Below are 112,062 nucleotides of genomic sequence, written 5' to 3' on the forward strand. Positions count from 1 at the left end.
ACAAAGTGGCACTATTTTCAATCGAGGTTTACTTGACCTTTAAAGCATGGAACATTCTTTGTTTTCTAGGCCAAGGACTTTTGGTCAACATACGACGAAGTTGCATGGGACAAATACCTTTCGTTAAAATTTTTAATATATTTACAGAATAGGCTAGAGGTCATGAATTTTCTGTTGTTTGTTGATAATGGAATTTGGGCCTCCAGATTAGGAAAAGAGCAGTCAGACGAAAAGGGGGCACTTGTTCCAATACACGGGACTCCTGATCCCGAATGTGTCAGCTCTTGTCTCTCACTACGCGATTGCTCTGTTGTGGGTCTGCAAAAAATACTCTCTTAGTGACGACATGGCTGAAATTTTTAGTTAAAAATAATTTTGTAAGCATAGAAAATTCAGTAATAATATTTACTTGAATTACAGAGATCAAGTAAAATGTTAGAAATGCAAAATACATTTAATCTTTTATTTTGTTTTTTCTTTTTTTTTGTATCTTAATTTGAGTTACATTTGAATTCATCTTAAGTCAAAATATCTTAATTAAAGCATTGGAATTCGTTTTATTCGAAATTATGATTTATAACTTATCTTAAATCTGAAATTATAAATAATTTGATTCAATTAAAATTTACAGACTTAGCTTTTGCCTTTACAAGGGAGAAACAATAATTCCAAAAACGTTACAAAGCGTAATGTGTCATATATTTCCTATAAAACGTTTCATATTTTATAGGAAATATGAACCTTATACAGTGTAATTTAATCTAAATTATAATAAAAAATAATATAAATTAAATCGACGTTCTAACAATGATTCTTTTAAATGTCAAGAGGTTCAGATTAGACGAATAAATGGTTTTTAATGTATTCCATCATCAAACCGCGAAGAAAACATTTGATATTGATATTATTTGTTTCTTATCCACAATATCATTGATAATTTCATGTTAATCAATCATCATCATCAACTAGCTTTGTAGTTTGTTGCAGTCTTCTCCACCTTCTCCAACTTACTTTATTTTGTTAATTAAGAATTGATCAAAATAATAATATAATTAGTAATCTTAAATATTTTAGTATCATTATTAAATAATTAAATATAATTAAATATTTAGGTGAAAGATAATATTAAAAAGAATATCGTATGATTCGTTTAAGACTTATCCATCAAAGATTGAAACAAAAGACTTTTGGGACCAACTACAAACCTCTGTAAGTTATGAAAAGATAAAATTTATAATTACGAAAAATTGATAATCAATTATATATTAATTATAATTCTTATATATAAATTTTTAAGGAAAAATGTTGCGGAATGATAGGTTATACAGACTGGAATCTTCTGAGGAAAAAAGAATTACTCGAATCTTGTTGTTTTGGAAAAGGTGATAAATGGGATTCATCACCTTTAGGAAATGTAATAATCAAATTATATAATGCTGGGCTGCAATTTTTAATCGTATTTCAATTTACAAAATCTTAGTTAATAGAGACCTCCGGCCTCTAAACTTTTCATTTCCGATCTCGATTTTCATGTATCTGATTCTATTCTTGAGATAAAGGACGAATAGACAAACGAACGAAAATGGGAATCTGCAGATCTGTCATTTGAAAATTGCAGCCCAATTAAAATTTATCTTTAAAGTTTCAATAATTTTAAAATTATTTAAAATAATATTGTAATGTCCACAGAAAAATATTAATATATCGGTTTATGGTTGCTATGATAAAATAATGATTGATGTTAACAGTGGAATCAGATCATTTGAAATTGTAAAAAATATAATTTCTGCTTTTGGAGTAATTATAATTAAGTATTTTTATGAGTAGGGATGTTATTCAAAGACTTTTTATTAAATTTAATATTTTATTTTTTAGATAGAAATTCTCATATTAGAATTTCTTTATATTTGTGTTAATAAAGATGAAGAGGAACGTTCAGCAGGCGATGACTTTTAATGACTTTAAATAGACGATGAAGACACAAGAAATAACGAAGTTCTACAAAGACTGATAACGTTGAAGAATTTAAGAATTGTATTTATATAACTAAATATTTTTAACAAAATGATAAATATTTCTCACAGTTATTTCTATCATATATTGTAATGTTATTTTATTACATAAAACGGTTGTTTGGTAATGAGTTTTACTAGCGCGAAAGTCATTTTAGCCATGCTGTATCATGTACAGGGTTTTAAAAAAAATAAACAAACACGTAATTAAATAAATACTTCGTAATAGACGTACAGCATTACGTAGGAAATTACGTCTAAGTTTGGCCTATGACTTAACATCCCTGGTAAACTTGCTTTAATACCAAAATGCTAAGACCGATATTATTCAATTCAACATGTTGTCAATATGTGTTTAGTGCTTAGAGCACAATTATAAGCTTGATATAGAAATCTTATTTATATAAAATATTAGTCAAAATTTTTAAAAGAAAAGATAAAAAAAGTTAAACAGTAAATACAATAAACTTTCATTCAATGTTCTCTTTCTGATATCAGTTTATATCACCTCAACTGGGCTACATTTCATGGCCTAATTGTAAATCAATTTAATACTGCGAATTCTGCCAGTCATCAGTTTAAATTTCAAGAAAATTTTTATTGAAATTTTCATATTATATATCAAATTTTCAAAAGCAATAAAATGTAATAACAACATTTAAATTTTAAAATTATTACATTGAATCAAACATGCACTAGAATAATTTTTTTCAAGTAAAATAATTACTGATTTTTTATATAAGATTTTAAATATTCCTCTTACAAATAATTTTAATATAATTTGTGTCTTTGAATATCTTTAAGAGGAATGAGTTAATAAGGGAAGATGAAATCAGGGGAGGAGGCGAGGTGTCCAGGTTTCGTGGTATGTGCTCGTAAATATCGCGTTTATAGAAAAATTATTAGAATTGGTTTGGTTTATTTGGTTACGGCAACACAACACGTGAGCGATTTGCCAAGGATGATGCATCCGCGGAAAACTTTTATGTAAAGCTGGCCCCTATTTAGGTGTTACTAACGCGAAGAAATCCCAGAAACTCTACGTGGCCAGTCCGTTGGCCATACGCAAGCTTACGACCGACTACAGGTGTTCGGTGATTCTATACACTCAGTTACTGGAGGGAACTTCTTGGGCTGCAATTTGAAAAAAAAATTGTAGATCTATAAATTCACACTGTCCTCCGTCCGTCTCTGTTCTTCCTTAAAGAAGTTAGACATGAAAATCGTAAGAGAAAAGGACCAGATTACCTATATATGAACTTCCGATTAGTACCGCACGTCACGTTATTTCAATACAAAAATTTTCCCCGAACGGAGTTAGATACATCACCGGCACGACTCTAGTGCTAACAGGGAAAGTATGATGTACAGGAGCAAAACATTACTACTTTCCACGCAGGCAAGTGCTATGACCTGTCGCAGTAATGGCGTAATGGGGTGTCTATTTTGCGCTATATCATTGTCCCAGTAATTCAGTCAATATAATATATATTTTTTAAAATTATATGTAGTTAATTATTTTGTTACATTTCTTCCAATGGATGGCACTACATGTAAAGCCAGCAATCAAATATAGACAGAAATTAATCGATATATAGAAATCCAATCGAAAATTTGGGATGAAACGTACGACATTATCTAAGGGAGAAGAATTTAAACGTAACTGCCAAGTTTCGTAGCAATTGGTTGAACGGTCTAGGAATGTATAGCGAACAAACAAACATCCTCATATATATATATATTAGTGTATATAAGAAACAATAAATATCAATAAAATAATATTTTAAATAATTTAAATATCACTGTCAACGATTTTATATTAATACATAAATATCAATCAATCAATCAAACAAACATTTATTCGTTATAATAATAAATAATATAACTTAAATTAATAATGCGGTGTTAACATGTTTAATGAATAACACAAAAATTTATAAATTTTATATAACATTACAGGACTTACATTATCATCATATAAACAAAACATATTAAAGTCAATTGTCAAAAAAGTATCCTTTAAATGTTCAGTAAGTTCACAAGATACAAATAGATGATTCTTAACGTTTTCAAAAAATCTATTACATAGTGGACAATTGGAGTAAGCAGATATATTCATTCTACGCCCATTTAATACAATAGTATAATCGTAGTTGTATTATTAAAGATTTAATCTTGTAATTTAAGTTCGATAATAAATAATGTCGAGGGTGTCCATGAGGATGATAGAGAAGTTTCAAAAAAGCTACACTTTTGCTCGATATAAAGAATATCTTGGGCCCAATATTTATCTTTTAATGACTGGAAAAGTTCAAAATCAGGAAAATTCTTAAATCAGAAAATTGAGTATAGTAAGCAATCGAATAACCTAAATCAGACAATAAACGTTCGATTGAAGAAGGCCAAGTTACAACTAAAGAATTATTACTTATTAGTTTCAATTTATTATAGACCAATTTTCTAAGATCAAATTCTGGTAGCGCTAAAATTTTAAACCAATATCTAAAATGGCCGATACTAAACGTATAGCGATTGGCAGTCGACCCAATTCGAATCTAAAACGGGTTCAGGCACAGAACGATTAATATGAAATATCGATCTGATATTTCATATTAATCGTTGCGTTTTCTCTAATTTATCGACAAAAGATGGTTCCCAAATAGGAAACATAAATCCCAAACTTGAGCGTATCAAGGAATCAAACAATCGGAAGTATGACTTAATAGAAGACTGCTTCATTCTAACCATGAGCTTTATTAAATTAGCGAGTTGAAGTTTATATTTCAAAAACAATTTATCTAGGTGAAAAGAAAACGAACCCTGTGGAGTAAACTAAATACACAAATATTTGTAAGACGAGACCACCTTGGGTGTACTATAGATTGCACCCTATGGAATTTTGGGACTTTGAGTATATATTTGAACTGAGGGGACCAAGACGAGTTCAACTGTACCCTACTTTTAGACCAGAGACAAAAAATAAGAAAGTCATCACACTTTTTAAGTTATCATGCTTTTTTAATGCTTTTTGAATGACGGCATCGTAGTTGCTAGTGCCGCCATCCTGCGGTAAAGTCTGCAAATTATGACGTCGGACTACGGTCATCTCCCAGAGGGATAGGTTAGGTTTGTTGGACAAACCGCGATAGCGGCGCGTAGTACTAGCCGACCGCGAGCGATAGCGAGCGTGTCGGCGACTGAGGGGCCTTTGGCCCCGAGGTCGAGGAGATCGAGGGTGTGCGAAAAGGACTTAACTTCAACTGCAGACGATCAGTGTGCTCGTGGATCAATATCTGCCTCTGTTAAAGGTATATATGGCCGACTTGCCGGACTGCCTGTTAAACACGCGATAGCCTTAGTGGAGAGAGCGATGCGACTCCCGACCATCGCGCGATCGCCGGGAAAAAGTATGATAACTTTTTTATTTTTCGCCTCCGGTCCAAAAGTAGCGTATCGTTGAACTCATCTCGGTCCCCTGAGTTCAAATATATACTCAAAGTCCCGAAATTCCATTGGGTGCAATCTATAGTATCCCCACGACCTCTAACTCAGAGTTAGGTAAACAAAATTTATTAACCTTTTCCAACCTGCCCCATTTCGAAAAACCATTACTTTAGATTTAGCCTCATTGCTAAGTAGTTTGTTAGACTTACAATAATCCTGTAAAAGGTTAAGTTTCCTCTGAAGGCCAACAGGTGAATACGAAAATATTACAATATCATCGGCAAACAAAAGACAGTTCAGTTCTTCCTCCGGTGATATAGATATACCCATAGTATTATTATGACTATGAAAAAACCCCGGGAAATCTGTTAACAAATAAGTTAAATAAAATAGGACTAAGTGGTTCACCTTGTGGAAGACCTTTATTAGCAATTACCGCTTCTGAAACAACGATTAAAAGGTCTCTATACATAACAAGTTTCTGTAGGCGATTCCTTACTAAGAGGAAGAGATTCAAACCTGAAAGCAATAGAAACTGGGAGATGGTCGGAATTAAATTTATTCAAAACCTTAAAGTCCTCTATATTATCGACTAATTCAGAGTTTATAGCTATCAAATCAATAACTGATGCACCCAAAGAGGAAATAAACGTGAAATTAGCAGGAAAATCATTAACAAAAACGACCATTTAAAAGAATCAAACCAAAAGATTTAACTAAGTTCAAAAAATTCCTTCCTCTGTAGTTAAACATCATATCTTTAGACTTTCTAATGTTATAAAAATTTAAATTAGAACCTGTGTATAATGTATCTATTTCAGAAGCAATTCTAGCATTAGAATCACCGAGAATCAAGATGTCATCGTCGTTTTTAAAATCAAGAATCAACCTATCAAGATAATCAATGAATCATGTTTATTGGTAGAAATATAAATCAAGACGATTAAAAGTCTAGAACGATCATTAAACGAAAGTTTATCGAATGTAAGTTTAGCGATAATTATCGGAGAGATGACAAATTTCCAACTTACACATTTCCGAGAAACTACTAAGAACAAACCATCAGATGGTCTTCCAGGTTCCTCAGGTTTGCGAGCTAAAGATTCAGTAAAATAAAACTGAGGATCTAACGTTGAAAGAAGCGTTTTCATCGAAGATGTCATCCATGATTCAGTTATACCAATAATATATGAAAAGACAAAATCAACAAAACTCGTATCAGCAAAATTAGTATATAGTAAACCTTGACTATTCCAAGATAAAACCTTTAGCGTAAAAAGATCTTCTGAGCAAGGGATAACAGGTAATTTTTTTAATTTTCATCCCTTTGACGATTCACCAACTTTCCTGAAAATAAAAAAGGTACAATCTTCATCGGTTGTTATTCAGTAGGTCAAACGTAAAATTATCTCCATCAATTGTTAAACAGTTAGCTCTCGCGAACACAGATTTACCTGTCGCCTTAGCCTCTCGATAAAAAGAAATAAGATTTCTTTTTCTAATTTTCGATCTCCAATGTAAATTGTCAAAAAACTTTACCCTAGAACACTTTTCCCTCATTCGGAATTTATGTACTGTACATATCGGTAAAGGTATCGGCTGTACAGTACATATCGGTACAGTTTTTTATCAAGTTCAACCACCACCAAATTATTTTTTGAAACTATTTTAAGATCTTTCACCAAAATAGAATCGCCATTGGGTCTTTTAACAGATGACATAATGTCGGAAACCAAGGATAGAACTTCAGACGAATTTCCCTCCAATCCAGCGATAACAATTTTATTTCTCTGACGTTCATTAGACGATAAATCTAAGAGATATTAAAAATAGGAAGTCTGATTAGTATAAGACACATTTAAATTAGGTAGTTCTTCCACCTTCTTCTCCACATTTGATGATGTTCAAAGTCTTTATGTAAATTTGCCAGCCATTCGAATTTAGTAGCTAAATCTTCGAGTTTAGTCAAAATGGTGTCAAATTTCTCTTCCAAAAAAGAAAATAAATTTTGAAGTACATTAGCAGACGAAGCCAATAGAGGAAAAAAAAAATTCGAGTCGTTGGGATTTTAGAGCTGGTTCGCTAGGAGATCTTTGTCGTTTTCCGAAAGACGATATGGACGACTTTGAAGGAGGGAAGGAAGGAAGAGTGCGAGACATCGGGGATTAGATTCGATGCCACCAATTAGTAATAAAGCACGCAGTAATAAATATATGTCAAAAATTTTAGTAAAACTGAAGTAAAGATACACACAAAATTTGATACAAAGCGTTAGAGTTCATTACGACAAATTGACTCAAAAAACTCACCAACACTGACGAACACAGATTATGTATCTATGGTGAGCGGTCCCCATAGATATATAATCTTAATAAATAATTATGACGTAATTTCGAATTCAAAAAATCTTCAGTTTTAAATGCTTCGCTTTGTTCTACAAACGTCAGGAAAGTTGAAAAAATGTTCTTTAGTTAATATTTCACTAAATGGTAGTTAATTCATGGGTCTATTTATTTTATTTTATTTTTATTGACGTTGTCTTTTCTATTTAAAAGTCAGAATTAAATTATTTTCTAAATGTCAGTTTCTTAATATATTATTTTTAGTTGCAGTTTTATCGCTCGGATCAAAACATTGAGTAAAAACGTTAATAATTAATAAGTTAAGAAATTCCGAAAGAATTAAAAAGACAATTCATCAACATGGGAAAAGGAGAACAAGAAGCAGTTTTGATTTCTGATTCTCTCCTTTATTTTTTTAATGGTCTACATTTTGTAAGTTAATTCAAATAATCTACTTAAAATAATTTTAAAGAACGAAATTGTAATGTTTTTAAAACTTATCATTTTACAGACCACAATAGAAATCGAATAGTTTAAAAAATTTTGAATTTGAAATTTTAATTATATTTTTCGAACAATATTTATTAATTAACAATTTCAGTGTACGTTTTTATAATAAGAACGTGCTGATGTGCTGGAATCTAAACAACAGAAATACAGCGGCAGTAAGCAATAAAATAGAACAGAACAAAAACTTCGAAAATTCAAATATTACGATTTCATTTTTCTGAAATTTTCTTGCAAAAATGTCGGAAATTTCAAATAAATTAAAAACTTTAATACCAAACGATCTACCGGATGTTTTAATTGGGTTATATTAAGGCTAATTAATAAGAAATTTGGCTAGAGATAGGCTTAACCGCCTATCTCTAGCCAAAGCTATCTCTAGCTGTCTCTAGAGGTTAAGCCGCCATCGAATGCTAAATTTAATAAGTAGAAATAAATTAATTTTTACTTTCAATTTAGAATATTATGAAACCACGAGCGGGACTCGAACCCGCAACTCCTTATGCTGAAGATGCGTTGTCAGTTACGCTTTCAGAGCTATTAAGTAATATGGAATGGACTGAGGTCTGAGAAGTGTAAGAGGGATGGCATTTTGTAATGAAAAAATACAGTGAAAGTTTTGCACATGCTAAAGGATACAACATAACTTGTACATATTTCAGTTAGTGTGTGGCTGTCATACACCTGGAGAAACGTTAAACAGTGTATACCTCGTAATAAACATGAAATTATTTTCCTTCACGTAAATAGACTAATAAACATCGGTCCTATTCTTGTTCTGAGAAAGATTTACTCCCTAATAATTTATACTTTTGCATAATTTAAGTAAGGAATTGTTCTAATTTCCATTTGAAAATTTGTAATATATTTAAATTGCATATAACGTCCTCCTAAGTAGTGCCACCCTCATAAAGCACCAATGAATATTCGTGGATTTCCATATTGCTCTTCTCTATAAATATTAGAGAACCATTCAGTACTGTGAATTACCGAATGAATGATTATATTGTAGACGACATTGTTATTACCAAATCACGACACATTGAAACTCCGTAACTCAAAATTGTATGTGAATCTACAGTAATTACTACATAAAAAATCTTATCGCTTGAGATACTTCGCTTTAACGATATACAGTATTTAGTACCAATTGCAGAGGCGAATAAACTACGCTAAATCGAAGTTTGATTATATTTGTATTTTGTAAAAATAATTCATTGTGTTTTAATAATAATGTGAATTGTTGCTAAACGGAAATTATTTTTATGCAAAATTTAATGATAAAAGAAAATTTATAAAGTTTTAAAGTATAGAAATGCTAAATATTTTTTAAACAGGCTTGCAATATATCGTGTGATCGTAATTAAAGTATTTTTACTTTCCCGGCTGTTATACATGGCAGAGAGAAAGTATGGCGACCGGTCAAAAAAATAATTTCTGTATGTAAACATTACTTAAAAATTAGAAAAGTAAACGTGTATAGAAGCAATATTAATAAGATTCACGAACAACTGAAATACAATAAAAGTACATTAATTTATTAATTATTTTCTCATAGAAACAAAGGAGACAATATCATTATTTTCATGAAAATAATTATATTTAACACAGATCGGAGGTTCTGGTTTATTGGTTATTGGATACATGACGATGGTTTTCCTGTCGAAAAACTATATTTTTGACGAAGACATAAAAACAGACCTTATAGCAATATTTATTATGATAATCGGTGGTGCAATTGTTGTGTTTACTGCTTTTTCTTTCTTTGCTGTATATACAAATAATTTATTAATTATGCGAATGGTAAATATATATTTTACTGTACAGTAAACCTATTTTATTTATTTATTTTTTAATCTTAATTATATTTAAAAGTGCTGCGTTGTTCTTGGGTGGATATTGATCGTGCAACTAGAAGCAGGAATTATTTTATATATAAAAAAGAATGAGGCAAGTATTGTAAATTACAGTATTTTGTATTATATGATATATATATGAAGATTTATAGTTATTGTTTATATCTACACTATAAAAACAATAAATAAACGTACATTACAGAATAGTAATCAATCATAATTTTATGTGATTTTATTCTTTTATACTATTCTCTATACAATAATTCTAGAAAAATATTTTCAAATGCATTAATATAGATACAAAAATAATCTCTGAAGGAGGTCTTAAGCTTCTTCAGTATACACATTAATAATGAACAAATTGCATAGTATAAATTCAGTAATGTCAGATGACAAAATTATATTTTAAAGTAATATATATCCCATATTTTGATTAATAAATATGTTCATAAAATATTTTTCAATATTTAGGCAAAGAATCTAATTAAAGCGAATATGTTTTATTCTTTCAAAACTTACTCGTCAAACAATACTAATCGAATATTATGGGACAAGTTACATAAAAACGTGAGTTGTTTTATGAAAACTTTTGCTGTATTACAATATAAATTTAATTAATAAATAAATTTTCAGAAAGAATGTTGCGCAGTTACTGGTTACTTCGATTGGATTTCTCATTCTGGAAATATAGAATTACCTAAAAGTTGTTGTAAATTTCAAAGCTTGGATAAATGTATTGCGTCAATGTCACAGCAAGTAAATTTATTTCCTAACTTCTATCAGTAAGCCCGCTTTTTACGACCTAATCAATTTTTGGTAACTCGTCGTAAAGTGAACATTTAGCTGGATGCCATAAAATTGTGATTATGTTCTTGGAAATATACGCTAAAATCTCTCTGTAACGATATTTAGGGAAACGAGAAATGTAGAGAGATTTATTCTTATAGTGAGAATTTTTAAAGTATTCCCTTCCTCGGGAAAAAAGGACCTAAAATTAAACTAATTCTAAAATATAATGCCTTAAGACCAATGCTCTTTGTACTTATTTTAATAAGTGTAACTTGCAATACTAAGACATTCCTAAGAGAACTTCATTATGTTAAATAAGTTTAACTTAACAAAGTTCCCCAGAAAATTACATAAGGACGTCTTTTGCAAATTACACAGTTTTGCTCAAAAGCCCACATTTCAGCTAAATAAAATAAAAAATAATAATTAATTTGAAGTGCTAAACAAAAAACGAGGTGCTAAAATACCAAAAACACGCCAAATCTGGCAACCGTGCTCTCATCTGTACTAATTGCAGGTAATGTTCGTGAAGAATCTGCGTATTACGAGAGTAGTACATTTTAATTCCAAAAAACGATCGCTAAATTAAACTTAATTAGCATTTAATTTACAGCATTATTACCGTCGTGGAGAAAGAAAAACACGGTATTCTAGGAATAAATAAATAAATAAATAAATAAATAAATAAATAAATGTATCGCTAAACAGAGATTATCACATTAGAGAATATCCTTCAAGCGGGAGAAGTTTTACATTAAGATAATATGAATTGCTTAGGAAACTATATTTCTTATTGTTATGACAAGATTTGTCGTTAAATCGATAATCACTGCAGTTTGAATTCAAGCTTATTGTAGTGGTGGCCACGAAAATAGAATTTAACACAGTCGTAATAGAAAAGTTATAACTACAGTAAATGAAACTTAAAAGTGGAGGTATAAAGAGGTCTTAAATTTGGGTTTACTAAATCTAGAATTACAGTATATGATTATGATATTTTCTTAAAAACTTGTTTCTTATTTTTCCTAGGAAACAATATTTGAAACAGGATGTTATGATAAAATTATGATGGATGTAAACTATAGAATCAAGTTATTTGAAATAAATAATTCTACTGTTGTTGTAATAGGAGTAACTATCAGTATTTTTTCTCCAACTACTTTTTGAAATATTTATAAAATTACTTACTTAAAATAACATTTTTATACAGCTAGAAAGCATATTATTTGGACTTCTTTATGTTCGAATTAAAAATAATATGCCACCAGAAGAAAGAAGCGAATCGTTCGAAACCGAGGAGGAAGAAAGTTCGGAATCTGAAGGATAAAAAGGATAAAATAATCATTAAATTCGAATGAAAATATATTTAATGAGAATAAAAATGAAATTAATTGATTTTATAGGAATGTAATTAAATATTTTTTTAGTTTTAGCTTACCATTTATTTTAAAGATTATATTAATATTTAAATAAATATGAATTTTGAATAATCCATGCGATCATTTTTATGAGCATATTAAATTGCATGTTGAAGTGGCTATGTTTGGAATAGTCAAGAGGTGTTATAGATAAAAACCAAAAAGAATTATTTATTATTGACATAATTTCAATAATCTATTGATTATAGGTGTAACTAGAAGAGACATAAAGAGACATAGCCCTATAGAGCTATATCTCTTTATGCCTCTTCCGGTTACGTCTCTAATCACATTAATGTTAATTAACTGCGCTATATCCCCAGTTAAGTAACAGTAATGACGTCGAGAGGGTATTGAAGTTTATCAAGTTTGACATTTTTTCGGCATTTAATTCTTGACACATTAATAAGTGTCGTCAAACTGTTATAGAGGAAAGCAGAGCTGCTTGAAAAAAGTGAACTAATTGTGCTCGCTAAAATTTATTTTTGCTGGCTATTAGAGCTTTTCTACTTTAAAATATCAGTTCGAGTACTTTGCTTGGAAACTGCTTTACTTTTACATCGTGCACACTGCAATATTTCTTATTTCGAGAAAGTTCAGTCTGCAATTCAAGTTGTAACGTTAGGCATTATTAACTTACTACAACAAATAGATAAAGGTACTGTCTACTCTCGTGCAGTTATAAAGAGAAATAGCCATTTTAGTAGCAAATTCGATTATTTTTTTAATTAATAGCTTATAAAAAATAATCCAGGAGAAAATATATTTTTTTAAACAATTGTAGACTAAATACAATAAAAAATTTGATGTCTTCAGGATCACAGTAATACAATTAACATAAGCAGAGTTGACCTTTCTTTTGAAGCTCTTCTCTGCTTACAAATATGTAAATTGATTAAAAGTCCCTCTGGCATCAGATTCTTTTTAAAAATTTTTCAATAAATATTTTTTACAAGATCGCTCACGTGTCGCGTTGCTGAAACGAATAAACCAAATCTTTTCTCCCTGTGAGTACTAAGACGGCCTTTCATAGCAAGGCTTTCATAGGTTCAGACAGGCCCACAATGCAGCCCGGCATATCCGGACAGATAACTCTAAGAAAAATTCCGAGTTTCTCGATCCGTCCGAATTTGATCTCTGATCCCTTCGGAGCGGTTTACTGTCACTGTAACCGCTCGACCCGTCCCATAATTACACTATACTAATACTGTTTAGTTATAAAGTAATAATAATAAGTACTTCGATTTACAGAATACTAACACACATGATAGATCTAAAATAGTGAATAATGTTATATACGATGTAAAGAGTCAATGTAACGAAATTTCGGGCCGTACGCAAAACTCGTGATCCCGTCTCTTGCCATTGAAAAATAATATTTATTCATTATATTCATATAAAAGCATAAAATTTATTATACCATTACACGGCAACTATATTCACTTTGTTCGTTCGTTAACCATTAAATTTAAACACAGTATAAAGAAACTAAGTTTACAAATCGATTTACGAGCTCCTTCAAATCCACTCTAGACGATTGTAATGTCTCGTTTGCCTAGGCCTGATTCCACCTATGTTTTTATGAAAAAATTCGAAAACACCTAGGATAAATAGGATTGAATAATAGTATAGTAAAATCACTAACTGGCTTGAAATATCGCCAAATCTGGCGTTAAATCGACAGGCCTGGCAACATTGGAAACTAAACTTTATCCTCAACAAAGTTAAAACTGCAGCTAAAAAATTATTTTAATAAGTAGCATATGTATATTCAAAATGTTCGTGTTATAACGATTTTTATTCTAACTATTTAGCACTTACTCTTTCCTATCAATTTACAGTCAAATTTAATTTACGACAAAAATTTATACTTTGCCATTAATTAAATTAAAAATGGATAAAATGTAGAAAATACAGTATATTAAGTGTTTTTTCATATACAATACGAATGAATTACCCTTATAATAGTTACTCCATAATTCAGGAGAGAGCGAATAAATACCTGAAAATGCCTCAAGCACCAAACAAGAAAGAGTGCTATGAGTACTCTTCAGGTGTCTATTTGTTGCATATCATATTGCTTGTCAAGGCCGTGATACGATACAGTGCAGCGTGTTGAATTCTCTCTCTGTATCATCATTGCGTAAAAAACAGAAAGTTTCAGCCTTCTAAGTCCGATGACATGAAACCAATGATCATTACAGGCTCCTGAATGTAAAGACAATTAGGAGCCTTTAATGATCGTTGGTTTAATACAGCCATCACCCAAATGCAAAGATTTTAGAGGGTTGCTCCATAAAACCAATGGTGAAGCTAATAAAAGATTTTTTAAATTTTTAAATACATTAAATTTGTTTATTCATTTTTAACATTTTCCGCCTTGTGGGTACTAAGAGTGGGGTGTTCAGCCAGGCCTGTAATATGGGCAGCGGATGATGAAAGATGGGGCTCGACATTTCCGAAACAAACCACACGTGAAAAATTTCCAGGGATTGCTCTCCTGAATTCGATTCCGGATACCCCAGAGCGGTGGGCTGACAACTCGATCACCTGGCTGTCCAATTAGTTATTTTCCATGTCTACTTGTTACCTGATTACTTTCCGTGTTTTTTATTTTTGAAATAAATAAATAATACAGAAATAAATATTTTACTTTCGAATATTATATTTATCATAATTTATTAATTAATTTTATTAAACCTTTTCTGAAATTACTCTTGATTCGATTAAATATTCTGCAATGTTAAATAATTAATTAATTAATTTCATTTTGTTAATATTTAATTCTTTATGTATTAAATAATGATAATTTATGACAATATTGTCTTTTCCGTAATATAAAAATGTATTATTGAGGCGAAAATTATTGTTAATAAAAATGTAATTCAGAAATGAATTATTTATAAGTAATCTCTAAGTTAATATTTAAAAAAAAACAATATTTGTTGCTTAAAAAATTTATAATCTATTTAAAAAATGCCTAGAGAAGCTAAATGTTCAGTTGCTCGATGTGCACTGTATTCTAGCAATGCTCTGATCATGGTAACATTAATTGCCGTTTCTGTCTTAATTATTCATTGATTACAGTAATTTAATTATATAGTAATACATTATAATCACTTAGCATACTATTATGTACTAAATGTAAACAGAATTACCCAACAGTTAACAGAAATAAACTTTAATTTTTAAAATATACGGTAACAATAATTAACTGATTTTTGGATTAGTAGCGGATTCAGTAGCGGATCTATAATACTATGATATTAATGAAGCTAAAGATTTAGGGTTTCTAAACCTGGAGGGGCAGCTTTTTTTGGATGTTATCCTATTATTGCTGGTTGAGAGAGAGATCCCATAGCAGTTCACGCTTCAGGGTATCAAAAAGTAGATCCGCCACTGCCCTATGTAATGGCAATTATTAAAAAAACTAATAATTTTTTTAATAAAAATAGCTCGGAAGTAATGCGCTTGTAGTTGTAGGAATTTTCTTACGAGTGTTTATGATTAACAAAGACACATTTACTAATAAATATATTCGTCTCTTTCCAATAACTATTATTATGTTTGCAATAATAATTTCTGTTCTGGCTCTTGTTTCTTCTTGTTCTGCATCGAAACGAAATGCATGTTGCTTAACAACGGTAAAAATTTGTATTTTTAATCAATAATCTTAATTTTATGTACTGTACACTGTATTAAAACTATTAATATTTTTAGTGTTGTATAATAATTGCTTGGATATTAATTACGCAAATTATACTAGGAATAGCTATATCTGAGAAAAAAGAAATGGTAAGATAACATTTTTATATATCTTGAATAGTAAAATTAATATATTATTTATGAACATTTTAAACTTATCAAAATCTTTCCTTTTTTAATAATTATTCATTAATCAATTTATTATTTAATATTTTAGATATATAAACTCATTAAATATAACATGGCAGATTCATTAAAGTATTTCGTACAGAAAAAAACCGTCAAAATAGAGTGGGATATATTAACTATAAGCGTAAGTTACATTTATTTTGAGAGAAATTCCAACGATTAAATCTAACTAAATTAAAAATTTTAGAAAAATTGTTGCGGTGTGGAAAGTTATAAAGATTGGGAATTTCTTTTTGGAGATCATCAGTTACCAGGAGCTTGCTGCTTTGAACCTGGTTTCTATTGTGATATTTCAAGACCAGGAGATGTATACAAACCCATTTCCAAATTTACTTTATAATTTGATGAAATGTTTTTAAGCTATGAAAATTTAATGATCATTTATTTATAGAAAGAAATATTTCAAACTGGATGCTATGAGAAAATAATGTATGAATTCAAATACGGAATATATTTATTCGAGATAATAAATTTGATAGTTTGTATATTCGAGGTAATAACATTGTAATTCTTTATTATTTTTTGAGATATTTAAGAATTTTATACCTTAGAATAATTTATCAAACTCTGAAGTGGTTTGCATATGCATCACGTAGACTATATGGCCGGCCATTACAGCAGGGCTTACCCCGAAATAGGATCGATCAGCATGGATGAGTGTGAAATAGCGTTCTATGGTAAACTATGAGGATCTGCATTCCATAATCTCTCATGACATTAGACTAATATCCTATTTTTCTAAATTCTGAAGAAAATTTAAGTTTTGAATTTTTTCAATGAAATAAAAGTTTCAAAATTAAATTATATATATAGGCCTATTAATATACAGAGCCTCCTACAGAGTAATGATCCGAGACAAAATGCATATTGAAGGCTTTACAGCGAATTAAATCACTATATTATATATTATGTTTAATATAAAATATATATGAAAATACAGGAAATAAACGAAAAAAACATTGTAAAGGGGTCTTACTTCCTGAGGGCCCAGGATAATTTTCTTCTTTTGCCTCTGGGCCTCCTTGTTAACATATTAGCAATATTTTCTAAAATAAAAATCATATAATTTATGTCTAAATTCTAAGAATTGAATTTTTACAGCTAGAAATTACAAAATTTTTTTTATCAGATGTAGTTTAATAATACTGTATTTACAACGGTGATTAATAGAAGATTAAATCAATCTTCAACGTTTTTAATTAGTTATAGTTATATTTTTTTAATCATTCAAACTTTCTTCTATTTTATTGAATTACTCGATAACTTCTTATGCTGGCAATAATAAAGAACAATAAGAAAAGACAGAGGACAGTTCGAACTGTAATCAATGAAAACCAATTTAGATACGACATTAACGAATATACCAATTTAATGAGAGAACTTGACAAGGTCCATTGAAATAGATATTATTTTCTTTTTATGAAAACTACTTATTATCTAAAAATGATGGCGTGATCAAGAATACTCACAATAAGACTTAATATGCCTACCTTTATCGATTTATATATCAATTAGGGGAGAAGTCGGGCAATGACAATGAGTAAGAAACATCTTTCATGTCAAGTTTTGGGTAAATACAAAAATAAGGTGTATGTATTGTGTGCAGTACTCGTTTCTACTCCTAATTTTTATAGTGTATAGCATGTAATAAAAATACATTGGAAGGGAGGACAAATTTTCCGGTGCAAAAATATTGGGGGAACACGTCTCTTCTGTTCCGTGTGGATCGACACCCGTGCATGTTACAGTTAATAAGACGACAGTTTTTCATATAAATAAGTTATTTTGTAGATAATAACATCTATATATATATAGTTAGTACAGTATTAAAAAAATATTTTCACTACAGAAGGCTAAATTTTTCAATATTTTCTTAAGTTAATTTGAAACAATGTTTATTTTTTGCCTTATAAATTTTGCAAAATTCTTATTATTTTCAAAACATAATTAAATTTTATTTATTTAATTTTACTTACACGCTATTGTTCAAATATACGGCTAGTTTTCATAGAACTATTGTTAATATTCGTACAGGTAAATGCATTATACTGATAATTCATAAGTGAAAGCATTCATTCACTACTACAAAAATAAAATAACAAAATTTTTATGTATACAATATGAGTAAAAAAGTAGTTCCTGTATAAAATCATTTAACTGTGGCAAAATAACGCAACTTATTATTAATTCGATTATTTATAAATTGTAATTTTTCTCATCAGCTGGAAAACGTTGTTTATGGAATTTATTATGTTCGTGCTTACGTAATTAATACGGCCATGATGGAAGATAGTTTATCGACTTCATCATCGACTTCTTCAATTTAATGCAATCACCGAAAAAATTTATGTAATCAAATATGTCAATGTGATATTTTCATGAATAAACGGCCACAATTAATAATTTTTTGTTTTTGTTTTTATCTATTAAATCAGTTAAATAAATGATATATCTAGTCTACAAACGTAACTAACTTCCAATATTGTTAAATTTTTTATTTCAGCATACGAATCGAGTAATAAAGAAAAGGTTGGTTTAGTAGGATACGATAACGCAATACACGGGCCATCTGCCAATGGGGGTATCCCCCGCGAAAACTTTCTAAAGAAATGACACCTGTTTAGGTCTGGTATTCGTGAAACCGTGCCAGTAATTGTTTACTAATTTGAACACAAATCATTCATTGTTATTCATTCAGACACTTGGCAAATCTCATCATTAAATTTTATTTAGTTGATAAGTGTTCATCGTATTTGTACACGTATCGGGCAATTCATGCTCCTCCTCTGCCAACTAAAAATAGAAGTTTATAAGTTACAACAATACAAACATATACAGTATATAAAGGTTATGTTTTTTTAAGCATACCTTTAGATTACAGATCACTGAAAGTTAAAACCGTAAAATCTTTCTTTATGAGGTATTTGTATGTTATCTTTATCAATTTTACAATTATTTAAAGTGCAATGATCGTGAAAGGCAGAGTTTATTCTATTGTATTTCAGATCCGCTATATGTTCTTTTAATCTGATTTTTAACTTTCTTTTAGTTTCTCCTATGTAGTATTTATTATCGCTGCAAGTACAAGGAATTTTATATACCACATTCTTAATTTCAGTTGGTGTTTGTTGTTGTTTTTTCTCACAGTTGAGGTGTTTTAGTCTGGTATACATTTTTTGGTATGACGGTGCCAACTTAAAGTTTATGTTCCTCATTTCGTTATCAATTTGTTCGTATAACCCTTTGGTATATGGGAACCCAGTATACTGGCTTCTCGTATATCAAAGGATTAACTTTCTTTTAGTTTCTCCTAAAACTAAGGAGGTTTTTGGGGTTTAAACCTTACACAGATCTGTAATTTAAAGAAATCTGTTTATTTGAAATAACTAGGTATGTAAATTACGGTATTATTATAAAAATTCAATTCAAACGTGAAGAATAATGTATAAAAATTTTTAGATGGCCAAAGTTTTTAGATAACAAGAAGTTGAATGTGTAAAGAGATTTTACGGTTTTAACTTTCAGTGATCTGTAATCTAAAGGTATGTTTAAAAAAAATAACCTTTATATATATGTTTGTATTGTTGTAACTTATAAACTTCTATTTTTAGTTGGCTGAGGAGGGGCATGAATTGCACGAAACGTGTACAAATACGATGAACACGTATCAACTAAATAAAATTTAATGATGAGATTCGCCAAGTGTCTGAATGAATAACAATGAATGATTTGTGTTCAAATTAGTAAACCTGTTTAGGTGTTAGATATGTGAAAAAATGCGGAAAACTACGTAGTCAGCCCGTTGGCGAGGCGCGAACCCATGACCAGTGTACTACTCGATCATTGATGGCTTAAGGAAAGAAAGATCAAATAACACTGTGCGAAACATTTTTAGTAGACCTGAAACTTCTTATTGACTGGAACGAAGTTGTACACATTGCAATAGCTATTAGCTATATGTCTAGTTACACAGACAAAATTACGATTAAGATTAAAGATACGTTCGTTACCTAGAAAAGCTGCTTTACTACAGTGTATAAGCAAACTAATGACAGTGTTTCAAATGAAACGGACATTTGAGACACTCTCATTTTGAAACGGACTATGTCATTGGTTTGCTTATCCAGTTACATAAAGCCGCTTTACCAAACAGCTCTAAAATTTTAAGTTATACGTATCGGAAATAAAGTTTTCCTTCGAATTACCACATGAAAATTGCATAATCACACTGTTATATATAAATATAAAAATGGTCTGACTGCAAACATCAAAAAAATAAGATATATATATATTACATTTAACGACATTAATCTATCATACATTATCTTAAAGTCTAACTGTTATTGATTAGACAAATAGTACAACTGAAAACAATTTGAATCGGCTCAAAAACTAGCATATATATTTAGCACTGATGCATACTTGATAACGAATTGGAGTGCTGAAATCCGGAAAGAATAGAACACTCGACAGGACTTCGTATATTAAGAGAGAAGAATTATTGCACAAATACTTGATACTCTACGTTTCAATTAAATTTCCTGATTTGGATAGAAAATAGTTAGATTAACAGTCTAATATCTATTTTTCTTTAATTTACCGCCTTTAATTCAGGCAAGGGTCTTGAATTAACTCTTAAGATAGTTACAGAATACTTATTCAAAAGTTAATTGTATATAATGTGCAATGTATATAAATAAAATACTTTAAACTGAATTTTAAGTACTGTTACAAGAAAAAACTGCTCGTAATCGGCTCAAAAACTGTGCGAGAGACGCAATTTTCTCAGTTTTTTTTTTAGCCGAGAAACATAGTCCAAAGTCCTACCTAGATGTTCACAAAGTACAAAGACTTGGCTCTGCTTAAAAAAAAAGTACTAGGGCGCCGTCCTGATACTGTACGTCCTGGCACGACTATAGCTCTGTACATTTATGTAACATATGTTGAATCACTTTAAGAAATCAAACAAAATAGCAGAACAAGACATTGAATTATATTTACTGAACATATACTTGTACATGAATTCGAATTATTTGAAATAATATGCTATTTCAATAAATGATCAATGCAGATTGGTTGGTTCTTACGTATATCGATTCAATGTAAAAACAGATACAAAAAGATAATTAATTTCATTGAAGAGTTGTTTTTCACGTACAGATGCCGTTTTAACAATAAAACAAATGTATTAATAACGAGCTCTTACTTATTGTGACGTCGTTACAATGCCGGGCTGCAATTTTTCGTCACAGTGCTCTAAATTTTAGTAGTGTTATTCTCCTATACATCATATTTTTCCTATTAACTACAGAGTCATGACTGTCATCTATCTAACTCTGTTCATAAGAAAATTTTTAAATTGCAATAACGTGACTTCCGGTCCAAATCGGAAATCCGTATATAATTAATCGGGGCCTCCTGCCTCTAAGCTTTCTATATCTGATCTCGACTTTTATCTATCTAACTGTTCTCGAGATTAAGAAAGGACAGACAGCATACTGGACACCAGTGAAAATTTATAGGTCTGCAACTTTTGAAAATTTCAGTCCAATGATAGGAATTTCAAAAGAAATATTCATTTATAAATGTAATCATTTCAGTGTTGATTATAATTTATTTATTTATTTTTAAACAGGAAAATTATATTCCGAGTTTTCTCGTATGTAACTAAAAGTAAGCTGTCTTAGCATCTTATTATTTAATTTCCCATATTTTTATACGTAACGTATAAAGATAACCATATTTCATTAATTATTCATCTATTTGAACTTATTATTAACTGGACTTTTTTTTACCTCCAATTACCATTAAAAACAATTAATGGTCTGTAGCTTTACTCCATTTCCACCATTCAAATTTATGATAGTAAAATTACAAACAATCGAACTTTATTACTAATTTTTCTAAAATCCACATTTAAAATTTTTCTGGAATTTCTTCTAATTTATTCGTATTAAATGTTTATTAATTTTTTTCAATGTAAAACGTAGCATTTTGAAGTTAATATCATAAAATGAAGAAGTCATAACGAATCAATTTGGCTCCTTCGTAAGATTAACAAACTTGGTATTAAGTTGCTTCTCATAACATTATCACTAAAATACCTTAAGCTTAATATTTTATTTAAAGATAAATGCCGTTTCTCTCCCTTCTTTCATATTTTTATAATCTTAGTAAAATCTAACTAAACACAAAAACAATTGTAAATTGAGCCTACAATGGAAGATTATTCCTTTTCATTTCAATTATTAAACGTTTATTATTAAATAATATAAATCTAAATAATTGTTTTATTTTAATTTAGTGTAAGTAAAGAAATAATTTTGAAATATGTGCAATGGAAGGTGGTTTGGAGAAGAATTTTCAGTTGCTCGTTGTGTTACATTTATTATTGATACTCTACTCATGGTTAGTATCATGATCAGCCAGATGGTCCTTAAGATAACCTATAACTACGACCAGAATACTTAGTCTCAAGTTATCTCTATATCAGGCATCCTGATGTAGATTGGAACTGATTCAGACTTTAATTTATCAGAAATCACTACGGCTCGAAACGTCGTTCTTTATCCCTCACTATTGCGAGTTGACTCCATGTTTAATGACAATAATTGTATCTGGACAAATAGCCTTAAAATGTGTTAATATTTTGGGTTATTTAGTTAATAAATTACTTTATAAATGATTAAATTAGTGATGTAATCTTGCGAGCATATTCTAAACTTATAGACTTTATTATATAAACAAATCTTTAAAATATTTTAATGCATCTGTAGTTTGGAGGTGTTGTGATATTCATGAGTGGTAAACTAGTACGAGAAGAAATAGCGAGCAAAACAAGTTTCGTAAATAACGTCTTACGTCTTCTTCCCTTATGTGTCATGGCTATCGGTGGTGCAATTTCCATCCTGTCTTTTCTATCAAACTGTGCAGCTTGTTTCAGAAATGTGTGCTGCATAATAACGGTGAGAACTTCTGTTATTAAATGTAAATTATGATTTGAAAAAAAATTCTCGTTTTTTTAGATTAGTATAATTCTTTCTTGGCTGTTAATTGTACAGATTTCGATAGGAATCGCTTTAGTTAGAAATAAGGAAAAGGTGAGAATAATTTTCAGTTAATAGATTAACAGATGACTTATTTAAACATGGAATTTTTTCAGATTTATTATATAATTGCTGAGAAAATGCACGAATCGATGAAAAATTATTCGAAAGATAACATAACCAAACATGAATGGGATGAATTTCAATCAACCGTCAGTCGATTTCTTTAGACAGTGTTTCCCAAACTTTTTGGACTACCATTGTATATTTGTTTGCTTCAGAATGAATTTTAGTCCCTCTTGTCATCCACCACCCTTACTTCCCTTGCCTTCCAGCACACTCTTGGATCTTCTACCGCTCTCAGGGGGCTACCGTCCCTTTGAGAGCGGTAGAAGATCCAAGGAGCCCACTTTGGGAATCACTGCTTTACACAAAAATTGGCATACATAATACATACAAATACATAAAAATATCATTTGTTTTTTAGAAAGCGTGTTGTGGAGTCGAAACTTTCACCGATTGGTTATTGGCTTTAAGGACCATGATTTTACCAGAATCGTGTTGTTATGGTTTTGGTACAGATCCGTGTAGTCCTTCATTGAGAGGATATGTAACTGATTAATATTCATATTTAAATTTTAAAATTACAAATTAATAAATTTTTAGTAAAACATTCAAAATAATAATTATTATTTTTAGAAAAGAGTATTTCAACAAGGATGCTACAATAGATTGTTGTTTTATGTGAATATAGCAATATACATGTACGTCGTAACGAATTCTATAGTAGGTCTATTTGAGGTAATGATATTGCTTCTTCTTAAAATAATGTATTTGTGAAATTATTAAATTGCCCGGTTAATAAACTAATAGAGATCATATAAAATTATATACATATATATTTGAATATTCGATGTAATTTTTTTACAAAAATGTCAGTCATGTATACAGAATTTATCAATTTACTGCAACAAAATACAGGTATATTATGCAAATGTATGAAAGATATACAGGTTAAAATATAAAATATAAAGTATATATTATATGAAGAGCATATATTGATTAGTTTCATCAATAATTTACAAATATTGCGCTGATATCACACAATAAATATTACTAATATCTAAAATATCAACGCTCAGACACTGTAATGCCACAAATAAAATAAAATATGAAGAAATTTCAAGTTTCTACTTAACTTTTTTATACTATTGATTAAAGTAACAGTCTCTGAAATTCCGTCGTAAAACGAACCACGTATTTCCTAAGCTGTATAAATTGAGATTATATTTCCAGAAAAACTTTAATTACATAGTAAAACACAAAGAGGGCTAACATAAAATAGGGCATTTCAATCAGTCAGAAAATTGATACTAGTAAAAAGAAGATTGTAAAATTATAGGCCGTAAAGCGGGGGTTCTAATGCCCTTAAAAATTTATTATTTTTATTTAACTTTGTAGAATAATAAAACAAATTTAAAACGTTGCTGTTTTTTTCATTCTTACAGAAATAAATAATTTGCAATGTATTTCAAATATATCAAAAAATGAACTTTTTAATATTTATTAAATATTTTCAAAATTTGACTTACGAAAAATTGAAATTTATCACAGTTTTATCTCGTTATAAATAAATTAAAGCTATTATAAATTTAATTATTTACTGAAATGCATTTATTATATATTTATGTAAACTTTTACATTTTAAGTTTAAGTAAGTAAGTAAAGTTTATTTGTAATAGGGTATACCTGTTACAATTTACATTTTAAATTTAGTTTTCCTTTAAAAAATATGAGAAATTCTAGTTACAAATTGCTTAACTTGCGTAGCAGAAGCACAATGTAGCTTAGTGCAATGTTTTTGTCTACACACTTTAATCCACAGTTTTCTAAACAATCAGAATTTGTCATGTTAAAATATATAGTATTTGTGAAATATTTAGCTTTAACATGTTTTCAATTCTAATCCAACATGGAAATTTATACATAAGCGAATAGCGTAAGACTAAAGATTAATAGAAACTGCGTATAATTTCATTGTGTAAAGATTGTTTTAAAATTAAATAATATTCGTTAGCAATATATAAAATTATTTACAGTTTAAAATTTAATGAAATTCTATAAATATATATTTAAATATTTAATAGTTAAATAATTAACTTTTAATATTTATTTATTTTATTATTTTTATACAGCTAGAAGTTGTTATATACGGAATATTTTACGTTCGAGGCCACGATAAAAGAATAATATACGAAGAGTCCACGTCATCGTCAACTACTTCCACTATTTAATTAAATTTTATTGGAAAAACCTAAATACTAATTAATAAAATATCTTATTACAAGTTTAATAATTTAAAGAACAATTTAAAAATAAGCTTTTCATATCTGCTCTCGAATTTCATCCATCTAATTCTTCCCGCGATCAACTAAGGACAGACGGCCGAACGGACTGAAGGACGACAGTGGGAATATATAGGACTACAGTTTGAAAATTGCTACCCAATTATTAGATATGTGAAAACTGAAGTGTAAAATATATTCAGAAAATTCTAAAAATAAATAAACCAGCAACGAGTTGCTCAACTTTACCGGCAACATTCAAAATTTTGGTAGCGCCAGCTGTTATCCTATTTTATTTTAAAAATTTTTTTATCCTTTTAACTATTATAAAACGGCAAAAAGCTTAATTTCAGGGTTGGAATGAGTTTTATAAAAAATTTGTAAACGCTAATAACGAGTAAAATCGTCGTTAAGTCCGACCATTTTGGAGATACACACGACCCCTATTATCTCCCTACCCCCTCAACTTTTAACCACCAAAATTTAATAACATCCCTCCTCCTAATAAACAAACTATCCTGCAAAATTTCAGAAATTTTCGATAAAAAGCACAAGAGTTATTAAGCTTCAAACAGGGTAAACAAAATCGAGTCCAAATCACCAAAATGTAACATATTTTTACGAAATTAGGAGAAATATAGAAGCATAAGGGGTCAATAGAGCACTCTATTTATCTCCGCAATATATTAAAAAATCGATAAAAACTGAACCATGTTTTAAATAATAAAATGTGATTTAAAAAATAACTTTCTTAATACACGAGAAATGCAATGAAATGAATAATTTGCGACAGATGTTTGAGATCGTACAAAAGGCCTGCAAATATGTTTCAATTACTATGTTCAATTATTTGTAACTTTTGGGACGATAAGTCGACATTTATCGTCCCATTCGAGACTCGTTTTTATTTCGTATTAATCAATTTAATGATAGATTTTATTAATTATTGTGAAAACATTAACATATATTATATCAAATAGTGCGAAGTGAATAAAATATTTATAATGTGCATATAAGCATTTTATTTCGAAAAATAGATTATTTAATATTTAATTTATAAAGCCATTGACGTATAATTTCATTGTTAATGATTATATTATTGCATAATAAATTACATGCTAACATATTGAATTTTGATAATTTTACGGTTAGAAGCATTTAATTTAGTTATTTATTATTTAAAGTTATTTACTAGTTGATTATTTAAGGTATAATATAATGGAAGACAGCGATGATAGTGACAACGACTCTTCAAATCCTCGAACTATACTTTATATTTCAGATATTCTTCTTCTTGTAAGTCAATATTTTTAAAATTTTATTTCAGTTTTTTCTTCGCTTAGTTCACTTTTCTACATTCAAATGTCAATTTTGATTAATATTTTTATCAAAACCGGAGCCAATCAAAACGTTACACGAAATCGGAACTATTGATTCTATTAGGGATTCATGCCATGTGCCCTCTTGCGACAGCACCCTCGTTTAGATGCCATGGGCTGCCACTGATGTGGAATTCAAGCTCATGTTGGTGAATGTCGTAAGCTATTTAAAATCCTTATCAAATCGTATCCTTGATGAATATCATGGGAAAACTCTGCCATAAACTTAAGCTGGAATTTTGGATATATACGAATAAATTTCCTTCAACTCAATTTACAGGCATTGAAAATATTGATAGATTTTTATTAATATAGATTGGCAGTAATGCCCTATTGGCTATTGGAATTGTCGCACAATCGTACATACCTAACATGGAATTCTTAATCAATTATACCGTAAAACTAGTACCAAAGGCTGTCATAATTATGAGTATTGTAATATCTTCAGTTTCAGTTATATATTTCGGTGCCATAGCCAAACGTAGTTCACGCTGTATGAAAATTGTAAGTAGAATATTTTCTTCCAGATATATTTTTATATAAATACAATATATACAATAAATATTTTATGTTTCAAGTGTTGTTTATTTCTGATAATGATTTTCATCGGCCAACTTGCAATAGGAGTTACGATATTCTTGAAAAGGAAAGAAGTGAGAATTACATTTTAAATTTTAATTCATAAAATATATTTGTAATATAAATTTATTATTATTTTTTAATTAGGCAGAACTGTACATTAAAAGTCATTTAGAAGCCAAGATGAAAGCTTATATATCAGATGGGAACATTAAAAAAAGTATAGATGAATTTCAAGCAAATGTAAGTTCCATTGAAAAAATACATAAGTTAATGTATAATAATGTTAAAATCACAATATTATATAAAATATTTAAAATTTTACATCATATTTTTAGAATCAATGTTGCGGAATTAATAATTACACTGATTGGACTCCTGTTCATAAATATGAAGACCTACCACCGTCTTGTTGTTATGGTATAGGTAGAAAAAACTGTGAAACAACAGAAGATGTAAATTGACTTTTGTAAATATTAAATAAATATTTAGAGTATTTATTTTATAATTTCTTTTCCAAATTATTTTTACTTTGCGGGGATTAAGGCTTTTTTCCAGCTCATAATAGGGGTGGACGGGTGATGAGAAAATGATCTCGATATATCCGTGTCAAACTACGAACATTAAAGAGATTCTTACCTTTCACCACCCCAATATTCCCCATTATAAATATAATTAATAGAAACTAACGAAGAATTTGATAGAAACATGTCTCTATCAAACCTTATATTTATATTTATTGGCACCATCCATTAATTCTGTGTACAGTTTGAGAGAGGGAAGTCAAGATATTGTGTACTTGGGCATTTTTTAATGGTATTAGTGACATGAATTTGTTTGTATAAGTCTACTTAATAGTCATGTGAATAAACTATCAAATTTTGTAAATATTTTCTGTTATTTCTTCAATGTCAGGAGGTCCATGAACTATTTTACATGTAATTAAAGGGAGTTTGCCAAAAGTACATCATTGTACTTTTGGACAGCTTACACGACAGGAAGGGCTTAAAAATTGCACACATAATCAATGGACGGTCCCTTTGTAAAATTTATTTATAACTTTGTACAAATTTTTAATTACTGTTTTCAGGCAGTGTTTAAAATTGGATGCCTTGCAAAATTAAAAAATGATTTAAATACCGGAATAATTCTGACAGGAATAATAATTTTTCTAGTTTGCTTTCTTGAGGTAAATATACAAAATTTATACTTTTTTTATAGTAAATTATGCATTTATAAATAAATTTCTTCTTTTAATGAAGATTTTATGTTCTCTATATGGATTTTACTATCAAAAAAATATGGAAGATTCATCTCCGGAAAGTTCCGAAAGTTCGTGAATTATAATAATGAAAAATAAACGCTAAACATAAGATTTAATATAATATATAAAATAAAGTAGTAATGAATACTCAAATATTGTTTCTTATTGTTATTGGTATACGGCAACGCGACTCGTGAAGAAAACCAAGAAAATTCCACGTACCAGCCCATTAGCGAGTGGGACCATCAGGAGCCGAGTGGTTTTATCCAGTCGGCTCCTGGTGGACCCGAGTGTTGTTCCTTATTCAACAGATTATTAACAGAGGGAACAGAAAAATATCAATCTTTGAGGATTAGATTTATATGAAATGATCTCTATGTAACACGTCGACAATTTAAACAGATAAATATAATAAATTCGTGTTTTACGACAAGATTAGTTTTTGAAAAATCGTTGTAACGAGAGCTGTCGTATCTAATTTACCATAAATACAGTGACGTAAATTAAGATTAAATTAAAAATCTGTTTAATTATATTACAAAGAGATATTTAATTAAAATATATTTTGTGGCTAAGAGTTATCATAATTAAAGAGTAGGAGTTCAGATATTTCTGTAGGAAGAACTGTTGGGTACTCTCAACCAAATTTGGTGTACATACTGTTCTGAGTATGCGGTTTCGAATTTTAAAAAAAGTTTCAGTCTCTATGATGAAATTTTGGCTGTTTAACTGCCCTTAACTGCGAAAGTTTCAATCTTCTCAAAACGCACAATCATTTTTTTAAGATTTCCAATAGGGAGAGGACCTCTTCGTAAACCTTTTAAGCGGCAAAATTTCTAAAGTACTAATCTAGCAGTTAAAAACAGGTAATATCTACATCAAGGAAACAGTAGTGCTAAATTTCGCCCTAGCGGCCAAATTTCAAACAGAAAGTTCCCCCCGAAATCGAAACCGCATATTCAGGAGAGTATCTATACCAAATTTGATTGGAATGTACCCAGTAGTTCTTTCTACTAGCTATGAAACCTACTCTTTAATTATAATCATCTTGCACAATAAACTTTTGCTGATGCATAATATATATCGAGCTTAGCTAAACGTTGGTAAGAAATTCTTTCTCCTTCAGCCCTTTATCAGATAGGCTAGTCTCAGGGAGTGTTAACTCTCAATTACAAAATTGTACCAGGTGAAAAATACTTCACATTCAACCCCTCCCGCTTTGCATTCGTATTATGGAGTGATTCATTACTACTCTTTGTGTGTTTTGAAGTGAAGTATTTACGTGTCGTATTTGACAGCCTGTTCCGAATCCCACTTGATATTTCGGAATGCCCTAAAAAGTTGACAGTATGTATTCTTTCAGTACTTCAATTTTCTAATTGACAGTGCAGCCATATTTCCAATAGGAACCGAAATTACACAGCTCTTTCCGATAAAAGGGCTAGAGAGAAGGAATTTCGTATCATCGTTTTCAAAATGTTAAGCTAAAGAACTAAATTTTGCGGCTAGTTATATGTAAAAAAAAAGTGATATAAAAGTAGTATAATTTAAAGTTTATTTTCATAAGTGATGAAAAATTTTCTTTTCGTTTGTTTTATTGATTTTATTGTATTTTTTTTTTTTTTTTTATGGCTCTGGAAGAGAGGAGGAATTACGACTGATCCAAACTCCATCTCAACTCTCTAAGATCCGGTTTGCAAATATATTTAAGATAAACATTATAAAATCAAATTTTTAAATGTTGGCAAAATAATTTTCTTTAATTATTAAAATTACTTTTGTTTTTTAATTTGATTAATTTCGTTTGATATTTGAAAATAAAATTAAACAACTGAAATTATTGATTTTTTAATAATTATTCTTATAATATTACGTAAGAATTAATATTGAACAATGCACTTAACAGTAAATAAGATAAATATAATTTTTAATTACAATATTTTTACTAATTTCATTGATGAATATTAAATAAGATATGAAAAAATGGATAAAGGTGAAGAGAAAGAATTTTCTATCGAAAACTGTGTTTTGAATTTTTTAAATACTATTTTAATTGTATGTATAATTCATTTAATTTTAATTTAACTTAATTATAAAAAACCCTCGTTTTGTGATATATCGGAAATGGAACTTCCAATTACATTCTAATTTAATATTATAAATTAAAATAAAATTTAGATATACATAACCATGCAAATCATTTTATGTTCATAAACGTATCATTAAACAGAATCGCACTTCTTTTTAGAACATTAAAAGAACCTTTCCTCTAAAGCCTGACATATTCCAGGCAGATCTCTTAAGAAAAATTTCTGAGGACCTTAATCTGACCTCGAACCCGGTTCCACTAGATCGGCAAACCAACGCATTTACTGTGTCGCTCATCCGGTTGTGAAAATTACTAAATATTCACTTAACTATATAACATCGAATGAAAATGATATCGTATATCAGTTTCATTTGATGTATAAAGCAGGAATGGCCCAACAATGTCACGATACGAGCAATATGCCGCGTATCAAATATATACGTGAGATCGGCATCTTATATTAGTTTTATGTATGATCTATTTACTGTTTATATATATAAATGTATAGGGGAAGGAGAGCCGGTCGTTCTAGACCAGGGGTAGACCAGTTTTTTAGATGATTTCTTTTCTAAAAATCAATTTTTCTAACATCTTGCGAGAATTAAAACAGAAAAAATTCAAACTTCTAACTGTTACGTAAGTCATAAAGGCCTGGCAACAAAAGTAAGCCTTTGTTAAAACATTTTTTTAAGTTACAGTATGCTTTGGTTTACCGAATAATACTGGACACAACCCACGTATGGCATTGGCATACATTTATTTGGCCCTTTGCTGCGTTTGAGTTTGAGATCACAGTTCTAAACCGTTATTGCGACCCTTATTTACAACTTGAATACGTAGTTATATAGTTCATTATAAATCATTTCTAGATAGATTTCAATTTATTAAACGTAGAAAAATAATTACCCGAAGTGTATAAATTCTCTCTTTACACCACTAATAACGAGATATCCTTTTGCTATTTCTTAATATAGCTCGGAGGAAACGGCATCATAGCAATCGGAATTTTGAAACAAATATACATTTCTGACATAGGAATTTTTACTAACAACATTATATCGAACACGCCAACAATAATTATAAGTATTGGTATTGCAGTTGCAGTAATTTCCGTTTTTTATTTTTGCGTTTTGACTAAACAAAAATTCTTCTGTATGACACTGGTATACATAATTTTTGAAACTTCGTTTTAATCTCTTCCATTTAGAATTTTAATAAAATTGCTTGGATATTTATAGTGCTCTGTATTATTTGCCATAGTGTTCATCATTCAGATTACAATAGGTATTGGAATTCTTGTAAAAAGAGACGAGGTACTACTATTTTAACACTGTATTTGATTTAAAAATACTTTATAACATTATTATTATATTATATTATATTACTACAGGGAAACAATATCATTAAATATAACATGTATAAAACACTGATGAGGTATCAAGTAGATGAAATTATGAAGAAGAATTGGAATAAATTACAAAAATCTGTAGGTCTTTAGATATAAAATTATAACGCAGATCTATATTTTATGCTTATAAACTACATTTATAATTATATTAAACGTTTAGAAAAAATGTTGTGGTGTTGGAAATACGAGCGATTGGATTGTATTTACTAAAGCATCAGAAATACCACGATCTTGTTGCAGTGGAAACAGTATCGAATGCAAAATATCGTTCTACGAAAATGTAAGCTATTTACTTACTCGTAATATTAAAAAAAATACATTTTGTATTTTTTCCTAAAATATGAAATTATAATCTAGAGTACATTATTTAAAAATGGATGCTTCGAGAAGATAGCAAGAGAAATAAATTTTGGAATCAATGTATATGAAATAGTAAACTCGATAGTTTGCGTTCTTGAGGTAAATTGCGTATATTTATGTAAACTGTCAAATACATCTAAAATTTTTAATATGATTTATTTTGTTTAAAAAACTGACAATAAAAAGTAATAATACACTGTTAAAATTTGAAAATTTAATTCGAAAGATGATTGGCTATATTTAAAATGTGATTCTCCAATCAGACAACGCGGAAACTGTAATGATTAAACGTTTTCAGTTATTTTCTAAATACCGAACTAAAAAAATTCTGTACACCTAGTTTGACTATTTTTACAAAAATTTATGATAAATCATGATTTTAATATACTTTTATTAACTTTCATTACAGTTTGAAATTGTTTTATACGGACATTATTATATTCGTGTTTCTAGAAAGATAAAGGAATTTAAAAAACCAGAAGAATCAGAAACTTCAGAAAGTTCGGAAAGTTAATTCAGTTTAATAAATAATTAATAATTTAGTTTTATTTTCAAAAATGTTTCTGTTTTAATTCCATGCTATGCTTTAATATAATAGTGTCGTATTAATAGACTATCAAAATACACCTTATGTTGCGGAGATAATTTATTAAAACTAAACTAACGTTTTCAGCCCATTCAATAGGCGATCACAAGGTCTACTAATTTTGATGGTCTACTAATTATTTGCTGGTTGAGTTTTGTTAATTGTTAGTGTCGTATTATTTACTTTTTATTTTAAAAACAATTATCTTCTATTTCTGTATTACTGTACTTATGAACTGGCGGTCACATAAGGTAGGAATGTTATTGAGTTCGCATTAAAACTTTTTTATCCGTTCAACTTGGCTCTCAACTCCGCCCAAATTAAAAGTGTGCATCAGAATAAAAAATTTCATAATTTTTTTAACATTACATGGTCTTATGTATTTACCAAAGTTATCTAAAGTTGTAAAGTATATATCTAAAGTATGTAGTTATTAAAGTTTTACTCAGAACCAGCGTACTTTTTGTATATTCTACAGCTGAAGAGGAGTCTAGACTCGGAATGCATCTAGCAGAATGACTAGCTGAAAGATTTGATTGTCCATCTAAATGAAATGCGTTCTTGTATGATAAGTCTTTGAATTATCAATGTACTGTACTATATAATTTGTTTTAATTTATTACTAGCTCTGCTACCCGTCGTTGCCGGGAGATACTTATTTCGTGAAATTATATTTACTTACCTAAAGAGTATATCTTCAGAGAATAGTTTGTTACAGATTCATAATATTCCTATTAAAAATGTGGAATATTTTCTAGATAAACTTACTAAATAACCTCCTGATATACAACATTCCGTGTTTTATTATCAGGAGATTTGCAGCTACTAACACGTGAGCATGCAACATAAGAGTTGACACGTGAAAAATAACCGCATCTAAGGTCAAAGTCCTGCAACTCTCGGGTTTCGGTTTTGTGACTTGTTAATGGTCACTGCAAAGCATAGACTGACTGGAAATTGTACGTGGTTAAATTCGAATGGGTAGTTTGTCGGGATTATTGATATGCTATTAAATGATATATCTGTCCTTGAATTTTGAATGTTGGCATGAAATTTCTTTCAAGTATTTCAATGGCACCGAAACGTGTCATTTGGAAGGCCCTAATGTTCTTTAAAAAATGTTTAGTGTCAGGATGTGTCCCATTTAATAGTGATAGAAGAGGTTCGGGGGGGAGCAAGTTTAACTTTGCCAGAAGAGCAGCGCATCCCCTGTGATTCATTCTTCCACTTTAGAGCACTGCAATACACACATACTTTATCCATAGACCCAATATTAGCTGATGAATTGTCATAAGTGTCATAAATGAAGGCACTTCGGAGCTTTTCGCGCCAAGGAATCGTGGTACTCCTTGTATGCTCAGAGACACTCTCAGCCTTGTCTGTCTCAAAGACGGGTTCTTTGAATCTCTAGAGTCTAGACTCTAGACTCTAGAGTCTAGATCAGTGGTTCCCAACCTTTTCTAGGATGCGGAACACTTTTGTGAGCAATTTTCTTTAGCGGGACACTTACTTAAGTTAATATGAAATACATAAGCTTGTCATCAGTTATTTTATTAGAATTGAGCAGTTATAAATCAAAATCTCTACTCATATTATTAACGCCAATTCTAAGACAGGAAAAAATATAGGCCTACCTAAATAACTTTAATGGGGAACTTGTGCCTGATGTTTTTTACATATTTCATTCAGTTTTTATCATTGCCTTTATGTTATTCGAAACAGTAGTACACTCCATAAGTACGAGTCGTACATATATAAGTTTATGAAAATTTTATGATTTTAATTTTTTGATATTCGGCGGCTCGAATACGATTGTACACTTTCCGATTTGCGACTAAATCTGCGGAACACCAGTGTTCCGCCGAACACCGGTTGGGAACCACTGGTCTAGACAGTCTTACCTGTTTACTGGTACTTTTCCTTGAAGATCGGCCAAGGTTTTGTCGTTTCTAAGTAGGCATAATCATCGCTCACACGAAAAACCCGCTTATGTACAGATGCTGCCATCTAGCATGATGACGTCACTTTTTAAATGCCTCAAAGATTTTTCTAATTAACTAATTACTTTTTAATGACAGTTCTTCAAATATAATAGTAAACTTCAATAATACATCTTTCTTATAGATAATCTCTTGACGGGAAGTACTAATTTATGTGTCGCCATCTAGTGAAGAGACGGACAAATAATTCTATACAATACAGTACTAATCTTCAACTTTATGATAATAACCGTCTATCCCCTAAAAACGCAACTAATCGCACAAATTTATTCACAGAATAAAGTCTCTGGTCCTTAAATTTTTAGTTAGAGATCGTCTATAGCTTACGTAACTCTATTTTTATGCTTTTCAACTACATCCCACCTCCCGTAACGCTGCGTAACAGTCTCAAAATTACGCAATGCTTATCTTCCATCCATCCCGTTAATTGTATTAAGCAATAATACACAGCTTGGAGTACTAAACGTTACGTTATTTTATTAATTACCGTATTTTACGGACTGTAAGACGTAGCGTCTTACAGTCCGTAAAATACGGTAATTACGGACTATAAGACGCACCTGAATTTTGGAGGCAATTTTTCGAAGAAAAAATTGCCTCCAAAATTCGTCTTATAGTCCGTAAAAAACGGTACATGTGTAACATAGAAAGAGGGAACATAAAACAGAGGTTTGAAGATGAATCATTCTGTTATCGTCAAGATGAACTTTGTATTCCTTGGAACTTGAAGTCACTCATGACATTATTTTTCCTTACGAAAGTGGATTTTTTTAATGATTAATTGATTATCGAATTTCAACCATTTCAATGGAAAAAGTTCGCGAGACAATTACACGAAAGAAATTTAGATACGTAACAAACTGCCATATTAATTTATAATAAAATTTAAACTGTATAAAATTTATTGTAAGCATGTGTAATACAGTGGAACCTCGGTATACGACCTTAATCAGTTCCTGATGTTTGGACTTATACCGAATAGGACGTATACCAACCTTTCCCATAAGAAGTAATGTAAAAATGATTAATCCGTTCTCATGTTTAAAAAAATCCTCTTGATATGATATATTAATGGGGTTGTAAAATAATTGAAACACTGTTTGAGCACATTAATAAAAAAATAAATTTTATTATAGATTTTTAAAGTTATTACAGTATATTCTATTATATTATTTAAATTATTAAATCAAAATCAAATCAAATCAAACTCTCCTTAATACCAATAATCTGTTTAGAAATTGATTAAACCCTTTCGCAACGTTAGCAGATTTAATGTCTTCATTTTTCACGATTGTCGATATCGTCGTTCTCGGAATACGGTAGGCAACAGTTAAATCTCGAACACGCATGCCACCTTCATAATTTTCAACAATCTCTTTTTTCAGTTCCATTGTGATTCTAGTCATTTTTTTAGTTTTCTGTTGCTTTTCATTTGCCTTTTTGCAATTCATGATTAATAAAAATACTAAAATTTTACTTACAAATTAATAAAATCAGAAGAAATTTAACAAAGTTATAAACCGTGGGACCGCGAACGTCTAGTCTGGTCTAGTACACCGATAGTGCGCGTATAATTGAATTAAGTCGTATACCGAACAAAAGTCGTATACGGAACAAAATTTGTTTCGTCCAAACAGGACGTATTCCGAATTGGACGTATTCTAAAGCAGACGTATACCGAGGTTCCACTGTATACAAATCAGTAATGTAAAAGCAGGGCAGTCGAGAAACCCCTGTTAGAGGTTTACTCCATACCAAAAGAAAAATTAGGAGTCGAAAGCAACTCCTACCCATGCAAATTAATGTTATTAGGCTGCAATTTGAAAAAAATTGTAGACCACTAAACTCCCACCCGTCTGTATACCTGTCTGTCCTTCCTTAATCTCGAGAACGACGGTGTTAGATGAAAGCCAGGAACAGATCTGCAAAAGCTTAGTGGCAAGAGGTCCCGATTAATTATATAAGAAGTTTCGGTTTCAACCGGAAATCACGTTATTTCAATTCAAAAATTTTCCCTTAAAAGGAGTTAGATGACGCGCACAGCTCTATTGTTAAAGGAAAAATATGATGAGCAGGGGCTAGTGGTGTGATATAGCTTAATGGAGCCCAAGCGAATTTGAATTAGGGATCCCCACGTAGAGTTAGACTTCTAGACATTTTTCTTCGAAGGAATTTTTTGAGAGAAAATATTTTCTTATAAAAGATTGGTTTGGGGCCTCCTATTAAGGGGATCTCGGGCAATTGCCGTTTTTGAACATGGACAAGAAAAGATTTCATAATACTTTTGCATCATTCTCGAAAAGATTAACACGGCAGATAATGTCTTCATTTTTCACGATTGTCGATATCGTCGTTCTCGGAATACGGTAGGCAACAGTTAAATCTCGAACACGCATGCCACCTACATGCATGCATGCCACGCATGCCTATATTCTACATCCAAATCCGCTGTCAAAGCAGAAAGTTCGATGCCAATAAAAATGGAATATCTCTAAATATCCTGTTTAAAATTACAAGAAAAGATAACAGTGTGTACAGTACATCCGATAAATTCTTACACTGCCTTCCACACAATGCCAAACACGTAAATCCAGTGTATACACAATACCTGTGTATACACTGGATTTAAAATGAAATATAGTTAGGATTTTCACTAATATTTGGAGTCTCGTAATTCCTGAATCCTTATAAAATATTGATAAAAACACCAAAAACTAAAATCAAAATTTATTTAAAATTTTTATAAAATTAAAAGTAGTCAAGATGAGATAACATTAACAATTACCTTTTACAGTCTGTTCGGTTGTATGACATTTCATTCAACGATTAAAAATATTATTTTAAGTTATATTATGAAAAAAGAGTACATCAACTAATAGAATTTCTTACCTCTTTAATATCTATTGATAAATTATTTATGCTTTAATTGCAGTTAAATGACCAATAACATCAGACCAATATTTATCGATAATATGAAAGTATATTTAGGTATCATTATTAATTATACCGTGGTATTTCACTGTTATAAGCTAAATATACTTTGCAATTTGTTTGTACGAAGTTACAGTATATACAAGGAGGACAGAATGTGTATGCCTTCTGTTCCGCCCTCTTGTATTCTCCCTTTTTCCAACATTACTTTGGCATTTGTTTTATAAAAATGCAAACGTCAAGATAAATTAAGTAGCAGGGTTATTGAATAAATTTTTAGGCCGTACTAAGGCATATGTGCAAGAATCGCCACCCTGGGGCCTCGTATAGATATAGGGAGCTTCTAAACATCATGCAAGAGTATTTAGAGTCCACTGTAAGAAGAAATCGGAGCCTCCTTACTTATTGCAGATAGAATATTTTTTGCTCTCTGGTATCTTTAACGAGGATAACGTAGAAATTAGCTCCTCAGGCTCAGAGGACTGGAAAGTATTAATACTATTTTGTGCATGTTCATTACACGTGGGTACATGTAACTAATTTGCTATAAATGAAACGAAACGTGTATCAAACGTTCCTCCTTGAATAATTAATAACCAAAAATAAAAACATTATTTCCGTAATTTGTGAATCAATTTGAAAGTTCGAAAACAAAAAAGAATCCACACAGATGCTACAGTATCAATTGACAAATAATAACTTATTAATGCAGTAAATTTCGTTATTGCAGGCAAATTTTTCACCGGAATATAATCAGATTTTTTGTTAAGAAAATTTCATAATATTAAACTTGAGTTATTCGAGGCATACTTGACAGTAATGTTAGAATGAACAATGGATTCTATCAATAACGAATTCATTAGAATTAATCATGGCCGTTAAGTGAAAAATGATTAATCGACTGATTAAATGAACACTAGCCCTTTGTAATGGGGACTACACCTACACTATGCTAGGCTCCACGACAAAGGGACTCGATGCCTGGTAAAGTGGCTTTAGTGTAGATGGATAAGCAGCCAATGATATAACCCATTTCATTTGAAACTGGCTTGATTATCCAGCTGTACTAAACCTGCTTTACCAAGCAACACGTCTACTGTTATAATTTGCCATGTAAACTACATGGACCAAATCTGTAGGTGTGCAATGGGGTCACTCAAAATGTATAAAGAATGGGAAACGATGCCCCGACTCCAAAGACTCATGCTCGGCGAGAAACGACTGTATACAATAATTAAATAATTACTATTAAAAAATTTATTTGAAATATCATTCTTCCATAGATATACAATTTTACATGCTATTGAATAATATATGGACGAGGTGAGGTAGCAACATCTTCTGCACTTTCTGACTTTAAAGCGAAATAAAATCGATCTTGTGCAATTTTATAAACCAAATAAAAACCAAATATAATGTTAATTATCTGAAAATATACGTATAAAATTATAGGTTTTATTTACATTTTCAAATATTTAATTGAAAGATTTACCTCAAAGATTATCGTTGTGGAGATCAATATTAAAATTTCTGTAATGTTTCTCTTTATAATCACAACTAATTTCTCAAAACAACCCTAAATTAATGGAATATTCATGTAACTCGGTTATCAATAAAATAAATGTTTAAAACGAAGCAAATTACTTCTGCAACGTGCGAATCCAAGCCTAAGGTGCACCGTTCTTCATCTTCTAACTTCAAATGAGGACAACACGATATCGGTAACTTTCCAGATTTAAATGTAAATAACCAATCAGATGATTGCTTTATCCCACAGCATTTCAACTAGAAAAATACTTTTTACGTGAAATTTTGAAGGATTTAACGTATTGTGATCCAAAAATGGTATTATAAATAGAAGGAAAATGTCTACAAAGTCAATTAATGTGGTAATTTCTCGTTTGGACTTTTCCTAATGAGATATAAACCATACAATGTTGTGAAGTTACAAGTAACTGAAGACAAGCATAAAAAAATATTCTGTGATGGATATCAGATGAATCACAAACTCAAAATCAATGCATTATAGATGAAAGTTGTAATGCATAGAATTTCACATATCAACTTTGTATGGCGAGCTCAAATTCTCCAGTTATCAGACAGGCTTCACACAAAACTGTGAATATATATATCATTTTAAGTCTAAATGCAAGGAAACAGGCCGGAATAAGGCCTGTCTCTTTGCATATTTGGTTGTTTTCCTAATGAACACAGTGGCGTAGCAAGGGGGTGCAAGGGGGTGTATCATGCACCGGGCGCCACTCGCAGAGGGGCGCCCAAATGGTCTCCAAGACTAACTATATGTGTTTCTGGAGGGGGAGAGAGGCGCCAATAAAGTGTCGGGCGCTAGTTATGCCCCGGGCGCCAGTTATGCCCGGGGGCCAGTTATGTTCGCTACGCCACTGAATGAACAAGCAATACATCTTAGCGTTAAATGATAACATTAATGTTGAGGCTGCATAAAAAATATCTATTGTATATATTCAATACAAATGGTAAATCCTACCCACTCCTTCCTCCTTTCTCGAGGGCCAAATAAAATACAGTAAAACGTGTGTAAACCGGAATCGCATGGTACCGAATATTTTTACCGATTTGCCAGGTTTCCTTTTTATTCGGCTTATGTTTATGACAGATTTTTACATTATATTGTGCAATTTAGGTAAATATTTTAGCATTAACACAACCAGAAGAAAGAAATACTTATAAAACCCAGAACTGGATAATTAATTACTGCAGAAATATGGGATTCCCACTGCACAACTCAAAATTCCCATTACACATTTTGTGTCCAGTTGCACGTCAGAATCGCTGCAAGGAGACCACTACTCAAACTAGTCAACTAAACGGGAGAATATGAATATTTTATATTCATTTTACGAAATTCGACCAATTTCTCTCAATTTATGCTACTACTTTTGAATCACTTTGCATAAAATTTGTGATTTGCAAACATTTGTTTGAAGTAAATTCCATCCTTTTCTGATTTTAGGGTGAGCTCTGAATTTTTTCATTGACATTAACATTTCTCCTTTTACAGCTTCAATCATCTTTAAAATTTGTATAATATAAGATAAATAAATAAATGTTTTCTAATTTAAGGAAAATAAAATTCACCATACCTGATTTTTATTCACAGTAATATAAATTCCAATAGAAACTTGGATAATCACAATCAAGAGCAACCAAGAAGAATACTATACCAAGAATTTAATTATCATTAATTATATATTGTTTTTAATTGAGATAAGTTGATTAAATCTTACCGAATTAAGTATGTGCATGTTATCTAACATCGTACCGCAACATCCCAGAATTGCCAATAAAAATATCAATAAAGCCAAGGCTATGAGAGTTGTGAGAATTAAGTGATATTCGGATCCTACAGGTATATTATATCTTCGTATTGAGAACTTTGTAAGAAATATGTTAACAGCACCGACTGCTCCACAAAACTATATAAATAAATAAATCATTGATATGCAATCATTATAGAGAAATTATAGAGTGGCTACGAAGTATCTATGCACGAGATTGTGCTATGCCATGTATCTTTCAATACGAGAATACCACGAAATCGAATTCAGTAGACGAAGGAATGGTTTATTAATACGGTATGGCCACTCGAAGTCTAATGTAAACACACGAAAAGATGCTTTAGAACATTGTGAAAGAGAATGTTTTCTCAATTATAACAGCTGGAGACTCAAAAATAGTTATTTAAAGATTGCTTTCATGACTTCAACCGGACAGCCAGATGAAACTACTTTGGCCATCTTACCGGTCTGAAGAAAGTCGGTTCGGACTCGAACCCGAATCCTATCGAGCAGAGAGCATTTCATCCAGAAATTTTTACGATTGGATAAATTTGAAGAAGAACCCACAACGGGCACATTAAAGGGCCTTCGTGACAAAGATTACTTAAAAATGACCGTAATATGAAAAAATATATCTACAAATACAGATGGTTTATAATTAATATGCATAGAGACTAACCATTCTACGATATTTGTAATTTATATAAAAACTTGTAAGATATAAACTTACCGAAACGATAAAATTAAAAACAAACATCACAGTTTTTGCAAAATGTCTCATTTTTTATGTAGGTTGGCGAAAACAAAAGAATAACTCAAATATTATTACCTAATTTCAACAAAGAAATTATTTTTATAATGAATTATTAAAAATCCAAATAATTTAAAGCATTCTTAACATAATTTCAGATAATTAACAGTAGAAACTACTTTCAAATCTTAAAAATAGTCCCAATTTAATTTGAAATTAAATTTTAATATATAAATGTGAGAGCCGAATGTGGTGTAGGGCCCTTTTGTTTGATGTTTGTTTTCTAAGTTAAAGATAATTAAAACTGTTTCCCACGAACTTGTTTCCTTGTTGAAGGTGACACATTCAATGTGTCACCCGGAGCTCACGAGTGAAATTTTAACTATTGCCCCGATATACTAAAAATTCTAGCGAAGTCATGGGAAAACCCCAAAAGAAGCCCCCCTAATAAGGAGGGCTTCTTTTGGGAAGAGGAGGTGATGACAAGCGAGGCAGTCGTCATCAATCTCATCTCGATTCCTAAGGTGTGTGGATTCTAACCCATCATTGAAAGTCATCGCCAGTTCCTCGATCAGTATCTCTCTGAGCTTCAATCGTCAGATTATACGTATTTATCATTCCTTCATATCATGAAGGAATTTATCATTCCTTCATATTCATCCTTAAGGATTACTCTCCTGAGACGCCTGTTGTGCACCTGAAGTAAGAACTGCCCTCGAGAACTTTCTCCAGTTCGACCCATTTGGCTTGCATCGTGTTAAGATTCTCGACAGGGTATTTATCCCCATGCGTATCTCATGTGAACTGTTTCTCTCTCTCTCTCGCGATCGATAGATTGATAGGCTAAAATATATATATATATATATAATATATATATATCCCTATATGTCTATCGTATTGTATTATGTACTTCTTTCCGTTGAAATTAAATCGTTATTGGTTGTTAACCTGTTATCCGAGTGATTCACTTCCGGTACGCTTTCTCTCACCTCATCTCCATCCCGAATCCGATCACCTGTGTACGCGGGCGCTCGCGGGACCGAATCCACACTTCGTTTCGGCTTCCGTGTCACCCGAGAAACGGTGTTTCAATCCTGACAAGGTACCAAGGAGGTGCCGACCCTCCGGTCACATAAACATTTAAAGTAATTATTATTAATTTTAAAAAATATATGGCGAAGTTTTTAGACTTGAACAAATTGCAAAATTTAAAATTAACATAGTTTAAAATTCCTAATTTTTTTTCTTTTTATAATATGCATTCCTTCCAAATTACTAGTTTGGCTCTCTATACTATAGATTTTTCGTTTCCACATATAAAAAAATCTATATAAATTTTAATGATGATGAAATATGTTAATTCCAAAGTTAAATAAACCAGCAACGAGTTGCTCAACTTTCCCAGCAACATTCAGGATTTTCCCGGCGCCATCTATTATCATATTTTATTTTTAAAACTTTTTATATTTTTAACTAGTATAGAAAGGCAAAACGCTTAATTTCGAGAGTAGGGGTAGGTTTTATAAAAATTTGTAAATGCTAATAACGAGTATAATCGCCATTAGTCCTACCCTACCGAAGTTACACACGACCCCCGTTATCTCCCCACCCCCTCAACCTTTAATCACCAAAATTTAATAGCATCAAATTCCCTAATAAACAAACCTCCCTGCAAAATTTCAGAAGCTTTCGACAAAAATCACAGGAGTTATTAAGCTTCAAACAAGGTGAACAAAATCGTACCCCCCCACACACACATACAGTAGAGTCGTTAATCTGGACCCCGGAAATCCGAATCGCCGGTAATCCGAACGATTTTCAGTCGGACTGTGTCGTGCTGAATTGAACGTTTTTGATACTAGATTTACTTCTAAAGTATAATTTTCATGTTTTTATATTCTTCAATATATTTATTTTGTTTGTACAAAATAAGAAATAATTTTTAACGATACTATAGCCTCGATTATTATTATAAAAATTTTCGTTAGGCTTAAAATCGACGAAAATTCAACACGAAGCGACACGCAACGGAGAAAAATTTCAACATTGGATGCGAGAAAATTTTTGTACATAATCGGTTATCCGAACAACCCCGGTGATTCGGATAAACGATGCTCTACTGTAACAGTAGAGCTTCGTTTATCGATTGCCATGTCCAATCACCAGGAAACCTGGTGATTGGACATGGCAAGCAGTGAAGATAGGACTAGTACCCATCTGAAATGTAATTTTACATTTTTTTTATTAAATTAAAATAAATTTTATCTTTTCTGTGACAATAGGAAGGGTTTAATTCGCGTAATCCTTGTATCTGGCTACACGGGGAGGTCTTGTAGCCCGAATACACCACATTGTTCAATAAGAATTTGTCTGGCGTGACTCTTTCATAAGATATTCTTTAATTAGACATCTAAACAAAAGCGAATCTTTTAATTTCAAAGTTGTATAATTTATTAATACTTTCCGCTTAAATATTAAATTTTATTCTTTAAGATGTTCGCGAAAAGAAATAGAAATTTTTCAATTGGCAATTTTTGTATCTTCAGACGTTCATTTTGCATTTATTAGGTGTGTAGCCTCAAATAAAAGGGTCTCATCTGTGAATGAAAAACTTATTTTCGGGGATTCCTGATGGTTGTTAATGACAGATTTATGAAGACAATTTTTCTATCTTCGAAAATAGATTCAGTATCTATAATCAAAATCTCCGTATAAAGACGGCGATTAAATAAGAATATCGTGACAAGGTAAATGATTTTTACTAAAAAATGTTTTCAACATAACTCGATAATGCATGGGATGCTGAAAAGTTACGTAGTTTTCAGGTATACTGATTCAATTGACAGCAATATAATTGTTCGAATGCAATGTTTACCTCTTACTGCCATATTCACAACCAAAGGACAGAATAAGAAGCTGACCAATTACCTACCATTTACTTTACTTTTAGTACGTGAACAGCTTGAAATATTAATCTTTTTCTTTCTTCCCTGCGACTACTGAGATCTTTGTAATCAAATCCTTCGTGAGTTCAGCCAGGCCTACAATTGGGCGGCCTAATGGCGAGAACATGCCAGAATTATCTGGACTGACCATCTCCCGAAAAATTCTTGAATATTTTAAATCGTCCAGAATCGTTTCCAAGTCACTTATAGCTGACACCTTAACCACTTGTACTGTTCGTGAAGCTTTTCATCCTTGGTTGTGAATATGTTAGGCTGAATGAGCGATTTCGGTCTTTGAGCATAGACTTTGACTTAGACAAATATACATATAGAGTTTGGATTCTTTATATGAAAACCTATTTTTTTCAAGATGTATAGTACTTATAAATGCACTTAGATTTATATAAATCAATAGAAAAGATAAATGATCATTAAATCTACATCATCTAAAGTTTGTGGATGATCCACGAACCTAAATATAAGGGGTGTTTTAAATACTGAAATTGTACAGCTGAACAATCAGCAATAAGACCTTGAAAACTTAGATTGCAGCCTCGTACAGAATCCTAGACGTTTCGATCGTTTTTGTTGGTGTGTGAAGAATACAATTTATTCTTTGGTTTCATTAAATCAACATTTCCATTATCATCGATGAGTAAGTGACTGTTAACTTGCTTAAATTGATTTAATTTTTCTGCGAAACGATATTAATAAGCTATCAAAATCTTCCAAAACTAATTGACATTAAAGTTACATGTCAAAAATCAGTCGTTTTACTATGAACTCTATCGGTCTTAATTGTTAGTACTGTAAGCTGCTGTACTATTGCCACTCTTGAAATTAACTGCAGAACATTTATAACAATCTTCTCTGTGGCATAGAAATAATATTCATTCTTCTAAATACAACGTTTGCTGTTTTGACTTCATTCTTGCTTAGCTGCTCCAACTTTTTGAATTTTATTGGTTAGACGTGTTCAACTTTATATATTGCCAATTCTCATTTGCATAGTAAATATTTAGGCACTAACATTTTAACAAAATTAGAAAAGAATTATTGACTAATATAAAAGCTGTAGTATATTTTTCTGAACGAATTGTGCACGGTGCCAATGGTCCAAAGATCAGAAAAATGTTAATTAGGGTGGTTTTATTCTGGTCGTGGATAAAATGGCTGCTTAAAACAGTCACCGAATCATAGATGGCATGCATTTTTTCTTATTTTTTAATACAATTAAACTAGGAAGCTAAGACCTTAATCATTAATTTTATGGCATCAACTGCTAGTATTAGTTATAAATTAATACATTTTCCTATTTTTCCTGTTAATATTTCTGTCTCCACACCTATCAACCTTTAAAATGCAGCCTTCTAATTAGAATTAGAAGGCTGCATTTTAAAGGTTGATAGGTGTGGAGACGGAAATATTAATTAGTGTAGTTAAAGAAGAATGTAAATATTTCCTGTTAATTGTCATGGTTAGCCTTTAACTTGCTTACATGAATATTTTTTTTTAAGTTATAAGAAAATGAACTACAAGCAAAATATAATTTGGAAGCTTAAATATTAAGTTATTTGTAAAACAAAAAATCAAATATAAATTCAATAAACTAACTTTTGTTGAGAGCATTTGAAAACAAATGTGAGAGGTGTAAAGTTTATTAAAACAGATCACAATTATTTTGTATCAAAATTTATTAATCTCAGTTCCCTTCTTAACAAACGTTAGTATACAAGTAAGTATTTATAAGATTTTTTAAAGCATTTATAGAGAGAAAGTATTATTACAAGAGAAAAAATTTAAATACAGTGAAACCTGCTGTCACTACATTTTATTAGTTTAATAAAATATTAGTAGCAAAATATTAAAACATGAACGATAAAATTTCAAGTTGTTTTGATATATTAGACATTTTATAGAAATATAAAGCTAACAGTTGCTCTACGTTTTTCTAAAAACCAACAAATCTTCTAGAAGAATAAATTATTTATACTTGTATATTTTGATTATTATTCTGTATAGTTTTAGAAGCATTTATTTGAAATACTTCTATAAATGCAGACCAAAATTAGAATTACTTGATAAATTTTAGTTTTCTCTCTTGGATAAACAGAACTAACTGCAATAAATTGAGAGATTTTTTTCCCTATCTAATCAACTGTTAAGAATTTCAAAGACTGATTTTAATAGATCTTTTTAAAACATTAAATATCTATATAAAACTGGTAATTTACTTAAACATTAAGAATTCTTCAAAATCTTTAATATATATGTAAAGATTTAAGAATGTATTAAATATGAAGGATGCATTTCCAAAAGCTTTTGCCACTGCTCCTATATTAGTATTATTATTAAGAAATTTATAACCATAAATTTTTAACAAATTAACGTGTGTCATAAAACATTGCATAAAGACAAAATGTGCTTATCAAATAATGTGAAATACTTTATTAAAAACGTTAAATTGTTTAGCATAGAAAAAGTTTGTTTTACAATAAAATTTTTCAAGAGAAATTTGATGTATATATTTGTTACATAAAATATTGTAATAAATTTTAAAAAAATAAAAGTTTATCATATAATTTTTTTTGAAAGGACATTTCAGGTTTCACTATATTTTTATAATTTATGGCATCTTATATTTAGAAAATCAAAAATTAAATCTTTTATAATTTATTCAACATTTTCATACATTAACAAGAGGCAGTGTGCAACTTTTAAAAGTTACGCATGAACAATAAAAAGTTGACATTTTGAACAATATTTGTCCTCAAAGTTACTAGATTTGTAAATTCTGGGAATAACAGATATGAAATTTACATTTTTTGCAACATTTTTTAAGAAACAAACCAATCACCAGTAATCAATAAAGTTTTAAAACAATTTTATGGCTGATGACTGTTATACAGTTTCATATTCTTTCTTGATTGACCGTGCAAGGCAGCAGCCAAAAATCATTCCCACCAACTGAAATTGGCATTTTAAATTTTATTGAAACATTAAAAATTATTTGAAATTAATTTGAGAATCATACATTAACATACCTGTAAGAATGCAATCACAAGGGCTGCAATTCCAATTTTCCAACTGTATTCTTTTAAAATCTTTACAATTTCATTGTAACACCCCTAAAAATAAATTTTAAGATGTGAAAAGGTGAGAAACATCAAAAAATGATTTTTATGGTATTTCTTGATTTCCACATTTAAAAACAGACCTAAAATGTTGATATTTTAAAGCAATAGCCACATTAAATTATTAACTTAATACATTTACAAAATCTTATTTCAGTTAGTCTCTGAATTATACAACTATAACTTATAATAAAGGTTTTGGTACAATTTTCAATATTCTTTCTATAAAATTATAAGGTAATTAATTACCTTCAATATAATGAAATCAACTTGGATCAGAGTAAGCCTACATGATAATGGTCTAGTATTACATTTTATGTTACTCTGGCTATTTCAACATTGTCTCAGATTATTTAAATTTTTGCTACAGTACATTCTGCTTAATTGGATTACATTGGGAAATAGATCATTAGGCACAACTATGCAGATAGTAGTCTACCTTATCAGGATAATATGAAAAACATGTTTGCTATAATAATGTATAAAATAAAGAGATATTTACTAAAAGATGAATTATTTAAAGACAATGTTTGTTTTAATTACAATCTTTGAAAACATCAGAAGCAAAGGTGAGCAAGCACAAGGAGAGAACACTTAATTTGCTCACAAGGCATAGTGTGGTTATGTTGAAATTTTTAAATGATAAACATGCAAATTTTATTAGCCCAGTATACTGACAAATAAATTTGTACAGTCCAAAAATAGCAACTAGCTAAACCAAGAAAGATATAGCATTTTTAAATCTTAATATCTCAAACTGCTGTAAGTAGCCCAATTTAGCAACCTTGATTGTCTCATTAGGAATACATCTAGGTAGCAAGCAGCTAGTAAGTAGCCAATGTGAGCATCCATTACATATGAAACCAATTTTGCCATCGGTTTGCTTAGCTATTTGCAAGTTTCTTCCAGATACCTCCTGCAGAATCCAAACTGCCTTGGGAAAACAGACCAGATCAAGCACACTAAAAATTGCCGTTTCTGTTCCAATCTACCTTCTTTTTGGGCCTAGCAAATCTGAGAATATCTGTAGAATATCATTTACTTTAAACTTTCTACAGTGCAACTTATAACTGACAAACTGCAATGCAACTAGAGGCACACCATCAATAGCTTTCCTATCAAGTATGATTGTCAATATCGTAAATAGGGAGCGAGTAGGTGCAAATTTACATTATATACATTGATTTCTTTTTGTTCTCTGCAGTTTGGCCCAAATACAAATGCCCCAATTAAGTAGAATCTACTATATATAAATTTGTTTATCTTTTGAATATATTACATGATTTTGTAATATTGGCATATCATGGATATAGTAGCAATATTTTATTAGTCACTCCGAAGTTATATAATGTCAACCAGAATAAGTCCTGAAACATGCATGTCAAAGACAGATAGTACTGATATGAATATACAAGATTTTCCGAAATGAATGTTATCATTTTAAATTACTCTATGTAATTATCTGAGAAGTATGTAATGTACACCAATTAGAGTAACTGTCCAAGTTTCATTTCTCATCTGTATTCAAAATGTCTTGTTGTACTACTCTGGGAAGCATTGTAAACAAAAGTGTCAACTTCACAAAAGAAGGCATTGTGTTCTGCAGTTTGCAAATTTGGAATCATTCATCATTGTGCAACATGTGTAATTTGCAGGAACTGTAGAATTGTGGCTCATATGGGAGGAGTGACAACAGATATGTTGTAGCATGGGTAGGAAGAATTTGAGTATTGGTGGATGTGTGCTGAGTAACAAAGGTGCATAGGCATTGAGAAATTGTGGTGAGTGAATATACAGGGTATATGAAACTTGGTTAGTTTTCCGATATTTTAATGTAAATTAAACAATTTCTAGATAATAATTAATATAACTACAAGAATTTAAAATGGTAGGATTCTTTCTGGGAGACCCTGTACTTTCCATTGTAGACACTGAATTGTCTTATTATAATGTAACTGTTGAAATATTATCTGCTAAAAATGAAATAGTGCATGGGTGTATACTTTATACTTTAAGTTACTTATTGCTGTTGATTTTTGGACATGGTGACAGTGTTTTATTTAATGATTTTTAAGCAATTCTGAATTCAGTTTCTATATTCTTATTCCATTACTTTGTTCTAATAGCCTATTGAAGAGAATGTAAAATGTAATCAAAAGTACTTACAATTATGTTTAAAATAATTTTTTGTTGTTTGCTCTTATTTCATCAGTTACAATACTGTAAGACCACACAATACTTACAGTAATACATTTTTGTGTTCATTATTAATGTTTTTGAATATGAATTATTTCTTTAAACTTTTCTCATCACTAACAAATAGGCATAAGCTTAGTGTTTGTTTTTGGAACATTCAATTTACCTAATAAAATGTAAAATTTATGCAAGTTTAAAGTTAGAACAAACAGTTAAAATTGTCAAAATTTATGACAAACTTTGATACATCAAACTGTTAATAACAAAAATATTTTGTATAATCAGTCATTTCTGCTGAGCTTATAAGTTAGCTCTCATATTTTATGTCACATTCAAGTACTGTACACATCAATTCTATTTAGGCAATCTTGTAAATTTACCACAATCTCACAACTGAGTTAGAATGATGCATTGATCACCCAATTAACTGTCTTTTTACAAAAAAATTTATTAAATTTAATTAAACTTCTTAAAATTAAAATTATCACCTTTTTTTTATCTTGGCTGTTTGAATCAAATTAGGTAAAAAATGACATCCAGACAACGTGAAATGTAATATATATTATTACAGGTATCCCTTGTATTACATGTTTAACTAAAAAACTTTTTTCCCTCACAAAGCCTATCAAACTAAATCAATACAACTTTAGGAATGTATCTAATTTATTTTTAAAGATTTGTTTCCAATTATAACTAGTGTAATTGAATAGTAATTTATTCAGATTAAGAATCAACTTATACAAAAACCAGGTTTACATCATCTTTTTCCCACTTAGCTTCACCTTTTTTCCTCCTTAAAGATTCTGGGTCAGTTGATTAATTTTCAACTTTTAAAGAAATGGCTAAAACTGAGGTTAAATTATAATTTTAAAAAACTGAAATCAAAAACAGATTTCTTTAATTACAGAACGATTATGATGATAATGTATGTGGTGACTGAATCAGATTTATGTGCACTGTAATTTATTTCAGTATGTACTTTAATTTTTTTGAAATTATGAAATTTTTTGAAACTGATATCAATATATAACAAGAGATACCTATACTTTTATTTGTTCATGGCATTTAAAAATATTCCAACATATACTCACATATTCACATTCTCAGTGTTTGAAAACAGTGAGAAGTTAATTTTATGAAATTGTATTACCATTATGAGAAACTGAAGATCATCGTTTAACGACTAATTATTATTCAATGTTTTATAGTTATTCAATTTATACAATATACAAAAATTCTGTTACTTTAAATTAATTTAATAATAAATTATACATACATCAAGTCGAACATTATCACCTCCCATTTGACATGTTGTTGCATTTGTAAAACAGCATGAATCAGGTAGTTTAGGTGAAGGAAAGGTTTCTTCCCAATCTTTTGGGCCATCAATACCACAACAGTTATACTACATTTAAGAGACACTTATTAGAATGTATATCATAATAAAAAAAAACCTGAATTTTCAAATGAAATAAAAATTATAAACTTTATTTTAAGATTATTGATTTACAAGGTGTGATAATTTAATTCCAGGACTGGTTGTGTAGCGCTGCAGTGTCAGCATGCAGAAACTTGTTTAAGCTTGTCATAATAGTTCAACCATCTGGCAACATGTCTTTCTGTACTCCATTCACATATTGCTGTGAGAAAGTGCTATCATGTTTTTGTCATGGAACAAAAAGTGAACATTAAGTTTTGTTACAAGTTGGGTAAAAATGCAACAGAGATGTATGCCCTCATCAAGCAAGTTTATGGGAATGATGTCCTATCCCGCTCTCATGTTTTTGAGTGGTTTGTGCGTTTCAGGGATGATCAGAAAGACTTTGAGGACAATGCTCGCCCTGGATGACCTCAATCAGTTTGAACACCAGAAAACATCGAAAAAAATCAGAGACTTGCTGTGATATGACTGTTGAATGTCTATTTGAATGATAGCGGAGACAACTGGTATCAATCTGGAGACAACTCACTTAACACCAAAGATTTGGGCAAAAGAAAAATCTGCTCCCACTTTGTTCCGCATTATCTCACTGAGGACCAAAAGTGTCTCTGGCTGAAAGTGTGTCAACAGTTCATTCAAGATGTTGATGATGACCCCTCTTTACTGGATTCCATAGTAGCAGGTGACAAAATGTGGCATTTCCAGTATGACCCAGAAACCAAGAGACAAAGTATGGAATGGCGCTCACCTCAATCTCCACGGCAAAAGAAATTCTGCTTTGAAAAATCGAAAATGAAGGTAATGCTGATTACGTTTTTCAACAGCACGAGATCATTCACAAAGAATTTGTTCACCCAGGTCAGACAGTTAATAAGGACTATTACATAGAAGTTTTGGATCGACAGTTGAAGAGAATTCATCGGGTTAGGCCTCAGTTTGCAGAAAGAGGAAGCTGGTTACTGCTGCATAACAATGTCCGCCCTCACACTGCGACTGTTGTCAAGGAGTTTTTGGCCAAACGTGGCATTGTGGAGTTGAGCCACCCTCCATGCAAGGCGACAAATCTGGTGAGTGACAATTTTTTGTTTCCGAAAATCAAAATCACATCGAAGGGATGAAGATTCGAAGACCTGGAGGACATACAGTGCAAAGTGACCAAGGAATTGAGAGCTGTCAACGGAAGTGACTTTGCAGAGTGTTTCAAGAACTTGTACAAGCGTTGTGAGAAGTGCATTGCCCTCCAGGAGGATTACTTTGAAACATATTAAAAGGGTTTTTCATTATATGATCTTTGTGTCCTTTTATTACCCCAGTCCTGGATTTAATTGTCACATCTTGTGTATAAGTAAAAATCTGTCATATAATTAAAGTCTTAATATCATCTAATTACACATTACAATTGAACTTAAAATGTAATTCACGAGTTGATAAAGAATCATCTAATTAGTATGACACAATAAAACCACAGTTTTGGAAATCATTTAGATCAGTCAAGAAAGTCAAGAAAAATCTAAAATCTATAATGTAGACCTTCTAGCAGAGCTACACTACTAATGCAAATTTGTGGTATCTATAATATCTGTCAAAGTTTTCATGTCTTTTATTCCACCAAGAGAGTCCAACAGAATGAAGCACTTACAGCTTTCATTTATGCATATGACGCATACATTTCCAGCACTTGACTTAGACCTGATGTTGTCCTGAGTTTAGGGCCTTCTATTTTAAAAAACTGCTTTAAGGAATTACAATATACATGCATTTAAATTAAATCTATTAAATTGTCACAATCAAAACTGACAGTTCTACTTAATATCAACTGTTTGGTACAAGTTCATTGAAAATTGTATTACATGTTTCAAGACAAGAAAAAACCTTACTGTAGATGAACATGTTCCCCAAGAAAGCACAGTACAAATTTATATACATGACCAACCACAGAAATATGAATTGAGACGGGCTTTTTGTTGATGTTAACACACACCCCAAAAAAGACACTGAATCTTTACTATTACTAGAAAATGTTGTCAAACTCAAAAGCACCATTTTATGAGATGAAATTGTTGAAATGCCAAAATAATGAAATCTTGATTGTTTAATAAGGTAAAAAATAATAAACAAATGTGCTTATACTAAGTTCTCAATATAGCCAAATGAACAAAATGGGAAAAAAGCTAGCAGGGTGTTCAATTCTACTATAAAGTGTTAAAATTCTCAATGGAATTGCTTAAAAATATTCAATTAGAGAAGGAACACTAAGATAACCTGTATACATTTTGGATAATTTACTTGTGAGCACTATGATGACCTCTTTACTCAGACTTATTACACCGTCACTGGACACAAGATCAGCCTTAGAAAATTGATTTATTTTCTCAAAAAAGTATGCATTTCAGACCTTAAATCCCTCAGCTTTTTTTTTACTAATATTTATGAAATTGACACACAAATATTTCATAAATATTTGTAAAAAAAAAGCTAATGAGGAAGATCCAAAATGCATACTTTTTTGGGAAAATAAATAAATTTTCTAAGGCTGATCTTGTGTCCAGTGACAGTATAATAAGTCTAAAAGTAAAGAGGCCAACATAGTGCTCACAAGTATATACCAAGGCTAATTAAGAAGCATATTATAGTATTTTGGATAATGTTTTTAAATCAGACAGCAATCAATGTTTGGGTTATCTACAAAATCTACAATCTTAGCATTCTTTCCGGGCAAAATTACAAAAAAATACAGAACAAGTTGTCTTCAAGTTTTGTTCAAATGCAAACAAAACACTGAAAATTCTCTGTTGTCCACAAAGCTATCTGTGGGAATGGTTAAGGAAAGTTTCTAGTTACTTATGCTTCTTGTGTTAAATAAAAAAAGTTTGTTGCCTATAAGAAAAACAATTAAACTTGAACCTAAAAATAATTATTTTAAAAAGGCAAATATTTATTAAATTTTAGTACAGTTTGCATCTGAGGCCTGTTTGACCCACGCTGGTCCTTATAAGTAGGCAAAAAAAATACCAGTCCCAGAGTTAAAACTAAATTTTTCCACTTTTATTTCATAACTGCATATATATAAACCATATAAAATGAATTATCGTCACAAAACAATAAACTAAAATATCAAATAATTTAAAATGTCTTCTAGTTTAAATTACACTGAAGTGGTCAATATCAAATACAGTCGACTCCTGGATAACTCGTCACTCATGTCAATTTTTTGTGGTCCCAGCCGACTTACATAGGCATTAACCACTTGCCGTCCGGAACTTGGGTCCGGACGGCAAGTTTTTTAACATTAATGTTATTAATGTTAAAAAACTCAGTTTACTCGACATTGTTTAACTAGTCATCACTGGATAAATCAACATACTTTTTCTGTTTCACATTTTTTAGAATTCTGATAAGTCGACTCCCTCCTAAAAAATGAGTTCACACCACACAGCTTATTGTACAATGTGAACTCATTTTTTCAGGAGGGGATTCGACTTATCAGACGTCTAAAAAGTGTGGAACAGAAAAAGTATGTTGATTTATCCAGTGGTGACAAGTTAAACAATGTCGAGTAAACAGAGTTTTTTTTAACATTAATAACATTATTGCCTATGTAAGTTGGCTGGGACCACAGAAAATTGACTAATTAACCTACGATGATGAGTTATCTGGGTGTCGACTTATGCGGAGTCGACTGTATTTTATATAAAATTTTATGTACTATCACCAATAAATTCAATTAATAAAATATTCAATTCATAAAAGGTTGTGCTTCATGTGCATTACATAAATAATTTTTCTAACAGCTATCTTTTACATAAAATAATGAAAAATCAAATCAGCTTTGTATAAGTAAAATCTCTCTTTTCTAGAGTTTTACTCTTAAATATTTAATAAAACAAATCACTTGCTTAAGAATTTATTAAATATTGTTTAATAAAAAGGTTTATTAAACAACATAAGTAAACAATCTTACCGTTTTCTGTATATTATCCCAAAAATCTTTGTCACTTGAATCATTATTATATTTTTCCAATATTTCTTTAGAAGCCTCCTTTATATTTTCAGATATCTAAATTATAAATAAGAATATTTATAATAATGAAGATGATGACATTTATACACAATTTTAATTTAAAAATAAAAAATATTTCCATTTAATACTTGTAAATGTAGAATTCTTTTATGCATGAAAATTTTTAATCTTAGTTGAGTTTTTTTTTAATAACAAATATCCTTTAAGATGGCAGTCTTTTTATTTAATAAATACGTTTTGTTCATTATAAAATCAAAATTATCTGATTTTTCCTGAAGAAGGTCAATCAACTGACTGAAAACATTAGAAGTTTAAATAAAGACTGCATCTTAAAGGGTTTTTGTTGTTTGTTGATTTGTAAGTGCAAGTAGAGAAGAGTAAATTTAAGTACTTTAAGGTGATTTTTCTGCTTTTAAACTTCTAGAAAACAAACATTACAAAAGAATTTTTGTATATAAAGTTTTACAATAAAAGAATAAAGATTGACAATTTTTCTGTAAATTTCACATTAGAGTCTTAATTGATTACATAGATGAGTAATGTTCATTACCTGTAAAAATTAATAACTGGATTTTTAATTTTTAAAGGCATTAAAAAGGTATTAAAACGTATTTAATAATTATTTTTCAGGATGTAATAAGTTTTTAAAAATTATTACTACTACTTCAATCTAGAAATGTTTCCGAAAATAGAACTTAGCTCAATGTATAACTTCCAGACTTTCCAGACCAACATCAAGCAGTGTTTGCTAACTACCATTACTGGCAACTGTTGAGTTAGTAAGAAACTACTTTTATTTTTTACTTACCTGGCTGTTATAACAGAGGGAAAGTGGCAATCTGGCAAAAAATGACCTCCTCTAGATTTTTACATTTTTGCATTTAGGACATCTTGAAATGTCGAGAAGTGCATAAAAATTCAAGGGCAATTTCTGTGTATATGGATGCGTGTGTGTGGTGTGTGCGTGTGTGGTGTGTGTGGGGCATAATTTGGTTCAACCTGTTTGAAACTTAACTCCTGTGCTTTTTGTCAAAAAGTTCTAAAATTTTTCAAGGAGGTTTGTTTATTAGGAGCATTAATGCTATTTAATTTTGGTGGTTAAAAGTCGAGGGAATGGGGAGATAATGGGGTCATGTGTATCCCCAGTCAGATTGGACTCAATGGTGATTTTACTCATTGTTAGCATTTACACTTGTTTATATAAAACTCATCCTCAAAATTAAGCTTTTTGCCATTTTATAATAGTCAAAAATATAAAAGTTTTTAAAATAAAATATGATAACAGTTGTCAGCATCAAAATTTTAAATGTTTCCAGAAAGTTGAGCAACTTGTTGCTGTTTATTGTAAATTTTGAGAGATAGTTATATGTTATATTCTATGAGTTTGTTTTATAACATACTCCATATCAGTTGCTTGAATTAGGGTTAAAACAGCATGGTCACCAATTTGACTGACTAGGACATAAGCAATTTCCTTGAAAATTTTCAGGACTCCAGCAGCCTATAATAGAATTCTATATGTAATATTATAGAAATTATATATGACAGTTATATAAAAACCATTATAATATATGAGAGAAGATAAAAGTGTATGCTTATTGTCATATGTAGCCATTACTGTGTTCATAAAAAGTGCTTTAAAATAAAAACATTTTGCAAGTTATTTGTGTTTGCATTTTTAACAATTTAAATTGAACCTGAATGACAAAAATACAAAAAAAAAATCAGACTGAAAATGGTTAAGAATTTAGTAAAAATTCACACCCGAACCAAATTATCATTCTTAAGTGGGTAAAATACAGAGAAAAAAAAAATCAGTTTGAAATACTGCAAAATTTGAGAATATTCCACTGACTGAACATTTTCTATTTTCTTTATATTTTGAAACTCAAAATTTGAAAGAAGAAATTCAATGAATCTTGTATAAAGAATAAATTTTTATCATGCAAATGCTTTCTGCATTTAGTCATTCCATAATCATTTGATAGGAATCTCCTACTTTTAAATATTAAAATCTACAGTTAAGGAAAGCTATAATTTTCTAGACCCATCATTTAATTTGAAGATTCCTTAGTACATGGGATGAGTTGTTTTTGTCTTTTCACTGTTAACCCAAAACTGACTTGTAACAATAAAAAATTTTTCCTTCACAGCAAATTTCAATAATATGGAATGCTCTGATTTATTCTTTCACTTATTTTTTAAAAAATCTAGAAGTGTAAATTAATAGCTTAAAACAGTTATTGAAACTAAAGAACAGAAAACTATGGATTAAAAATTAATGCATATTTTTTTTAAAAAAAAGTGCAATTTCATTATCATCACATTCTCAAAAACATAAATATAATTAAAATGTTCAACCTTAATTTTAATATGTTGTTTATAAATGAAATAATAATAAACACAACACCTTCCTTACATCTTTACAGCAATAATCTATAACAAATTTATTTTAACAGTTGTTTATTGAAGATTATTGCTGAAAAGGTGTAAGGAAGATGTGTGTATTACTGTAACAAAAGTTTCAGCTTTCCAGGATTTCCCAAAAATATTTATAATAAAAATGATAAAATGAAGATTTTACTTCATGATCAAAATACAGAATGAATTATTTTCAGATTAGCAACTATTTAGCACAGGATGAATAAGACACCAGTAAAGTTTTTATCGTCAATTAACAAGTGACAGAACACTTGTATTAACATAAATAATGACATCATTCTTAATATGAGATTTCATAATGATTACTAAAATAAAATTATAACTAGAGTCCAAAAGAAAGTTAAAAAAAACTTACTTTATTTCTGAATACATAGGCAGATATTCCAACAGCTAATTCAACAATGAATATCAAAAATATGATAACAGAAAACTGAAAAGAAAAATAAATTTTAATCATATTACTTGAAATTCTTAATAAATTTAAAGATACTATATATAAAATATTTATAAACAAATTTGTTCTTATAATCTCTATACATACTAACTTTCTACACACATACTCTCACAAATATACTAATATTTTATATTGCAAATATAAAATTAATTAAACCAATTTATTTTCACTAAAACAACTTCTCGCACAATCCCCAGGAAGGATGAATCAATAAAGTAAAACCTTTTTTATATCCCAGTACGAACAGATTTAGACAAAACTAACGTTTTCGACTATTATCATGATCTTTGTCAGCAATTGAACAGTATAAATTCGAAACTGGAATTTGAACAAATTGGCAATTGGTGCAAAAGGTCATACATCTATTCCTACCTAACATCCTAGTTTATAAAAGGTATGTGGATGACGACATCGTCATTCTTTGGAAGACTGAGCCCAATGTAAATGATTTCAGATTCCATGAACAACAACCCATATGGCCTTACCATCAAACTGAAGCAAAAGTGACACAAATACACACTTCCTAGATGTCAACTTTCGCCTGGACGCAGACAGAGTGCAAACCAGCGTACGTTACAAACCTTGCTACGTACTAATGTTTATTCCGTCGAACTCCGCAGACCCCTTTTCTTACAAGATCTCTGCATTCCGTGCGCTAACTAGAAGGGCATACACGCACCACACTAGATGGGAGGATACTGCGGCAGAATGAAAGTATATTGAAAACATAGCGATAAAGCACACAGGTAAAGCCCAACGATACCCATAATCATAGTAGCAACCAATCATGCACAGTGGTGCAATACAACCAACACCTAAGCTCAATTTATAAAGAAATTACTACCCGTAAAGACACAAAGATTGCATATAAGAGATCTAGCACAGTATATGGGCTGTTGCGCAATGACAAAGACAGGACAGAGGAAAGTTGTGCACTGGGTGTCTATATGGTTCCTCTCAGAGACCAGAGATTCCAGCAAGATTTAGTATACATAGGATCCACGAAGCGCTCACTAAGCAAAAGAATACAGAAACACTGGTATGATATTGCCAACCAAAGGCATACCACTGTCCTAGTTGCCTATGCTACAGACCCCAAAATACAAGCCAACCTCCATAAGGCCAAATTGGTGAAAATGTCAGGTCAGGTTGAACACCTTCGCAACCTGGAAGCGTTAGAAATATACAAAGCTGGCCTGGCTGGCAACTGTATTAATCGCAAAGGATGCCGCTAATATTTCGGATGCATGAAGGTGGTGCTATGAATAAAAACAGGAACAACACTAACAGGTAGCTAACATTTCTACAACAGTAATTACATCTTATTTATTTGTGGTGATATAAGGATATTTTATCACTTTAGTAGCACATATGTTGAAAATTATTTTCCAACGTTTAAATATTTTGGAATTTAAAGTAATTTTAAACAGGTTGTTTGAATTTCAGTTTCGAATTTATACTGGTCAATAGCCTGACGAAGACAATGATAATGCTCGAAAATATTAGTTTTAGCTAAATCTGTTCATACTGGGAAATAAAAAAGGTTTTACTTTGATTTATTTTCACTAAAATTGTCAAATAATTTTTTTATTAACCCCTAGAAAAAGGTTAATTCCATTGCAGAAATAGTTAAAATATCTCAGCTGTAAGACTATTGAGATTAGCAAACTATCCCATTCAAATTAAAAAAAAACATATCAGGTTAAACTTCATTGAAATCTAACTCCAATCATGTAAACATAGATCATTTTAAGTGGCAGCTAACTTTACATATCAAATGGTCATAGAAAAAACAATGTTCTTGGTCTAAGCATCAGAAGCACAAATATATGAATACAGGATGGATGAAAAGTAACTAGCATTGAGAAATTGCTATAATTTCTATATTTCTAATGCAAAAATAATAAAAATTATTTGACATTAACCTTATTAAATGGAAACATGGATGCATACCTTAAAATTCATTGTGGGCAGTGGTGCCATCTGCCAATAACACATTATCCTCAGATTGATGTGGACTGACAGATGGATGTGGATTAATGCATACACAACAGAACTTGAAGCCATTTTGCTACAAATGACCATTCTTGATTGGTTCTGGATGAATTATGGCATAATGTCCCTTCACCATATGCCATCATCTCTGGACAATAACTACTAATTTCTACACCTCATAGCATACAGCAGTCTGCACTCACCTCCATACAGATAAGTGGTCGGCCATCTTTTTTTGCCACCAAAAGCAGCCTCTCTCAGTCACTGCCCACACCACCAGCATAAGAATTATAAAATTCCATTGATTGATGTATATGTATACATAAAATTTATTATAATTCTCTTGTATATTTTAGTTGGCATAACTTTGTAAAACAATATCTTCTAACCTTCTAACTGGTAATCAGGTTAGAAGATATTGTTTTATTAAATTGTATTACGGTTACAAAAATTATAGCAATTTCTCAATCCTAATTACTTTCACCTACCCTCAGGATTAATAAATTAACACAAAATTTCTCAACCTGTGGTCTATGATGATAGGCAGATGTTCCACAGAGAGACTTAAATTAATAAAGATTAAAACTTTGTTCAATGATGATTCAATTTTAATAGTTTACTTCCAATTTGATTAGGTTTCCATAACTATTAAAAACATGCTTTTGGATTTGTTATAAATGGCACAGGATGTCCCAAATGTTGGTAATACTCACATAGGTTTAAAAAATTAGGCCTACATAACTTAGTGACATGTAGAATTTTTTCAGATATTTTACTGGTCCTTAGGTTTAAAAAAAGGATGAAAAACTGCTGAATTAACAAATAAAACAGCAATTTTCTTCTTTAGATTTGTTAAATTTGTTCAATATAGAAACATTTAAAATTTACTTTTCATGCTCTGTTAAATTCATTTGCTAATTATTGTATAATACATTTGTATAATTTATAATTTTTGATCATCCTATGAAGGATTGGAAGGTCTTGTTTGAAAAACAAATGCTGAGAAATTAAAAAAGAATTAGTTATTTACAATAAATATTCAAAGTAATTTAATTACTTATATCTTTAAATTAAAACTAATTTTCATGTTTATTTAATAAATAATTTTGGGTATACTATAGATTACTCCCTATGGAATTTCGTGTGTTTGGGTATATATCTGAACTCAGGGGACCGAGACGAGTTCAACAATACTTTACTTTTGGATCGGAGATGAAAAACAAAAAAGTTATACTTTTTTCCGGCGATCGCACGATGATAGGGAGTCGCTAAGTCGGCCTCGCTATCGCGATCGGGAGTCGCGTCGCTTGCCGTTAAAATTGCCTTTAGTAGACGTTTCCCCCTTTTTTACTTTGTTCAAGAACTACCGTGAATCGATCACTAGTTTAGCACATGGCGACGTGTGGTGGCGCCCATACGAGAGGTCAGTCGGGCCGCCATGTTCGCTGCCGTAAGTAACATTAACCGAAATGGCAATCGTGCGATGATCAGAAGTCGCGTCGCTCTCTCCGCTCCGTATCGCGTATTTAACGCTCCGGGAGATGACCGTAGTCCGATGTCACGGTTTTGCAGACTTTACCGCAAGATGGCAATACTAGCAACTTCGGTGCTGTCTGCATGAGAGCATTAAAAAAGTATGGTAACTTAAAAAGTGTGATAACTTTTTTATTTTTCGTCTCCGGTCCAAAAATAGAATACTGTTGAACTCGTCTTGGTCCCTGAGTTCAAATATATAATCAAAGTCCTGAAATTCCATAGGGAGTAATCTATAGTACACCCATAATTTTTTCCTGAAAATAATTGAATCTATCAGTTAGTATTAAAATATAAAAAAATACATACAGTCATCAGCATGCAGTAATTTTCCTTTATGGCACCACAGCAACCAAAGAAAGACAACAAAAGGACAGCACATCCCAAGACAATTAACAAAATAATTGGTGCATGTAATTTTGAAGAAATTTTTGAGAACTCTTCCACTCCTCCTAAAGCCAAACTGCCAATGACTATAAATACGAGGCCAAATAACTGCAAAAATTTAATTTATAAAATTAGTATAATTAGATAATCAAATATTAACTTACAATTTAAAATTTATCATCATATTAACATAGCATCTGTTTACATGTTTTAACTTTGTTAATACTGTATTTCCACCAGCCCTATTTTACAAAGAAATACAGTAGAGCATCATTTATACGAATCAATTGGGTACTGGGGTTGTTCGAATAACTTAATTTTTCGGATAACCAATTATATAGGAAAAAATATATTAACCTATCCCATGTTGAAATTTTTCTCCATTGTGTGTCGCTTCGTGTTGAATTTTCGTTGATGTTAAGCCTAACGTAAATTTTTTAAATAATAATCGTGGCTATTGTATCATTAAAAATTGTTTCTTTATTTTGTACAAACAAAATAAATATATTGAAAAATATAAAAACAAAAAAATTATAGTTTGGAAGTTAATCTAGTATCAAAAACGTTTAATTCAGCATGACACAGTCTGACTGGAGCGCTTTCAGTTAACCGACATTTTGATTGATTGGCTTTCGGATAAACGATGCTCTACTGTATTAATGTAGTATTATTAATGATGATTTCAGAATGTTTATATTTAAAAACGTATTTTATTATGGCCAAAATAAAAATTGTATCATGCACATCATATAATATAGCAAACTAATACAACATGATTAAAATTTTAAATCACACATTAAATACCAAATATTCTGAAAAATTTTACTTTTATTTAAAAAATAAAAATATCAATTTTAACATCTAATTAATACTAGTATCATTTGTTATGTGAAAAAGTCTTAATAAATAAACCAACAAAAGTCTTTCATATGTAAATTTCCTTATTTCAATGATATGTCTCACTAAGGCAGATTATCTAGACTAGTACTAGATACTAAGTGACAGGGAATTGCCTTTTTTCTAAATTCTAAAGATCAGTGCATTCCCAAAATAAAATATTATATTACACTAGAAATTCTCCCATCAAGCATAACAGAATATTTTTTATGAAAAAATAGAGATTGAAGAATTGAGTGTTTCAAGTCGAGCTTGACATTGTTTCTGCAGTCCTTGACAAAGCCATTCTTACTCAATGTTGCTCAAGTCAGACTTCACAGCCTCCATTTTTTTTTATTACATTTTTGGATTCCTCATTGCAATTAATCCGAAAAATAGCAAACTGTAATAAAAATCTATCAATGAAATTGAACACAGTTCTGTAAGCCACAGAGACTTTGCTAATGCTCCACATTATATATAATCAAACCAATATTGCATCTTTACCTACATCTATTTCAAATGAAAACTTTTTCAATAAATACTGTAAATTACTCAAAAAATTTCATGAAAAAATGGAAATTTACAACTGAAAAAAAATTTCAGATTTTATCAACAACTGTTTATAGAGAATATTTTATACCTCCAGGAAATTGTTGCTTCCCCAGTCATTTGATAAAGGAAAGGTTATTGAATGAATTAAACAATTTGCAAACACATTCAAACATTAGTGTAAAAGATGTCAATACACTGAAAGAATATTGAGTATCTCAGTATGTAGAAAAAAATACAACAAACAATAAGTAGGACTTTACACTTTATGGAAGAAATGCCTTTGAATATTTACCAATTTAATTTGGGAAAACAATTTTGTAAACTGATGATTTTCTTGAGAAATTCTCAATACTGATATGTCATTTAAGCTTTCGTTCTTTTTTTTGTTCATACTTCATACTGAAAATTCTAATAGTATTGATAACAGATTTAACTGCATCGAATCTTTTGAGAAACACATTTTCTTCAAAAACTAAGCAAATTTTTATTACCTTACTCATTGTTTAGTCTGTGTAGATAAGATCTTGTAACTGAATTTTCACCCAATTTCCAATTTAGTTGAAACTTTGCATAAATATGTATTCCCAATGACAATACATTTCTTTAGTTTGTAAATAATATTTGCAAAATAATTACTTAAACTACAACAATTAAATTAATTACATATGACAATAGTGAAGAGGACTAAAACTAAAAATTTTTCTTCAGCTTCTATAGTATTCTTGGTATTATGCAACCAAAATTAAAAATGTGGGGTATTTATGTTTAGAAATGATGCCTAACACTTATTTTTGATCATATATCAAGAATATTATAAAAGCTAAAGAAAATTTTTTATTTTTTAGTGCATTTATGTGAATAAAAGCATCACATTAGTTTTTCATTTGTTTTTTCCATTCATACCAGTTATTGGTTCTGGTTATGTAGTTAACTATAGCCTGTTGTGGTGTGGTGGTGGTCATTTCCTTAAAATTTCTTTTTATTTTTATATAAACAAATTTTTGACTAAAATACAGTTGCTACAATGAAATTCTGTAATAATTATTAATGTCAAATTGCAATAAAAATTATGGAATTGTATGTTTTACATTTTTATCATAATAGTTTAAAAATTAAAAAAATTGGTTATTAGTTTTTATTTTTTCCCCTCCCTTTTTACAATTAGATTGTCCCTTTTATATTTTAAATAAGCTGATATTTAAATATTAAGTTTGAGTTTGGTTGTGAAATATACATTATACATAATATTTACATATAATCATACTCACCAATATATTTTAAGCCATCAAGTCCAAACTTTATAAGATATTAATCATTACACTTATAAGGTAAAAATTAACAGTACTAATATCAATTAACCTAGGATTAACAGTACTAATCAGATTATAAGGAATTTCAAATCTGACTCAGTCAAGTTCCTGATATAACAAAACTGGAAAATCCTACTTAAATGAACTAAAAATAAATCAGCTAATCAAAGAAAAAGTATTGTTGGTACAGTATGAATATAAAGCAAACAATGAAAACAAATATATTGGGATAAAATGAGTGTGAAGATAATTTTGTAATGTAGCAGAGCTTAATGAAAGCACTTTGAACTAAAAATAAGTCAGCCAATCAGAACAAAAATGTTGAATATTACCTGTTTTGCAAACGGTAGTCTCCAGTTAGCACCAATTTTGTTGTGGTTAAAGCACAATGTTTTCCAGATTAGATTGGGATATGTTACTGCTACTATTAATTAAATGCTAAGTAATTTGGCCTAGAAGTAGGCATTAAATGTCATCTCTTATTAAATTTAATTATACTTAAATTAATTAATTTAGAAAGTTACCATTTAATTATTAATAGCAGCAGTAATATAACCCAATCTAATCCAACAATTTTGTTTGCTTTGCTTGAAAAGTTATTTGCTAATATTACTTTCTGTAGTGTTGCAAAATTAAGATTACTCCAGTATTGGTACTAGATCAGTGATGGTAAATTTTTCTGAAGATAACTAAATTAAAAAATTTATTTTGACCTAACTCCAGATCACAGATCAAATATTTTCATATTTGATGTTTATGAACTTAACTTTTTAATCTATTTCAAAAACAGATTTTATGTAAGTGTAATGATGATAATGCAATTACAACAGAAACAAATACTTTGTTTAATGGGAAATCTGTTTATTTGATAATTTTTCTATCTGTAGTTCATGAATTCAATAAAGGTCTTTAATACTTTACAGAGCAGGTTTAGGACCCCAACTTTCACACCACATATTTAAAGTTTTGAAATTTTTTTTTTTTTATAATTTATAGAAGCCTAACACTTTCAAAATATTGCATGGATACCATGAAATCATCAAGTCATGGGTTTGCCATCACAGTGCTAGATGACAGATATGTCTATTGCAGACATTCTCAAATTCTCTCTCTATAAAACAGCATTTAACCTTGGATGTGGGAAGGCATTTCCAGGAGTGTGAATGATAACAATAGAAAGGGTTTTTTTAGCCTTTATATATATAATTTAACATTTAAAGCTGTCTTATTCTATATAAATTTGACTCAATTGTTCTGTGCACTCTCAACTGTGAAATGGGATCATCATCACCTTTTGTATATAAAAACAAAAGTGAGAAATTGCAAGTGATGACTTACATATGGCATTTAAAATAGCCTCGCTTCAAATATTTTATTATAAGCAACAATAATCTAGCAATTAAACATTGAGATGGTTTTTAGGGTTATGTATACATTTTTCAATAAATAGATTTGCAATAAATTAATTTCATAAGAAAAAATATCTGAATGCAATTTTCAAAATGGTGAGAGACTGTTTTGAGATTCAAGCAAGGTGTTGATGGCTGAAAAAAAAGTGAAGAAAACGGATATACAATAATAATTTTCATGTAACATCTATGTGGATAATGTGTTTTTTTTTATACATTTGCTATTAAGCTCATGCCAAGAGATAAGTTCGCTCCCTTGGATCAGAATTGATAAGGTTAATACTTAGTCAAATTATAGCCCAAAATAATCAAGCATTTAATGATTTCATTCTATTGACTTCTATTTGGAGAGAGCAAGATATTTCAGTGTCTTATATAATTATTTCACTAAACTAACAAAAACAATATACAAAGAACATTTCAAGTCAAAAGCTTTTATCATCATATTCAAAATAATTAATGCAAGAACATCAATTCACTAAAAACAGCAAATACTGTATGTGTTCCTTTTAATAATACAAAATGTGTGTCTTATTAGCTCTGGTGCAAAATATTCAAAATGGCAACTAGCATAATTAATTCATGTGTGGAACAATGCACTATGACGAAATTTCTTGTTGAAGAAAGTGCTAAACTGGCAGAGATCAATAGACGAATTTAAGCACTATTCTGCAACAGTAACACATTTACAGAGTATAAATGATTTAAGGCACACCATTCTCTGAATGTGACAATCCCAGCCCAGATGGTTTGACACCAATATCTAAACATTGAGCTTCTGATGTTTGATAATCAATGGATAACTTCTGCAAAAGTTGCAGCACAGAATATTCTTTTTTTTAGGCATTGTATATACAATTATTAATGACCACTTGCACCTCTGGAAGTTAAAATGTGTATAGTCCAAAGACAACTTTCCTCTTTTGACAGGAATAATTTCAAATGTACATACTTCAATTTGAAGAAACATTTTGGAAAAAGCCAGGATTTTCTGCTCAAATCACATGCATTGAAACTTGCACACCTCACAATGTAACAATTCTTTCTATTCTGGCAGAATCCAGGCACTTGTGAAACATTGAAAACATACACAAACGTAGCAAAGGATTAAACTGAGAAGTAAAAGCTATTTCCACTTGTTTTGCTGCTCTTATTCTGTACATTAAAAATTTGCAATATGACTTGAATATCCCTCAGATTTGCAAAACCAACTTATCTTTCAAGTTTAACATTCAAAATTCTATATTTAATGGAAAAAAAAAAAGAAGTATTCGCCTACTGTATTTTCTCCCAATTTGCATTCAACAGGCTTTTGATTAATGATTGGAGATGGTTTCAATTGGATTTAGCCAGTATATATGGTTCAATTCAAAAATAACATCAAGGCTTTACTGGAGCCACATTACAAAACAAATGAGAGTGCAAGATCTAAATCTATACGAAGAAAATCTATAACTAAATGTAGAAAATTTAAATTTTACCAATTATAGTTCTAGCACAGAATTGAAAGGCATGAAATTACTAAGAAAAAACTTTCTTCAATCATGAAACTTTAGATTTTTCAGACTTTAGAAACTTTAATTCATAGAAATAAACTAATAGTCCTACTTATAATTTCAATGAAATTCTCTATAATTAAGCATACATGTATAGTCACTATTTTATCATAGGCAATACTACTAAAATTGCTACTATTAATAAATTATTACAAGATGAACTTCTAAACTTTTACATAATTAATACATATACCGTATTTTACGGACTATAAGACGCTACAGACTATAAGACGCACTTTAATTTTTAAGCATTTTTTTTTTTTAAAATACACATAAAATACATATAAGATGCTACGGACTATAAGACGCACCTGAATTTTGGAGGCAATTTTTCAAAGAAAAAAATGCGTCTTATAGTCCGTAAAATACGGTATATATTGTTTAGAATCATTTTTAATCTTGTATTTTTAGAAGTTATTTAAAAAATTCAAACTTTGTTCTAATTCAAGATCTTTTCCACTTATTTTTTTTTAAATCTCATTTCAGATCTTTACTTAGAACAAAATTATTAAATATTTTTCAACTAGTTTATTTTGCAAGAAAAATATTTTGTTTATATTACTATCAAACTGTCACAAATCTATGAAGGTATGGATCAAATGTTCTTATTTCATTAAAAAAAAACTCTGCATTAAGAGAGAAAAAAGAAAAACTAAACATCTTCATGTAGGCATTTCAATATTTTTTCATCTTCAAATTTTGATGCAAATGGTGTGCTATATTAATGAGCTTTGCAAATGGGTTAATTTTTCTGTCAAGTCAAAAATTGTCATCTACAACTGTTTGGCATCACTATTTGGAAAAATAATGTAAAAGCAATTGTAAAAGGCAACATATACCATTTCAATAAAAATTTAAATTTTAAACTTCTTTGAAACCGTTTTTTCACCATATTAGTGATTTTTTTTAGAATTGACTTAGCAAAACATTTTAGTCACACACACAATCTTTGGTAACAGATTAAGCTAACTAAATAGCAAGTTAATGATAAAATTCAGTTTATTTTTTGTCAAATATGTATTTAATTTAGTACATTTAACTAAAAACTAATAATACAAGGAATGTTACAACTAACTAAAGATTCTCTCATTTAATCTTAGACAAAATGCACTTGATTAAAAAGGTATTTTTTGCCTGACAAACTTGAATTTACACAGACTATGGCATGAATATTTCTATTGATATTTTCAATTAATATTAGGCTTTTGTCTAAATTATTAAATTTATTGTCTATTACTAATAACAACCCCCATAAACAGTTAATAATAAATATATCGTTGACACTCTGCACAGTCAACTGCATATTTGATTATAAGGATACGTTATGTAATATTTTTCATAATTATTTAATCTATCACTACATGATTGGTATCATTTTATTCCTTACCAACTGTCATGGAATTGTGATTTAAATGATCAGTTATCAGAATCAATCTTTTATAATTCATTGAACTCTAGAAATGCTGAAGTTTGACAAAGGAAACTGAAAAGTAAAATCATAATTCAAATTATTCTGTTGAAATTCATTCATTTTTCAAATAAAATGTGATACATGGAAAATTTTTTATTGGAAATATTGTCAGTAATTTCATGAAATCTGGTCTGACTTCTAATAAGTTAGTAAAATTTAGTAACAAGTTAGTATAAATAGTGGGTTATATGTTGTCTTTCTGTACACTTTTGTTATGACCTCTCGTTCTATGGAACTCACACAACCCAGCACCTTATAAAATAAAAGTGTTCCAGGCATTAATAAAGAGAGCCTACACACACTGCAGCAAACCACAAGACAGAATGAAAGAATTAGAGTACGTAAAAGAGCTAGCCAGGCAGTGCGGTATCTACCAAAATACGATAAGAGCCATCATTAACAAAACAAGAATAGACAATATAGATAAGGTTGAGCAGGAAATAATGAACAAATACACGGTTATGGACTACATGGCTCCTTTAAGCAATATTTACAACAAAATAGGAACAGCAACAAACAAGAGTAATTTTTAAAAGAAATCCCACAGTTTACCAAATACTATGCAATGACAAGGAAGAATTAGACCAGAGCTCAATTCCAGGGGTATATAGGATTCCGGTTCACGACGAAAGGAGACATACAGAGCTACACTACATTGGGGCAACAGGAAGATTGTTAAAAGAAAAACTGAAAGAGCATGAAAGAAACGTGTGTAATGAGTAACTGGTCACGGCCCTAGCTATGTATGCTATTGCAGACCCGGAGGAAGTCACTGTAGATTGGCAAAGGGCTAAAATAATACAAAAGATCCATGACAAGAGGCACTTGAAATATGTGGAGGCATGGCAGATATATAAGACCTACCAAGAAGGACTCGCAATAAACTTTAGTGTGTCCAGTAAAATATCAGCTGCTTGGAGAGCAAGCATAATTTTGAATAATAATTAAGAGACGAGCCTAATTATTTATTCATATATTATACTTATTTATATATTATTATGCATACTAGCAGGTAGGCCCGGCATTGCTCGGGCAAAAGTAACAATAGCGAAGATTAAGATTATTACGTTATAGTCACAAAAGAAAAAGTGTAATTTCATCAACAAACTAAGTATTTCTAAAGAAAGGTCGAATTTGAAAATCGAATGTTCTAATATTGTTCGATTTTCACGACGTGTTCTGATTATATTGTTCGATTTTCATCGAATGTTTTAAAGAAGAAGGGTTGACAAAAACCGAACTAATCTGTTAAATTTGAAAATCGAATATGTTCTGACATATTACCCTTTTCTTTTTTTTTTCTTCAGCGCCCGTAAATCTTGCACGTCGCTTTCTCTTGTTTTCCATTGTTACTTAACACTTTGGTTAATTGCTTAAATTTGGTACCCTGTGTACCAAATTTCAACTTTCAACTCCTAACCGTTTGGACACGTCTCGATAATGTATATAGAAGCTTTAATCCTGTCCCTCCCCCCATGGAGAGGAATTTCGAAAAATCCCTTCTTAGTGTGCATTCTCGTGACATACCCTAACTGTGTACCAAATTTCAACTTTCAACTCCTAACCTGTTTGGGCTCTGCACTGATTATTATTATTATTATCATCAACTCGTCTCGATTATATATATAGATTGGTACGAGTAACATCACCGTTTATAGGTATTTATATACGAGCCTGCGCAGTTAAATCTAAAGTTAAATTTAAAGTTAAAATTTATAACGTTCCAGAACAAACATTCAGTTAAAGAAAATCATTTTGATTTGTATTCCTGAAGGTCTTTTAAAAAGACCGAAAACGTTTGGAATTAGAAGGCTGCATTTTAAAGGTTGATAGGTGTCGAGACGGAAATATTAATTAATGCAGTTAAGGAAGAATGTAAATGATCCTTCAAGATCAAAAACAATAAATGGTTCAAAATAAAATTAGGGAACATTGATACAGATTTTGAAGTTCAATTAGCAAAACAATTCATGCTAATTTTTAAGAACTATGTATTTAATATAAACAATTTAATTAATAATAAGTCACACCTTCCACACTATCTCCAGCAGTTTAATAAAATTTAATGAAAAAACGTTTTCAGTTACATTAACCAACGTGCTTCAGTGTGGAAAGTGACTTCTTATTGGTAGGTTCAAGTTATGAAAATAGTTTAAAATTAATATGCAACAAAAATCTAATGTAACTATTCCAATTATATATATAATAGGGCAAATTTGCTTAAAAATCTTGCCAAATTAATCATGCTTTATCTCTGTTCTGGGAATCATTCACATCCTGTAAGGTTGTATTTCATTTTTATACCCTCATTCTTATAAAGGTAACATATGAAGAGTGGAATGATTGTACTGGTAAATGTTGGTATTGATTTCTCATTGTTTACAATTTTTAAAAATTAAGAAATCATAGTTGGTTATTTCTTTTTTCAGTCACTTTGTTACTTTACTAATACTAATCACAAATATATTTGCAATTATTCCTATGAGGCTGTATTACTAGAGAAATTGTAAAAAATGCTAAAAAAAATCCATACTACATACTTACATTTACCCCATGGAGGTAAGATAAATATTGTGAGTGGTAATTGTAAATCTCCAGTTTGTGTTTAGGAATATCTGTTTAATAATATCTCAATATCTGTTTAACAGGAGAAAATTATGAACACCTAATCCTGAAAGCAAAATAAACTGAAATCTCATTTTTAATAAACAAAATATTAAGTAGGAGCATAGGACCATATCAAAGACATTCATAAATAAAGCATTCCTCGAACTTTAAAGAGTCTGCACCATATTTTCAAACTGCAATGTACAAAGATTTGGGTAATTGTAAATTTTTCTCCCTATCAACCTTAAATTTTATCAGCTTAAATGTATCCTTATTTTAGTTTAATACAATGCTTATACTATCCAGGCATTTAATTTAAAAAAAAAAATTTAAACATGTTAACAACAACCAAGTCTAATTTTCTTATTATAATTTTTAGCTGAAAGATGAGACCTAATCAGAAATAGCATTTACTTTTAGGAAAAAACCAAAAATCTCATTTATGCAGTGAATGTGTTAATATCGTCAATATAAAATGCTTTTAGTTTCCTCTTATAAAAAATAATTTAAAAATAGTTCTAGAATACTGTTCAATTTTTCCATTTTTTTTTTTAAATCAATTTTTGCAAATCATTCAGCACTGTAGAAAGGAAGTTTTGAAGTCATATCTCCAAGGGTCTTTCCTGGATCTACAGTTCTTTTTGTTTATTTGTATAGAGATGGCCAGCAATCCTAGCAAGATTCCAACAGTGGATTACAGAAAATATTACTATTACTTTTTTCTGTATTTTCTTCATATTAATAAAATGAAAAGGCAGACTATAAAATGAAAAATTCAATTTCATAACTCATCCTAAATTTGTTACATTAAGTATGAATGAAATGATAAATTAATTGCAATTTGTAATTTAATAGTATATATATATATATATATATATATATAATATATTATACTACACAACTACCTGATATATCTGTATTGCTAAATGATCAGCCAGATTATCTATTGGGTTTTATTACAACTAATAACTAATACAGCCTGCTAGATAATACTACAGAACATTTGGTAATTTAATAGTATCAATTTAATCACAATTATATTTGTTGTCATAATCTATTTTATTTAAAATACATTTGGAAATTTATAGTTTTATTTAGTTCAACAAGAACAAACAAATGTTAAAATTGCATACTTGAGATATTACTTTTATCATTTGTTATTTAACACAAAATAATATGATTTCATTATTGCCAGTTAAAATAATACTAACTTTAAAAACTAGAATTCTTTTTGGTATATTTTAATATACAAAAAAAAAAAAAAAAAAAAAAAAAAGCAGCAGTGGTGGCAGAGGGAATTCAGTAAAACACCAAACTGCAGAGGTAAATGTAAATCTTTCTACTACCTCTATATAATTTGATACCTTAGAACAGGCCTGGCCAACCCATGGCCTGCGGGCCGCATGTGGCCCGTCACGTTAAATTGTGTGGCCCGCTAAGCGATATTTATATAGCTATTAAAACTTTTGTTTCCCATTATGTGTACACCAAAACAATTAAATAAATGAAAATTTGCATGTGTGACTGTTATAATGCACAAATGTGAGTACAAATTCTTGGTATAACAATAAAATCTTATTCATTTTGTATTTGTTTACTTTTTTAAAAGCATGTTTTCCTAAATTGTGGACCACCGTAATTTTACGTGTGATCAAAGTGGCCCACAAAACAATTTGGGTTGGCCAGGCCTGCCTTAGAAGATAATACATGTATTATGATGCAGTTTGCTTGTGTCTTTTAACCTTTCTCTTCAGACATGTCTTTTATTATGATCATCATGAACTTGGCAAGAACACAATGGAATGGCCAAATGATTAGACACAGATCTGACATATCCAAAAACCACCTAAAAGGATAATGTTTTTGCCCAATCTGAACCCAGATTCTCCAGAACAATGAGCCAATGTCTTTGTCTCAACCATCCCAAGTATGTACACATATATACATAAAATCACATCCATAGAGCTTGTTGTAATTAGTATTATTAGAATTAATAATTAAATGGCAATAACTTATCTTCAATATGACCCCCCTCATTCAGAGGTAGAATTTTACCATTTTATTAATTTTAATAAATTGCTAGAAGAATAAAACACTTAAAATTTCAAAAATATTCAAGTCTATCCTTAAAATTTCTTACTATATTTCAGTTATAAAACATTATCTCATTATTCTACCACCAAAGATAATACAGTATAAGCTTATCGGATTATTAGTGAATTATTAAAAACATAACCTCGATAGTTATGAGCATGTTAACTTATGTGAAATGTAAAGTGAAACTTAATACAAGTATAACGTTAATGGTTTCCAATCTTTTATTGTTTGACGCAATTTCCAAAGACACCCGACAAAATTTCGAAATCGTCCCGAATTAAACTAATTACTACTTTAAACAGGACGAAATTAAATCATTTAATATTCATTAATCTAAAATTAAGCTCTTCTAGACGTTGTCAAATGATCTATAAAAGTACTCAGAAGTTTTCATAACTCAAAAAACAATTTTTTCCGCGAAAGCATATGACAATTTTTTCCGCGAAAACATAAAATGACGTAGATAATATATAATAGTACTTACCACAAAAAGAAAATTAAAGAAAAATGTTAGATATTTAATTATTGACATTCCTCCGTGAACCATTTTGATTTATTTCGTCGAATACTTTAAACTTTAACAAAATATGTTTCAAACTCAGACAAGAACGAACCTAGAATAACTTGTAATTCTTCCGCCGTACACCCACCAATTTATATTGCCAACCCGCTCGCGTATTACTACGCCAAGTATTTATCAAATATCTCGTAGCAGTACGGAATAAAGTTTAAGCGATAACTGTATTTTATCACATTCGAGTATCTATACTACATTAAATCGATTATTTCCTTTGTTAAAGTTATCTAAATTTAGTTTCGTTATACGAGATTTTATTATAAAAATATAGTCCGGTAGAATGACGTCATGTTTAGAATAGTTCCCGACAATCCACGTGACGATGAAAAATTAAACTACGTCATTGGTATTTCATAACAAAGTTTGATTCACTGTTTTTCTATTTAAATTAATTTTTTATTTCGTTTACACGAACCATTTATTTATATGCCGATTTAATATTTTTTAAATAAATATTTATTTTTATTTTTTACCAATCTAAAATAATTTTCTTTCACATTCAATGATATCATATCAATGGACCAGAGTCCGGATTTCCTGTTACCAAATGATTTGGTAACATCAAACATAAAACGTTGAATATATTAATTAGTTAAATTCAATTTTAATTATAAATAAATACGTTATTAAGTTTCATAACGTCGAACGCATTCTTTAACGTATATTAGATACGCCTGTTTGTATCGATAATATTGTTACAGTGATCGTAAAAGTTGTTATCCTTGAAATTCGTATTTGGGTTGTATAGAATTTAAGAAAAAAGTTAAAAAAAAAACAAAAAAAACTATAGAAATGGCCTTCCTAATCCGGATGCCAATGATTGTTTTGCGTTGTTTTCAGAGCGCAGTTGCGCAAATTAATCTAAAAATCAATATATTATGCGATTCGTGATTTTTTAAACAAATAATAAACCTTTGATACGTCATTTAAAAAAAATGAAATGATATAAACAAGTCTTGCTTTTTTATTTTATAATGCAGCAATAAGTATCATGCACTCATTTCACTCCAAACTATTGTAGAACATTTGTTATAAGTGTCGTTTTATTGTGAAAGAATGAGATAACAATATCATTATTATCATTTTAACAACCCTGTGTACTTATACGTAATAATTTTTACAATTGTTTCTCCATTTAGAAATGTTTTTATCTATTTTCAATCAGATGAAATTATAATTAATTGAAAGAATTTTAATATATATCAAGCCGTAGAAGAAAAAGAACTTTATTAAGTGTACTCCACTCTATGGGAATACAACACTGTATATACAGTACTTAACATCAGAAAAAAATATATATATATATAGACATAAAAATTAAAACTGAAAAAGGGATATTTTAAGCCAAAATATTTTATAAAAACATCTTTTTAAATATAATAACATGCATTTACATAGATGAAACAGCAGTTTTTACTGAGTTGCCAAGATGATAATCATGGTGAAAGCTTTTATATTATTAATATTCAACCTGTGCATAGAATAGCATTATAATATAGAAGAAAAATTTTATAAATCTATTCCGTCGATATTTCTATATTATGCATCATATTATCAGAGATTATTAATTTTTTATATATATATTTTACAATAACAAACTGATATAACCTTATCATAAATTCCTATGTCATTATGTTATGAAACATCTGCTTTCCTATATTAATATATATTTTATTTTTTTATTTTCGAATAAATAAGTTTGATTTATCAAAAGAAAGAAAAAAAATGTTTCTTTAAATTAGTCCTTAAATATATTTTAATTATAATGTTAATTAAAAATTTATACTTTTACTTAAATGTTTATCTTAATTTTATTTATTTATTTTCTTATTGTGTTGTCAATCAAGAAGATTATTGTGACAAAGTCAATAAGATATTATGAATACTTTAATGCAAAGTATAAAATATATATTTTAAAAATAATAATATATAAAAGGATATATATCAATGATTATTTTTTATTGCTTAAAAAAATCATTTCGAGATATGTGTGATATTCAAAACAGTTACAGGCAATTTAACGAGCAAAGCTGAAAGCCATTAAAGGTTTATTTTGAATTGAATTAATTTAAGTCACAACTGTTTTCAAGATTATGACAAGTCAAAATATATTTTTTTAAATTAAAATATATCGTATGTTTTACTTATAAAAATATTTTTCAGTTATTAAAGCTTAAATTTACATAAAATTTAAAAAAAAAAGTTATATAGGTTGATATTTATGTACCATGTCACCAGATACAGATAATTTACAATTAACACTGTATTAAATTAAGCATGAATATATTCAAAAATTAAATAATAACTAATAGTAATTATAAAACTGTATTGTAATAGCCTATATATATATATATATATTAAATTTATAATATAATATATAATAAAAAAGGCATGTGTCTTAAATAAAATGTTAAAAAATATCTTAGAAAGATGAATAAAAGGAAGAATATGCTTAAAATATAAACTGTACATATAGTAAGTATATTGACACTGAACAGCTTTAAATAAGTATAGTAAAAATAATAACTATATAAAGTAAAATGAAGTGTTGTAATGAAGTTATATAAACTTTAATATAAAAAATATATGAAATACGTTGTGAAAGCTTTATAAAAGAAACACAATATAAAATAAAGTTTATAAATTGTGTAAAAAATTCTCCAAAATACAAATCAATTTTGAAATATGACATATATAAAATACATATTTTATTAGAAATAAATGAACTGTATTAAAATATATATTAAAAAATATTGAAATAGTATAAATTATATAATAAAATTATATAAAATAGAACAATAATACATATTTATGATCCTTTATCAGAATAAACCTACTTTATATTGATCTGCCAAATTTAATATTTAATTTTCCCTTGTTCTAGTTACTTTCATACTAACTGTAATTTTTATATAAAGTATTCTCAATGGTAGACATAATACCACAGACATACTCAATGAATTTAGAAGTTATCATTCAATAATATTGATACAAGCCATTCTTCAAGCTTTTGAAAATGTAATTAAATAAGCAATCGGGTTGCTAATCTTGAAAATATTCTTATAGAAAAAAAATATATAAGCATAACTAAATAATACTTAATAGGAAACTTGTTTTGATGAATATAATTATTTAGAATAGCATGAATAAGTTTTGTAATGCTTTTGAGATATGAATACAACTGTTTGTTCCAGTTTAAACTGAAGCAATCACTTTTATAGTAAATATTTTAAGTACGATAAATTTTTAAGCATTTATTTATATACATTTTTATGTTTGTGATTCGAAAATATAAACACACATAACACACCTTTCGTTTAATCTTATAATTTTGAGTACATACAGATGTTTTCAATTTGTTACCGATATACAAAAACTGTTCCAAGTAGGTCAAACACTAAAATGGTTAGTAATAACTGCTGGGAAAAAAGTTGTACGGCTTTCTATGGTATTATTGACAAAATAATAATGTTAAATATAGATAAAGGTATATAGGTCTAGCTTTATTTTTTTATTAATTCATTTATTTATTTATTTTTGCATAGAGATATTCAAACTTAGATCAATAACTGAGTAAGTTTGTGGTTGTTTTTTTAATAACTTTAGTATCAAATGTTTAAAACTTTTCCAAAAAAAAAATAAATAAAATAAATGTGATGATAATTCATATTTGATTTGGTAATTATAATTTTCTTCTTATTATTTTTATTGACAGATTTATGAATACATATTCATATTTACTAATTTTTCATAAGTGTAAATAATTAAAGTAAAAGATGGGATTGGTTTAATGAAATGAATCACTTCTGAAGTTAATTTTGCACTTATAAACGGACGAACTATGCGATAACCTTATTTAAAAGTCGTTAAAAATTATAAAATTCGAAGAAAATTAAGAGGATTGATGAGCGATTTCATAGTCGAAATTTTGAAATAATTAATTTAAAATTAAAAAGAAAAGAACTGACATTGATAACCTAATTCCATTATGTAATTTCTTTGTATCACGTTTGGTTACATATTTATATAAATTGTATATAATATCACAATCCTAAATACAGTTTTTCATTTGTAATGATTATGTAGGCTATTTTTACAATTTAATACAGCAATTTTATGCATAAAATTAGCTATAATATCCTCAAATTGTAATTAAGATACACTGTTTTACAGGGAAAGGATACCATCGTACTTTTAATATTTTAAATAAATATATGAGAAGAAACATAATAAAAGTCTAACATTATCAATATTGCAATATTAGTTCTTAAACATTCTATAAACTATAAAAAATCAATTTATTTAAATTGATTTTTAAATTGAATATTACTATATGTGAATACTACTTTAATTTTAATTTTACAACAGAAAACTTTATATAAAACTACTTAAATTTTACACAATTCAATCGAAAAATTAGTTCTTCCTGCATTAAAGTTGATTAAAAAATAATTTTAAAAATATTTATAGATAAAAATGAAGTTGGAACATTTAAAAAAAATCAATTTTAATAGAATTTATTTAATTAAATTTTATTAAATTTTAAATCTAATAAAGCATTATTTTTATTGTTATTTTATTAATCAATATTTTAAAAACATATTTATTTAATAATAATTAATCTTTAAATCTCCGAGTTCAAATGATGAATGATGGTGATGAATCTTAATGGCTATGGAATTGAGTTTTTCTCTTATTTATTTTTAAAGGAACACGCAACTAATAGGTCAGTGTGTTAAGTAGTATTGATCTGAAGTTGGACTAGATATTGAATTAGAGCAAGTATCAGGAAAAAACAATTATTTTATTCTTAAATATTTTTAAATTAATATTTCTTTTATAGAATTTATGTCTTATTTTTGTAAAGATTCCTACTTTAGAATAAAAAGGTTCCTAATTCTGTTATGGACTTGTGGACTTATCTCTGCTTATTGTTCTGTAAAGCAAAATATTATCCATTGTTAAATATTTTGATTATTTAAAAACTAATTTATCACGGTTTATTTGTAATCATTAAATATTGACGCATGTTTGAAAGATATTTTGCTAGTTAACAATTTATAATTTCTATCTTTATTCGTTTTAAAATTAAAAAAAAGAAACAAGACATATTGCTGAATATTCTGGCATTCTTTATATTTTCATCTCTAATAATTGTTGCCCTTATCTTTAAGTCTTCATATTGGTTCGGGAAATGGAACCGTGTCTATCGAACCAATGGTCTAGTTCACCTGAAAATTTCTAGAGACATTTTCTCAATACACAAACCTCTTTGCAAAATTTTAGAATTTTAGACAAAAGGCACAGGAGTTTTAAGCTTCAAAGTGAGTTAAAAAATCGTGTTTCTTAAACACGATAACTTTCATACATACAGAAAAAACTCCCAATTGTTTTTTTTTCTCGACGTTTCAAAGTACCATAAGTCCAAAAGTGGGGGTGTCTTTGTTATATAACAGCCGAAAAAATAAAACCGACGATATTCTAATATTGAAATTATAAACATATTTTTCCGTACATTTTGATTCCCTCTTTGCTTCTTACAAATTTAATTTGCAAATAAGAGTAATAAATGTCATGACTGAAGTTGTAAAGTTAAGGTGCTTTTCCTTTTCGTTATTTGAGCATGGGACTGTTTCAAAGTATCACTGGTTCCTTCCCTCTTTTACCACTGTTAAGTTTTGTTATTTTTCTCTTTTTTTTGCACTTGAATTGGGTATTTTGTGTATTTTTCTATTTATATTTATTAATCTCAAATTAAATTTTTAATTAATATTTTGATATTTAATCTAAATAACATACCTTCTGTACTCTGATGAAAGATAATAAGGACGACTCCATTGTTCACAAAGGTAAGGAGGGGATGTGGTAGTGACACGACACTTTACCAGTTAAAACTGAAAAAGTTAGTAAATAATTTAAAAAAGGAATCACTATCGACGAGAATTTTGAGATGTTAACTGCGTGATATTACCATAAATTTGGATAAAAAGTTTCTTTCTTTACGGATTAAGCAACACATTAAATACTTAAAACATATTTCCTACAAAGAAACGAAGAAGAACGAAAGGAATGGAGTTTTATTTTGGAATCATCAAATTCTGTAAAAGACAATGCAAACAAGAAGAATGAATTATTATATAAACTGGTTACAGCTTTAATATATATAATATGGTCAGGGATTGCTCTAAAGAAGGTAAATTAACCAGCATTCAAAAATTTTCTAGAAAAATACAAAAAAACCAAGCAAAGTACGCTAAGGATAAACTATGCGTAGCCTGCCTATGAAGCAACTTTTAGAAAATGCAGGAAATAGTATGAAACATCCCAGTTTTTTTTTTCTTTTTTGATGAAACAATGGATAGACTATAAAGGTACGGTACGTGCTGAACATTCTCGTCAGTTCGTTAACAGGGGAGTTAGTAGAACCCACGCGATTGAGAGTTTATGAATTACAAAAGACAAATTCCACGACTGTTATGCAGTCCTTAAATGATTCATGTGATAAATTATGGAACTCTGCCATTCCGTATGAAAAACTTTGGTTACTTGTAACAGACCAGACACCATATATGCCTGCTCAAATATAAAATTGATGTGTCCGAATCTGAGACGTGTCTATTGTCCTGCCCATTGCCTTAACAGAGTATACGAAGCAATTAGGGAAGAATTTCTTGAACCAAGATTTCATTTCGGAAATGAAAAAGGCTTTGATTTAAATGTACATTTATATAACTAGCTTGCCACTTTCCAAACACCCTGTAATAACCAGGTAAGGCACGTGGATTCAAATGTCTTGTTTGTATGCCGAAAATTTCTCATAAACGGGATTATTCATTGATTAAACTGGACGAAAAATCTTCAGCGGCTGCAATGAAACTCGAGATTCTGTTGAAACGAGAAGCCGTGCTACAGGAACTCTGCATTATTCACTCAAGTTCCTATGCAGTTCAGATTTTAAGCTTCAATAAATTAAAACGCAAAAACATCAAATACAATACATAATGCAATTTTATTATACAGTATTTAACTGGTCGCACACCGTGGACTTCGGCATCTTAAACATCGGTCAGCACTATTTTCAACAACTGTTGTTATTTAACATAAAAAATTAACATAAAAATTTAGTACATTTTTGCTAATGAGAGATTGTATTCTTTGTTTGGAAGCTTATTTTACTTCATATTTTGTTTGAATAAAATCGAGTCAAAATGTCTTCAGAGCTCCACATCCTCCACGTTGCTCTTTATGAATTTTGGAAAGGATGTTAACGCCGTAAAAATAGTAAAAAAGGTTCATAGTGTGTATGGAGGAGATGCTCCTAAACTTCGAATATGTCAAATGGTTTTAATCAAAAAGTTCCGTTGGGGAAATTGTGAACTAACGGATAAACAATGTACGGGGCACTCAAAAAATATCTACAAAGAAAAATTTCAGGAGTAAATTATTAAAAATCGACGAAAAACACACAATATATATATATATGAAAAAAGCACCGAAAACATGCGAGAGCGAGAGATGACTTGCGCATTTTTTTCACTGCATGCACAGTTCGAAATCTGAAGCATCGTTCGAAATCCGAGGTAAATTTTTGTCGAATTTAACGTTCGAACTCTGAAACGTTCGAAGTACGAGATACCACTGTATTCAAAATATAATTCCCGAGTCTTTCAATCTCAAAACGCGCAATAAAATTTTGGTTTTATTTTTAAATGCTTTTAGGAGTACTTTCTCGAGGATATTCATCACGAGGATGTATTTTCTAAATAAAGGATAAAAATCCTTTATTTAGAAAAAAATTTGTATTCCAACGTCTCAAGTTTAGTCACGACACAGACAGTAGAACCTCAATTAACTGATTTAACATAATGATTAACATAAAAATTGATTATCATAATGATTTAAAATGTCCAGCAGAATTAAGTAAAGAGTAATTTGTTATTGTAAAGTTATATATATTTTTTCTTCTAATAAATACTTTGAATTTTCATTAACGTTTTATTTATTGTATTCAATCTTTTACTATTAAATAATAGTTATTTATAAGGGGTTATCAACACTGAAGCTAATTTATAAAATAAATGTTCATGACTATTTTGATCCACCCAAAATGCATTTCGGATTAAAATATCATGTTACAGCCCTCATCAATTAGGAACTTATTGGTCAGATAAAAACATATAAGACTCATACAGTCATACAATTTACAACATGTTTAAAAATATATAAAGGGCTTTTTTTTTTTTTTGTAACTCTTTCCGCCCAGTGGGCACTAAGAGGGCCTCTTATAGCAAGCCCATTATGGGTTCGGCCAGGCCCACAATGGGGCGGCCGGGTGGTGAGGGACGGGGACCGACATATCCGGACGGACCACCCCCCGAAAAATTTCTGGGGATTTATCGACCTAAATAAGGACTAATTTTCTATAGAAAGACATTCCGGGAACCATCCACCTTGGCAGGTCGCGTTGTCGTATACGAATGAACAAACAGATATCTCATGCATATTATTATTATTATATTAACTAAAAATTAATGTAAAATGTTATCTTTGAATTGTATCCATTGATGTATAACATGTAAAAGAATAACACTATTATACTTAGTTTCAATACTCATCTTAAAGCATTCTTATTTAAACAATAGTCAAAAAACTCGGCTAATTATTCATAAAAAAAGTGAAAACTGGATATTTTCCTGGAAAAAAAAAACATTATCGGTTTTAATATTGATATTCTTATAAATATTTAAATGAAAGTTTCTCATCTGTTAATCATAAAATGAAATTGCCTTCTATAAAATTATCAAAATAAAATGATAAATTAACCAAATAGTGAAAGATTGTATAAATTTGATAAAAATATTGACATTTATATGGATTTAAAATCTTAAATAAACTTAGTTAAGTGTATAAAGTTACAGTTTATTTCAGGATATAGTTTCTAAACAAAGTAATTCTTGAAAAGTATATATTGATACGAGCGAACTGAGAAGTATGATCTCGAGATATTTCTACGAAATTATCCTGATGCTCTTATGTGGTTTTATATTTTTCCACATAAGTGAACAATTTGGTTATACGTGACTTTTTTGTCTATGAACATAAATCTTCTTCTTCCGAAAATGTGTCTTTAATATCTACATAGAATGTAATTCAATTCTTTATTGAATTACTAGCCACTTTTAGAGTTCTCATGGAGGTAAAAGAATTTTTTTATAACACACTGATAAATTGCTAAAAATAATTGATAATCCATGAAATTTTTATTTATGGTATGTGGAATATTATGCAATTTCGAAAATTTAATTATATTCTATATATAAAAAAGTAGGAAAAGGCATTTGCAAGAATTAAGTCCTGGAAAGATATAATTAAGGTTCATGCAATAAACTTTATTGCATGAACCTTACTTAATTAGTGTAATAGTTTAGTACAAAATAACACAAAATGAAATACACAATGATAATCAACTTTTTGAAAAATTTAATAATAATTTTAAGTTCTACATTAAAAAGTGCTAGAAATATGACTTTTAGAGACAAATAAGTCAGTTTCATGATGATAAAATGCTGATTATTTGCAACCATCGTGAATCTTATGTCATATACATTAATAAGTCCAGAAATGATGCAATTATCTCCTTGACTTAATTAATAATCTTCTAAGAGCTTCCTCCCCTACATCGACAAGGACTTGATGGAAATAAGGCAAGGATGTCACAACCCTATATAAAATTTGAATAAATATTATAAAGTGTTATGCGTTAAATAAAATAAAATGTAGGGTTCTAAAACGATTTTAAAATTCTTTCACGTTTGAACTTGACTCAAGTTCATTTCCATATAATATCCATTTAATATCCATTCCAAGACTTCTAGTAACCTGATTTTGCTTTCAATATGCTAATTTTATATTTTATCAATAAAATTCACGAGAAGATTTATAAAATATATTTACACTTCGATAAAAAATCGTATCGATCATCCAACACGAAGCTACATTTATAAATTTCGAGTTATTCATATTAATATTAATATATTCGAAGGGTTTAACGGTACACAGTTTCTGATTCGTGCCTACGCAAATATATTATGATAAATTTAAATCATTCAAAATTAAATAAATCATTAGTCATTAATCACACCCTATTGACTATTTTTTTTTTGCAAAAAACAAGAATTGAAATTAACTTTAATCATTTAAATTTTTTAAATGTATTTTTATGGTTTATGTAAGCCTACAGTAAAACCTGTGTAAACCGGAATCGCACGGAGTTGAATATTTTTTCTTGTTAGGCAGGTTTCCGTTTTGAACAGGTTTTTTTAACATACAAAATCGTTCCTTTGTGAAGAATTTTTTCCGTTTAGGCAGGTTATCGTTTTATTCAGGTTCCGTTTTAGACAGGTTTTACTGTAAGGCGCAATTTGTTTGTTTAATAATTAAAATTTATGAATGTTTTCGTTTGTTCCTATTTTAAAATTTCGAGAAAACGTGGTAAATGTGCAAGTTTTCGATTTTCGCAAAATTAACATGATTAAACGTTAAAAAAAATAGCACTAATTTTTATGTTATTAAGATTAGCAAGCAATTTTATTTTATTTTTAAACTAATATTTTAATTATTTTAAGCAATATAAATTTATTATAATACTAAACAAAGGTATAAATTTTCCAACAAAATATGTGATATGACTAAATATTGACGGAAATTTTTATTAATAATGTATGACGTAGCAAATAATGAAGCATGTATCCTTTTATATTCTTCATTTCTGCATCGTTTATCAAATAACAATCGACCTTTGGCACCCTCTGATATATTTTTTTTATATATAACTGTTAACGTTTTAAAGTTGAAATAAATCTGAAAAATTGATAAATTACGTTTCAAGTGATTCATCATAAAATATATTTTATTATATTAATTAATCGTCGATACGTCAATAGTTAAATATAACTTTTATTCATTAAATCACCAATTTATTTATTTTTTTAATTTATTTTTATTTTTTCATGTATTGTTTTTTCAATGCTCTTTTTGAATTTTCATCTTTGTAAAGATTACAGCACGTTGTCTGAGATGCATTTGCTTTGTCTAAATATAATATATGACCTAGTAACTCTATACAATAGAGCAAACGGAATCCTTGCACATTGCATATAGTTTATAGCATGGTATAAGTTGTGTTGGCCCACCAGTGGCCGTGTGAATAAAACTCCTGAACGATAAAGTTTTGAGTTTGCGAAGAATTTTCCGGGTTTTCTTCGTAGCACTACACACGGTATAATAACAGGCAGGGTGGTCGTTTCAAATAAAACGGACTATGTTATTGGCTTATCCATCTGTATTAAATCCGCTATACCAGGATTTGATATCATAAAGACATAATAAAATTTATAAACTTTTATTTAAAACTAACTTATATGAAATTAGGCTACTATTTTATTAAATTTTAAAAATGTTCAGGAATTTTTAAAATGCTATAAAAAATCCTATTATTACTTAATGCATCAGGTATTTTATTTTTTGACAGAAATTCTTGGCAATATTTATAATACTAAAAATATTGTATGGATGTATTATTACCTTTATCTTAAGAATTTACTGATAAAATATATACCGGTATATAAAATTGTTGAATAAGTAATTGAATAAGAAGTTTTGATAAGTTTTAAAATTATTAATGAAATCTTTTAAATTTTTACGTACATTTGAAATATTTTGAATTCAAAACAGATCTATTGTTAATATGATTATAAAAATGTAGTCATATAAATTTATTTATAATTTTATATATTTTTATTAAAATATAAGCATATAAAACCAAATAAAGTATAAATTCAATTCCTGAATAAATGAATTTATAAAATTTTTAGATGATTTTTTAGAATTTATATATCATACCTTAACAAATTTTTATTGTTATTTAGGAATTACAACAGAGAAAAGTATTATGGATAATACTTAAAGAACATTAAATTGTAAGTGATTATAAAACATAACTATGTGCAAATGTCTTCTTATATTGAATGCAAGTAGCATCACAAAATCCCTTTTTATACTGATATATATGTAGTAAGTCCATTATTCGACTTACTTTTCAGCTTCCGATATTACATTTTTAGTATTACTTTTTGTTTTACGTTTCTGGTTTTGATTCCGGTTTCGGTTCTGATCTTCATTTGCAAACGTGCAATTGTACGTTAGTATTTTTCGTCGTGTATTTACTACTTAGGATAATTTACATTTTATACATCTAAATTCATCTGAGCTTACTTGATACACAAACTCTCTCTCTCTCAACCAATGGTTGGTGGGCAAACATGGATGTGTGCAGTCTTATAGCTACTCTCTTCGCTTAGCTAGTTTTATCTGTTTGTAAGGTCTTTTCTGCAATAACTCGTTGAGATATTCCACTCTGGGTCTTTCACGTCCTTTTTTGTCCTCTATCTTTCCTTCCAATAAAACATTCATCCATTCCGAGTGTCGAATTATGTGGCCAATCGTGTCATTTCTCCTTTTCTCTATTGTTCTCAAAATCTGTCTCTTCACTGTTGTCTCTTCCAAAACATCCTCATTCCTCTTTCCGTTCACGACACTCGCATCATTCTTCGCCAGCACCACATCTCAAAGGACTCCAGATTTATTGATGAATCTATACAAGTCGTTTTTAGTGTTTTTCCCAGGGCTATTATAATGATACACAATAGTAAATTAAAATGTATAAGAATGGTGACAAATAAACTTGGGCTCAACAGTAGTTAAGAATTGTGAATGACTTTTGCTTTCTGTAAGTCACATTATTTTTTGCATTCAGTCTTACTAGATATTTTGTTAATACACCAAAACACAATAGGTTTAAACACATTTGTTAAACAAAATAGGTTAATATAATTTGTCACAAGGCTTTCAAAAGATTCGTCATATGTATTATTATAACTAGTATAGTTAGAAAAATTTTCAGGACTTCATGCTCAACTCTGAGCACCCACTGACCACTGTAAGCACCCAGTTGATTGGAGTTGTCTTTATTTTGAAAGTTCACAACATGGCAATCACCAAATAAATCTGCCTAATCAGCAACATAACGAAAATTACTGAACACTGGTGGTCGTGGGTTTGCGAGGCCAGTGGACTGGCCACGTGGAAATTTTCGCGTTTTCTTCATGTTTGTAACTGCTAAATAGTTTCCCATAAAAAATCTCCCGGGAAGCATTCTTCCTTCGGCAGATCGTCCATTTCACCAATAAAACCATAAAACTTCAACATAACATAACCTAAACCAATCTGACATTCGAGTACGAAAAAGATATTGTATGTAGGCTATATAGGTCTATGCTGTGATAATATGCACTGTAAACCGCTTTTCGTCATAATCATTATCATAGAATAATATGTGTACTTTCATATTTTTCTGCTCCAAAAATTCTACTGGCCTATACATGTGCCTAAAGTAGCTAATTGACTTAATTAAAAATGCAGTTTTGAGTATTCATTTAATGTATTGTATATAATACGTGTTGTTAAATATTTATCAGATTTTAATTTGTTTATAATGATTTGAATATTTGTATTATTATAGTAACCTATAAAATAATGAATCGTTTAAAATTATCAAATGTGCTTATCTTTACAAAATGACAAACATTATTAATAACAAGAAAATACTTTTACTTTTCAATTAAAAACTAAACTTTGTTATAAGTTTCACTGAAGGGTGGAAGCATATACTTTTATTTTAAAAAGAAAAGTACAGATAATTTGAAAGACAATGACTCATAAGATGAAAAGCAAAAAACAAGTGACTCGCAATCGCGATTAGGTTAATAGGTTACAACCAGTTTATCGTATATATGCTACCGGCAAAGTATGAAATTTAGACAGTGTATAGAATATCCAGGCAATCTACAGAATGCCAAATGCTCTGCTGGCAACAGTGACGTGTTTATAGCTTCCTGGGGGCCAGGCGAATTTGAATTAGGGGGCCCTAATTCAAAATTCTTTTTTTCTTCAAATATTTTCTTATTAAAAGATTGGTTTGGGGCTTTCTGTTAATGGGGGGTATCTAGATAATTCTCCTTTTTACCCGTAAGATAAAGCGCCACTGGCTGACAAAGTATAAAATAAACAGTAGCCTTCTCCCATCTCGTAATCAATTTATAAATTATTTAAACATTCATAAATACCTTTTTCTTATAAATGTTTCTTTGAATGTTATCTATTTTCAGTTAGAAGTAAAAAATTCAAAAATTAACGGTTTTTAAAAAAGAATATTGAATATTTAGTAATCATTGGCTAAATTCACAATCTGTTCGTAATTAACGCGTAAAACTGCATAGTTTATGATTCGTATTCACCACTGTACTTGGAAAATTTAAAAACAAAACATGGTTAACTGACTTTTGGTCCACATTGTATTAAATTAAAATAATTGTCAGAGTAACGGATAGGAATTTTCGGCAGCATCTCATCGATTCAAGTCAGATTTTGTGAGCTGTAGAGGTGAATACGGTGCAAAATACATAGAATTTGCGAAGAAAATTCGGTTATAAAAATGAAGTTTATTAGATTAAAGATCAATGGAATGAAAAACAATTCGTGATTTGTAAGAATGTCTATTAATAAAACGTTTCTTAATAAAATTTGTAATTTATGTAGCAAATTAAAATTTTTTACGAATGATATACTAAAAACTGATTTCCCCTTTTTTTTTAAACAAAATATTGAATGGAATGGAATGGAATGTTTCTAGGAATGGAAAAAATTACAATATTATTTTTATGTGTAAAACATTAATAGAAAAGAGGAAACTAATTCTATTTTCAATCAGGTAACGATTGTTTATCATAACCTGTTTTTCTACACGCGAACATTTGTAGGGAGCGACCTCGATTATTCTTTCATTGTTTGATTCACTCATTAGCGTTTAATAGATAAACAAGATATTCATATAAATATTTTTTACAAATTGTATTAACAATTTAGTTTTATTTGTTGCTAAATTATAGAAAAATCAATTATTATATTGAATCAATAGTTTGGGATGATTAAAACTGCATCTAACCTAAATGATTAAGAAACTAATTCAAAAAAATAAATTAAAAATCATTGGAAATATGTCAATTGAATAATTCATTTTTAGTTTTGAACTTTTCTATCATTTTTATTAAGTATAACACTTGTAACGTTGTAATTGTCTTTGGAATTTTATTTTCCTAGGAGAGGAAAAAAGTTATATATAGTGTATCTACGTTATCAAAATACTAATCAAATTGGAGAAATTTGCGTCAATTATTTAGCTAAATATTGTTAGATACAATAAATATTTATATAATAAAGTAATAAGCTAAAATAATATATTATAAAATTTAAAAAAAAAGACCTTTGAGATACACTCAAACGAAAAAATGGAGTAAACACGCATGATGAAGGTCGTAGGTTTATTTCAGGAACGTGTAAAAATAACCGATCATAATAAATAACCTAATAAAACTAATAATAAAACAAAGGAAAAAAATAAATCCTTGAAAAGTTATCATTCTGAGCATATGGTAAATTTCATAATTTATTAAAAGATAAATAAACTTTTTCAAGAGCTCTAGTAATTTTGTTTAAAAGGAAAGGCTCAGCCATATACCAAATAGGCAATCCATAATCTACACAAGACTGAAAATTAGTAAATAAATAAAAAAATAAAAATAAATAAACCTTAATGCACTTTTAGGTAAGGTTTATTTACAAAATTGCCATATATTTCACGTCTATTAGCCAGAGATTTAATGTCATCGGCATAAGCTACAACGTGAGATTTAAGATGACGAAGACGTTTGTTTCTATGTATTGAAATAAAGGCAACTGAGAACAAGTCCTTGCTGAACACTACATAAAGGACTAAAATCGAGAAATTGGATAGTGAAAATGACTATAATATCACTCAAATGATTTATTCAAATAATAAAATCAATTACAAAAAAACTCCAAAATCCATTTATTCAATCTATGCCATTATAGGCCAAACATAAATATGTAAATAATTGCTATATCTATATATATAATCGAGACAAGTTGATAATAATAATGATAATAATAATAATCAGCGCAGAGCCCAAACGGTTAGGAGTTGAAAGTTGAAATTTGGTACACAGTTAGGGTACGTCACGAGAACGCACACTAACTTGTAAGAAGGGATTTTTCGAAATTCCTCCCCACGGAGGAGAGGGACAGGATTAAGGCTTAACAACGGAAGTGTTAGGTAACAATGGACGTGTCAACAATGGGAGTGTTTAGAGAAAGCGACGTGCAAGACTCAGATGCAGTTTTTTTTTCGTTTTTGCGGGAAATTGAACATATTTTTAGACCTATCTAAAAATTTTGTAATTAGTCTGGAAACAGGGGGGACCCAATTCTTGCATTCTGTGAAAACGAGTAAGGTTGACTATAATGTAATAATCTTAATTTTCGCTAAAACGGTTAGGAGTTGAAAGTTGAAATTTGGTACACAGGGTATTAAATTTAAATACCAAAGTGTTAAGTAACAATGATGGTGTTAAGTAACAATGGAAAACAAGAGAAAGCGACGTACAAGATTTACGGGCGCTGAAGAAAAAAAAAAAAAAAAAAAAAAAAAAAAGAGTAATATGTTAGAACATATTCGATTTTCAAATTTAAACAGATAAGTTCGGTTTTTCTCGACCATTCTTCTTTCGAACATTCGATGAAAATCGAACGATATTAGAACATTCGATTTTCAATTTTCAAATTCGACCTTTCTTTAGAAATATTTAGTTTGTTGATGAAATTACACTTTTTCTTTTGTGACTATAACGTAATAATCTCAATCTTCGCTATCGTTACTTTTGCCCTACGGCGGGCCTACCTGCTAATTTTTATTTAAATGTATTTAGTAAAGAATTATTTATATTTTAAAGCAAATCCATAAATTTTTACATTTACTCTCAATAAATTTTTTTATTGTTTTATGGGTTGAGAGAAAAAGGAACTGAAGAAAGTTTCCTGATGGTATCTGATGAGGCTTTTTTCTGACGTAAAATATAAGAAATGTGACTTTGAATCCGAGATATCTGCGTGCTGAATTGTAAAATTGCAAGAGTGATTTTGAAACAAACATGTTCAAAGAACTGACTATTTAATAAAAATGAATCATTCCACGAATTGATTTCGCATCCAAAGGATTGCTCATCCACTTAAGCATTCATGACTGATAAACCAGTTGTTTTTTTTTTTAATTTATATCGAACGGAATTGACCGAACGTGTAAGAATTAGTCATTAATTAAAACCATTTAACTATTTGTTACAGAAAGTACAGTACAATCACATTAAATTTCATAATCAGTCATCCTATACATTCTTAAAAGAATATAAAATACTTTATAACAGATTTGTAGAGGATTATAAACTGCAATTAAAAGCAATTTAGACATATAATTAATATTAAAAAACTCTCATTTTTTTCTACCCTCTTGCTAATCCTGTCATTCCTTGCACAGAGGGATGTAATAGTAGATCCGGAAGAATCTAGAAGAAAATTAACTCAAAAATTTCAAATATTTGAATAATTAATAAGAATATTTCATTAACATATGCACAATGATTGTATTGCTATGGTATGAAAAACCATAATGTATTTGCTATCGTAAATGTTTCTAAAAACGTTTTGAAGTTCGAAGAAATAAATTTCAATTTTCGTGTGTCAATGGGTAGGCCTTGGATCCGCCATGAAGGGCTACCAGATTAGCGAGAGCACGGAATTACTGAGAGTGTAGACTTAAAGGCAAGGAATGACCTATCGTCCTTCTGTACTGATTCTTTTTGGAGGCAGGATAAATAATGTGGCACACTGACATGCAATATTATAATAAACTCCGAGTACAAGAATACAGGATGTGTGACATGATTAACATTTTCATGGAAGCGGAAATGCGTAGGTAATCACACTTGGGATATGCCGGATAATTGAGAGGCCGAGTTAGGAAGAGAGGACTGCATGTGTGATATGTTTATCAGAAGATTCTATTATCATTAAGGTTTTGTAATTATTTTTATAAAAATAAAATTGAAGTAACACAGAAGTAACAGCTAAAAATGTATTTTTAGCTGTTACTTCTGTGGTTGGTGTAAAAAATGGATTAAAACATAGACTTGAAAATGTATATTTTCTTCATTGTCTTAACTTCGAAACAGAAGATATCCAGAGTTATGTAACGACATGTAAATGAATGAAATTGGAATACTCAGAACCACCACTAGAGGGCCAGACCAGTTATAAATATGTTAAGGACTTGATGGTATGGTAAGAAGATTATACTTCCGTTTTTAATGTGAAAACGTCAGATCCTCCATAGAAAGGCTGACGTTGATATCGTTTTAACCATGTGAATTTTCTACTTACTGTTTGTTTTTTTCGTGAAGTTTATCTTCATGTATTTTTAGCTGTTACTTCTGTGGTTGGTGTAAAAAATGGATTAAAACATAGACTTGAAAATGTATATTTTCTTCATTGTCTTAACTTCGAAACAAAAAAATAAAATTGTCAAATTTTAATTATAATAGCGATATAGTAAACAATTTTGTTGTTATTATTGTGATACAGTAAAGCCTGTATAAAACGGACCGTCTACAAAACGGAAACCTGCCTAAACGGAAAATAAAACTCTCTAACGATTTACTACACAAAATGCTATTATAACCTGTCTAACGCGAAAACAAAATAGTTTTTGGGAATCAATTGCATGATATAACCTGAGTAATGCGGAATTTTTCGACAAAACAATAGTTAAATTCTAAATCTTAATGCTGAACTTAAGGTCATGGCTGATTTCTCGAGGAAGAGAGTTACAGCCTACTTCTTCCCCTTGGGTATAACCTTTCATTTCTGGAAAATAGACGATACAATATTCTTCCAATTTCGTCTCCATTCTTCTAGAAAATTGATTAATTAAAATACAACTCTCGATAAAAAGGTGTCAGGATTATTATTTTTTTTCATTTTACTGGATAGAAAATAAAATATAAGTAAATAAGAAATATAAAACTATCAAAATTCTATAAAAATATTTATATATTTAGAAACTTTTATATGAAGCAACAGTTGAAATTATACATAATTCGCGTTATGTTTTTATTTTTTAGGAATTTAATGTATATGCAATTAATTTTAATATAAATTATGTAAATGAAACTCAAAGAACATTTTCAATTATCCAGGAAAGTTGAGAAAAATTTCGTAACATAAGAGAAAACCTTAAAAACGATTACAAATAATATAATTTAATGTAAATGTAATAATATGTAGTTTTAATTCTTATTTTTTTAAGAATACAATAAAGGAGTTTATATTTTCTCTTGAATATTTAAAAAAAATTAATTTAATTAAAAATAAAACATAAAAATGTTTACTTTTTATAATTTCTTTATTGAGAACTTATATGTAATAACTTATATTTTAAGCACATTATCATCATCCTCGTGATTTTTCATACATCTTTACCTTCAGCAATTCCTCCCCGTTGAATACTAGCCCTCCTTCAAACCTCACTCTCCTAGCTCTAATCTCTCAAACTCTTCCCATTTCTTGCGTACCACTCTATTATGATCCCTATATATCTGTAAATTTTAACAGTTTTATATTTATTCATTAAGTGTTAATATGTTCAAGTACAGTGCGGTAGTGGAGTAGTTAAAAATAGGGCGTCTCTAAACCCACAATATTCAGGCGCCCCCAAACTAATACTGCTACTTTTACACTGAATGATTCTCTTTTGTAATTTTAATTCTATAATTGTATTTTTAAATATCGAAAGGGCAAAGTGCATTTCCTTGAATACTATCATTCTGTTCAAGCGAAATACAGTAGAGACTCGTTAATCGGAACCCTGGTAATCGGAATCGCCGGTAATCGGAACGATTTTCAGTCGGACTGTGTCGTGCTGAATCGAACGTTTTTGATACTAGATTTACTTCTAAAGTATAATTTTTATGTTTTTATATTCTTTAATATATTTATTTTGTTTGTACAAAATGCAGAAATAATTTTTAACGATACGATAGCCTCGATTATTATTATAAAAATTTTCGTTAGGCTTAAAATGGACGAAAATTCAACACGAAGCGACACGCAACAGAGAAAAATTTGAACATCGGACAGGTTAATATATTTTTTCGTACATAATCGGTAATCGGAACAAATCACTAATCTGAACACCCCCAGTCCCCAATTGATTCCGATTTTCGGTTCTTTACTGTATATTCATTCATATATTAATACTACTCGACTAATATGTCTTATTTTGTCCATATTTCAGCTTTTAATCTACACTAACTTCCTTATAAATTGTTTCTACATAAACTTATTATTATTATTTCGACTTTTTGCTACCCCTGTTTCGCATTTAGGCCTTATATCTTAATTGGAAAATTGGATCGCTTAATACAGAGAGATCGAAAAGTCGCGCACATCAAAGAATAAATTTTCTTAAGGTCATCCAGTGTGTTTCGATTATTAAATGATCTACATACACTGGATGACCTTAAAGAAACTTTTTTAGAATATTGATTAACACTTGTTTTTGGACTGCAGAAAGGAGGAAGCCATTTTCAACATTTACTGCAATGATTATGAAATTGTGATGTGTGTATGTGTATGTTAAAACACTAAAAATTAATAGCGAACTTGAGGCCGAAGTTTTAAACGCGAAAACGTGTACGTCGGACGTTCAGCGCCGCTTTCTTGTAAGCCTGGAAGTTTGACAATGGCGTTTGGAATGTGGAGCATGGTTCCATTGACTTTCCAAGCACCATTGTCAAACTTCCAGGCTTACAAGAAAGTGGCGCTGAACGTCCGACGTACACGTTCTCGCGTTTAAAACTTCGGCCTCAACCTCGCTATTATTTCTGATGTGTGTAACTCAAATGGCCGGATGGCTGAAGCGGTTAAGGTATCAGTCTATCGCTCTGGGGAATCCGTGATCGAATTCAGGATAACACAGAAGCTTTACATGCATGGCTGTCCCAAATACAGAAAATTATCGTTAATTCGAACTCGGATAGTTCGAAATCCCGTTAACTCATTCGTTTAGATTGAAGTGCTTCCATGCTATAAGAGAACAACTCTATTCTGGTCAATATGGCTTTATTTTTACATTAACACATTTTCGGATGTCACCTTACACATGGACTGGACTATCCTTTTTTCCACTTGTCTCGTGAAGTACGGGTGGTTTTCGGGGCTGCAAGATTGCGCTACAAGTAGCAGATTGAGAAAATATTTTCGAAGAACGTCTTTTCTTTGAACGTTTGAACGTGAAGAACGTCTTTTTCGTTTTTGCGGGAAATCAAACATATTTTTAGACCCATCTAAAAATTCTCTAATCAGTCTGGAAACAGGAGATCTAAATTCTTGCATTCTATGAAAACGGGTAAGGTTGACTATAATGTAATAATCTTAATCTTCACTATCATTAATTTTGCCCGAGCAACGCCGGGCCCACCCGCTAGTATATATATATAAGTAAGTAATTGATTATAAAAGCATCCAAATTTATAAATAAATATTTATTATTTCGAGTGTTGCATTCTGTTATATGAAGAATACATTTATATAAATATTAGTTTCGTATCTATATTTATTTTTTTAAATATTTGTTCATAATATCAGAATACAGTATATATAGCAAATATTTTCATGCAAAAGCTAATGTTAAGTCATCCTGTATCCGGGAGATATTAATATATAAATATGGCTGTAAACTTCATATGGATAACATAAATTCGATATTATAATTATAAATAATAAAATATACAAGTATAATAGAATATTATCTAAATATATAAAATTACTTGTCCTGACTAACTGACTGATTCATCATCGCTCAAAGCAAACCGCTGAATCTAAAGAGGTGAAATTTGGTACACAGTTAGGGTACGTCATGAAAACGCACACTAATAAGAGATTTTTTGAAATTCCTCTCCGCGGGGGAGAGGGAAAGGCAGGGAGGAACCTAATTTTTGCTGTAAAAACGGGTAAGATTGGCTATAATGTAATAATCTTAATCTTCGCTATCGTTACTTTTTGCCCTAGCAACGCCGGGCTTATCTGCTAGTATTTTAATATATGTGCAATATTATATCTACTGATTTGCTAAAGTTTAAAACTAATTTTACATTACAGAAAAATTATAGCCTAATTTTTAATCAGTATAGGATAGAGTGCTATGGGCCTCGATGCGAACGTTTTTTAAAGAGTTACATGTACATAAAGTTACATGTAAAAGTAGGCTATGTATGCATTTATATATAAACCTATATGCAATATTCATGTTTAAATATTCCATATTTTTTTCCTCAAAGTGTTATTAAACAATGGAGACCTCCAAAGGCCTAGGCCAAGTGCACCTTACTGCCTACACCTAGTTAGATCTACCACTATTGTTTTTTTCTATTTCTATAAAGGCTTCTCTAATGATGAGACTAAATGAAATCTGATGTATATCAATGAATAAATAAAGTTAACAATTGCTGTCTGAGTTTGTCATCATCAGTGCAATTATATATCATAAGTGTTATAAAATACGTTGATCAAATATATATCACAAAATATCTAAAACATTTAAAATTATTGCTTCAAATTCTGATGAGTGTAATTTCATCGAAAACAGTTGTATATTCTGTGCTGTTTTAAAAATAAAAATAATGCATTATGCTACCTAAATATGCGAGTTTTTATCTTATCATTGTATACTAACAAAATCAGAATTCTGATCTTCATTGTGTTTGATGTGATATTTTTTTCATTTTGTACAGAAATTGTTTCGTAATAAATTGCAAACGTTGCATCAAAGAAGTGCAATTAACTATGACCATTTAGAACCTACGCAAAAATAATGATTTAATATAGATGATAAAAACAAGAAAACTATACAGTCATACAATTACATTTGATATTGAGTAATGAGTGTTAGGTCATTATACTTGTTATCTTGCTATATAATAATCTTTTTATAGAGGAAGCTTAGCCAATATATATATATATATATATATTTTTTTTTTCATTAAAATATAAGGTAAACAATTTACTTTAGTATTTAATAACTGACTAACAAGTCTTAAAGCGATTAATTGCAAAAAAGAAAAACAGTACAAACCAGTTTATATATATATATATACATTTTTTTTTTTTTATCATAAGCAACTTTTTTAATTGCAATTTCTGACATTGATTTGATTACTTCATTCTTTCCAATATCATTTTTACACGAAAAACATTAAAATAATGCTATAGAATGTTTATTTTTTATTAATAGTTATTTATATAATTTTATTACAAAATAAATAAATAAAATCATCATTTTTAAAAAAATAGTAAATAGATAATTGTCTAGACGACAAGAAATAATTAATTTATAGACTTATTTTAAGCATGTGACATCCATTATGATAGCTTTATTATATTCAGATACTGTATAGTATTACTAAATGCGTCAGTGATAACACCAATTACAAATGACGCTATTGATTTAATTATGATTTATATTAATTTTAGAATGACGTAAGTTACGATAAAGTTATAAATCTGTTAATTAAAACTTCTGTCGATATCATTACTTTCCTGGCTGTTATGTAACAGAGGAAAAGTACGGCGATCGCTAAAAAAAAAAAAAGTGACACCCTCAACATTTTTACCTTATTTTTTATTGATGAAAATTCAAAGAAATCGCTTCCTTTCAAATACAAATTTCATAACTTTGATATACTAATTTTAAAATTATGAAATTTGTATTTCAAAATTATTTTTGAAATTTTAAATGATTAGAAAAACTTGAAATAATAATAATATTTCTAGTAATATCTGATGCTTACAATTTATTATTAATGTATGACGTCAAAACTTTTTACAAGAGACGGATTTTTGGATTTTTGAACGGGTCGAAAACCCCAAATTTTTTGGGGAGTGGTCCGACCTGTTAGTGCTCACAGTGAGGAAGGAGTTATAAAAAAAAGGATCTTCATTAATATAATAAAAATTTAAATTCTCTGTTGCCGGGAAAAAACTGTTCGATAACAACATCTTGGATTCACTCCCGATCAATGAGTGTTCTAGGTTTTCTTTACGTGTGTAACACCTAACGGGCAGAAAATCTTCCCGCCAGGCATTCCTCTTGGCTGTCGCCCACGTCATCTCATTAATCCAATTCAATCAATAATAATAGACTGATATCATAAATATAATTCTAAAATACAATATATGCAATGAAAAAATTTCCAGACATTATCTCGAATTGGGATTTCCTAGTCATGTTTCGATTTGAAAAGATAACGTGTTTACGAAAATGCAGAATAATACTATAACTGTTTAATCAGTATTAAATATCTGTAAGCAGAACCATTTTTTATACTGTCATTAATTAAAATACTAATTATATGTTTCATTTTATTGATATTATTTCTGTTTCCTTTTAGGCATTCGGAAGATAACTATATGAGTGTGGCGCGGAGTAGTCCTCATGCTGATAGAACGACTTGCTTCGATGCTTCCACAGTGAAATAATGTTAATTATATAAACCAAGTTATATTTTTTAATATAAATTATGAATAAATGCGTTACTGACATAAATTCTTTTTATTTGCATGAACTTATAACTACAATTTTAAATAAGCACGTTGTTTACGTATAAACTATGAATATCACGCGTATGCAGCGCCAAAACGGAAAAATCGTGTATTATCGTTATTTAATTTAATTTAAACGATTCTAATTACATTTCTAACTTCAGAAATTTATTTAAATAAATATTTTATTTGTTTATGATTCATTGTATTGTTTAAAAGTTTTTAATAGTGTTTCATAAATTAATAAATTTTACATTATAAGTTCCGATTAACTTAACACATACATTCAATATACATGTATGTAATGTATATATCTATATATATGATCGAGACGAGTTGATAATAATAATATATAATAATAATAATAATAATAATAACTCTCCCATGGTCACCACCTGGTCGTGGTGGGAGAGCCCAGTAATTTTACTGATCCATAGGGCAATGCAGGCTGGAGCACAAGCTCCTGGTAGGGACACCCATGCCAGTAAGGTCTATGGGGAGAAATGAAGCTAAGAGTGACCACACACCCACGTTCTGTGGAGATACGTATCATGGTAGTAACCAGATCTAAATGTGATACCGGCTCGGACGTCGCCCGGGTTAACAAGGTCCGCGTTCGTGAGTTAGGCAGAGGCTCGTGTTCGAAAAATAGGCCACAGTCTCCCTTGGTTACCGGTGGCGAAAGCAGCACCGGCCCAAGCATGGCTACTGTAATGCCCTCAACAGATGTGAGGAACCAACCCAGCCTTGGTGTTTCTGTGGCAATGCATCCACAGACCACAAAGGCTGGAAAACCACGCCAACGGATGAAATGGACAGTAGAAATGAACGAGTTTATCATCCGTACTTACTACACGATCACAAAACTCGAAACAAACATGACAGCATACAGACAAGAACTACACCATAGATTCACACAACAGTATCCTCATCTCACTGTCACTGAACAAAGGGTTGTTGATCAAAAAAGAACAATTATACACAACAACCTTATTCCACAAACAACACTTGAACTTATCAAAGAACAGGTTGCTAATCAAATACATCAACAGACAGAAACATCTAACATTAATGAAGATCATGTAACCTGTCAGGATAGTCCAGTAACAAGCATTGATAATAACACACATACAACAATTACCACTAATGATACTACAGACATTTCCTCATCCATCACTGATAACATAGACATGGATTTAGTTAATACGCTCTCACTTATATTTCAGGAAACACTCACTAAATATACAGGCACAGATCCCACACAAAGACCACAAATACCAAAAATCAACACGTCAAAGGAAGATGACAAATACACAGAAAACACAATTCTATCACAAGCCTGCCTGGCAGAGAAGAATAGAAACACAAATAAATGACATTAGACAGCAATTAGGCAGGCTGACACAATACACTAAAAACAACATAACACCCAAATTAAGGAAACAGCTCAAAAACATTTTCAAGAAAATAAAAACACACACAAAACATGAATTTGGCCTAGATAAATTCAAAACACTTCACATAGAAAAAGGAATCCTGAAGAAAGAAGATTTTGCACTTGGAAATGGAGACGTTATTGAATCCATGGAAGAGGGCGAGTTCTACAAGTATTTAGGATTCCAACAGGCCAAACTAACAGAACATGCACAAATAAAGCAAAGATTAATTAAAGAATACCAAAGTAGGTTAAATGCTATTCTCAGAACACAGTTAAATGCAAAACACACAGTTAAAGCAATAAACACATATGTCATCCCAGTACTCACATATTCTTTTGGAGTTATACATTGGACTCATACAGATCTTGAGCAACTCCAAAGGAAAACAAGAACAACACTTACTAAGCATAAACAACATCATCCTAAATCCGCCACAGAAAGATTAACCCTTCCACGTAAAGATGGCGGACGTGGCCTGATTGACATAGTTAACCTTCACTACAAACAAATACAGTCACTGCGAGAGTTTTTCTACAAAAAACAAGAAACATCACAATTACATAAAGCAGTAACTCTAGCAGACTCGAATAACACACCATTAAACTTACACTCACATCATATGGACACAACACAACATATAAAAAGCATAGACACCATTAAGCAATCGTGGGCTCGAAAGGCACTCCATGGCAGGCATCCTTATGATCTGGCCCATGATTTTGTTGACAAAACTGCGTCAAACAGCTGGTTAGCTCGGGGATGCCTCTTTAGGGAGACGGAAGGATTCATGATTGCCATACAGGATCAGGCCATAAATACTAAAAACTACAGAAAACACATACTCAAAGATGCAACACTCACAAATGACACATGCAGAAAATGTCACATCATGCCAGAAACTATACAACACATCACCTCTGGTTGCAAGCTCTTGGCACAGACAGATTATTTACACAGACATAATCAAGTAGCAAATATAATACACCAAGAGCTTGCAAGGAAACACAAATTAGTAGACATCCACGAACCATATTACAAATACATTCCACAGACAGTATTGGAAAACAACACGCACAAAATGTACTACGACAGAGCCATAATCACAGATAAAACAATTTACCACAACAGACCAGACATAACACTCATTGACAAACACAATAAAATCACATACATTATTGACATATCCATTCCAAACACTCACAATATACAAAATGCATGCACTGAAAAAATTAGCAAGTACACAGAACTCGCCCAGGAAATAAGGCATCTGTGGAGGATGGATAGGGTGCTTATTGTACCTGTTGTTCTCTCTTCTACAGGCGTCATACCACACACACTACACAAAAGCCTGGGCACATTACAATTGAATAGAAACACATACATCACACTACAGAAGGCCACTATATTAAATACGTGTCATATTGTGAGAAAATTCCTGAATACAGACACACACACTGATACACTTCTTTAATTTCTGTTTTGGTTACTATGCCTTGACTTTGGTCCGGCATAGTACACAGCCACCGGTGTTAACCGAGTATATCTCACTTAACCCAACATAATAATAATAATTATCAGCGCAGAGCCCAAATGGTTAGGAGTTGAAAGTTGAAATTTGGTACACAGGGTACGTCATGAGAACGCACACTAAGAAGGAATTTTTCGAAATTCCTCCCCATTGGGGAGAGGGACAGGATTAAGACTTAACACTTTCATCAACAATGGAAGTGTTAAGTAACAATGGAAGTGTTAAGTAATAATGGAAGTGTTAAGTAACAATGGAACTGTCAACAATGGAATTGTTAAGAGAAAGCGACGTGCAAGACGCAGATGCAGTTTTTTCGTTTTTGCGGGAAATCAAACATATTTTTAGACCCATCTAAAAATTCTCTAATAACTCTGGAAACAAGGGGACCCAATTCTTGCATTCTGTGAAAACGGGTAAGGTTGACTATAACGTAATAATCTTAATCTTCGCTATCGTTACTTTTGCCCGAGCAACGCCGGGCCTATCTGCTAGTATGTATATATAATATTAAAAAATTTATAAAACAGAAGTAAACAAACATATAACATTAATGCAAATATTTAATAGGGATTTTATATGTGTAGACGTGATATGTAAATGAGTAGCAAGATTATTTGTAAGGTAGTGTTATAAAAAAAATTAAAAAACTATTACTGATATTTAAAGATTATTTTTGGTAATATGACGGGTAAAAATGTAATGATGAAAACTCGTTACTTGTATTTAATGCTGTTTAGTGTTAAATCATATGTAATAATTTGTATAAATATTCAATAAGTTGTACTTAGGACGGCCGAATGGCCGAGTCGTTAGGGTTTGTGTCTAATGTAAATGAAACCCGGAATCAAATCAAAAGAAAATTCAAGCATTTTTTCGTGAGTTATTCCTCCTGTCTCTCAAAACGTAGTTGCCCCATTATGGTCCTAGTTGAACCCATAATGAGCTTGCTAAAAAAAAAAAAAAAAAAATCTTCTAATGCTCACAGGCAAAAATCATTAAAAAATACATGTGTTTTGTAATGTTTTACAACTAAATAATAATAAATTATTTTATTCAAATGCATCTTTTAAATATGGACATAATTTTACTATTTTGTATATCACTCAAAAAAATCTAACAAATTTCTTACAAATTACAGAATAAAATAAACTGGAATAGTGAAACATCTTATTATGAATTTTTTTTATGAAAACAAGTTCTATTACATCAGATATAGTGTGCTCCTTCTTTATAACTTTGAAAGGTATCTTAAATTCTTTGTTTGATTCATTATATCCAGGGCCAGCACATGTTTTCACCTTGGTTAATCTATTGAATGTTAAATAATAAAAAAGACATAGCTACCAGGCTAAATTTCGTTTCTTAATCTTAACCCATCCTTCACTATTAAACGAAATAGATTCCAACACACAAACACATCTGGATTTCAATTTTTGGCTTTGTTGAGATTCAGAGGTGTCAAAGCGTAGAGATTCCAAAAACCTGGAGAGTCAAATGTGACAAAATTACAATATCATATAATAACAGCCGGAAGTTCAATCCGTGTTACCTTATAATAGCAGGAAAGTAAAAATTCGAACGAGATAGAAACATACCAACAATGAAAATTGCCTAAAGGTTGATAAATATATCATAATAGCAGATGAGCCAGGCGTTGCTTGGACAAAAAACAACAGCAAAGATTTAGATTATTAGATTCTTTCGTTATTAGATTGTTTTCTAACCCTTCTGTTATATTGTATTATAGTATTTGATTTATATTTACAAAAGTTACCTTACAAAAGACTTTATCACAATCAAATACTATAATATAACAAACATTTAAATGAAAATCGTATGAAGAGTTTGGTTATTCCAGCCTACTATCGTCACGTTTATCGCGATAGACCAGGAACATACATGCGTAAAATTTGGCGTAAAATCTAGCATAAAACAGAAGCGTAAAAATTTTTCTGAAATTTTGGCCGAAACATAACTGAAAAAAGAGTAGAGCATGTCTCTACTTTTTACGCCGTAAAATTTTTATGCCAAAATTCCTCTAATAAAGAGAAGTCTTTTTTGTGGCATCAAAGTAGACGCGTGGTTTTATTCTAACAATGGCGGCAATGAGGGCAATGATTAATTGCTCTCATTGCCGCCAATTGTGACGGTTTCGAAAAAACGAAAAATAAATGAAATAGAGGGGTTTATCAAATCCGCTCGACCAAATCTTTATGAGAAAAAAAGTGTCACGTATAAAGGCACTGTGTTTAAACAAAGTGTATGGACGGCCATAGGTGCTAAATTTCAAATAACAGGTAGTTCTAGTAGAATCGATATGTAGTATTTAGATCACACGTTCTTTATTTCAATTCGAATACAAGTCTATTAATTTAAATTTTCTAAATGATAGCAGAGGCAGACGGAGAAAAAATGGAAGGTACAAAAGGATAGATATATGAGAGAAAAAAAATTAATAAAATATAACACTGTTAGTGGCAGTGACGTTTCCTATTCGGCCAGAATTTTTACGTATGTGTGTTCTGGAATAAGGCCGCGACTCCGCTAGCGTAAAAACGGCCGTAAAACCCCTCGACGTAAAAGCTTTTAATCACATGACCACGATATTTTACGCCTGAGCAGGTCGTAAAACCAACGTAAAAGCGAGTTGAGCAGTGTTCAACTTTCGAAGCGAATACGGCCGTAAAACGGTACCATCCACCAATCAGAAGTCAGTGAAATCTAGGTCATTCTGACACGGTGCGAAAATGGCGGAAAACGAGCTTCTGTGTATGTTCTCTCGTGGCTACTCTAGAATAGATCTGGAAAGATTTATCGAAAACATCCGAAAGTATTCATATATTTATGACAAGAGGTATCCCGATTATAATAATGGATGCCTAAAACACGAGATATGGACTGCCAAAGGAAAATCCTTCATTTAGAGGAGTATATAATAAAAAAGCTAAGCTTATAAGAGCTGTATATTATCTTAATAATACGATAATAAAAGTTAATATACGAAAGTAAAGATATTATTTTTACTACATTTGTAATTATAGTACAGAAGAAACTCGTAGAATATAATCATTGTCTTTATATCGATATATCACCTGTACAACCGTAATAGTTACCGTCACCATAAAAAGCTTCGCTAGCCGGACCTCCACCGCAATCCGAGCGCAAACGCAAATAGGTCACGTGATTAAAAGCTTTTACGGCCGTTTTTATGCTAGTGGAGTCGCGGCCTAAAAGCGTAAAACAAAAACTGAACTGAAAGCTGATTTCTCATTCAGTTTTCTGCCATACAATTTCACGTATGTGTATTCTTGGCCATAGTCGGATAGTAATTTCATTCGTGGAGTAGACACTAATTGAAAATGTGTTATTTTAGAATATTACGATATAATTTCCTAATGTTAACTCAGCCGAATATCAAACGGTAATCTTCAACGAATCAAATTTCGTAAAAAAAAAAGGACCAAATATTTAAACCCGGCACCCTCTTAAACCACTTAAAACATTTTGTGCTTCCCAGTAACCTTGTACTGTATTATGTGATTTTCCTATTCGAATGCCGACATATCGCTGGTCCGAGAGGAAGAAGGGACTGGGGGTTGAAATAATTCATCAAAACGTTGTCTGCCCTAGGTCAACGACTACTAATTAATACTGATCTACTATTAATATTTGAAATGTGATCCGTGTTGGATGAATTGTAATGGTCCCGCATGTGATCGAAATTATTAACCTTAACGTCCGAAGACTTCTTATAAAACTTGTTTAAATAAAAAAAAAAAACTTTGTAAAAATGCTAGAATAATTGCTTCTAAGTAATAATAGTGTTTAAATTTTAGCAACAGATTGTATAAATTATGTGGAAAGTATGTTCTCGTATATATCGTGTTTATAGAAAAATTATTAATTAATTAAGCTGAAATTTGAAAAAATTGTAGACATGAACTCGGACTCTTGTCCCTGTTTATTTGTCTGACTTCCTTAATCTCGAGAACGAAATTAGACAGATAAAAGTCGAGACCAGATGTGGAAAGCTTAGGGCAGGAAGCCCTGGTTAACTATATACGAAACCAGAAATCACGTTACTTCGATTCAAAGTTTCCCCAGGAACGATGATGACGGACATGACTCTATTGCTAGCAGGAAAAGTATGATGTACAGGAGCAAGACCACTACTAAAAGAATTGAAAACATTGTGATGAAAAGTTTCACCCCGCCGTGGTTATGATGTCTCCATAAATAATCGCTCGTTAGAATTAGTTTGGTTTATTCGGTTACAGCAACGCGACACGTGAGCGATCTACCGAGAGGGATACATCCCAGGAACACTTTTATGGAAAGCTGGTCCCTACTTAGGTGTTACTAACGTGAAGAAAACCCGAAAAACTCCACGTGGGCGCCGTTGGCCATGCCCAAACCCACGATTCGGTGCTTTTATCCACTGGGCTACTTGAAGGTGTTTATTAGAATTGCTATATGCTACTTTTTTTTTAACTCTTTCCGCCCTGTGGGCACTAAGAGGGCCTCTTTTAGAAGGCCCATTATGAGTTCGGCCAGGCCCACAATGGGGCGACCGGGTGGTGAGGGACGGGGCCCGACATATCCGAACGGACCACCCCCCGAAAAATTCCTGGGGATTTTCGACCCGTTCGGATTCGATCCCGGGTCCCCCAGAGCGGTAGGCTGCCACCTTGACCGCTCGGCCATCCGGCCGTCTGCTATATTCTACTGTCTCAATAATGATATAGCGCGTCTTTCGCGATATAAAATTATCCCAGTAATTAAGTTAATACAATTATATACAGTATATATATTTAAATTATATCCTTTTTTATAAGAATTATGTTTAGTTTATTATTTTGTTGATTTTTTGCCAATAGGTGGCGCTACGGGTGTAAATTAGCAAATCAATGTACACAGGAATGAATTAATATATAAAAATCCATTCGCTATTTATGGTACGACGTTATCTAAGTTAGACGTGTGTAGAAGTATCTGCCGAGTTTTGTAGCAATTGGTCGTACGGCCTAGACGTATAAAGCGAACAAACAAACAAACAAACCTCTTCATTTATATAATTATATAGATGATTCTAATTAATTCAGAAACAAACATTTCGCGTAATTCAAAATATAATAATTTTGTTAATAAGGGCGTCGCCTGTAAAACATGGTAATATAGTGTGCTTCTGATTTGTGACAACAGACTAAGTAAGGAAACCAATAGCATAGTCCGTTTCATCTGAAAATAACTATGCTATTGGTTTACTCACTTAGCTGCTCGCTATGTAAAAACACACAATCAAATGTCATCACTGTTTACTATTTTAACTTTTAGTTGACAAATTAAAATTTGTTTTAAAAATATTTAAAAGTAATTTATTATTTATAAAATTAATAGGAAAACAATTATTTTATAATAATTGGAAGGTTGAATTTTGCTTCCTGAAATAGTGAAAAGAAATAATTTGTATTTATAGGTAATGGCACAAGATTCGACCGTTTAAACTTGTTTTGGACTTTTATTAAGGTGTGTAGTAAGACGAAATGTAAAATTCATATATGAAAATAAAGCTTTGTTCTATACTTGTCACGAAAAAGAAAACATTTTTTATTTCACCTTCGTTTTCATTATGAAAAAAAAATTAATCAATCACATGGGCCATTCACCTGGTAGTTGACCAGGAAATTTCCATGTCCAACCATTGATGATCCAAGTATCATCCACACAGTATCTATCTGTATAAATAAAGTTGGATAAGTGGAAAAACTTATACACGAACATTTACGTGAATTATGGTTTATTTACTACACAAATATCATATATGAGCTGCATTGTTGCAGCAATATTATAAGGGGTTCTTGCATCCAAGAAAAGCTTTCAATAACAGAAACATTTTTTAAACTTTCTTTTTACGTGCTTAGACGCTGAAGAATCTTTAGTAAAACATTGAACAAAGAAAAAAATAACAGCAAAGATTAAGATTATTTGTAAGAACGCCAAAAAAGGGGTTTTTTCTCTTTTGTCGGGACGATCTAAGGTCTACGCGTATGTGCGTGGCGGTTTTTGGAGGCAGAAAAACACAGGTGTTTCACAAAGAAACCGTTTATTTAGGAGACAATACTTACACAATTAAGTCGATGTTTGCAAGTCCGAAGTTTGGTTTACTAGTCTTCACGAGTTCTTTTCCCTTTTCTTGTCCAACGCTGGCGGAGCCCCGGGGTGACGTCGAGTCAATGTTCGATATAGAGAAGAAGCACAAAATAGCTGCGAGTTGAAGCACAAAAAAAAAAAAAAAAAAAAAATGGAAGAGAGCAACGATCACAACAGATGTATTCTACAGAGGGAGCCCCTTTGTCCTCGACATCGGAGGTTTTATAATTTTCTCGGGATCGAATCATTGCTAATTGGCTAAATCTTTTTCTCCTCGCTTCCCAATTGGCATCCCACCTGTCTCCAGGTGTAAATGAAGCTCCGTTTAGGGCGCGGGAAAGGTCGGCTAGAGATAGTCTACCCGACACCATCTTTTAGACTCTGATCGCGTTTAATCGGTGACGATGACACCTACGCTCATAATATTTTCTAGTTTCGTTTTGCTTTACTAAACTGCGTCTTAAGTTTTAAATACACATTTCCTTGTTAAATTTTCTTTATCTAAAATTTTGTTTTTCCCGCCACTCTTTATGAGCGACGATGTCAAAGTTCGGTGTCGTCGACTCGACACTTATATAATTTATTATCTTTAAAGTTCAAACTTAATAATTTTTACACTTCCTTTTTGGGGGGGGCTGTTTCCGGGCCCTCACATATTAGATTATTTCGTACTTCTAACCATTCCATTATATTATATTGTAGTATTTGATTTATAATTACAAAGATTATCTGACGTAAGGGTTTATCAAACCAAGTGCCCAATCTAACACATTTTAAAAATTCTTTAAATTGTGTAGAGGAATAAAGAATTTTTAAAATGTGTTCGATTGGTCAGTCGGTGTGATAAACATTTATGTAAGATAACTTTTCTTGTTATATGCATCAAATACTATATAACACAAACAGTAAAACGAATTTCATATAGAGTTTGGTTATTTCAGCCTACCAATGTCACGTTTATCGCGATATTCGGATTGTACAAAATGGCACAATTTCAATGGTCAAGTAGACAGGAATTGAAAATATATCTTAAATTTTTCAGATATCATAATATTTTCTAATATCAACTCTACAGCCGAATATCAAACGGCAATCTGCCAATGAATTAAATTTCGGAAAAACGGACCAAATATTTACAATTGGCACCCTCAAAATTACTTAAATCATATTTTGTGCTGGTCTCATATTATGTAACCTCATATTATGTAATTTTCCTATTTGACCCTCTACTGTATACAATTTAAAAAATTTTTAAAATGTGTTAGAGTGGGCACTCGATGCGATAAACTCTTACGTAAATATAAATCAAATATTATAATATGATATAAGCAGGACCGGATTAACCCACTTTGGGGCCCTAGACATTTTATTCTTACCAGGCCCTCTCCCTCTCCCACAAGAAATAGAGCACACAAAAAATATAAAACAATAAATAAAACAAATCTTAAATTTTTATTAATAAAAAATATTTAATATACAATAATAAATTTTAATTTTTCTAGAAAAGTTTAAACAGTTTGTTTATAAATTTTAAAAAATTGAAATTTATTTTATTAAATGTCTAACAAAAGTTGTTATACAATAACAATATTACCTTAAAATATTAATTCTTTAATTTAATCTTTAATATTTAAATAATATAATATTTTACCCATGAAATGTAAATTGAATGATGAAAAAGATAATTTAAATAAAAGCCAAGATAGTTTTTAAAAAGTAAGTATATAAATATGAATAAACTTTATTTAAAAATTCAGAAAAGTAAACTATCTTATTTACAAATCTTTTCAAAATAAACAGTTTGACCGGGCCCTAGACATTCGTTTCATTTGTCTATGCGATGATCTGGCCCTGAATATAAGGGTTAAAAGTACGAAATAATCTTAACGTTTGTTTTTAGTTTTTATCCGGGCAACTCGAAATTACCCGTTAGTTGATTTATAGAAATGTAAACGATATTTTAGGGTGGTATGTATGATATGATCTAACTTACGGGTATAAAAACGTAACTTCCGAGTTTCGTAGCAATTTGTCGAACGGCCTTGAAATGTATAACGAACAACAAAGAAAGAAACAAACAAACAAACATCCTTATCTAAATATGTAAAATTACTTGTCCTGACTGACTGATTTGTCATCGCCCAGAGCAAACTGCTGAACCTAAGGAGGTGAAATTTGGTACGCTGTTAGGGTACGTCATGAAAACGCACACTAAGAAGGGATTTTTGGAAATTTTCCCGCTGGGGGAGAGGGAAAGGATTAAGGCTTAACCTGAAGAACGGCTTCTACTGTACTATTTTAGATGCAATTTTTTGCTTTCAACTACGTTTAGTCTTCATTGAGTACTTAGGTATATTAAATTGATAACATTTCAGACATTGTTATAAATATTTTTATATATTTCGATGTTTTAACTAAATTTTCGAACGTTTTAAATTCGAATTTGTTATTGCACGTTGGTTCGATTATAGAACGATTGTAAACGTTCCAGAAAATTGACCAAATTGAAAACAGTTTGTTTGATTTTCAGCAATTCTCACCATTCTCAGCGGTAGGTGTTATATAACAATTACTATGGTTGTTGTTGAAATACTGGATATAAATGGTGTTTGCTTGCAAAATCCGCGCAGGCGAAGTCGCGGATAACAGCTAGTTTATATATATAGATGCAGTGGTGATATTCGAAATATTTAACAAAGGGTTCGCTAGCAGAAAATTTTTCCCTAACAATCACCGACAAACAAAATAGAAGTTTTGGCTAGAAATAAATACAATACCTTTTCTTGCGATATATCTAATAATCAGTGGCGTATTTGGAACGTAAGGGGCCCTGGGCGAAGACCAGGTAACAATAGTATATTAGTGCTGTCGACCTTTTTTTTTTTTATTTATTTTAGGCAGAGAAATTTTTCACCCCGAATGGCACTGCTGATAATAGACAGATGTCATCATCTCTCGAAATACAATATCCTTTTTATTTCGCTGTCCATAGCCCGAC

The 112,062-nt window shown here is 30.1% G+C and overlaps 6 protein-coding genes and 3 long non-coding RNA genes across 14 annotated transcripts; 6 read left to right on the forward strand and 3 right to left on the reverse strand.

The window, feature by feature from the left end:
* Positions 1 to 8,082: 8,082 nt before the first annotated feature.
* On the forward strand, positions 8,083 to 12,355 carry LOC136969900 (tetraspanin-6-like). 2 transcript variants are annotated; one of them, XM_067264207.1, is made up of 7 exons: positions 8,083 to 8,230; positions 9,917 to 10,108; positions 10,181 to 10,255; positions 10,633 to 10,728; positions 10,795 to 10,917; positions 11,980 to 12,081; positions 12,161 to 12,355. In XM_067264207.1, exons 1-7 carry the CDS (start codon positions 8,159 to 8,161, stop codon positions 12,275 to 12,277), a joined length of 777 nt encoding a protein of 258 aa, XP_067120308.1. In that variant the 5' UTR covers positions 8,083 to 8,158; the 3' UTR covers positions 12,278 to 12,355. The 2 variants fall into 2 exon arrangements, with proteins under 2 accessions (XP_067120308.1, XP_067120309.1); XM_067264208.1 differs by lacking the exon at positions 9,917 to 10,108.
* Positions 12,356 to 15,239: 2,884 nt separating this feature from the next.
* On the forward strand, positions 15,240 to 18,645 carry LOC136969901 (tetraspanin-9-like). Its single transcript, XM_067264209.1, has 7 exons — positions 15,240 to 15,410; positions 15,824 to 16,012; positions 16,089 to 16,163; positions 16,291 to 16,386; positions 16,450 to 16,569; positions 16,654 to 16,755; positions 18,485 to 18,645. The coding sequence occupies exons 1-7, from the start codon at positions 15,345 to 15,347 to the stop codon at positions 18,587 to 18,589; spliced, it is 753 nt and encodes a 250-aa protein (XP_067120310.1). The 5' UTR covers positions 15,240 to 15,344; the 3' UTR covers positions 18,590 to 18,645.
* A 3,887-nt stretch (positions 18,646 to 22,532) lies between these two features.
* Positions 22,533 to 25,631, forward strand: LOC136969902 (CD63 antigen-like). Of its 4 annotated transcripts, none has more exons than XM_067264210.1 (7): positions 22,533 to 22,670; positions 23,039 to 23,227; positions 23,288 to 23,362; positions 23,425 to 23,520; positions 23,796 to 23,918; positions 24,008 to 24,109; positions 25,504 to 25,631. In XM_067264210.1, the coding sequence occupies exons 1-7, from the start codon at positions 22,593 to 22,595 to the stop codon at positions 25,600 to 25,602; spliced, it is 762 nt and encodes a 253-aa protein (XP_067120311.1). In that variant the 5' UTR covers positions 22,533 to 22,592; the 3' UTR covers positions 25,603 to 25,631. The 4 variants fall into 4 exon arrangements, with proteins under 4 accessions (XP_067120311.1, XP_067120312.1, XP_067120313.1 ...); XM_067264211.1 differs by having other exon boundaries at positions 23,324 to 23,362; XM_067264212.1 differs by lacking the exon at positions 23,425 to 23,520.
* A 1,112-nt stretch (positions 25,632 to 26,743) lies between these two features.
* Positions 26,744 to 27,686, forward strand: LOC136969904 (uncharacterized). Its single transcript, XR_010879894.1, has 3 exons — positions 26,744 to 26,949; positions 27,348 to 27,536; positions 27,611 to 27,686. It is a non-coding gene; the product is annotated as an uncharacterized lncRNA (long non-coding RNA).
* A 263-nt stretch (positions 27,687 to 27,949) lies between these two features.
* On the forward strand, positions 27,950 to 29,001 carry LOC136969905 (uncharacterized). Its single transcript, XR_010879895.1, has 3 exons — positions 27,950 to 28,066; positions 28,702 to 28,800; positions 28,874 to 29,001. It is a non-coding gene; the product is annotated as an uncharacterized lncRNA (long non-coding RNA).
* A 1,769-nt stretch (positions 29,002 to 30,770) lies between these two features.
* LOC136969906 (CD63 antigen-like) lies at positions 30,771 to 33,263 on the forward strand. 2 transcript variants are annotated; one of them, XM_067264214.1, is made up of 7 exons: positions 30,771 to 30,930; positions 31,939 to 32,127; positions 32,203 to 32,277; positions 32,355 to 32,450; positions 32,533 to 32,652; positions 32,730 to 32,831; positions 33,142 to 33,263. In XM_067264214.1, the coding sequence occupies exons 1-7, from the start codon at positions 30,859 to 30,861 to the stop codon at positions 33,244 to 33,246; spliced, it is 759 nt and encodes a 252-aa protein (XP_067120315.1). In that variant the 5' UTR covers positions 30,771 to 30,858; the 3' UTR covers positions 33,247 to 33,263. The 2 variants fall into 2 exon arrangements, with proteins under 2 accessions (XP_067120315.1, XP_067120316.1); XM_067264215.1 differs by having other exon boundaries at positions 30,814 to 30,930; positions 32,063 to 32,127.
* A 6,234-nt stretch (positions 33,264 to 39,497) lies between these two features.
* On the reverse strand, positions 39,498 to 42,494 carry LOC136969907 (tetraspanin-8-like). Its single transcript, XM_067264217.1, has 7 exons — positions 42,297 to 42,494; positions 41,516 to 41,704; positions 41,372 to 41,446; positions 41,204 to 41,299; positions 39,894 to 40,034; positions 39,742 to 39,825; positions 39,498 to 39,675 (listed from the first exon to the last, which is right to left on the reverse strand). The coding sequence occupies exons 1-7, from the start codon at positions 42,345 to 42,347 to the stop codon at positions 39,550 to 39,552; spliced, it is 762 nt and encodes a 253-aa protein (XP_067120318.1). The 5' UTR covers positions 42,348 to 42,494; the 3' UTR covers positions 39,498 to 39,549.
* Positions 42,495 to 47,919: 5,425 nt separating this feature from the next.
* On the reverse strand, positions 47,920 to 75,524 carry LOC136969859 (CD63 antigen-like). The gene is made up of 7 exons (XM_067264151.1): positions 75,231 to 75,524; positions 62,788 to 62,973; positions 58,852 to 58,926; positions 55,995 to 56,090; positions 51,869 to 51,997; positions 48,307 to 48,390; positions 47,920 to 48,229 (listed from the first exon to the last, which is right to left on the reverse strand). Exons 1-7 carry the CDS (start codon positions 75,291 to 75,293, stop codon positions 48,164 to 48,166), a joined length of 699 nt encoding a protein of 232 aa, XP_067120252.1. The 5' UTR covers positions 75,294 to 75,524; the 3' UTR covers positions 47,920 to 48,163.
* Positions 52,209 to 53,340, reverse strand: LOC136969860 (uncharacterized). Its single transcript, XR_010879883.1, has 2 exons — positions 53,110 to 53,340; positions 52,209 to 52,691 (listed from the first exon to the last, which is right to left on the reverse strand). It is a non-coding gene; the product is annotated as an uncharacterized lncRNA (long non-coding RNA).
* Positions 75,525 to 112,062: the final 36,538 nt, after the last annotated feature.

The sequence above is a fragment of the Centruroides vittatus genome, unplaced genomic scaffold, assembly GCF_030686945.1.
Source record: "Centruroides vittatus isolate TY-2023 unplaced genomic scaffold, ASM3068694v2 contig_1824, whole genome shotgun sequence".
Classification (NCBI taxonomy): domain Eukaryota; kingdom Metazoa; phylum Arthropoda; class Arachnida; order Scorpiones; family Buthidae; genus Centruroides; species Centruroides vittatus.

Excerpts from the sequence above, each read along its gene's own strand:
- LOC136969901 (XM_067264209.1), top strand. The coding sequence starts at position 15,345 with ATGCCTAGAGAAGCTAAATGTTCAGTTGCTCGATGTGCACTGTATTCT. Across the intron at positions 15,411-15,823 it reads CTAGCAATGCTCTGATCATG|CTCGGAAGTAATGCGCTTGT; the intron begins GTAACATTAATT and ends TAATAAAAATAG. Across the intron at positions 16,387-16,449 it reads GGGATATATTAACTATAAGC|AAAAATTGTTGCGGTGTGGA; the intron begins GTAAGTTACATT and ends TAAAAATTTTAG.
- LOC136969907 (XM_067264217.1), bottom strand. The coding sequence starts at position 42,347 with ATGAGACATTTTGCAAAAACTGTGATGTTTGTTTTTAATTTTATCGTT. Across the intron at positions 41,705-42,296 it reads TTTTTAATTTTATCGTTTCG|TTTTGTGGAGCAGTCGGTGC; the intron begins GTAAGTTTATAT and ends TTATTTATATAG. Across the intron at positions 41,447-41,515 it reads ACATGCACATACTTAATTCG|TATTCTTCTTGGTTGCTCTT; the intron begins GTAAGATTTAAT and ends TTCTTGGTATAG.
- LOC136969906 (XM_067264214.1), top strand. The coding sequence starts at position 30,859 with ATGGATAAAGGTGAAGAGAAAGAATTTTCTATCGAAAACTGTGTTTTG. Across the intron at positions 30,931-31,938 it reads TTTTAAATACTATTTTAATT|CTCGGAGGAAACGGCATCAT; the intron begins GTATGTATAATT and ends TTCTTAATATAG. Across the intron at positions 32,278-32,354 it reads TTCTTGTAAAAAGAGACGAG|GGAAACAATATCATTAAATA; the intron begins GTACTACTATTT and ends ATATTACTACAG.
- LOC136969902 (XM_067264210.1), top strand. The coding sequence starts at position 22,593 with ATGTGCAATGGAAGGTGGTTTGGAGAAGAATTTTCAGTTGCTCGTTGT. Across the intron at positions 22,671-23,038 it reads TTATTGATACTCTACTCATG|TTTGGAGGTGTTGTGATATT; the intron begins GTTAGTATCATG and ends ATGCATCTGTAG. Across the intron at positions 24,110-25,503 it reads CTATAGTAGGTCTATTTGAG|CTAGAAGTTGTTATATACGG; the intron begins GTAATGATATTG and ends ATTTTTATACAG.
- LOC136969900 (XM_067264207.1), top strand. The coding sequence starts at position 8,159 with ATGGGAAAAGGAGAACAAGAAGCAGTTTTGATTTCTGATTCTCTCCTT. Across the intron at positions 10,256-10,632 it reads TATATATAAAAAAGAATGAG|GCAAAGAATCTAATTAAAGC; the intron begins GCAAGTATTGTA and ends TTCAATATTTAG. Across the intron at positions 10,729-10,794 it reads GGGACAAGTTACATAAAAAC|AAAGAATGTTGCGCAGTTAC; the intron begins GTGAGTTGTTTT and ends ATAAATTTTCAG.
- LOC136969859 (XM_067264151.1), bottom strand. The coding sequence starts at position 75,293 with ATGGTTCACGGAGGAATGTCAATAATTAAATATCTAACATTTTTCTTT. Across the intron at positions 58,927-62,787 it reads ATTACTGCATGCTGATGACT|TTTTCTGTTATCATATTTTT; the intron begins GTATGTATTTTT and ends TTTTCTTTTCAG. Across the intron at positions 48,230-48,306 it reads TTGTGATTGCATTCTTACAG|TTGGTGGGAATGATTTTTGG; the intron begins GTATGTTAATGT and ends TGCCAATTTCAG.